Here is a 134,178-nt window from a genome sequence, read left to right as displayed (position 1 = left end):
AACTAGAAGAAGACAACGATTCTGATGACGCATGTCCAGTGTTTAGAGAATGTGCAAGATTTGGTGAGTTGCATCTTGAGGTGTGTATGAAATTTGGCAAAAAGTGGGACTTTAGAGAAGCTGTTAGGGAGTATACAATTCAAGAGGGTAGGCGTAACGCCTTGCGAAGAACGATAGCATAAGATGCAGGGTAGTTTGTAAAGTTAAGGAGTGTCCTTGGGTGGTTTATGTATCAAAGGACCATGAGAACACTTGTTGGCAGATCAAAACATTTAATGACGACCACACACGCAAAGTGCTAGTTCAGGAACTGCAACAAGACTTACCAATTACATGAAGTTCATCCCGACTCCAGGATTTAAGACTCCAAGAAAGAAGAATTGAAGACTTTAGCGTAATATGTATAGGACTTTCTGTTTTAAATTTAAAACTTTCACTAGACAAAGACTACACAAGGAAAAAACAATCCTTTATGTTTTGCTGTAAAACCCTCTCTTTTTATGCAACTATGTTTAACATGCTCATGTTAGTTGGCTATGTTTTGTGTTATGTGACTGACTATGTTAAGTTGAACTATTATCTTAATACACTTATCTTTTAAGTTTGAACCATTATCTTAATATAGTGCTAGTTGGTTTTCAATCACTTATGCTGCCTTCTTTAGCATATTACTGTTTTCATTAATTGAGTTACCCAAGTTTATATTCCATTAACAAACAACATTCATCAGTTTCTAATACCATAATCATGTTATCATTTTTTCATATATTATTCATATAATGAATACAGGGTACACACCACTAACTCTTTTAACTCATGCTTTACAATACAGGATAGCCATTAACACTATCAATACAGACATAGCTAATACCAACAACTAGTTAAACAATTTTTAATTCCGGACATCTTCTTCTAACCTCCCAAGTCTCCAGTCAAATTTCATCTTTACTTCATGATTGTCTTCATAAGATTTTGGTTTCTCAATTGGTTCATCTTGCCCTGTATCTGTCCACACAAAAAGTCCACATCATCTCTTTCTACTTGTCTGTAATCAAGCAAACATATAGCATGCTCAAGCTTCAGGGAAGAAGAACAAGAGAAGAACAGTGAGGTAGGAGCAATCATAACAACACAAGTAATACTGATAACTCACATTATAATTGGAACAACCAAAAAATGGTTTATTTGGGTTTGAATATGTCCCAGACCACCTGAGAACTGGCCGGCAGCCGCAACCACACTATTTCAGCACCCCAGATCTTTTGTTTCCGCTTTGCGTTCTCATCCGATGGCCACTGGACGATGAACTAATAGAGCTTCCAGCTCTAGTGCTACCACCACCCATCATGCATATTTACTTCCAGCTTCACGAACAACAACAACAACAAGAATGAGAAGAGAACGATGAATAATAAGAAGAAATTAACTTGTGGCAATTTAGGTTAAATATAGAGGGAGGGACTATATTGAGTATAAATTGAAATTGTGCCAGCTCAACTAGTCATTGGCACCATCCAGCGTGACAAAATGAGGCCACGTCAGCGTCTTGATGATGACTCATCACCGAAAATATGTCCAAGGATTATTATGGTGTTCGGAGCCGTATCTGGAGGATTACAATGGTGCAATTGGGATCTCAGAGATTATATTGGGTAACGACCTGAATCTCAGGAACCATTATGGGGATTTACTCCAAAAATTTCTCACTAAAAGTAAAAGATCTTTAGCCACTAAAAAAAGATCATTAATTGATAGTTTAAATTTTTTTCTACATAAAAATCAGTTCTATTTTAAATTATCATCAAGTTATATAATAATGTTGCATCTTTTTTGTAACCTGCTAGTATGGTCAGGTACCCACGAATTAAGAATGGGTAGGATTAAGATTAGGATATTCTCAACCCGCAGATAAAGTAGAGTTGAGTTCATATAAAAATCTCAACATGCGGGTAGGGTTAGGGTTGGCTCCAAATTCTACCCTACTCTATTGATTACCAACTTTAGTTGAGAATTCGTGTCAATGTTGATTTGACGTGTTTATTTAAATACAAATAACAAAGCGTTAAATATTTTTTAAATTAAGCCAACCAAATTAAATTTACATGTATTTTTTTCTTGATTTTTTTTCTTTTTTTTTTTCCTCTGCCTTTTTTATTATTATATCCATTATTACTATATTTTTTTTTCTCCTTATCTTTTTTCTTCTTTTTATTCATCAGTTTTTTATTTGATTTATTTTTCTTTTATTCTTTATCGTCATTGTCGTCATCTTCTTCTTATTAATATTATCACTCAATTAGTTTAATGATAATAAAAGTAATACAAAATTTTTTAATTAAAGACACAAAAACTTTATTAAAATAATATCAAAATTTTTTATAAATAACATAAGAAATATGTAAAGCACCATAAATTCAAACTCAATTAATTATTCACTTAACTAATAAAATATATTTAAATATATTTTAAAATAAAAAAATATCATTTTATTATAAATAACATAAAAATAGTTCAACTTTTTATATACGAATTTAATATCATTCAATTAATTTAATAATAAAAAATACATCATTTAATTAAAAATAACACATAAATTTTTAATGAATAACACAAAAAAAAATAAAACACCGCAATTTATAAATTTTTTTAATAATTTTGAATTAGTTAAATAATTACTTGTGTCATAATTAAAAATTTTGGATGTCAAAATTAAGAATAGTGCCACAACTAAAAAAATATAATCATGGTTCAAATATTTTGGTGTTATTTTATTAATAAATTTTACACAATTTAATTTTTTTTTAATTTCACCTTCTCATAATTTTTCTTATTTCATTCTCTTAATAAGAATAAATACATCTAAAAAATCAAATAAAAAATAAAAAATAATGTATTAATCTTGTTAAGTGTATAAACAATAGTAATACTGAGATAACTTGACTAAGCAAGAAAATCAAGATTTATTGTGTTAAGACTCTGTTTTAGCTATCAACTCTGTTATCAATTAGTTATTGGGCCAGGATTGAGTTCTACATATAGGGTTTATGTGACCCATTTCATGTACATATAAAACTTCTTCTATTTCATTGAATAATAATATACATAGTACCAATTTCATTGTTACTTGCGAAATCTCCTCTGCAACATTCATCTTCAATCTTCATCTTCTTCACTCTTGATCTCTGTTATATAACATGGTATCAGAGCAAGACTCCGATCCAAAAGTAAATTCACCAGAAATCACATCTTCCAAAACCCTAACCATGACTAACAATCTTCCTCTTCTCACAAATAATTCTCAGAAATTCATGCCGATTGGTGACAAGCTTGATGAAGCAAGCTTCTTTACTTGGGAACAACTTGCTTTATTCACAATAGGAGCCAATGATCTTGAAGATCACCTCCAGAAAGAATTGGTCCCCTCCATGTTTGATTCTGAAGCAGATCATGCATCCAACACAGTTTCAAAGAGCTACAAACAGTGGAAACAATGTGATAATTTTCTCACTGCATGACTTCTTCAATCCATGGATGAATCTTTCAAAACAAAAATGATTGGTTGAAAATTTGCTTATCAGATGTGGGAAAGAATTCAAGAGCACTTTGCAAAATTTTCGAAAATCAAAATCAAGCAATTGAGGACAGAATTGAAAAGCATCAAGAAAGGAGGAAGCTCAGCTAGTGAGTATCTCAAGAAAATTCAAAAAATTGTTGATTCTTTAGCTGCCATGGGTCATCATTTAACACTTGATGAGCACTTTGAAGCCATTACTGAGGGTTTAAATGAAGAATACAAAGTCTACATCTCGATGATGTCAAAATTAGACTCTATGAGTCTAATAGATGCTGAAGCATTATTGATCTCTCATGAAAGTATGTTGAAAAAATTCAAGAAACCTGATCTTGGAATCATACAATCAAACTTCACTCAAACCAGCTATCAATTCAACAATAGAGGAAATGGTAGAGGTTTTGCAGCAAGAAGAGGACGAGGAAGAACCTTTAGAGGTGGCAGATCAAATTGAAATTCTACAAATCATCCTCAATGTCAACTCTGTGAAAGATTTGGACACACTGCAGCTTCATGTTTTCATCGGTTCGACTAGAATTTTCACACAAATTCAAACAACAATTCCAATTCCTCATCCTCAGTAACACCACCACTAAACTCTTTTCACAACCCCAGAGCCTATTTTACAACACCTAAATCTGATGTTGAATCCTCCTGGTTTCCAGACACTGGAGCCTCACATCATATCACCAATGATCAGACCAATCTTTACTCCTCTTCGGATTTTCAAGGGGCAGAACAGGTAGTGCTAGGTAATGGTTCTCAAACTCCTATTGCACACATTGGTCATTCCTATCTCATCTCTTTAGATAATAATAATCACAGATTTATTTTAAAACAATTACTTCATGCACCAGATATCTCTCATAATCTAATCAGTGTGCATCAATTCACAGTTGACAACAATTGCTATTTTGAATTTCATCCTGATGCATGTTATGTAAAATCACAGGGCACCCACTAGATTCTACTCCAAAGATCTCCTAAGCAAGGAGTGTATAAATTTGAGAGGGTTGCTATAACTAAATCATCTAAAATTCAATCCAATCCTCGTTTTTACTGCTGTTTGTACTGATTTTCAGGTCTGGCATCAAAGATTGGGTCATTGTGCCCCTAAAATTGTATCTTCAGTACTTAATTCTTGTAATCTTTCTTCGATTCGTATGAATAAAAATGATATTAACCATTCATCTCTATGCAAATCTTGTTGTATGTCCAAAATGCATTCACTGCCTTTTATCACTGACAATTTTAAATTCAATCATCCATTAGAAATGGTATACACTGATATTTGGGGACCCTCATCATTCATTTCTCATCATGGTTTCTCATATTATGTTTCATTTCTAGATGCATGCACAAGATATCTTTGCATATACTTAATATCCTCAAAGTCACAAGTGTTCGCTGCTTTTCAGCAATACAAAAATCAGATAAAAAATTTTACTGGTTTGAGAATTAAACAATTACAATCTGATCATGGTCAAGAGTATATGTCTCATTCTTTTAAATCCTTTTTAGCAACAAATGGCATCATACATCGATTTTCATGTCCCTATACTCATCAACAAAATGGTAGAGTTGAGAGAAAACATAGACATTTAGTCGAAGTAGGCCTTTCATTATTAGCTACTGCATCCATGCCTCTTAAACACTGGGATGATGCATTTTTAGCTGCTGCATTCATTATAAATAGATTACCTTCCACGGTAACATAAAAAAAATCACCATTTGAACTTTTACATAAACAAGTGCCAGATTATAGTTTTTTTAAAGTGTTTGGATGTGGATGCTATCCTCTACTTACACCTTATAACTCTACTAAATTTCAATTTAAATATGATTTGTGTGTCTTTTTGGTATATGCCCCACATCACAAAGGCTACAAGTGTATGAATTCTCAAGGTAAGATATTTATTACTCGTCATGTGCTTTTTGATGAAACGATTTTTCCATGTAGTTCTATGTTTTCAGCACAGTGCAACATGCCAGCCAGAAATCCTACTGTCACTTCTATATTGCCGGTTCCTATATTGACTACCACTACCGATTCTACACCTAATTTAGTTTCTCCTTCACTCATCACTCACACATCTACCACACCAATTCTTAGTACTAACACTCCAGCCTCCTCCTCAGATACAATAGCTAATTCTCCAACCCCAAATCCTATCTCTATAGGGGATATTGAAATTCCACCTCCGTCCATTGCCAACTCCAACACCACCAATGTTCATCCTATGGTCACACGCTCAAAGACTGGGTCCCTAAAGCCTAAAGCTTTACAATCCACAGTGAAAGCTCCTCCTGATCTTCTCAATGAAATACCCCCCAATACTAAACTTGCTCTTACAACACCACATTGGACCAAAGCCATGGAGGAGGAGTTGGCTGCTCTGCATCGAAATCAAACTTGGACAATGGTTGAACCACCAAAAAATAGCACAGTGATAGGTTGTCGTTGGGTCTTTGCTATCAAACGACATCCCGATGGAACAATTCTCAAATATAAAGCACGCTAGTGGCCAAAGGCTTTCATCAACGAGAAGGAATTGACTATGATCAAGTTTTCAGCCCTGTCATCAAGCCAGCAACTATTCGTATCATTTTAACACTTGCAATTTCTCAATCTTGGCCAATTCGACAATTCGATTTCAACAATGCTTTTCTCAATGGTGACCTTCAAGAAACTGTTTACATGCAACAACCTCCCTCCTTTCCCCAAGGCTCCCCAAATCAGGTTTGCAAACTTCATAAGTCAATTTATGGTTTGAAACAGGCCCCTCAAGCCTGGTTCACTAAATTGGTTGCCACTTTGTCTCGATTTGGCTTTCAGAATACCAGGTCAGATCCTTCTTTGTTCTTACGATTTACTAAATCTTCTACTATGTATGTTTTAGTGTATGTTGATGATATTCTTGTTACTTGTAGTAGTGATTCTGAGATTGTTCAACTTATATCACAACTTAATTCCATTTTTACTTTGAAGGACTTGGGAGAATTCAATTTCTTTTTAGGCATAGAAGCAACAAAAACAACATCAGGATCTTACATATTATCACAATTAAAGTATATTAGAGACCTTTTGGTTAGATCTAAGATGCATGAATCTCATCCTATGCCTACTCCCATGATTACTAGTACTAAACTCTCAGCTCATGGCAGTGATGTATTTGATAATCTAACTCATTACATATCAATTGTTGGAGCCCTTCAATATGCCACTCTAACCAGGCCTGACATTGCCTATGCTGTGAATAAGGTTTCTCAGTATATGCATAAACCTCTTCTCCCACACTGGAAATGTGTTAAGAGAATTTTGAGATATTTAGCAGGTACCATTGATCAAGGACTTTTCTTTCAATCTTGTACTGATTTGACTTTGTTTGCCTTTGCAGATTCAGATTGGGGCTCAGACGTTGATGACCGTCGATCCACAACTGGCTTCTGTGTCTATCTTGGCACCAATCTGGTCTCTTGGGCAAGTAGGAAGCAACATTCTGTCAGCAAGTCCAGTGTTGAGGCTGAGTTTAGGAGCATTGCTGCAGCCGAAACAGATCTTCGGTGGATATTGAACTTGTTCACTGAACTTCGACTCCAATGGTCAAACACTCCTGTGATTTACAATAACAATATCAGTGCTGTCATGCTCACCGCCAATCCTATCCTCCATAACAAAACCAAACACTTTGACCTTGATCTCCATTCAATACGGGAGCGAGTAAATCGCAATCAGCTTGTTGTAGTTCACATCCCAGCCACAGACCAAGTTGCAGATCTTTTGACCAAGCCTCTGTCCCTTCCCACCTTTGATCGTTTCAAGAACAAACTCAGGGTCTTGTCTAAAACGACCATGAGTTTGAGGGAGGGTGTTAAGTGTATAAACAATAGTAATACTGAGATAACTTGACTAAGCAAGAAAATCAAGATTTATTGTGTTAAGACTCTGTTTTAGCTATCAACTCTGTTATCAATTAGTTATTGGGCCAGGATTGAGTTCTACATATAGGGTTTATGTGGCCCATTTCATGTACATATAAAACTTCTTCTATTTCATTGAATAATAATATACACAGTACCAATTTCATTGTTACTTGCGAAATCTCCTCTGCAACATTCATCTTCAATCTTTATCTTCTTCACTCTTGATCTCTGGTATCTAACAAATCTCCTACGGGAAGAGGAGAAAGAGAAGAAGAAATACAAAAAAATGTAATAGCATCAGCAATAAAAAAATGACGATAAATAGAAAATACGTGTGATTCACGTGCATATTGTATAAGTAATTTTTGTTGAGTTTGAATCAATTTTATTAGTTTTGGTTGATAAAAATATTTAAATATGTAGCAAGAACATTATTTAAATTACTATTTAATAATTCTCAAATAACTATTAATTTTATATAAAAATAAAATAATTTAAAAAAATATTTATGGAAATTAGTTTATTTTTTAATATTAAAGGAAATTTATTAGTTACAGTAATTTGGATTATCTAGAAGCGATATTTCTAAAGAGATATAAATAAAATAAGAAAAGGAATATCCTGCTCCTGTAGTCCTATTGCTTTTGTCAAACACGGAAGCTAAAATCTGGAAGGAAATTTTTTCTGATGATTATTCTTCTACCGAAAATAATAGTCAAGAATTATTACATCTATTAACATATTTGACTAAATAATTTAATATAATATTTAATTTATATTTTAAATATTTTATTTTTACATAATATATTTTTATGTGAATAATTATTTTTTTATTTTTTATCTAAAGGCAAATACTATTGTTATGATGTTTTTTTGAAAAAATATTAACATTAATTATCTAAGCATTACCATGATTAAAACTTAAAAGAATTATTTTTAATAAGGTAAAATACTAAAAACTCATATAATTTTTAACTATTAACTTTTACATGTATGAAAACGAATTTTTATCTTTCAACAATTGTATAGCTTATTTTCTTCTTTGAAAAATCAACTCCTAGGAAAAAGCTAAAATCTATCCTTTGTTGTAAACTGATTCATCAAATTGAATACATTCAATCTCCATAGAGCACAGAGGGATGGCATGAAACTTTATTCCAATTTTCAATTTTTCATGGGTCAGTTTGGTCTAAGCTATCGTTGTCTTTAATTCTATTTTTCCTCTGACTCTCTCCTTCCCGTTATAATATCCAAAAACTATTTAATTTGATTTTTGTTTATCTCAATGACCAATAGTCTTAGCTTTTAGGTGCCTGATAGTTCATTACTGTTAAATATTGACACACAAAAATGAAAAATCTCTTAGGCATGCCAGTATGTAACGTTTGATGCTAATGCTAAATATTTTATTTTGAAAAATAATTTTTTAGTATTTTTTATACTCAATCTTAATTTGTAACTTTTCACTAGAACTCGTGAGTCTCACTTCAATTCCTTATTATTTTTAGTGCCTTTAAAACTTACAGTGTCTTGAAAAACAGTTGATCAGAAATGATTTTCTTTTGCCATATAAAAATAAGACAACTATTCAAATGAAAAAGGCAAAAATATCTTTTCATAAAGATATTTTGTTTAAAAGTGTGGCTTATTTATTTAGCCATACTTTAAATAAAGACAATACTTTTATAAATATTAAAATTTAATCATACAATCTATCATCCAAAGATTAAAAGAGAATATTTTTACATAAAGATAATTATAAAGTCTTTATTGTAGTATCCACCGATTAAACTATCAAACATACATAAATTTTTTACATAAAACTTAAACTTGTTTCTAAAAGATTTTAAAATCCCAAAATAAAAAAAAAAACTATCAAACGTGCCGAATATATAAGTTTCTCCTTTCTATATTTTTTAAACATAAGAACTTTGTTACATTAATCTAATTAGCACACTATCACATGTTTCTTACCAATTAACAACCACCAAAAAGTTTAGTTGGTAAGACAACCTAATAAGGAATTTACAGACATAACCAAAATATGTCTTCTTAGACTTACCAAATGATATGGTTCATCAATTTTTCTATAACAAGGCACCCCTCTCTTCTCATTTTTCACACTTAATTAGCTTAGCTTGCACAAAAATGGCCTCCGGAAATGTTGAAAAGTTAGAGCTTAGTTTCAGTGCTGTTCCTGACAAACCAAAGAAAGATTGGGTCCTTTTGTCTCTAAGGGTTCTTGCATTTTTGGCCACAGCTTCAGCTACACTTGTTATGGCACTCAACAAACAAACCAAAAACTTTGTTGTTGCCACCATTGGTACCACCCCTATAACAGTGTCTATTACTGCAAAGTTTCACCACACCCCTGCTTTTATGTTAGTTCTAATCAATTATCATTTCATTATTCATGATTAATTATTTATATATATATAGTGCCATATATACTACCATGTTAGAGAATATTTTTCATCTATGTAAATGTTCTTTATGGTGTGACAGATTCTTTGTGATAGCCAATGGAGTTGCAAGTCTTCATAACTTGGTCATGATAGGAGTGGACATATTAGGACCCCGATTTGATTATAAAGGACTCCGATTTGTATTAATTGCAATATTGGACATGGTACTTTATAATTTCTTTATATTTGTCGCTATAAACTTTTAGTATTCACATGCATAAACCAATATATATATTTGTATACTAAAAAAAGGTTTGATTACTCTACTAGTCTCTATAGTTTCACCAAATTTTTAATTAGGTCTTTATGCTTTTTTCTTTTTAATTGGGTCCATACTAGGGGTGTTCACTGTGCGGTTTGGTTCGATTCTATTAGGATTTTTATGGTTAAAACCGAAAATCGAACCGAACTGCAAAAAAAAAACAAAACAAGTTTTTTTTTTGTTTTTTCGATTTTTAATTTGTTCGATTTTCGGTTATTTTGATTCGGTTCGTCGATTTAGTTCGGTTCGGATCGGTTTTGAACACCCCTAATCTTTACATTACTTTTAGTTTTGTAATTAAGTCATTTTCATGTCAAAAACGTTAAAATAAACATAATATTTCTTCTAAAATACATGTGGTAAAAATTTTAATTAAATTTTTAATTATGAATACTTTTAATTTATGAAAAAATATTTAGTTAACTCTAACATTTTTACACTAGGAAGCACCTAATTATAAAACTGAAAACAAAATAGGGACCCAATTGAAAGGAAACAATATATAACTAGAGACCTAATTGTAAATTTGATAAAAGTATAAGGACTAACCGAATAATTAAATCTAAAAAAAATTCTATTATAGTCTTTAATTATATCTAACTTTTTTTTTTGGGGTGGTGAAGATGAATTTGGTTCTAGCATCAGCTGGAGATGGAGCAGCAACATTCATGTCAGAATTGGGAAGGAATGGGAACACACATGCAAGGTGGGATAAGATATGTGACAAGTTTGAATCATATTGCAACAGAGGTGGTGCTGCACTCATTGCTTCTTTCATTGCCATCATTCTTCTCCTCATTACCACAGTTATGTCCATCTCCAAGCTAAAGCCTAAGAACTAATAATGTTACTTCTTCATATATGCTCTGGCCTAAGAATACTTCATCATACACAAAATGTTCTTCTGTATTATTTTTCTTTTTCTTTTTTTTTTTCCCTCTCTTATCTTCCTACTTTGTTTGAGTGTCACAAGGTTTGATATATGTGATTAGTTAATTCAAGACCACAAATAAATATGTAGATTGAGTGGAACTTGATTTTGTGTTTGTATAGTTTGTACTTTGTATTACTAGCTTATGTCCCCCATTTCAAGTATATGCATGTAATATGTGGGTGTATTTTTATATAAATACTTCTACTTAGCTTATAGTGGTTTATGTCCCTTGATTGACCTTTTCATTTCATTTTTGGTCATTTGGATTGGAAAGTTAAAAAGAATAACCATTAACGACATCTCAAAATGATGATAAAAGCTTAATGTCATCTTTCTATAACTTTAATTAGTGATGATTTGAAGAATTGAAGATTGTGAAAATACATAAAAATTATGGTAAAACATATAGAAAAACTATCTGTTACTTCTAATTCTGAAAAAAATCCAAGTTTTAAATCTTATGTCATCTTACAGGGCTATATTTTATATTAACTTTTTCAACATCAAAAGTCTTGATAATGATTCTTTACATGTTAATGAGTCAAAGAAAATTTTTTAATGAATCTTTAGAAATAATTTATTGTTCCGTTTTAAATTCATAAGTTTATAAAAAGGTAGATTTTCTGAAATTTAAACTAAAATATAAAAATTGGATATCTATTTTTATTAGTTTTGATATTTTTTATATTTTATTTGAATCCAAATAAGTGGTATTTTTTTATTGATATTTATGTTTTAAAGTTAATATAAAATAAATAAACAATTAATTTAAAAGTAGTAAATATCAATATTTTGTATCAGTACTAAATTGAATTAACCTTAATTCAATTTACTAGCATTTATTCAATTTTTTTATAAATCGAATTAGGTCAATTCGATTTACTACCGAAAAGACTAATTTAAATTAGGTCAATTTAATTTATATAGATATATATATATAAGACTTTGATAAAATAATTTTTATTTTGAGATATTTATAAAATATTGGAAATAATTTGATTTATCTATGTGTTTTATCCTAAAAATTAAATTCATTTATTTGTATTTACTAACAAACAATTAGAGCACCTACAATGGTGAGTTTCTCTTTCACTTTTTTCTGACACATAGGAACTCTAACCATTGGAGGAGAGAAGGAATGAGTTCTCGCATGGGTCTCAAGATGAGGGAGTCCCTCTAAACAGGGACTCAAATTAACCATTAATAATTTATATTAATTATTTAAATAATTAAATTTTTATTTAATTAATAATTTATATTAATTATTTATATCATAATTAATATTAAATATTATTTATATTATTATATTAAATTATAATTAATTAAATTTACTTACATTAAAAAATAAATTTAATTTTTACACCTTACAAAATAATTCTTAGTTGAGTTAGTTATTTTTATTTTTAAAATTTAAAATGTTAACGATATTATTAAAATTAGTAGTTGTAAACACAAAACTATAAATTAGTGTAATCCACAATTATATATTGTGTATTATTGTTATATATGAATTTATTTAATATTAATATCTTTTAATAGTTAATTATTTTTAAATTTATAAATTTAAATAATATTATTAAAAAAATTAATTACATTAATTTTAAGTATTTTAATTAATTAATTAAGTGGGACTACAACATGGACTAAAGTTAGTTCCTCCTAATGGAGAAGAGAGAGATACTTTGAGTTTCTATTTACCGTTTATAACGCAAAAGCTGATGTGGAGTTACTTTTTATGACATGTAGGTCATAAATAGAGACTGAGATGAGTTTCTTACTGGAGATGGTCTTATGATATGTATTATAATGGAATCAATAACGAAAAATGAATAATAATTGTAAGTTGACTTGGGTGTGTTTATTTCGAACGAGAAAGACGGAAAAAATATCGAAAAAATAAAAGAAGAGAAAGTTAAAGAGAGGAACTATTAATGACGTTTCCAATGATGATAAAAGCATGATGTGTTTCTACTCATAAAGTGATAAAGACATGAATATAGCCACAATACATAAAAAGAAACTGATAAAGATGTTTAAATTTTTTTAAAAAGATACTTTTAAGTAATTAAAATTTAATATATATAATTAATTAAATTATATTATTTTTGTAAAATTAAATTGAATAAATTTATTTAACTAAAATATTGATAAATCAAATATTAAATCGATTTAAATTAATATTTTTTTAAAAAATTACTATAATATTTTTATTATAGAAAATGACAAAAATATTTTTAACTATAATATTTTTATTATAGAAAATAATTAAAATATTTTTATATATATAATAAAAATATTTTAATCATTTTCTATAATAAAGATATTGTAGTCATTTTTTATAAAAAAATATTAATTTAAATCGATTTAAGATTTGGTTCATTAATTTTTTGACAAAATTAATTTGCCCGATCTAATTATGATAGAATAATATGATTTAATTGATTACATATATTAAATTTGAGTTGTTAAAAAATATCCTAAAAAAATATTTTAAATATTTTTATTTAAAAAAATTAAACTCATTTTTTTCATTTATTTTTCAAAAGACTATATTATATTCCCAAGCCTAACATGTAAATTCAAAAGGAAAAATAACGTAAAAAAAAATTGATTCACCATGAATGTGCTGTAGATTTACTATTTCCTACCTGTGTAGGATAAAATTAATAACCACAGTAAGTTAAATCATGAATAAATAGTTATTTTTTATTATAAAAGATTCGAACGCTAATAAAATTGATTATAAAAATTTGAAATTAAAGTTATATTCATATAAAATATATTTTGTTTGACAAAAATGATCAATTTTTTAATTTTTATTGATAATTTTGTAAATATTTCTCATCTTTCATCTTTCTTCATTTTCAAATTTAATCCCTAACCCTAATAATATAATCGTTGCTGCCTCTTTCTCTTCTTCTGCTTCTATCTTCCACCTTTTTCCGTTGCCACAATCACCAAAATTTGAAAATGGTTATCTAGTACCAACTGCAATGCTAAAAATTGAACGAATTGAATGAACAATTAATTGAAATGAGAGAAAATTAAAGAAATTGAAAGCACATAAGATAAGAAAGAAGAATACCTTAACATAAGTATTGTCATTAAGCTCGAAAAGAACCTCGTCTATCATAACTTGACGGTAATGACACTTGACCTTCAAAATGTTACTGTTTTCAATCTTTTCACTGCAACATTATATCCGCTCAAAAAATTTGACAACCCAAATGAAATAATTATTAAATAAAAAAAAAGAAAATAGAGAATAAATTGACTTCTTTTTTTTTGGTTTACAAGGAAACTTAAAGCCCAAGAGAAAAAAAAATTAAAATTTCAAACTAGAGACCATATGGGGTAATAAAATCCCTCTGCTATCATCATCAATAATATGCCTTAACTCAGGTGGGGAAGCTCAATGAAGTGAAATCCCGGAAATACTTCTAGATTGTTCTTAGCAAGCCAATCTGCACTTCTATTGGCTTCTCTATAGACATGTTTTATATTCAACTGCCAATCTCTCTTCAAAATTTGACCGATGCTTCTGACCAGAGCCTCTGGATGATTCTGGGTTTCCTCCTTCTTCTGCAGAGTTTGCAGCACTGCTTTAGAATCTGTCTCCAGAGTAGCTTTTTTGAATCCTAGGTCCCACGCCATTTTAAGTCCCTGGAGCACGCCCCAAAGTTCTACTTTAAATGCTGAACATGTTCCAATGTTCATCATGTATCCTGCTAGCTATCTTCCTTGATGATTTCGAATAATCCCTCCACAGCCGGCCTTCCGAGTGGTTACACAGGCAGCGCCGTCCACATTAATCTTTATCCAGGGTTCAGGGAGAGGAGACCAGCCTATTAGAATCTCCCTTTTTTTTACGTTTTGGATGAGATTTTCTTTTTCGAATGCTTTATCCAACCTTTGGATGTAATCCATGATGATGCGTTCTACTTTGGGTGGCCTTTTAAAAGGGGGAGCAAAGATTTCCTTATTTCTCCAGAACCATAGCCACCAACAAGTAACCATAAAGATGGTTTTCCATTGGGTTTTGGAGTTTAAACCTGCTTCCACGGTTAGATTCCAGCGGATCCAGGTCTCGAAGGGAGCTCTGAAGAACTCTAGTATGTGCACCAGATTTATGAGTTGAGACCATATCCTGGATGCAGCTAGACAATCCCTGAGGGTATGAAGAATAGTTTCGATGGTTTGAGTGCACATATGACAGTTTGGGTTGCCTCCAAACATTCGATTTCTTCGATCTGATGTCATGAGTCTTTTGTGAACAACTAGCCACATGAAGATCTTAATCTTTTGTGTTCCTTTCCATTTCCAAATTATTTTCCAGGTTTGATCGCTAATCTGGTCTGGATTTGCAAACAGCTTGTATGCACTGGAAATGGAGAAATTACCATCATGTGTCAGTCCCCAAAGGAGACGATCTTCACCAAGCTCCTCATTAGGGGGTGAATGACTGTTATCTTCCTGATTTTGTCTTCTTCCAGGTAGTTTTGGAGTCTGTTCAAGTTCTAGCTCCCTTCCCCAAGAGTGAGGTCAGCAACTTTCCACTCTAAAATGCCTAGGTTCATGTTCTGTGTCGCAGCAGTAAAAAGAGGGGGTTCATTCTTCATCCACTTATCGAACCAAAACGAAGTATTTTTACCATTACCCACCGAGACTGTGAGATTCTGCTGCACTATTTCTGTAATAGCTGCGATGTTTTTCCAGAGCCTTGAATCCGTACTTTTGGATATCACCCCAAAGAAGGGGTTCTCACCTCTTCCATACTTGATTTTGAGAACTTGAGCCCATAGTGCATCTGGCTGGGTAATGATCCTCCAGAACAATTTCATGAGGAATGCCTCATTCATGATTGTTATCTTCCTAAATCCCAATCCTCCCTGTAATTTAGGACGACAAAGTGTTTCCCAATTTATGGCATGAATCTTTCTAGTATTTTGTTCTTCCCCCCAAATGAATCTTTTCTGACATTTTTGAATTTCTTTACACACTCCAATAGGAATTTTTCCATGCTGCATATTGAAATTTAGAGCTGGGTTAATGACTGACTGCGCAAGGGTGATACGACCAGCTAGGGAGAGACACCTGGTTTTCCAACCCTTTAGTCTGCTGTGCACCCTTTTAATAATGTTGCCATAGTTGTCCTTGTTCTTTTTGCTGTTGGTTAGAAGGGTTCCTAGGTATCTTCCTAGACATGGAACCTCTCTGTAACTACATGTTCTCAGAACTTTGTTTCTCGTATCCCTTTTCACATTTTTGGAGAATAGAATAGAGGTTTTCTCCTTACTTATGATGAGACCTGATGCTTTACTGAAAATTTGGAGCACCCTCAAAATTTCCCTGATTTGATTTTCTGAGGCTTCTGCAAATAAAAGGAGGTCGTCTGCAAAAAGAAGGTAGGATATGATTGGTCCTTCTCTACCAGCCTTCATGGGTTTCCAATTTCCTTCTTCAACTCCATCTTCTATGAGCATTGAGAGTTTATTCATGGCGATGACGAAGAGGTAGGGAGATATAGGGTCTCCCTGCCTAATACCTCTAGTTGGTGTGAAATTTTCTATTTTTCCCCATTCCAAAGTATCTGGTACTCCGTACTGGATACGCATGCCATGATCAAAGTTAGAACCCTGTCTGAAATGCCATACTCCACTAGACATTGATGAAGAAAGCTCCAATTCAAATTGACTTCGTTACCGCTCCTTTGTAGCGCGCAGGCCATTTGGCCCAGGCCTCGTTTGGCAGAATGTAATTTGCGACGAAACAACGGTTTTTGGGATGGAAAAATTTAGGGAGCCAACAACTTTTGTATTTTTTGGCTAGTATTTAATCATTAAAACAAAAGTGAGTGATCTTTCACTATTAGATATAATTTCACACCATTAAAAATATTATTAATGGTCAATTAATAATTACAAAATACTAAAATTACTAGCCTCTAGTATTCCTCTTTTGGGATTAAAGATGGATTAGGAACTCTTGAACTTTTTCTTTAACTTAGAAACGGCGTAGTTTGTGGGTTTGAGTTGGGGTATTTTTCTTTTACCCATCTCGAACGAAAAAGAGAAAAAAGAGAATGACGGAGTGAGTAGGCGGTGGAGGAGGTGATTGGAGGAGAGGGATGGGAAAGGAAATGGAGCAGTGGTGGTGTTGGAGTTGGTGATAGCCGAAGAAAAAGGAAGGGTGAGGGGAATGGAGGGGAATGGTGGTTATGGAAGGAGGTTGTGGCGGCGGAAAAGGATGAAGGGTAGAAATAGAGAAAGAGAAAGCGAAGATTATATTGGTAGGGTTTAGGATTGGATTTGGAAAGAAAGAGAGATCAAAAGTAAAGAATATTTATGAAATTATCAATAAAAATTTAAAATTTGATATTTTTTATTGAACAAAATGTATTTTATATGTGTATAATTTTAATTTTAATTTTCATCGTCTAAATCTTTCATGATAAAAAATAACTATTTACTCATTAAATCAGCTTAATTAATTTAATGTAAATAACATAAATCAATTTATATAGAAGTACTGGCGTGAAACAATTTTGATTTTGAATATCTAGGTAATTTTAAGCTGGAATAATTTTATTTATGTAATTTATCCATTTTAACCTTTTACAAAATTATTTAAAATTACTATAAGAATACTTTTAATAACATTTAAAAATATTAAATACAAAATTAAGATAATTTAAACATCAAATATAATATATTAGTCTCTATAATTTTGTCAAATTTTTAATTAGATCTTTATGCTTTTTATTCTTTTAATTGAGTTTTTGAACCAAATCTTTTTTTAATTAAATTCCTATACTTTTTTCTTTTTATTTGAGTCTCTGCATCAATTTTTTTTATTGACCCCTTATATAATTGAACTAATTATTGTCAAGATGGACCTAATTAAAAAAAAAATAGTGCAAAAATCCAACTAAAAAAAATAAAAAATCTAATTAAAAATTTTGTAAAATTATAAAGACCAACAGAATCATTAAACTTATATAAAATTACAAAATTTAGAAAAAAAAATACTTTACCAAAAAATTTAAAACATACTTTACCCCAACATCTCGTATCGTATTATTTACTTGAGTTATATTTCAACTCTCTCGTTAAACTTAACCACCATCTGAACATGTGCATGATTTATTCAGTGGATAAATTCATCCTTCTCCTTCTCCAGGGTTATAAAAGTTATAGTAGTTGAGAAAATTAAACATGGAAAACAAACACCATTGGAATTTCAGAAAACATTCATTCGAGGTCTGTACAACTTTTTTGTCACCGGTTTCTAACTCCTTTTGTCATTTGACATTACATCACCCAATTTTGTTTTTTTCTCTGATATTCGTATGTGAGTTCACAAAGTCTTCAATATTTTAATTTCAGCCTATCTTATTTTCTGCTTGCAGTGAATTAGCAAGATCTTCAAGTTAAGAGATTATTATTAATAACAAGAGCTGCATATCAAGGGTATAGTACTCTTTTACCGTATTTACAACAACAATTTATTTTTTTTTCTTTTCCGAAAACTAATATTCTATTGTAAGTATTTTTTTATTGAATAGATTCGATTTTTAAATGTAGAAATGGGGCAAAAAAATCTTTTTCATAATATTAATTTTGATTTTGCATTTATTGAATATCGAATTAGGTTAGACAGCATTTGTTTTGCTTTACATGTCCATTGAAACATAGATTCACTGATACATATCGATCATTTAGTTGTTGAGACATTGAATTTTAATTGATAGACACAAAAATATATAAAGACGCATAAAATATATATCTTTAATGTATCTCTTTAAAATTGCGATTCTGAGACATAAATATTAAAATATAAATTTTTTCATTTTTATCCCTTATTATTTTTTAAAATTTCAGTTTTACCCTCAACATAAACCTAATCCACATACCCCTCCTCCCTTTCTCTACCCACTCTATTTTCACCCCATACCCGTTGTTGCTTCCTCTTCAGCAGTTGTCTCTCTCCTTCCGCTTTTTTCCGTTGCTATCGCTGTTGCTGTGGGTGATTTCCTCTTTGTTCATCTTGCTATCATCTTTTTTACCTCTTATTCACTTTCTGTCTTCGTTGTGTACGCTTCTCTCTCACCATCGTTATCGTCTTTGATTTGCTCACTTCTGCTTCTGATTCATCTGTCTTTCTTTCTTCTTCATGTCTGCCTTGCTTCAGATATGAGTTGTCTGCATTCCATCTCCATTGCGTCTTACATATCTGCACCGCTTTACTTTGTCATATCTACTTCTGTCAATCCCTCCCTCACCGTTAGGGGTAGAAACAGGCCAGACTTTGTTTTTAACAGTCTTGACCTGTAGCTTGCTATAGGCTATTTATAAAGTACTAGACCTTATCTGTTATTCTGCCTGGTTTGACCTAAAACCTGTTATAAGGTCTGATAAATTTTTTTTATTAAAATAAAAATATTATTAAAAAATTATTTTTAATAAAAATATTTATATGTAATATGTCATATTTAATATTTACAAATTTTTTTAAAATATTTAAAATATATAAAAATATTTATAATAAAATATAATAAACTTAAAATATCTCATAATTTTATTAATAATAAAAAATTATTTATATATTTAATTATGTTTTAATAGGTCCTGACAGACCAATAAAATTAATTAGTGAGTCTGGACCTGATCTATTAACATATTAAAACTTTTAAAAGAGTCGAAACCTGTGCCTCTTTTATAACAGGTCAGGCCGACAGGTCACCTGATCTTTTTTCACTCCTACTCGCTGTCTCCCTCTCTTTCAATTTTTGTATTAGGTTTTTTCTTTTTTTTTTCTTTCTAAAAAACAATTGTTTAATTGATTGTTGAATATAACTTCTTCTTTTTTTCATATAATTGTTGAATTGATTATTGAATTAGAGTTGTTTATTCGACTTTTGAATGCAAACATTTCATGTGAGAAATTATTTTTCATAATATTAATTTTGATTATGTATTTATCGCTATATCTATCAAAGAAAAAATTGAACTATTTTTTAGTTTCTCACGGTATTCTCAAAATTGACAAGGTAAAAATTAATTTGTTGCGATACTGAATTATACTTAAGAGTTTATTGTTGGCTAATAGATTACTACATGTACAAAACAGAATTCAAATTTCTAATAATTATTTAAGTAGATTAGTAAATTAATCACTAAACTAACCTAATTTGGTTAAAGAAAAAAATCTAACTAGCCAGGTTGAGCTGCAGCTAGGGCTGGCAATGGGTAGGGTAGGGTAGGGTTTGGACCCTACCCTAACCCTACCCGCGGGTTGAAAATTTCATTAAAACTCTACCCTACCCTACCCGCGGGTTGATAATCTCTCAACCCTAACCCTACCCGCACCCTAAAATTCTAAATCCTATCTTACCCTACCCTACCCGCAGAAATATCAAATTTTTTCAAAGTAAATATAAAATTCAATTATTTCGAATTTTATACGTATTAATAACATAAAAAATAAAAAACTAATGCTTTAAATTACTTAATTAACTAACTAGTTTTGTGGTTGTTCACTTATTATAAGTCATTACATAAGAGAGGTTGTGGGTTCAACTCTCACTTCCTTCACTATATAGAGAGATTTTTATAAAATATGTGTTATATATGAGGTGCGGGTAGGGTAGGGTAGGGTACACCCTAAACCCGTACCCTACTCTACCCTACCCGTAGGCATACCCGGACCGTACCCTACCCTACCCGCTGCGGGTAGAATAGCCTACCCTACCCGAACGGGTTGGACCCTACCCTACCCGCAGGCATACCCGAACCGTACCCTACCCTACCCGCTGCGAGTAGGATTGGACCGGATTGGGTACCCGCGGGTAGGGTATGAATTGCCAACCCTAACTGCCTTTCAGTAACACACTTTTTAGTAATACATTTTCTGCGTATTATATGCATTAATTATCTAGAGTTTTTTAATTTTTTCCACATATTACACTAGATTTATTAGATGCTAAATATTCATTTTTTTTCTGCCACATAAATGATTCTTTTAATTATTTATATTTTTTTAAATAAATAAAACGAGTAAATGTCTTTTTCTGATCTTTAACTATTTATTCCAAAGACAAAATACTTTTGGTCTCTGATCATCCAAATAACTAGCTTAAGTGATCTCATGTTATTAGTTTAAGCGGTGTCTAATACATCATTCTATCAAATATTTGTAAATACCGCTTAGACCAATTACTTAAAGAATTAAGGATTGATTAAAAATTTTCTAATTATGAAAAGACATTTTGTCCTTCACACAAATAGCCAAAGATTAAAAAAAGGTATTTACTTTAAATTAAAAACAACTTCCATTACATCAGTCAAGGATGATTCTACTTATTAAAACTGACCTGTTTGAGTTGGACTAAATATGCGCTGGGTCATTGCTGCAAATATTTTTTATTGGATTTATGGTTAATTATTGATTTTTTAAATGTTTTTTATTAAGTAAAAAGTATAATATTTTTTATTAATTAAATAAATATTAGCTCTTCAATAATTATTATATATTCAGATTTAGAATTTAAAATTTAAGATTTAGTATTTAAAATTTAAAATTTAATATTTAAAATTTAAAATTTATAATATAAAAATGCTATACTCTTACCTTTTACAAAATATATTAGTATTCGCTCTAATTATTAGTCTAATCTTATTATATTTGTGATTTGTGTGAGGAGAAAGAGAAATTTAAATCTTTTAAAATTAATAAATTAATAAAACATTAAATAAAAGGTTAATATTAATCACCATTACATTTATAATTTTTCATCGTATATAAACTTCACTATTTTAACTTAAAAGTTATTAAGTTTTTATTTTATCACTTTATTAATTTCCTCTATTTAGAGGATCTTAACGATGAGAAAAGATGTTGTAAATAAATTTTAAGAGTGTGGCGAGTTTTAAAAGAAAGAAAGAAATTTAAAAATTAAATATTGTTTACAAAAGAAGAATTTTATAAGATTTATATTTAATTTATTTTTTTAATTAATTATATTATCTTTTTATTATAAAAATAAAATTGTCAAAAGATATTAAGTTTTTAAAATTTTCTTTATTTATTTTAAATTCATAACAAAATAAATTTAACAAGCTTGAATATTCTTGTCACTCCCTCTTTTTCTGTCTTCAAAATTTTTGGTGTCCTTTTTGTCAAAAGAAAGGGTTAGTAGGGTGGGGAAGGCGAACGTGTAAAACAAGTGAGACATTAACATTAACAAATGTGTCATTCATTCTGTAGTTAGTTACTTCCACCACTTTTCTGATAATGCTGCTTGCTTTCTACATCTTGAGGAATCAAATTCACACTTAAATTATTTATTTTTTCAGGGCCACATAAACATTAATATTAGGTGAGTTAATACTACATATTATACTTGCCTATAGTAAGACATCATTTTTATGCGATGTTAATGTTTCTTCATGTATTTCGTACCAAAACTGAAAAGAAAAGAATTGTTTGATGAATGTTTCTGATGCTGATTTATCTGAATTATGGTAAAATTAAATAAAAATGTTGTGCTAATTTCGAATACAGTATTATTAGGGCAATTTATCCAAATAAATAAAGTTGGTGAAACCTTTACACAAATACACAAAACAAAAATATATTAGCATTTTCACCTTTTTATATAATTCGTGGGAAGCAACGACGGATTATGAATGGTGGGTGTTGTGTGTAAACCGTGGCAAACCACCACGGTTTACTAAGGCTGCGAGGTGATGATAAAACATTGTGGGTTACAACGGTTTATGAAGTATTGACCTTCCATCATTTTCATGTAATGTGGCCTTCCACCATCATTTTCACGTAATGATTTATCTGCTGAAAATATTGACCTTCCACCACCATTTTAAAACAATGTTTCATCTGAACTACCTATTGCATATATTCCTTCCAGTTTTTTTTTTACTATTCTATTTTTATTATTAAATTTGTATTTAACATTGTGTGCAATATAAAATCTCAGTTTTAATTTTATTTTTTTCTATGTGATTTTATTTTTATAGAGCTGCTATTATTTTTATAGTTAGTTATAGCAAGTTCTTGATCCCAATAAAAGAGAAAGAAATTTTAATAGAAGTAAAAAAAATAAAAAGAAGCAACAAAATATACATTGACACACATTTCACATTTATTTTTTATTTGTATCTACCATATCATACACAATAAAACAGCAAACACCAACTACACAATAATTTCTTTGGCATTGCCATCAAGATTATTGTGAATTAAAATTTTATTACTATTTACCACATACAAGAACACTGTTATGGGTGAAGATGAAGTAGAAGAACCGATTTTTACCTAAAAAATGAAACTAATAAGAGAGCAAACAAAAAATTAATTGCCTAAATAATTGTAATCTTAGTGATTAGGTTATAAAAAATCAACATTCAATATTAAAAAATATTTGTTATTATCCATTTCTTGTGAAAAAAATTGTATTTTTTGACTTATTTATTCAAACGCTACAAGCCTACAACTTTAAAATAAGTATTTTTATAACTAAAAATCTAAACACAAAATAACTTATTTATAAGCTGCTATCAATAAAAATAACTTATTTTAAATTTATTATATTTAATTATAAATATTTTTGTATATCTTAAATATTTTAAAAGTTTAAATTTTTTATAAATATTAAATATGATATATTATATATAAATATTTTTATTAAAAATTAATTTTTTAAAAATAATATTTTTATTTTGATAAAAAAATTATTAGGCCTTTTAACAAATTCTAGGTTAGGTCAGATTAAGGCTTAGTTTGGTAAAGCTTTTACTTTTTAAAAGTAGCTTATAAAAGTTAACTTTTAAAAGATGACTTTTTAAAAGTTGTAGCATTTATGTTTGGTAAATCAAATCAAAAACAACTTTTAATAAACATAAGTAACATCAATTGTGTTTGGTAAAATAGCTTTTAAAATTTAAAAATACTATAATAGACATAAATGCAAACATTAAATTTGAAAATTAGTTAACATATGAGGTTATATTAGACTTTTAAATTTTGAAAAGCACAAGCCAACTTTGAAAAGCTCTATCCTATATGCTTTCAAAAGTACCCCGATCTTTTAAAAGCTACAAGCACAAGCACATGATCTTTTTGATTTACCAAACACAAAATGAGGAGCTTGAGCTTTTAAAAAGCACAAGCACATCTTCAAAAAGCTTTACCAAACCAAGCCTAAATAAAAAGTCTCACTTGGCTTTGACCTGTTTCCACCCCCTATTTATTGGGACATATTTAGCTTTTTATTTATAATATTTAAGGAGTAATTATCTATGATGTAGACGGACACGAGTGACATGGGATATGTAGACACACGAATTTTAAAATTTTATAAGACACAGATATACGTATATATATAAAATATAAAATATTTTTTAGATAAATTATAATGATATTTTAATATTTTATTCATATTAAAATACAAAATAATTTTTTAACTATTTTTAATATCTTCTTTTAATTATACAAAGTATTTAAAATATTTTTTATTTTAATAAATAATAATATATATTATTTCTAAATTCATTTTAAAAATTCATATTAAAAATAAAATTGAACACACTGATACGTGATAATATTTCAGTATGTCTAACTGTGATTGGAGTAAAATTTTTTATTTTTTAATAAGATACAAAAAAAAGAAAACATATTGGATGAATATCAATAATTATTACTGAAATTTCACCGGATTATGTATTTATAACCCCTAACACGTAAACCGTGGGAAGTTAGAATGATTTACGTTTACTGTACCCTCTTCATAAACCGTGGGAGCTAGCCACGGTTTATGTCTTACTTTCTCCCTTTGTAATCTGTTGCGGCTTGCTATGATTTACACACAACACCCACCATTCATAATCTGTCCTTGGCAGCCACGGTTTATGTAGAAATGAGAAACCGTAGTTGCTTCTCACGGATTACATAAAAAGGTGAAAATGCACATACACGTAACATGTTTTTGTTTTGTGTATTTGAGTAAAGGTTTCACCAACTTTGTTTATTTGGGTAAATTGCCCATATTATTATTATTATTATTAGAAAATATGAATGATAAATTAATAAGAAAAATAGTTTCGAAATTTTAACTCATATTTCTATTTTTTAATTTTTAAATAAAATCTTTTTTTAAATTGTTCTTTTTTTGTAATTTTCAAAAATAATATTTATATTGAAATTTTTATTTATTTAAATATTTAGATAATTAAAAGATAAATTAGGATTCTTTTTTTTTGGTGTCTAAACAAGGAAAGAAACAAAGCAAAAACTATCCTAAATCCGAGCGGATGATTCGTTGAAGATCAACACAAGGCTCAGACCAAATAACATGATTAGAGTTATTCTTGGCACTATATTTAGCCATCCAATCCGCAGCTCTATTTGCTTCTCGGGACACCCATTCAACGTGAACAAGCCAAGGACGAGATAAAAGCTCCTGAATCTTGTGAACCAAATCTGTTACTTCAGATGAATACCCACTTGTAAGCTCATGCATGATGGGCAGAATGTCAAGGCAATCCGTTTCACATATAATATCCCTCAAACCGCAATCCCAAGCTAAAACCAGCCCCCTCCAAGCAGCAAATAATTCACATCTGATTATAGACCAAGGGGGAATGCTTCCAGAGCAGCCCGAGATCCAATCTCCCTTAGAATCTCTAATAATACACCCAAATCCCGCTAAATTTGAATCCATATACAAGCTTGCATCACAATTAACTTTAAAACTATTACCTACCGGTGGTTCCCAACACAGGCAATTTCGGAGAGACCTAAAGGCATTGCTTCGATTCCTGTAAACCTGTAAGTCCTTGGCGGTAATTCTGGCCAAGGCAACAACCTTGTGGTCTGTCCAAGGGTTGTCAGTATTGAATATGTCATTGCACCTATGTCTCCATACCCACCAAAGTCCTGCACCAAAGGACGCCTCATTGTTAGCCAAGGCCTTCCGAAACCACTCTTCAAGAGCAGTACCAGTCGTCGAGTCCAGGATACTAGGATCCAACATATACCAAATTGCCTTTGATCGTTCACAGTCTCTAAGGCAATGCTCCATAGTCTCCTGCGCCTTGTTACATCTCTTACACATATCTGAAGAAGCTAAATGCCGCTTGAATCGAAAGGTCTCAGTTGGTAGAGCATCATGTAAGCCAAGCCACATAGTAAATTTGAACTTCTCTGGAATGTTTGTGTTCCACAACCAGTTCCAATTACTATTGGCATTCCAATTTAATGCTTTCTTTAATAACCATCTGTAACCCTCCCTTGCACTATACTTTTTTGATGCTGCAGGCCACCACTCCCACTGTGGCTCCAACTCAGTCGAACTAGGATATCTCAGACCACAAATAAACTGCTTAATCTCATGCGGAATAGGCGTGGTAAGACTATCAACCTCCCAAGACACCCCTTTCCACAAGTCAGCCACCATGAAATCTGATTCAGAAATATGTACATAAGGAACAAGGTTGCAAAGTTTACCAAAAGGAGTCCACTCATCATACCAAACTGATTTGTGGACATCTCCAATATTCCAATGAAGCCCTTCCTTGAGATGCTCATAGGCACTAACAATGTTCTTCCAGGTAGCCGATGAAGAATTTCTACTGTTTCCGTTCATACCAGATTGATTCCTGAGATATTTATGCTTCAAAACCTGCACCCATAACTTCTCACTATTGTTTAGACAATCCCATACCAACTTTCCCAAAAGCGCCATGTTAGCACAGGAAGTATCCCTAATACCCAATCCTCCTGCCTTTTTAGGAGTTATGGCGACCTCCCACCTGACCAGAGGCAGCCCTTTTCCAGTCGCTTGGCCTTTCCACAAGAACTGTCTCATTAAGGAATCAATTTTATTACATGCATACTTCGGGAGAAGAGAAATTTGCATTTCATAAACTGGGATAGAGGTCATAACCGATTTAACAAGACAAAGCCTCCCTGCCTTATTTAGTAGGCGTCCTTTCCAACTGGAGAGCTTTCTCGAAATTTTTTCAATAACCTCCTGAGCCGTCTTCCTGGAAGCTCTGGCATGACCGATGTTAATTCCCAGATATTTACCCAAATCATTGCAGAAACGGATGTTAGAGACCCCTGAGAGAACCTCTTTTCTCCTCTCCGACACCCTCTTGGAACACTGGGCCTTTGACTTATGAAGATTTACCTTTAAACCTGACGCTCTAGAAAACAAGTCCAAACAATGCATGACCTCTATTACTTGAGCTTTTGATGCCTGACAGAAAAGCAAAAGATCATCTGCAAACATCAAATGAGAGAGTCGTGGTCCGTTCCTAGAAACCGCAACTGGGTTCCACAAACCTTGGGAAACTCTATGAGAGATAAAGCAAGCAAGCATTTCCATACAGAGTACAAATAGATAAGGAGACATAGGATCTCCTTGCCTCAACCCTCTCTTTGGATTGAAATTTTGGAGCCTGTTCCCATTCCACAAAACTGCCAATGAAGAGGAAGTCACACAATTCAATATAAGATTAATGGTAGCCTTTGGAAACCCAAACCGGACCAAAGTAGCTTCCAAAAAACGCCAGTCTACCCTTCGAGCGTAGAATCGTAGAGGTTCAGTTACTTTTGAGTTGAGTTTTTTCTTTCTCAGAAAACATAATAAGATCTTGTTTTTCTTTTTTCGGGAAAATAATTATCATAATTAAAAATCATTTACATTTTCCATAATTAAAAACACTACTGTTGGGTTCTCTCACCTGAAGTAGCACCTCGTACGTATCCTTCACCATTATTTCCAATTAATTATTAATTATATTATTCCTCCAATTCCACCTGTCAAAAGCATCATAAAAATCATTGTTCTGTTTTTTTTTCTTCTTTCTAATTTTACTATATATATAATAATATAATATATGCGTATTCAAGAAACAATTTGATATTGGGCACAAGAATATAAGGATTCTACACTCTCACAATTCTGTACGGAAATTCTGGGTTTGATAAATATTGATTGGTGTATATATATTTTTTAATATATACATACATACATGCATACACATACATAGATAAATATTAGATATATATAATTATATACACACATGCAATTGAATTGCATTTTGGGTTTTCTGTGTCTCTGTTAATTTTGTATTGGAATTTTCTTGGTTAATTCATTTATACGCAACTGCTCCGTATTCATTCACAACATGGAAACAGAACTTTCTTCGAAGAGCTTTGCTGCATTGAGTACGTTTTATGTTCTGCATTTGTTGGAATTCTTTTTTCAATTTTATTGTTGTTTTAGCAGTTATTGAGGTTTCTTTCGAGGTCAGTAACTGTTTGTGGATTGTGTTGATGGTGAATTGGGATGTCTTTGATGATAGGTTGAGTTACAATGGTGCTCTATTATTTTTGTTGCAGGCACAATAATTACTATTCAATTTGGTTTCTTCAACATTTTGAATTGAATGAAACAGTTCAAATTGGGTGCCAAAGAGGTTAGTTTCTTTTTCTTTTCTTTTGGTTTCTTCTGTTTGATTTGATCCTTTTAATGAACCTTGGCAATGTGTTTTGTGTCTCTGTTGCTGCTCCTCTGTTTCCTTTTCTGGATCATAACCAATTCCAGATCTTATTTTTGTAGTGTTTCTCATTGGAATTTGACAAATTTTGCCTTTTCTTTTTTTGTGATTTTTTCATTCTGCTTAACACATTGTCCTTGCGTTTTCATTTATAAGAGCTATTTATGTATCTATAATCAAAATTCATGTTTAGTTGCTGTGTCATCATTTCAAAAGAATGATATAAACTTACCTAGAAACCCTTATTTTAGTTTATCACTGTAGTGTGGCCTAAGAGGTATGATTTTTCCCTCTTTTTCTTTTTGACTGTAAAACTGTGATAAACTTAAGTTTAGTGCATTTTGTTCGTGTAAGTCTCCAATTGCACAGTTCTGTATGCAATGTATCAATGAACATAGCCAAAATTTCCTTTTTGCTTACATGTGATATTTTGCAGGATAATTCTCTTAGGCACAAACCAAAAATGGAAAGTGCTGTTGAACCTCCTAGCAGTCCGCGACACAGAGATGTATGTAGTATTAATCTACTGTGTTAAGAATATCTGTTGATGGATCATGAACAATACACTTAGAAGTGTTTCTACTTTTCTTCTGACTAAACATGAATTAAGTTTTAAAATTAAATGTAATTTTTTTTCATTGTATTGTTAATTTTTAATCCCCTGCGTTGAATTAGAGAAAATTGTTTAAAGCGGTCTTAATTTAAACAACGTGAATAATTTGAAAATTATGATGAGTAAATGAAATGTTGTGATGCTGTAGGTATCAGCCAGGTGGAATCCACTTGAAGCATGTAGGCCTAGAATTGACGAAGCTCCTGTGTTTTATCCTACTATTGAGGTACCTCTAATTACTCTTCTTAGTGTTTCTTTTGATGTTAATTATATGTTATTCTGAATTCTGAATTAATTTCTATTATACTGTTATCAGGAATTTGAAGATACTATTGGCTTCATAGCTAAGATCCGCCCCCAGGCTGAACCCTACGGCATATGTAGGATTATACCCCCAACTTCCTGGGTTCCACCGTGTCCGCTCAAAGAGAAGCATGTGTGGGAAAATGCTAGATTCCCTACCCGTATTCAACAAATTGACTTGCTTCAGAATAGAGAGCCAATGAGAAAGAAAAGTAAGGGAAGGAAGCGAAAGCGTAGAAAGCAATCAAAAATGGGCTCATGTAGGAGAAATGAAAAGCCTAGTTCGGAAGCTGATGTTACTTCCGAGCCTGAAGAGAAATTTGGATTCCAATCAGGTTCAGATTTCACACTCAAGGATTTTGAGCAATATGATAGACTTTTTAAGGATTCCTACTTTGGCCTGAATGATCCCACCGGAGATCGAAAGATTGGTGATAATGATCAGCAGAAGAGATGGGAGCCCTCTGTGGAGGCAATTGAGGGCGAATATTGGCGGATAGTAGAGCAACCTACAGATGAAGTTGAGGTATTATTTATGGTTTATTGATAACATTGTCGTTCTTTACTTTTAGATAATTGGACAAACACTTTATAATTTTCTCTCTGATTTGTTAGGTCTATTATGGAGCTGACTTGGAAACTGGAGCACTTGGAAGTGGTTTCCCAAAGTCATCATCCTTTACTAAGAGCGCAGATCAATATACCATGTCTGGTTGGAATCTGAATAACTTCCCAAAATTGCCAGGCTCTGCATTATGTTACGAGGGAAGTGATATCTCGGGTGTTCTAGTTCCATGGTTATACGTTGGAATGTGCTTTTCAACATTTTGCTGGGTAAGTATTGAGAAACACATATTTCTAAGTCAAAATCTATGAATGAGGATGAAGTTAAGGCATATTGACTAATTTTACCAATCTTTTTTAACCTCCCTTCGCATAATTGGTGGGGTTACTTAGTATAAGTTCTATCCATGAACACTCGGTTGAAAATCCCAACAACGGTTTATTTTATTATACAAAAATTAAAAAGAACTATGTCAGTGTGTTAGTACTCAGAAAATTATGTTGATATATTTGAAATGTTAAGCAATAACTTGCTACACTTTGCATTTCATTTGTTTCAAATCTGAATACCTTCCTTCTCCTTGGAGCAGCATGTTGAGGACCATCACCTCTATTCACTTAATTATCTGCATTGGGGCGAGCCAAAAATATGGTATGGTGTACCTGGAAGCCATGCCACAGCTTTGGAGGATGCAATGAGAAAGCACTTGCCTGATTTATTTGAAGAGCAACCAAATCTACTCAATGAATTGGTAGGACAGTTGAAGCCATGCTTTTATTTTAGTTGCTTTTGTGCTACTCAATTTACAAATGGAAGTTGAGAAAAGCTAATTACAATGACATTTCAAAAGCGGGGGTTATTAGGAATAAATTTACTTGTATGATTATGAGATATTTTCTATTTTCTCCCTGTTGCAGATATAAATAATACTAGGCTTCCCATGTAACAATATAATCTTTTAATCCTCACAACTGTAATCTATCTTTGTGTTCTATGTGCTTTTCATGATGTTTGGTGACTTTATTATGACTATTGGTTATGACTTCATCTTTGAACAGGTGACTCTCTTATCTCCTTCAATTCTTAAATCTGAAGGTGTCCCCGTATATCGCGCTGTCCAGCATTGTGGAGAATTTGTTGTTACTTTTCCAAGGGCATACCACTCTGGCTTCAACTGTGGCTTCAACTGTGCAGAGGCTGTGAATGCGGCTCCTGTCGATTGGTTTTTGCATGGCCAGAATGCTGTTGAGCTTTACAGTATGCAGCGTCGTAAGACATCATTATCGCATGACAAATTGTTATTTGGATCAGCTCAGGAAGCTGTAAGAGCCCTGTCAGATCTAACTCTTCACGGAAAAGAAAATGTAAAAAATTTTAAATGGAAAAGTTTCTGTGGGAAAGATGGAGTTCTGACCAAGGCACTTAAGGTAATGATTTCTTGCACTCTCTCTCTCTCATTACCCTTCCGCACATTAGAAAGATCCATTACAATTGGGAAGGCTTTCATTATTTATTAATTTACTATGCAATTACCTGTTTAAGTTTTTCCGCATTATTGTTATTTTGACAGATGAGGATAAAGATGGAAAAGGAGAGGCTTGACTTTCTGGCTCGTTTAAAGAGGTTTCAGATGGATGATGACTTTGATTTGCACAAGGAAAGAGAGTGCTTTTCTTGTTTCTATGATTTGCATCTATCTGCTGTTGGATGCAAGTGTTCTCCTGACCGTTATTTTTGTCTTAGACACTCAAATGTGCGTTGCTCGTGTACAATGGATGAAAGATTTGTTCTGTTTCGTTATACTACAGAAGAGCTAACTACATTGGTTGAAGCACTAGAAGGAGACTTGCATGCTATTGAAGTGTGGGAAAATCGAAGTTCTGGAATGGCTTCTGCTAATGCTGAAGATGCTTGCAAAAAATTGGTCATGGACGATGAAGCTATGGTGGAGCAGGAGCTACCTATGGATTTGAACACTGATCTTTTGTCTGGTGAGCATGATTTGCTGCATATTTCTGATAGTAAAGGTGACGTCTGCTATTCAGTGGCGAAAAAGGAACGAGACAATATGGAACTTGGAGCTGGTGATATCCTATCAGACTCAGAGAATAAAGGTTTTTCACCATGTTCAAGAGATGTTGAAAATTTCTTTTCACTTGATGGCTATAAATTATTCGGGGTTGATCTGCAAATGCATTCAGATTCAGGTGAGCAGCTCAACAGTGCATTTAAAGAGGGAGATATAGACACCTTTGATAAAACTATATCACTGACAAACCAAAGCTTCTTGATCCAAGAGTTTGGTAATTCTGTTGAGCTTGTAAGTTTGGGCTCAATTTTGCATGGGAAGAGGTGGTGCAATGAACGTGCAATATATCCAAAAGGTATCATGCTTTATGAAGTAAATACTTTTAAGATCATACCATTAATTTTTTTGAAGAGCAACTTTTTTATTGTTTTGGTAAACTTATCCAGGATTCAAGAGCCGCGTTAAGTTCTTTAGTATTCTTGATCCAACAAGACCCTGTTATTATGTTTCTGAAATTTCTGATGCTGGATTTCTTGGGCCTCTTTTCAAGGTATTATTTCTGACCTTGTATCTTTCTTTGGTTTTACACCTATGATTGACGAGTTCTTGATCGAAGTTTATTACACATTTTATAAAATATATTCCAGGTTACCATGGAAGAACATCCAACTGAAGCTTTCACAAACACATCAGCGGATAAGTGTTGGGAAACAATTCTTGACAGACTAAACAGTGAGATCGAGAGGTGTAAGAGTCTAGGTGAACAAGAACTCCCTCCTTTGGAGGTTTTGCAAAGCATTAATGGTCATGAAATGTTCGGATTCCTTAAGCCATCCATTATTCAGGTAACGCAATCTCAAATATTGAAGATCTTTTTAGCCACTGAAGTTGTGATCTAACTTCTGAAGTTTTAATCAATTCTGGCGAACAATTTCAGGCCATTGAAGCTCAAGATCCCAGTCATCAATGTGTAGAGTACTGGCATCACAAAGAACTTGCCTCTGAATCTTCAGGCAGTGGAAATGATGCCTCTAAGTGCTCAAATGGTTCAAACAACTCTCTGGGTGATGTCAAGACCAAACTTTTCGGCTTCGATTTGATAAAGCAGGAGCAAGAAGATAACATAGAAGGACATTTTCATTCATTTGAAGAGATGAAGTCATTGCTACAAGGATTCCTAAAAAAGGCCAGTCCTGCTGAGTTGAGTGCAATGCTCAAGTTATTTAGCTCTGATTCACATGTTATTCAATGGAGAGCGGCATTCGTAGCGTTGATCGAAGAGATCCAGAAAGGGTGTAGATAAAAGAAGAATAAGATCTCTGTAGTCATTTTTCTATTTATTCAGTAGTTAGATCCATTCATAAATTAAACTGAAGAAAATTCTGGGTAAGGCCAAGATATAAAATTTTCTTTTGTACCTAGTAATAGAGTGAACTGGTTAGTTAGAGATGGCTAATGCTATTGAACACCCATTGTAGTTGCTAGTGCCTTTGTCCCATTTATACTTTTCTTTTTTATACTTATATTTTTCTTTTTAAGCTAGCTTTTGGTGTCAATTAGGCTTTATTTATTTCATCCTTACTGATCTCCATTTATCTCTAAATTTCTGTATATAAACAGAAAAAGAAATGCTGCTGATATATAACTGATGATTGATATCAATAGAAACAATACATGGAGAACTTTGCTCCTCAAATAATGTGTTTCACTTTCAACCCTTGGCTACTCTTTTAAGTTCATATTTCAGTATTGTTCTCCTACAGGGCCTAGTATACCAAGACATGCTTATAAAGCATAGCATTCACAATTTTTGTCACCTTTACATTGTTTAATACTATAGTCAGAGTGTCTATCAAAGTGAAATTTCTTTTCCTGCTAAAGTTTGAATAAGATTGAACACTTGGTACACCAAGCCTCTTTTGAAGTTTCATTGTTCTTAAGATCAAAATATTCTTATGATACGTCAGAAACGAAAAATTAATAAAAGAAATGTGGCCCGGAGAATTGTTAAGTGAGGTCATTTTCATCCAGAGGCTGGTCTTCCTGTCTGGCAGTGTTACCCTTCAATGCACTCACATCTCCTGTTGGCAGTTTCCTTGCTAGCCTAATGATCTGCAGAATTCAAAACTCACATAGTAAGTTTCATACAAAGCCTAGTTCACATCACAAGAATTGTGCCACAAGTTCTTACTTCTTACCACTCAGTATGCTTACATTAGAAATCAATGTAATTAGGGACTGGGTAACAAAATATATAGTGAAAAATAAGTAATATCCCAAATTAATTTCTAAGAAAATTTGTAGTCAAATATTTTGTTCTTCAAATATTTTAATCAGTCTTTACATCAAATTGTTCATTTATATAGAAGAACAAATTCGAGGATTTTAAAATTTTTTAGCAATTGTTGTGTCTTTGTTACATAATAACAGGGATCGATTTGTCTAACATTTTACCAAAATTTGACGTCTAATAAAATAAAAGGTTAAAGCCTGATTCGGGATTAAAATTTGTTGAGGATTAAAAATATTTTTTAGAAACTGATTTCGGTATTACACTCTAAAAAATTGATTCTCTGATGTATGAATTTTCTGACCGAACAGTTATTAGAACTTCTTCTAAAACCACCTTGTATGAAATCTGAATATATGTAATATATACAAACTTAGGTTACCGAGTGGTCAAGATTTGAAATGCTGCTTGATTGGGCGATATGTTTGATTTCTTCAATGTCTCCATCTGAGTATGCAGCAAGGAGATTGCTAGCACAGCGATTCTGGTCACTTTTGCAAAAAGCATCAATCCTAGACACACCACACAACCATGTTATCCATAGATATTATAATTGATTAAAGTGACATTCAATCTTTTGTAGTAAAGGAAACTAACAAGAGAGGAGGCAGAAACTCACTGAGAGCAGTCATTATAACACATCTCTGCTTGCTTGTAGTCATTAGTATAAAGGTAGATAATAATTGCACTAAGATATGCCTGCATTTATGAGTATCTCTGTTAGAGGAATTTCTCCCTAAAAATAACAAGCAAATCACATCAAAGCAACATGCAATATATATAAAGTTACAGTTACAGATACAGATATAGAGTTATAGTTCAAATGCAGGATGCAAAATTAATCAATCCTAACCTTGCACTGGCTATTGGTAGCATTACACTTGGAAGCTGCTAAGCCAAACTTCAATTGGAGAGGCGCAGCGTCCAAATACCTTTGTGTTACACAGTACAGAAACATACCCCGGAAAATGTTGCAAAATCAGCATTCAAGGAAAATTGGTAGAAAAATTTGAATGGAACTTCATACTTTACTACAAAGACTTACTTCTCAAGTTTTATATAAACAGCAGTAGCAGAACGATACAGATCAAAGGTCATTTGTCCTCCTCCATCTTCCTCAAGAATTGTAATGGCATCAGTATATAGCTGAATAGCTTCTTCAGGCATAGTTTCTTCCAAAGCACTGCATAGTGAGAAAATAAAGAAAGCTACATAATATCATTTACATAATTCAGCATCTCCAAGCCATAAAGTTCATTTTGTTTGTTTTCACTTGTTCTTTAACAAAATCCTTAAAGCATAGAACACTGAAAATGAAAACAGAAACCAAACAATACCGGGCTCCCTTTGCAAGAGCATCTGATGCAGGCTGTGGCCTCCCACACTCAATGTACAATTCCGACGCCCTTCGAGAGAAGCTCACAACTTCTCTCCAGTTTCTGAGTTCCTTTGCCATATTAGCAGCTGATTCCATGTGCTTAGCTGCATCCCAAGGGCTGGTTTACTTGTCAAGGACACAGAAACACACAATCCTTTCACAGTGATTATAGAACAAGCAGTTATAAATAAGGATACGAAGCAAGCATCTCTTGTCCCTTGGAAGCTTTCTCATATGCTGCTTTTGATCTCTCATAATCCTTGGCAACTCTAAATCGATTAGCTACAGAAAATAAAGAGTTACATGCTTTAATTTTCATACATCTCTATCTATATTATAAGAATTTAAGGTATGAATAAACAATGTTGTTTTACCAGCCTGTTCATAAAGGGAAGTAGCACTACTCCAATCTGCAGTCCACCTTGTGATACTGAGGGTTGTTCTGAATGAAACAAGAAGAAAAAAACATTCAAAATTTGATCAGAAGCAAAATAGAAATGTTGCGTGATAATGATTGATGATGATTATATATAAATCGGAGATCAGTGATACGCACAAGTTATCAGCTTGGGCTATCATTTTGTGGGGATCAGAGCCAGCCATTGTACGAGGTTAATATTGAAAACGTTAATCAATTGTACGAGGTTGGTTTTGTTTTGATGAACATTGGTGTTTAATTTGTTCTCCTCAATTCTCTCAAGAATGAAAAATGTACAATTTATTTAGAGAAATTAACTTATATGCCTATTTTCGTATTCTATTTTAAAGAGTGGAATATAAAATAAAAATTTAATTTTTATGTATTATCAATTAAAATTTTATACAAATAATTAATTATATAACGTGATATTAATAAAAATAATAATTATTTTGAGGCCAATGCTATTGTGTAGATGGCAAAAAATATCTATATGTATAGATTTGAGGTGTTGAAATGAGATTGGACTTTGCCTATAATAATGAGACCCGCATTGATGAACAAATTATTATTAAGGTGAGTTCTATGGTGTAGAAAGAAAAAAATTTCTATACCTATAGATATGTGTTGGCTCATTGGAGAGTTTGACAAGTGTTTAAAGAAAGAGACAAAGTTTATACTCTTTGTAGGAATGATATAAAAAAATTCTCTTTTTTATATAGAATTTAAGTGAGTAATTATTTTCATTATGACTAATTATGTTGACATAATAATAGACCTCATCATAAATTGGATTTCTGTTTTATTATTGTTCGAAAAATAACGACTCAGTTTAAGCTATTAACCATTTAATCTAAATTTATTTTTTATTTACAAAATATATAGTAAATTATTTTTTATGGCAATATTGTTTAAAAATAAAGGGTTGTATGATATCTAATAAAAAAAATATTTGTGTCATAAGTTTTATATTATTAAATTGTCTTAAAAGTATGTTTACCGTCACAAAATTTAAAAATTGTAAATAACAATATAATAAATAATATTTTTTATTGTTAACTTTTAATTTAATTAAACGTATTTAGTGAATTTAGATGCTAGCAAAAATTAGTGTAATTTATTTTATTTTAATAATAAAAAGATCATTAAGTATATATTGCTCATAATGTAAAAAATTAATTACAAATGAATATTGTTAGTATGACTAATTATATAATATGTGAGTCATATTTCTGGAATACATTACAATTGTATTTTGGCTTACAATATAACACAATGAATATATTTTTTATTTGGAGCTTATTTATTCCATTAATTTTTATAATTTTATGAAATTTTTAATTAAGTTTTTATATATTTTTTTTAATTGAGTCTTTGCTCTAAAGTTTTTTTAATTGAGTCTCTATACGATAAAAAAGGACCTAATTAAAAAAATTAATGCAAAAATCAAATTAAAAAAATATAAAGACCTAATTGAAAATTTTGTAAAATTATAGAAACCAACAAAATAATTAAATTTTTATTTGGATTTAACAAAGTTTACTATAATAGTAATAACAATAATAAATATGGATTAAAAATAAAAATAATAAGTTAGTTTATTAAAAGATTAAAATGATTCAAAGTTCAAACAAAATAAAATATATAAACTGAAGCCTTTTATTGTAGTTGTTAAAGATCGATAAAAAAATAATTTTATGGTGAGGTTTATCATCTTACTAAATTTAATTTTAATTAGTATAATTAGTCAATCAAAATTTTGACCTAACCACTTGCAGAAAAAATAAGGCCCTTGTACTTCTTCTGCAAAGAGTACAGATTTTGTCTCCCTTTAAACACTTGTCAAGCTCTCCAATGAACCAACACATATCTATAGGTATAGAAATTTTTTTCTTTCTACACCATAGAACTCACCTATTATTAATGGGTCTACCATCTGAATTGTTGCAGCGAAAAACAGGATGCATGTAAAAAATCTGAAAATGTTAACCATTTTACTACTTTTGCATCTCTTAAATTAGATAAATTGGATTTAATTAGTATTAATAATTTTTTTGGTGTTCGACCATAGCATTAGTTGAATTCTGGACTTGAACTTGATGTCACACTTTCTATGTCAATATAAAACTCTTTTTTGCTTAAAAATTATTATTTATATTGATTTTGTTAAATAAAATTTATTATATAATATTTTTGCTATTTTTATTTTAGATTGTAATTATGAATATTTACAAAATACCATTACTTTTAAAAAAGAAATTTGAACAAAATTTTCTAAATATATATATAGTAAAATTAGATTGATTTATTAAACACAATTTTTTTATAATTTCAAATAATATAAATTTAATTTATCCTGAGTGACAAAAAATAAAATGAGAAGCATTTTACATTATTCTTTTAAAAAAATAATGGTACAAATATACTATGTCTTTAAAATATTTTGTTACGTAAATTTAATGTGATAGTAAGAAAAAAATTTAAAAGATGGTAAAAATAGTCATAAAATAATGTATATTCCCTCTTTTATATAACTTTTTTTTAAGAAAAAAACTCAACACTACAAGGAGCATATAAAATAATGAAGAACAACCATAGGGTTCACCACCACTCCATTCATCGGAGAACAAGAATGATCTATTAATAATATCCACCACATGTGAACTTTGATTCCTGAAGATTCTATCATTCCATTCTAGCCAAATTGTCCAGATAACAGCAAAGAAACAAATCACCCACCTCGTCCTCTCACCTCTTCTTGGTGCAGTATTCATCCAACTTTTAAAGTGTTGTTTGAGTGTACCAAGTATGGTCCATTTTCTTCCAAGAGTGAATAGCCAAGACACCACACCTGCTAGAAAATCTCACAACCAGAAAACAAATGAAAAGCAGACTCCACAGACTTACCACATAAGACACATGTACGATCATTTGGGTTAATTACACCTAGTCTACACAGTCTGTCCTTAGTATTTATCCTCCCCACCAACACAAACCAATAGAATAACTCGATCCTTGGTGGAATGAAACCCTTCCAAATTGCACTTGTGAAGCTATAGCTTGTTATTTCCTCCGAGAGAACCACTTCCTGCAACACCTACACAAAAGAGTTAGTCGAATAAATACCAGATCTATCAAATTTCCAGACCACTCTATCCTCCCTCTCAGATGTTAGCTGAACAGACTGTAAAACCTGATGGAGTTGGTTTACTAGTGCCAACTCCTACTGAAAAAGCTATCTCATCCATTGAAAATTTCATATCCACTCTAACCCATCCAAAAATCCGCAATTCCCAATAACAGAACCTTTAAGGTTTGAGATCGAAAAAAGCCTTGGAAATAACTCTTTAAAAACACCGTGAGGTAACCAGATATCCTCCAAAAACCGTACTGTTCTGCCATTCCCTACATCCATATACAAATCCCTGATAATTTTTTCTCTCAGATGTGACTCACTAATTTGTAACTGACAAATATCCTTCCAAAGGCCCCTTTGTAGGTACAGGCTGACCATACAACATCTCATTCGGATTCAAGTTATTACAGGAGCAGATGACTTTCTTCCACAGGGGACAATCCTCTTTCGAGAACCTCCACCACCACTTAAAGAGCAAAGCTGTATTCAAATTACTGCGTCTCTAATTTCCAGATCACCTGCCTTTTTTGGAGCCATCACCACTTCCTATTTTACCAGTGGTATTCTATTTCTCCCATTCTCTTTACTCCACAAGAAGCGTTTTTGGAGTGAGATCAACTTCTCCGCTACCGCTTTTGACATTTTGTATAGGCTAAGATAGTAGATAGGTAAACTATTTAAAATAGATTTAATAAGAATCAGCTTACCCGCTTTATTTACTATCATTTTATAATTTTTTTTCTCCACTATTACATCAAATTTATGCACGAAAAAAAATTATTAAAAAATTTTACCAAATAAAATTTTAAAGCCATAGTATTTTTTGTTACACAAGATAAATTAAATTTAAACCCAAAATTTGTTAGCATGGCAACAAAACATTGAACTAACGTAAAAGGTTAGTTCCAAGTTCAATCCAAAAATTTCAGTAACGGGCCTAATACAAAATTTTTTTATTAAATATTAATTAGAACTATTAACTAATTTAAATGATATTTTTTAATTTAGATATGAAAGAGAAATAGTGTAGGACGTAGTTATAAAATGTATATGTGTTTTACGCAGTTATGATGTTAAGAATAAATTGGATTTTCGGATTTGTGTTTAAAAAATAAAAAAAATTTGCAGTACACCAATTAGACCGTCCAATTTGTATTTTAGACAATTAAAAAAATTTTAATATTAAAATCGGATCATCCAATTTTTGTTTTCAAAATAAAAAAAATTTAAAAGTACAAATTGCACCCTCCGATTTTTTCTCCTGGACAGTCCTATTTGTATTCTTACTTTTCTTTAATAAAGAAATCGGGACAGTTCATTTTCTTCATTTCATAATTCAAAAAAACTGTCTCTACATTCATGTCTAGCATCACCTACTTCCATAACTATGTACCACACAAAATTTACATATATAAACAAATGGAGAGTGGATCTTTTCTAATAAAAAAATTATTCAATGTCTAATTTTATCTTTTATTATTCTCTTTTCTATTTATTTTTTTATCTTACTTATAAAATTAAAAATAAAAAATCACACTCTCAAGTGTTAAAAAAAAAGAGCCTTTGAATGAGACACAAGCTTTTTTTTATTTAGGGTAAATACTCTTTCCGGCCCCTGAGCATTTTAAATTGGGACATGTCGCACCTTTATCATCCAGAAACTTCAACTAGGTCCTCAACCATCAACATTAGTGGACGTATCGACCCCTATGACCGGTTGCCAACAGGTTGCCTGGATGACGTGTCAGGTGGAGGCTGAGTTGTCAAATGTATGTGCCACGTGTCACTAGAAATTGTTGCAGGGACTAAAAATCCCCTCCCTACCCAAACTTTTCTCAGCCCCACCGGCAACACCCTCCACCCACCACCCCTCCCCAGCACTCCTCCACTACCGCCACCGCCGCTACCACTACAACCGCCTCACAACCTTCGCAACTCATGCGAATCCTCCACCTCTTCTTCTTCCTCCACAACCTCCCAAAGCTTCACCCAATGGAGGTTCTCTCTCCCGACAACACCTTCCACCACCACCACCACTACTCCTCCGCCACAACAACCACCACCAACGCCACCACCGCTTCTACTTCCCAACAATAAAGCCAACTTCTTCAGCCATTAGAGCCAACCTTGCTGCTCTTGCAATGACTCTCCATGGCCTCTTCTGCTGTGCAGCCACCATAACAGATTGCTCAATGAGTTTCCTTCATCATAAAAAATTGTCAACTCCCTAATCTTCTTCAATTCACCTTCATTATCATAAATTCCTTCCATTGCATAAACCAACCACTTCAATTTTTCTAAAACACCATCTTTATTCAAACAAGGCATAGTTCACTCCACAACCTCTTTCACAAAACCAACGCCACAACCTCTTTCACAAAACCAACGTTGGAAAACAAGAACTCAGTAATAGGCAGCAATGAAAGAACATGAAAGGCAAGTGTATTCTATTTAACTCTACTTTCCCTATTGTTAGAATATAGAACCTCCATTAACCTATTCTTCTTTGTAAACTCATCAAAATTTTCATCATCCCTTTTTAAATGGCCCCACATTTGAGCAGCATGAATTTCCAATGCTGCAAGAGTTGAACCAATATTACTCTAACAAAAAAATATTGTTAGGAAGGTTGTGAGGCGGTAGTAGTGAGTTGAAGCTCGGAGAGGTGAAAGAGTTCTTCGAGATTGTTGGGAAGTAGAAGCGGTGGTGGTGTTAGTGGTGGTTGTTGTGGCGGAAGAATAGTGGTGGTGGTGGTAGAAGGTGTTGTCGGGAGAGAGAACCTCCATTGGGTGAAGCTTTAGGAGGTTGTGGAGGAAGAAGAAGAGGTGGATGATTCGCATGAGTTGCGAAAGTTGTGAGGCAGTTGTAGTGGTGACGGCGGTGGCGGTGGTGGAGGAGTGCTGGGGAGGGGTGGTGAGTGGAGGGTGTTGCCAGTGGGGCTGAGAACAGTTTGGGCAGGAAGGGAGTTTTTAGTCCCTGTAACAATTTCTAGTGACACGTGGCACCTACATTTGACAACTCAGCCTTCACCTGACACGTTATTCAGGCAACCTGTTGGCAACCGGTCACAGGGGTCGATACGTCCACTAATGTTGATAGTTAAGGACCTGGTTGAGGTTTCTGAATGATAAAAATACGACATGTCCCAATTTAAAATGCTCAGGAGGCGAAAAGAGTATTTACCCTTTTATTTATTTGCAATGAGACACAAACTTTAAAACTTTCTGCTGGCGTCAGTATTTTTTCTGCAACAATTTAAATGGTGGGTCCATCAATACGAGTCTCATTGTTATAGGCAAAATCCAATCTTATTTTAACACTTCAAATCTATACATGTACAAATTTTTGGCCAATCTACATAGTAAGCATTGGCCTTATTTTGATATACGATTATGATTCCAGACTTTTCTTTGATTTCATTAGTTCTACGATTCTTCAAATACTCATAAGCATGCAGCAGCTTCAACCATTTTAATTTCCAGTGAAAGCCTCATCACATTAGGGTTTATTCTCTTATTTCATAGTTGCATACTTCGTTCCCTCTAATTTACGTTCTTACTACTTCATTATGCATTGCATGTCAAGTTTTTTTTCCTTTTTGCTCCAATCATTTTTCGCACTAGGGTTTAGCTACGCAATTTCATCATTTTCAGCTTTATAAATTCCAAGATGTATTTCTTAATTTGCTCTGCTGCTACTTCATCTATGCATTGCATGTTAAGCTCCTCTTTTTTTTTTTTTTTTCACTCAATTTTCGTACTAGGGTTTATCTACGCAATTGCAAGATTTTCATTTTTCAGTTTCATTGTTTGCATCTTATTTTCTTAGTAGAATAATTACGTTTGAGCCTTTCTAAATATATCTATAAACTTTAGAATGTTTTCTTTTTCTAGGTTTTTCAGAAAGAAAGAAAGAATAGAAACTTGAAGGTCCAAAAAGACGGAAAAGACAAAAGTAGAATCACGAAATATGGTAATGTATATCGTAGAGTTGGTGAGACAGAATCTCACACCGTACATTTTTCTTTTTGAATTGAAACGCATGCAGGAGGTGAGGATCGATCACCAATTGTTCCTAAAAGAGAACAGGGCAACGCTGAAACTGGTCATGATTGAAGAAGATGGTGCTTTTGCGACATGAGAGCATGGCCTACCATCACTTTCAAGAAACAATGTTATCATCAGCACGGGTATGCACATGAATTTTCCACTCATCATATCTTTTTAATTATCAGATTACATGCTATATTGTTTTTAACTGGAACCTTCTTCATATTAAAATATTGTTCTGGTTCAGAATTTTTTTTTCCATTTAAGAAAAAAACTTATCTGAGGCATGCGTGGATCGCATAATTATAACTAATCAACTAGGCTAAAAAAGATTCTGAAACATGCAGTTTTAGAATGCTATATTGGACTGGTGATGCACTATCACTAAGTATCACTATGACATGTGCACAAAGGTAGTAGCACTTATGTGCCACCGAAACCCAGCCACAATGTGTCCACTTTCTTTGAGGCATAGGCAAAATTAAAAGGATTGCTTTAAATATTTGAAAGTTGGTCTAGGAGACAATATTTGGACAAACCGTCCATCAAATTCCCTTACACGCCCCACCAAAACTTTCCTAACTGATTTTTTTTTTTTAATTTTCTTTCAAAAATTGCTTAGAATTGGTACGTGTGATGTCACAAATCTGATATGTACATTGGTAATTGAGCGTGATGGCCGTCTTTTCTTTTAGCAAATATGCTTCTTTATTTACAATTTAGTTCCACCTATATACTATAATAAGGAATGTTAATTTTTTTTTTCTGTGTAGTATCTTAGCCAATAAACAAAGCATTTAAAGTTACAACTTTCTCAGTATCCAAGGTAGGTTCTAGATTTTCCATACTTAAGCTATTATGAATACTGATAGAAGTCACAGACCCTCCCATCTCCAAAAGTGTCTTCGGCTGGTTCTTATCTCACAGAATAGAGTTCACTGCTTTTTATCTTTTTCTGTGTTGAGTTGACACTTGGATTCATTTTCTCCACTTCTGCTTCATGGGCTAGACTCTAGGAGAAACTATAAAACAATGCATTATTTTGACTCTTCCACTGAATAAATAATATCTAATTATATAAATGTTAAAGGGAAATCTTGCCAGGATGAGCTATATGTGCTACTGAAGAATTGTTCTCAGTTTCTTGTTCATACTTGTACCAAAACACAAATGGGGAACATTTATTGGGTACATGTGGGGATGTTGTGTTTATATGGAGTGCTTATACTACCTTCCTTTTGTCAAGTTGATTCAGGTGATGCAGCTAGTGCTGTCTACATTGTTACTCTGAGACAAGCTCCTGCTTCTCATTATCAGGATGAGTTGGCAAGAAGGAGTCACAGCTTCAGACATGGTACTTCTTTGAGAAGAAATAGACTCCATAGAACAAGGTAACCCATCACTTTCAAGTTAAAAAAGAAAAATGTTTGAAGGATTATTTTTATGTTTTTGGTAATTGTACTGTTAGATTCTTTTCTAGTTACATATTTTTTCCTTTTTTGGCTCTCTTGTTCTTCTTTGTTTTATTTTCCCAGTTTCTTAGGACTTATGATGTCGGAGTGAGTTAGTATTCTGTGTCCCTCCCCCCACCGGTGCGCGCGCTCCGGTTGGTTAAAAGTTAAAATCAGAAGTGGAAGTTATATATTTGTGGAGTGATGATATGCAATTATTAAGTGATTGCTTAATACAATGTATATTGTTCATGGATAGTTTGCCTGAAAAACTTATCATTATATTTTTATTCCATGTTCTGAATTCTAGGTACTTTGTATCATCCTTCCTTATCTTTCGTTTTGCCAATTTCTAGAATTTTTGAGGTTATTTGTGAAATGTATGCATTTATTTGAGGGATATGGTATTTTGCTGTTTTTAGACTTCGAAATGTTACGAAGCCAGTTAGGAGCCACAGTTATTACATTGCCCAAGCTCATGATTCACTTTTGAAGAAAGTGTTAGGAGGAGAGAAATATCTGAAGCTCTATAGCTATCATTACCTGATTAATGGATTCGCTGTGTTGGTTACCCCACAGCAGGTATGACACTAATTTTCACCATCTTGATTATCTCATTTTGTGTTTGGTGCATTTATGCTTATTGCTTATCTTATTGGTTCTGTATGTGATATGACTAACTGAAACATGTTCATTTTTTGAATTACTTAATGGTAAAGGCAGAGAAGCTATCAAAGAGAAGAGAAGTGTCAAATGTGGTTTTGGATTTCTCTGTCAGAACTGCAACCACCCATACGCCACAATTTTTGGGTCTGCCAAAGGGAGCTTGGGTTGAAGCAGGTGGGTTTGAAACTGCTGGAGAAGGAATCACCATTGGTTTTATTGACACTGGCATTGATCCTACACACCCCAGTTTCCAAGATGATAAATCTGAACATCCATACCCTGTTCCTGCAAATTTCTCCGGCATCTGTGAGGTTACACAGGATTTTCCATCTGGTTCTTGCAATAGGAAGCTCGTTGCGGCCCGTCATTTCGCAGCGTCTGCTATAACCAGAGGAATATTTAATTCAAGTGAGGACTATGCTTCTCCATTTGATGGCGATGGCCATGGCACGTGAGTTTTTGGCATTTCCAAATGGATCTTATGTCTCATTGTTTTTTCAATCACACGTTCTCAGCATAATAGTTACGTTAAGTGGTTGCACCGGTAAACTTTGACTTGTCAATCTTTCTTCTACTAATTATCCATTCTGATGTATCTACAATTACAGGCACACAGCTTCTATTTCATCAGGAAACTATGGGATTCCAGTGGTCGTTGCTGGGCATCATTTTGGAAATGCTAGTGGGATGGCTCCCCGTTCGCAGTAACTAATTTCAAACTATCTGATTTAAAAAAGTTGTGTCATGATTAGTAATGCATTTCATGTATGATAATTCAGTATCTGGAGTTTTGCATTGTTCTGCTTCATCCTATAGTTGCACTCTATCAGGGATGTAAACTTATTGCGTACCTTCACCAAGAACTTAAGAATTTATTTGAATTGGTCCTTAATCAAGTGCTCTACAACTTGATCAGTGCCAACCCATTCTTATCTACATTGTTGCTTATTTTCTCTAAGCCTTGTGTTTTTTTATTACTTCTATTTTAGTTGACATAAGATTGTTATGCTTATTTTTGTCTCCACATAGTTTTCTGGCAACAAAAAACAATTTATCCCTTTAATAAGTTATTCTGCATTTTCAGTATTATAGAGACAATTTCATTATTTATTTATTTTTTTAATCTGAAAACAGACATTTTATTTATCTAGCCTGGATTTCTAATATTTTCAGATGAGCATAATCAATTCTTTTGTTTTAATCTTGTTTATGTGATTTATGAATGTGAAAGGGAGCCTTGGAGCAACATTTTATCTATTCTAGCCTTGGACCATGCGTTAACGGGGGATGCTTGTGCACTGGCTAGCTGACTGCTTTTTTTCTTTGTGTGATTTATGAATGTGTTTAATTTCAATCTTTTACAGCATTGCTGTCTACAAGGCATTATACAAGAGGTTTGGTGGATTTGCTGCAGATGTTGTTGCAGCTATTGACCAGGTACATGTATTGATAAATGATGCATTGCCAACATAATATGTTTTTGTCTGCAATATATGATAATTCTATTTGTTAAAAGGTCAGTTGTTGGCATATTCTACTCTTTTGTATAATTATCGTTGATTTATGCTCTTTTGCCTTGTACCTTTTAATGAGAAATATGTGATGAATGACTTGTTAACTATATAGCTATTGTTATCCATTTAACAAGGGCCTTTTTACTAGCTTCATACTACTTTTGCAGAAGTTCATTTTTTCAATAGACTGTATTGGAATTTACAATGTCATTCATTGACTTTTACAACGCTACTTCTTGGTCTTGAATATAATAGTTTAAAGATAATTTTCTTTTGCCTTAAAAATATTATTCACGTCAAGTGCATCGTCAATTCTATATATATCTGGTAAGGCTTACAAGTATGGTTCATCATTTACAGGCAGCTCAGGACATGGTTGACATAATATGCTTGTCAATCACTCCAAATAGGCGCCCTCCTGGTATTGCAACTTTCTTCAATCCAATAGACATGTCATTACTATCAGCTGTAAAAGCTGGTATATTTGTAGTGCAAGCTGCTGGCAATACTGGACCCTCACCTATGAGCATGTCCTCCTTCAGTCCATGGATCTTTACTGTTGGAGCAGCCTCTCATGATCGACTTTATAGCAATTCCATCATTCTTGGAAATAATATGACCATACCTGGAGTTGGACTCGCACGTAGGTTTTTTTTTTTACTCTAATCCTGGTTAGCTATTCCTTATTTTCCAGAGAAATGCCAAGTATTTTAGTTGATTTCTTACCTTATAATCAAGAGCTTCAAGGTGAAACTTACATGTTTAATATAGAAAAGCATAGAGCAAACCATTTCTTTTTATTTTATTTTCTTTTTCGCTGTGTTCTATCATTAGTTTTGGAATCATGATACATTAGGAAATATTTTCTGTTCAAAACAGGATTTCTGCATGAATCAAGGTTCCAAACTTTCTAGGAGTGTTCTTGGCTTATATATGTGTTGGTAGGAGTTGGTAGGCTGGCTTAGTTATGTAATGTTTTTGTAAAAATCACAAAAACGGAGTTGTTCTTTGTTTTGAAGTTTCAGTTGTGGAAAAGCTTAACTTTTCTTTGAACATTCTCAGCTGGTTGAGGAATTTGTAGTATCTAACTTAGCGATATTTTAAAAAGAATCCCATTTCGCCAAATTTCCTTACCATATTTACATCATATATAGGATGCTTTTCAGTGCTTGTACTTATTGCACTGCATGAGATATAAGCATAGTGCATCTCTGCATTCTTATTCCGTTGATATTGCTGATTTAAAATGTACTAAGTTGCTATCTTTCACTGGTTGATGAACAGCTAGGAAGAACAATACAGATATCTGAGATCTTCACTCATTCATTCACTATATTGTTGAGAACCAGTTCTTGTTGTCTATAAAGATTTCTCAGTAACCATGTTTCATTGATGAAATTCCCTCACAATTTGTCACACATTCCATTTGTAAATAATATAATTGAATTGCTAATATGTGCATTATAATTTACTTTATCAATACGGATATTGGTATTTGTTTACTACCCAATTTTTACATATTTCTTCTGTGACTTTCCACAGCTGGAACACCTAAAAACATAATGTATAAACTGGTTCATGCGCATCATGCTTTGAACAATGACACAACAGTTAAAGATGATATGTATGTGGGTGAGTGTCAAGATGCAAGTAAATTCAATCAGGATTTGGTACAGGGAAACATCCTGATCTGTAGCTATACGATCCGATTTGTGGTTGGGCTATCCACCATCAAGAGTGCCTTAGAAATGGCCAAGAATCTTAGTGCAATTGGTCTTGTTTTCTGCATGGACCCTCTTGTGACTAGTTTTCAGCTTAACCCAGTTCCAATGAAAATGGCTGGCATAATAATTGCATCTGCAAATGATTCCAAGGTGAAGTTATTCATTTCTTCCTTTTATATGCAGGATTAAATATACATGTGTATTTTATATTCTGTGCATACCATATTTGATGCACTCATTGAGTTCTTAATCTCATAAATACTAAAATGATCCCCTCTCCCACAAATTTCAATTGGACAGATATTACTGCAATACTACAATTCTTCACTTGAAATAGATGAGACTTCAAAGAAAGTTGTTAAACTAGGGGCTGTTGCTAGCATCTGCGGTGGACTAAAAGCAAACTATAGCAATGATGCTCCAAAGGTTATGTATTACTCTGCTAGAGGACCAGATCCTCAGGACAGTCTTCCTCATGAAGCTGATATTTTGAAACCCAATTTGATTGCTCCTGGAAACTTTATATGGGCAGCTTGGAGTTCTCTTTCCACTGATTCAGCTGAATTCCTAGGTTTATAAATAAGTATAGCTAGCTTTTAGTAGAAAAACAAAACACAAATGATTTTTAGGTTTCTTTCAAGTTAAAACATGACACCCTTTTCTATTACAAATTTATAATCTGTTACTATTTTTATTGTTATGGTGAATTTTTTACTATCTGATCTCCAATTGGTTTGGTGAATTTTTAGGTGAGAATTTTGCTTTAATGTCTGGCACAAGCATGGCTGCACCTCATGTTGCCGGTCTTGCTGCACTCATTAAGCAAAAGTTCCCCCATTTCAGTCCTGCAGCCATTGCGTCTGCTCTTTCCACCACAGCTTCTCTGTATGACAGCATTGGTAAGCCAATAATGGCTCAGCGGTCATATGCCTCTCCAGACTTAAGCCAATCTCCTGCAACTCCCTTCGACATGGGAAGCGGTTTTGTGAATGCTACTTCAGCATTAGATCCGGGATTGCTTTTTGATTCCAGTAAGTCACTCAAAAGGTGCACTGGGATCTTCAAACAAAACTTAGTGAAACAATAGATTGGTGTCTTTACATGTTTATATATGTCTTTGGCTTTGTAGGTTATGAGGATTATATGTCATTTCTATGTGCTATCAATGGCTCAGCTCCGACAGTGCTAAACTACACCAATCAAAACTGTTTGCTTTATAACTCTACTTTATATGGCCCTGATCTGAACATTCCCTCAATCACAATAGCAAAGTTAAACCAAACTAGAGTTGTCCAGAGAACATTCCAAAACATTGCTGGGAATGAAACTTACGGTGTTGGTTGGAGTAATCCATATGGTGTTTCAGTGAATGTGTCGCCAACTCACTTCTCTCTTGCCAATGGGGAGAGACAAGTCTTAACTGTGATCTTCAATGCAACCAGCAACAGCACTGCTGCAAGCTTTGGAAGGATTGGGCTATTTGGTAATCAAGGTCATGTTGTAAATATTCCTGTGTCAGTCATCACTAAAATCTCATATAAATATAACATCACTACAAGCTAACAGGATTAGTGTCTTTTACTTCTTTAGCAAGTCATTTCAATTTTTGATTTTTCATCTGTCTTTTCTTAGCTTACAAGGTTTGATAAGGATGTTCTTTTTTTAAATTCCTGTGCAGTTATGTAGATGTTACAAATAATGCTACACAACACAGGTTAAATAGCATGGATGTGTACCGGATACAAAAACCAGAGATTGATTCCATTTATATACTGGTCTGGTACACACCCGGGCTAGCCTACATTGTGTTGGAAGTGGCACTAGATGTAATAACCCTTGAGTTTAGAATACCTGTGTTGCTCTATGTTTATGACTGAGCATGCAAAGAAGCATATCTTATGCGGTGCCCATAACAGAATTTTTTCCCCCTTATGCTTTCACTCTTCAAAATTATGATTGGTATTTGTGTGGACTACGACAAAATACAAATTTTAAGAAAGAAACAATAATTTCTCCAGATGACAATTTGAATGTCAAAAATTATCAAAAATTGCTATAAGTAGAGTATAGCAGCAGCAGGCAGCCGTGTTATTCATATATACATTAATATAGTAGTCACCTTATTCATTTATAGTTATATCGTATGTAAAATCCATAAACCTTATGTCTATATGTTGGGAAAATTTTGCCGAAATGTGACATTATTTTCCATTAAGAATAAACCTTAACAACAGAGAAACAAATATGGCGACATTTATATATATAAGAGATGCTTACATACTAAGTGTTTCATTCTCTTTTCTATGGAGAATTATTACGTTCTGTCATTTATATTCTACGAAAGTACCATGCTATATATGTTCTATGGCAAGATTTCAATATCAAGTTACAACTTGACCATTATTTGTGAAGTGTAGCTGCAAAAGAGATAAAATGGTGCCAACCTCGAGTCATACGAGTACTTTCCATGAATTCATTTTGTTGAAACTTGGTAGTAACGTTTGCTAGTAGCTGCAGCATTCTTACTGTCATTGTTCTTCAAAAAAGAGTCTCTAAGTGCTTTTAGTTGGCGAAGAGCTTCTCGAATGCCAATTCTCGCATCTGGGGTGTCTGCAGCACAGGACAGACCAACTCCAAGAATTCCATCCAGACAATAGAGTTGTGGATTTGGACCTTCAGCAGGATCATGATCATCATCAGAAATGAGGGAGATCAGCCGAGGATCAATGACCTCCAATTTCTTTACTTTGTATGCTGATTGCACCCATCTTGTTAGGCTTAGGCCACCGGCGAAGCACTCATCTGTCGGGCTCTTCCCGGAGAACAGCTCAAGTAACACTATCCCAAAACTGTACACATCTCCAGCTGAAGATGGTTTCTCTCCCCATCCATACTCTGCATTTCAAGTACCCTTTTGGTTAAACAAAGCATTCAAAAGAATCTTTCATGATCTGTTATTCAATTAAAGATGTTGTTAGGCTACTAACCTGGTGGAATGTAACCAATTGAACCCTTAAGGACATGAGTGGAGCTAATGGAGACTTGATTATTTGTTGATCTTTCAATCAGCAACCTAGCCAATCCAAAGTCTCCAACCTTGGCAGTCATGTCATCATCCAAGAGAATGTTGCTAGGCTTCAAATCACAATGCACAATTGGAATTTCACTATCATTGTGCAGGTAATCCAATGCACAAGCTGTGTCAATAGCTATATTCAGTCTCTCCATAAGCTTCAAACCATTTCCATTTGCATGCTTTCTCCTCCCTTTAATCCAGTCATCTAAGCTCCCATTGCTCATGTACTCATAAACCAAAGCCAGAAACTCATTGTTCTTGAAGTCAACACTAGAGCAAGATGTGATCACCTTAACCAGATTTCTGTGCCTTGAGTTCTTCATAGCCTCACACTCAGCAAAGAAACTCTTCAGAGAACCAGTTCTTAGAATGTTAAGCACTTTCACAGCAACAATACTTCCCTCGCGTAGAAGGCCTCGATATACTGAGCCAAAGCTCCCAGATCCTATTAAATTTTCCTGGCTGAACTCGTCAGTTGCCTGACGAAGTTCATCACAAGAGATCATCGGAGCATGAGGCTTTAACAGCTCAGATGCTGCCGCCGATGTTACCTTGACTCTTCTGTTCTTTATGTATAGTATCAAGCCAATTGTGAGACATAGTATCAATGTCACCACCAAGGCTACGATGATGTAGACGGTCCTTCTTTCATGGCCATGAGGCACACATGAGAAATGCAAGCAGAGTTTTGTATTACCTTCTAAATGGACAGCAGAGAGATTCTGGAATACTCCACCATTAGGAATGGCTCCCTCTAAATCATTATAAGAGAGGTTTAAAAGCTGAAGGGCATGTAGATTTTGAAGTTCACCAGGAATGGATCCTGAGAGTTGGTTGCAGGACAGGTCCAAAGTTCCCAAACCTTTCACATCTCCAAGAGTACTTGGAATGGGACCTGAAAGCATATTCTTTGCTAGAGACAATTTTTCCAAACTCAGGCAATTGCTAAATGAGCTGGGAATCTCACCATACAATTTGTTGATGGAAAAGTCTATGGTGGCAACACTGATCAAATTCCCAACTTGAGGTATTGGTCCACTCAAGAGGTTCATTGACAAATTTAAAACCTTGCTCAAAGTTTGGAGATTGAGTATCTCCCCAGGTATGCTTCCACTGAGTTTGTTGCTGGATAAGTCCATATAGAGCAGGCTTTGAAAGTTCCCAAAATTACTTGGTATTGTATCCACAAGTTCATTTCTTGAAAGATCAATCTGGTTTAAGTTAAGGAGATTACCAAGAGACTTTGGAATGGTACCAGATAGCTGATTTCCAGCTAGAATCAGCTCTTGTAGATCCTCTAATTGGCCTAACTCTTGTGGGATTTCTCCGGTGATCAAATTGTAGCTCAAGTTCAACAATCTCATGCCACTAAGATGGCCAATGGAAGAGGGTATGCTTCCATTGATTCTATTCCCTCCCATGTATAATATTGAGAGATTCTTGGAGAGGTCACCAATGGCTTCAGGAATCACACCTTCCAACCTGTTACCATCGATCGCAAGGAAGTTGAGTTTGGTGCTGTTTGTCAAAGAATGAATAATGTAATCCAAACCTCTTCCTTGAGAGCTAACTATCTTGTTGTATCCAATGTTATACATGCGCAGGAATGGCAAATTTCCTAGACCAGGTGGCACTGTCCCTTCCAAGAGGTTGTGAGCCATTCGGATGACCCTAATGTTAGTGAGGTTGTGCAGAGAAGCCGGAATCCCACCGGTGAATCTGTTGAAGCAGAAGTTGAACACCAAGAGATTTGGAAGTGTATGACCAACATCTTGAGGAAGCTCACCCCAGAAGGAGTTTGCAGCCAAGGCCAAGTTAACAAGGGAAGTTATGTTATATATAACTGGTGGAACAGTCCCTGTGAGATTGTTGATAGTGAGATCAAGCTCTATCAGATTCTTGAGCCTTCCCAAGTCACTTGGAATCCAGCCGCTGAGATAATTGGTGCCAAGACTGATATTCCTGAGGGAAGAAATGTTTCCCAGAGAAGCTGGAATTGCACCATGCAGATTATTCTTTCCCAACTTCAAGACTTGAAGATTCCTCAAGCTTCCAATGTCTGTGGGAATTCTGCTCACAATCTTGTTTGATGATAAATCAAGAATCTGGAGCTGAGTCAAGAGGGTGATGTTAGAAGGAATCACTCCTTCAATATTGTTAGAGCTCATGTTGAGAACTCTTAAACGGATGAGGTTGCCAATGGAAGAGCTCAATTGACCTGAGAGTCCTAACCCTGAAAGATCAAGGCTAGTTACTCTTTGGCTTAGTTTGTTACACTTGACACCAGTCCAGTTGCTGCATGGGGAAGTGTTCTGGTTCCAAGAAGATAGTTTGTTGGAAGTGTCATCACTGAGCTGAGACTTGAGTGTGATCAAGGTTTCTTTATCTGTGGTGGATGATACACCAACCACATGGTTGTGAAGGAGGAGGGTGATTAATAAGGGAAAATGAAGTACAAGTGCTTCAGAAAACAAACCCATGCTTTATTGTTTATTTGGTTTGGATTTCATGCAATGCAGGCTTAAGATATTATCTATTTATAGTGATGGAGATTCTCTTTTTTTTCAAATGGTGATGTATGTATGTATGTATGTATGTATGTATGTATGTATGTGTATGGATATGAGTATGTGTACTCAATTTCAACATCCACCGTCTCTGTTATAAGTTATAACGCAGAAGCAGCCAAGTTCTCATATAATAAACTTTAGCCAAAAAGGGAAGTCAAACTTGAATTGTGTTAATGACCAACTTTGTCTTTGAGATGTTTATAATATAATACAATTAAGATTATAATTAATTTATTACTTTTCTTAATAAGAATCTTTTAAATTATTTTTCTTACCATTATTTTTCAAATTGAAGAGTTTTATTAATTGTGATTTAATTGGGGTTTTAGATTTTTAAGAATAATTTTGCAGAATATTGTTGTGATTCTTTATTTTTCTTCCTTTTTTTCTTTTTGTTACTAGGCATAAATTTTTTAGTATCCATCAACCGAGAGCCAACAATTAATTTTTAACTCTACATACACGTCGATCTTAAGCTATAAAATCGAATTCGGGACGTGACACATAAGCAACTCAAACAACTATCACTTATATTGGGCATTATAATTTTGTGATTCTCTGTTTATTGAGTTTGGAGAGTCTAAAAGTGTTTTTTTTTTATATATATATATATTAGAGTCTAAAAGTTTTTAAATAAGCCATAACACTACACTATTATATTAAGCCTTAATTTCGACATTTTTCTTATATTGACATCCAATAATAAAATTGACAAAGATAAATAAATGTTCTCACTATACACTTTAACTGGATACTCTTTTTTCTTACCGAACTTATTTGGTTGCCAATGTAAAAAACAATAAATAAATAAATAAATAATTTAGGTAAACGGTAATGTTAATTGTCAGGAAGAAAATAATTTAAAATTATTTTATCTAATTTTATATTTGTAACATTTATAATTACATACTTATTTCATTTAATATTATATAATTATTCTAATAGTAACTAAAGAATGCAAAATAATACAAGCGATCATTAATAATACATAATATGATCATTTTGAACTATTTTAGACTAACTTTTTTATTATTTTTTAGATATTTTTGTTAGTTAAAATGTGTCTTAAAAATATATATTAAGATTATTATTAGTAGTAGTAGTAAATTTTTTAAAATATTTTACTTAATATAAATACATAACAAATATATTAAAAACTTGAAAATTTTTTCAATTATTAGCTAAAATAATAATAATAATAATAATAATAATAATAATAATAATAATCTTTCTGGCTAACAGGATTATATTCTTTATATTATTTTAGAATAAATTACTATTTGTGGTGACATAAAAGATGCAAATCTTGACAAAATTGTCTACAAAAATTAAAATCATCTTATATCCAAATATTAAGACTGTACGAAATGTTAAATTTTCAAATCAACATCTTCCTCCTCATTATGTGGAACCTCAAATTCTCAACTTTTTTTTTTCTTCAGAAAATTCTCACCTTATCTTTGAATTGATTTAACCTCTTCCAATAGCAAATCAACTCAAACCCTTCCAAACTTCAAACTCTTCTTATCTCCCTTTACTTTTTTTCTCTACAGTGATTGGTTTTTTGGATAGTGTTATTTAAACTATTTTTAAATAAAGTCTAGAGTTAATATTTAGGTACTTTCCTTAAAAAACAAAATCATTTTTCTATAAATACAATATGAATGGAAATCATACATAGAGAATTTTAATTATCAACATAAAAATATGTTAATTTATTCTATATTCATCATTTTGAGAGTAAAATGTTATACCCTAATATGAAATTCTAAAAATGCAATGAACAAGGACATGGTCGGGAGTGGGTCAAGGAACATGTATGACTATAAGTCTTTCGACGTAAAATGGCACTCACAATTGAAGTGACAAAGTCATCTTACAAAAATGTAGACGGAGTCAACACTCAAATAAGAACTGGATTACCACTTGGCCCAACTGAATCAAAGAACCCAAACGGGTTAAAGAAAACTTCCCATATCAATGTTAAATTGATGAGAAAAACCCAAATCAGCCCCTCGAAAGACAACGAGGCTCCTGACAAAAAAAAAACTCCAACTCGGCCCCTGACAAAAAAAACTCAACCCGGCCCCTGACAATTACCTCGAAAGGACAACGAGGCCCTTGTGCCAAAAAAAAATTAATGTTATTTTTTTTGCACAGGGGCTAATCAGTCCCAAAAAAAAATTATCAGGGGTCGGATTGGGTGTTTTTTTTCTTGGGGGCCTCGTTGTCCTTTCGAGATAATTGTCAAGGGTCGGATGGGGTATTCACTCTTAATTGATTGACCGACTTGAATTGATCGAGTAGTTAGCTCATTCATTCGTTTAAACAAGTGTCGAGAATTTAGATCTTGTCTTGTACACAGCAATCTATTTGTGAGCGACAAGCCGCTAAATGAAGTTTCAATTCATAATGAATTAGTTCTTAATTTGTTAGATTAAGAAACACCGCGAAAAAAACCAAAAATAAAAAATGGCTATTGGTTCGTAAGGTGGCTATTTTTTCTAGCGTAGATGTGAATACGATTTATGGTTCCTGCAACCACAATTTCATGTGAATAGTTCGTGCTAATTAATAATGACTGTAAATTACTTCAACGAGCAAATTCTAAGCTGAATAAGTCTTGTACATGAAAATTCTAAGCCCCAGTTAGAAGTTCACATATGAAGTCCTTTAATTAGGAGGGTTGGTAAAGTAGTTAGTAGGTGTTTACTTTCCTTTCCTTAACCAGGTTACACGAATTTAAACGTTATCTTTGGGAATCTCCATAAACTCTGTACTAATTAGTCAAGCAAGTCTTAGAAGTCCAAAACCCTGGCCCCAATGGCATGATGGCAAAGCATGTTTTGCTTCTTTGAGTGTTGCCCCGTTTTTGGATGGATACCAAGTGGAAAAAAAGAAGGAACGAAGTATCTTCTTTGCAATTGTGTTGTTTGGTCCTTATGGTTAAACAGAAATGATATTATATTATATTATATATATTTGAAGAGTTTGATAGGTTTCTTTTAGAAAGAAAGGTTAAGTTTTATGTAATTTTAAAGCATATAAATTATTATGACTGGTGTTTGCAAATTGCAAGTGTCAGAAAAATATTAGTTTTTGGTTTGGCTTTGTTTTTATAATGGGTTTTTACTATTGAGTTCTGATTTTATTGTAGTTTTACAATGTTTGATATCTGTCATAAATGCCAACAAACTCCTGAAGTTCTTTTTTATTAGAGGAAATATAGGGAGCCGTATTTATACAATGTGTACAATGGGGTATAGAAATGTTTAATTCAGTAGGATATCAGATATTTATTATCCCTAATACTCGGATGATTATTCTGGATAGTATGAGTGTATTGTGTTTGAAAAATTAGTAATATTTTACACTATATATTCATTTTTTAACTCATATTAGACCAAATAAATAACTCATTGTACACATTATACAAATATTCCATTGACTCTCTAGCAGAATTCTTTTTATTATTGTCTAGAGACGATATCAAAATTAGAAAAATTTAAACTCTCTTAGGTGTGTATTCTGCATGTCCTAACTTGAAAATTTGGTTGAAACAGAATCTTAACTAGAGGGATACTTTCATATTTTATTCAACTCTTCAGTGAATTCAGAGAGATAAAAACAATGATCTTTTTAATCCTGACGATGAATAAGGTCTCAACAGAGTGGTCAGTATGACTCAGAGCTCAATCAGAGAGCTGCATGTCATTTTTAATATGCATATTTCTTTATCTTCTTTTCGTTATGTTTTTTTTTATCCCTTCTTCTATATATTCGGTTAAAATTGTGATGCTAGTTAGAGCCTTCTTAGTGAGTAAACAAATTTTAGTTGCTTTATTTGTAATTTAGATGGGTGTTGAGTGAAAGGTTATTTCGAAAAGTTAAAAAATGCTAGTGTTCTTTAGGTTGAGCTTTTTGGAGGAGTTTAATCCTTGTTTGAAAATGTAACTTTTGTTATTCGTGAGATGAATTTTTTAGACGCTTTTTTTACTATGCAAAGAAGGAAATTTGATGATATTATTCTAAAAAGATACCTAATAAAGAAGATTGAAAAGATTATGGATTAAAATTCAAAGATTTGTAGTCCCTAGATTGAAAAGACTCTGAATTAGAATTAAAAGACTTGTATCACTTTAATTCAAAGAACAATCAATCATATAGTTGATATTATGGCTAAAGTTACTAAGAAATATGTGGAATAACTCTCACCTTAAAATAAATTTTATCATTTTATATAAGCCTATTAACTTTGTTTTTTTTCTTTCTTCTTTTCTTTTATTTCTTTTCTTTTTCTTTCATACGTAGACACTAAAAAGAATAATTTTAATCACAAAAAATATAAATTTATTCCAATAAAATTGTCTAAAATAGATTATTTAATGAATGACTTTGGTGAATGTTCCAAGTAGTCTTGGCAGACTGACTCTAATTAGTTAGGCCGTATTTGTTTATAAAGATGGATACAAAATCTTATTTAACAAAGAAGATACGTGTCTAGAGATATTTAATTAATATATTTTATGTTTATCCTGACAAAAAAATATAGAAACATTAACAAGAGACACAATTTATTTTTTCTTTCATTATTTTTATTAATTTTTTATAATAATATTTTTTATTATTGTATTTTTCGTCTCAAATTTTTTAAATAAAAAAATAAGAATAAATTGAATTTTCATAATTTATTCTAATTTATAATCAAACAGAATATAAAAACATAAAATTTTGAGTCTCTATCTTTTATGTCTTGTTTTCTGTATCTTGTCCTATCCTCAAAAATAAAGACAACCTTATTGTCCTTATAGAATTATAAATATCAAATTAGCTTATATATTTAAATTTTTGGTCGTAAAAAGTAATAATATATTATTTTAAAAATACATTTAATATGTGCTTTAAAAGTTACCATAATCCTACCTTCTTGATTTTTAATATAAGTTTTAATTTAATTAATATAATTGACGAAGCAAAACACAGCCATGACAGTTACAATTGAGAAACTATGGGGATAAATACAGATAATACATGTCACGATATTGCTACTGAAGTTAGGTTATTCGCATAAGATGTTAGTAACGACATAATATTCCTGGACCATACATGTATATATATACTGGACCACCACGACAACATCATCTAAATTATAAAATGACAATATAGATATACAATAAAACAATTAAAAGGACCATATAATTTCAATTTCAATGATATCATACAACCACGAACTGATTATGATTCCGAAATTTTTTAAAATAATAATGATAATAAATACTAACGTAACAAAAACAATTTTTTTCAATGCAATCATAGAACTTAAAATTACAGTTTTCTTTTTTCGTTGTTTACTTAGCGGGATTGTTGTTTTAATTATGATCTTAAATTCAACATAGCTCCCGCGATTCTATAATTTATTTATGCTATAACTTGCGTCAATAAGTTATAGCTCAAATAACATAGTCTTTCCATACTCACCTAAGAAGTTGTGGATTTGAGTTTCCCGTATACGATAGCATGTCCAAAGTGCTTGGTTGTATATAATGTCGACAAAGAAAACAGGTAAAAAACAATAAAAAGGTCCATGCTCTCAGCATGTTTATAGGAATGAGTAGATATTATATTAAAATTAAATCTTGATCAACTTATAGCATAGCAGAAGTTAAAAAAAAATGAAAATATAGAAATTTTATGATGTCAGCTAGAGATGGAGTCTTGTTTGGAGATCAATTTAAATGAAATTGGAACACAAAATCCATCCTTCAATGAAATTGGCTAGAGTTTGAAAATGGATTTTTTCATGCATTCTTTATTTCTAATTATGATCACCTTAGTTATATCCATCTTTGTTCTGAACAGAAAAAATCTTGATGGCACCAAAACCCTGCCCCAAGGTAGTTTTGGATGGCCTATAGTGAATGAAACCTACCAATTTCTGTTCAAAAAAATTGATCATTTCCTTCAAGAGAAACAGAAAAAGCACTCCTCAGATATCTTCAAGACCAAGTTACTAGGAGAACCAACAGTGGTTCTTTATGGTCCTAGTGCAAACAAATTTATCTCCACCAATGAACCAAAACATGTCAAAGTTTGGTACTTGAGGACACAAAGAATGCTCTTCAATCTTCCTGATCATGATCAGCCGCGTGCGAAAAACTCGGCCGTTGTAGCTGCAGCTCCAGTGAAGATCTTAGGGTTCTTGAAACCAGAAGGTCTATTTAGGTACATGGGGTGCAACATTGAATCCATCATGCACCAACACTTCATGAGAAATTGGGAAGGAAAAACAGAACTAAAGGTTTATCCTTTGGTGAAAAATTTTGCTCTTTCACTGGCCTATCAGTTCTACTTAGGAATTGATGATCCACTCCATGTGGCAAAATTTATCAGCAAGTTTGATGATTTGTATTCTGGAATTTATGCTGTTCCGGCGAATTTTCCGGGGACTACATTTCACAGGGCAATGAAGGCTGCAAGTAAAATCAGAGAAGAGATTCAATTATTGATCAATAAGAAGATTGATTATTTGTCAAAGGGAATTGTTATGAATGATTTACTAGCACATTTAGTTGGTGCTGTTGAGGATGGAAAATATGTGCCAAAAATTGAAATAAGTAACATCATAATGGGATTGATGAATTCTAGCTACACATCAATAGCAATCACACTTGCTTTCATGATCAAACACATTGGATTGGATCCTCATATCTACCAAAAAATTGTATCAGGTAATATAACATAGCAACTGTATTAATATAGTGTAGCTGCTTCAATAGTTTAGGACAGTAATTGTGTAACACTTTCTAACATAATGACAGAGATACTAATATTTTGTGGTTTCTTTCTAAATTGAATCAGAGCATGCTGATATTACAAAATCAAAAGGAGCAGGTGCAGCACTAGATTGGGACAGCATACAAAAAATGAAATACACATGGTGTGTTACACAAGAAACCATGAGACTGTACCCAACTGCACCAGGAGCATTCAGAGAGGCAGTAACAGATATCACCTTTGAAGGTTTTACTATTCCAAAGGGATGGAAGGTACCCTTTCTTTACATTAACAAACTTGATACACAAAAAAAAGATAAATACTACATTTATTTAGTAGATGAAGAGAAAACATTTAGTAACTTGTTGGTCAACCTTTTTTTTTAACAGATATTTTGGGCAATGATGGGAACAAATAAGAACTCAAAATACTTTGATGAGGCTGAAAGTTTTGATCCATCAAGATTTGAAGAGAATGGCCCTGTTCCATACAGTTATATACCATTTGGTGCTGGAGCAAGGTCTTGCCCTGGAAAGGATTACACAAGGTTTGTGATTCTCACTTTCATTCACAATCTCGTTACCAAATTCAGTTGGCAAGTTATGCATCCTCATGAGCAAGTCTTAGGTTCTTTGGTGCCTCTTCCGGCGAATGGAATTCCCATCCGAATTCGCCACCTCTAAGGCCTAGTTTGGTTAAAAGGTAAGAATAAGGTAAAAATTGTTAAGGTGAAAATTCACGTATAGTTATCTTTATATGAAGTTGATAATTAAAAATTATTAGATGATAATTTAAACAAACATATTAAATCATCTAACAATTCTCAACTATCAACTTGTATGTAAGTCTCTACCAATTGTAAAATCTATGGGGACTATAATTAATGCATCACCTTCAGTGTACATTGTATGAACATGTGAATATTATCATGTCCTAAATTTGTGACTGCCGTAATATTTGTACCATTTAACTCACAGTACATCCCCATAAATCTCATAAATCCAAGAATACAAACTATAAAGCATAATAATGGTTGTGTCAATCAATGCTTCGATTAATTGTGCTCCTATAAGGACTTTTGTGGCAACATATGGATTTGATTATGATTAAAGTCAACCAATAATTGCCAACAAGATACTGGACCACAAATTCATGGGTCCCAAAAGCGACAATCTGCAATAATAGTTGGTACATCTAGGTTCTAGATACTGGACCAGGACCACCTTTTATTCTTGTGGTTTTATTTTTTAAAGAAAAAAAAATATTTGTGAGTTCAAATTAGTAATGTCACCTAGGGTGCATTTGTTTTTTAGAACATGACAGGATAAAACATTTAAAAATATAATTATGAAAAATTAATAAAAATAATGAAAAATAAAAAATAAGTTGTATTTCTTATTAGTGTTTCAGTGTTCTTCCTGTCAGGATAGACACAAAATACACTAATTCTGTGTCTTTGAACACATTTATCTCTGGACATATTTTATCTGTCAAACACAATTTTGTGTCTCTATGTTCCTGTCTCAGTGTCCTATCCCTGTAAATAAACGCAGGCCTAATGAACAATCATATAATTTACTAGCAGCAATGTATTATTAATTTATTATTGTTATTATACAACTGAGAAGGTAAGAATCAAAAGCTAAGAGAGTGAAAAAAAACTATACCATTGGCTGGGCATTTATATTATTGAATCATATTATGTGGTTAATACATATAACGAATGGACTAATAATTCCCTAACAACCACCTACTGAATACCAAATCACTGTAGAGTGAAAGAAAGAAAGAAGAAAAAATTAGTAATAATAATAATAAGTATGTAGTAACGATAACCCCTCTTCTAAGATAGCAATAGTAACTAGTAAGTGCAGCTGACATATGAGGCTGCTGGGGTTTCTTCTCTAGTTTTCTGCTATGTTAGATCTCTAATGATTCAAACCACTGCATTTGAAACACCATAACCGTTGTGATGAGATTTCTGCCATCTCCATGCAACCTTCAAACTCTCTAGAAGATCCGCGTGCTGAGCAGTCCAATTCAACTCATTTCTAATCTTTGTCGGATCGCTGTATACCTCAGCGTAATCACCAGGGCGACGAGGGAGGTATTCGACTTTAATATCCACCCCTGTAGCCTTCTTACACGCGTCCACAAACTCCTTCACTGATCTACCTGATAAACATAACCACCACAGGGGAACGAACATTTGAGGCAACTAAAAAATATACCAAGCAAATTGAAGCATTGTATTCTGAGTTGTTAACATACCCTTTCCAGTGCCAACATTGAAGATCCCAACTTTACCAGATTCTGCCTTTTGAAGAGCCTTGACATGAGCATCGACAAGGTCAGTTACGTCAATGTAATCTCGCACACAAGTTCCATCGGCTGTCTTATAGTCCGTGCCTCTAACCTGCAGGGTGGCAAAACATGCAATGAGAAAACTTTCAAGTACTATATGCATTCAACAATTACAAGTTTATGAGACTAAACAATAAGATGTTTTCCTTTTATATGTGAACTCAGAAATTTAAGCGCGATATACCTTTAAGCCAGGTATAATACCACGAGCTGCATCAAAGCAGGCACCTGAAATTCGGCCTTGCTCTCGTAGTTCAGGTCTTGGAGCTTCACCTAGTCTTCCCTCAGGGTCTGATCCAATCACATTAAAGTATCTGGCGGTTTCCCATATGAAAACATATTATTAATGATCAGCATACATAATTCCTAAGTATCCAGTGACGGCCTATATTTCACTTAGAGACACCTCAAACTGTTACCAATAGTCCAAATAACATGCAGTAGTCAGTTTTGTTATGCCAATAAATCCAAAAAGTATTATTTTTAATTGTTTTCTGATTGATACATGCTAATTAGAAAGGTCCACAAGCTCCCTACAATCTTCCCAAACACACACAGATAAACCTAAAATCTAGGGCGTGAAAATAAGAAAAAAGCAGAAAGCCAAAGATAAAAAAAGTCTGCATTAGTTATATGGACCCATAACCCAACCATTGCGCATTTGTTCGCAACCCACTTTTCAAGGCATCCATACATTTCAGAATCATTTCTAGCTAGCCTAAGCAAGGAAGACCACGCTAAATGAAGTATGAGCAAGTTATTTAAAAGGAAAGATCAGGGAGGATTTATGTAGAATACAAACCTCAGAATCATTACTGCCATGTCTGAAGTTTTAGAAAAATCAAGGATGATATCTTCGGCCATCTTTTTGGCTTTCCCATACGGATTGATTGGGACCTGACATTAGAACATTAATTTTATCACAAAAGCATTAAAGCCAAATACAGATACAATGAGAAACGTAAAATATTCTCAAGCAACCTCCATAGTTTAGAGGAATGTTATATGCACTCCTCTATATATACCTTGCACTTCTGGTATTAAAGTGATTGATTAGAAATGAGAGAAATGAAAAATGTCTTTTATACCATAAAAGAAAGGTATACACTTAGTGGTGTATCAAAGAGTAATGCAAATATAATCTTTCATAATTTAATCACCTGCTGTGTTTCTTCCGTAATGGGCATCTTTTCAGGTTCACCATACGTTGCACATGTACTAGAATATATCAATGTCTTCACATCATGTTTAGCCATAGCTTCTAATACCAACAATGTATTTGATGTAATGTTGTGATAGTACCTGACAATATGAAAAAAAGAAACGATTAAATATATACTCAATAAAACTGAAGTAGATGAATCATAACCATCAATTAGCATTATCGCAAGTATTACAATTTGATACTGCTCAAATTTGATACAACTCGAGAATTAAATCTAAATTAGAACCAACATCAACAGCAAAACAGCTCTAAATAAAAATGTTGTTATAGTGACTATGTTATCAGGAACACATTTACAAGGCCGGCACAATGATAAATCTCATACCATATTTAATATGCCACTAAACAAGTCAATCGGTATCTAAATAGACATTTTACTTGTGCAACTTGGAAGGAGGAGTAAATTACAAGCAGAACGCAAACATTCAACTGAGATTGAAGTGCTTGAATAAACTCCAGAAGTACTTACTTGAGAGGATCCGCAGTGCTTTCCCCAACATATGCAACAGCAGCAAAGTGCATCACAGCATCAAACTTATTCTCCAAAAATATTTTATTAACCTGGTAACCAGTTAAGTAGAAAATCTTTCTTGGGTATTCTCCACATACGTTTCAATCAAAGTTAAAAATATGACAACAAAATATTTCTAGTGATGAGGAAAGTGGGTAAGGATACAGATGTCTGATCTCCCAAGTCAGCATATATAAATTGAAGCCTTCCTGGTTCTGGAAATAAATTTTGAAGAACTCTGACGGCACCCATATTTCCTCGTGACAGATTGTCCTGCCAAAAAGGAAAAAACAATGTTATGCCTTTCGCAACCACACTGATAAGTGCATTTGATTTTGTCAGAGAAATATTTCATTTTTATTAATAGACATACTACTATAGTGACACGATAATTTTCCTTCAGAAGCCGAAGCGTAGCATGTGAACCAATGTAGCCTGCACCGCCTGTTACTAAAACATGAGTTACCCCAGGTTCGCGAATGGCAAACTGGAAAAGGGGGAAAACAGAAACGAAAATGATAAATTAGCTTAAATAAATAAAGAAAATTAGCTTTAGAGAAGGCAAACTCTTATATCAGGATAGTTCAAAGAAAGAAGAAAACTATAACTGAAAAATATGTATCTTGTCTTTCTAATTTTTCCCTTACAAACTATCCCCTTTTCTCCTTCTTTCAACTATCTGGCTGACAAAAGTTGTGAACGGTAATTAAACATAACCAAGCTTCACTCTTTATGGATAAAAAATTAAAATAGTTCATATCATTCATCAATTCATCTCTATCAACAATCTACCACTTTTAAGATATCTTTCAAAGGGTAATAATCAAAAGCTATGAAACTATAATGAATATGTACATCTCTGGTGTGGAGGGGACAAAAAAAAGGGAAAGAAGCAAAGACATAAAAAGCTCTCAAGAAAACGTGTAAGATGACTAGCGATTACCGGACTAGTGGAACTCAAAGATGGAGATTGCTTGATCATGATAATGCATAATGCTGTTAATCCAGCAGCAAGAAAAACTTTTCCAAGAAAATTGCCTTTCCTTTTTGGGTCAGCATAATCCAAGCCTAAAAGACAGAAAAACATAAACAGGAGAAATTAAATTGAAGAGGCCACATCTATGATAAGCTAAACAAATCCAATGGCATGAAATAAACTACAGAACTTTTAGAACTAATGAATCTGCAAACACCTTATGACTGTGCAGTCATATACCAGCATTCATTCTATCCTAGATTAAGGTGTTGAAAAGGCAAAGCCTTCGCTCCAATTTTCAAATTGATTAATGATTTGAGTGACCAAGCATGAAGCATCATTCAAGAAAAAGGAAAGTTAACACCATTCATGCTCAAATTTGGAGGACATAATCTTACCTCCCATTGGTAAAGGTCTAGCTCCTGCCCTTGGCTGACTTCTGGACCGGACAAAATTTAGCATTTGCAAAATCCTTATTATTTATTGCAGAGAATAAGGTCTTTTCACTTGATATGAATGATTAAATCAAGCTTCACTTCCTTGATAGATCTTCAGAGACACGCTGCATTAAAAAAAGGCCATGTAAGGAAAAAATTTCATTGTCAACGTACAATGAAAACAACCCGAAAAGAAGTTGAAAATGAAAAGTCACCCAAGCAAATTAACAAACAGATGGAAGACAAAGACACAAAGAAAACGAATAAAGGTCAACATTGAAAGCAAAAGAAACAACATAAAAAATGAGATGATTAAAAGCTTCTCGTGGCTGCAATTCCCAGCAATAAATTGAAGATCCAAATAAAGCAGCAGAGGAAGAAATCAGTGAAACGATTGATTGAAAAAACAGAGAGAAGGCAGAAGGCAAGTTCTGCATAATTCACATGCAAATCAATCTTGTGCCAGAGCTTTAATTGGGAGAAAACAACAAAGAAGGTAAGTAAAATGGTTACAAAATGTTTGAGTTGCAAGATCCAAGACGTGACGAAAACAAACAAAAGCACAAAATCACATGTTTTCAGTACAACTAAAATTCAAAATCAAAATTTGAAAAACAAGAAACAAAATCCTTTGTGTTTTGGCGAAGCATGATTAATCAGAAAACGAAAAAGAAGTAGCTAGAGATAGTTGGAGTAGCAGCAACAGTTTACATTAAGAAGGCAAAAGCAATAGGAAGATGGAAACGGGAGCTTTCAAAGTTAGCGATAATAATATCTCAGAAAAAGTTAAGAGAAGAAGAAGGTAGAAAAGGTGTGAGAAAGAGAAAGAGAGAAAACGCATACGAAAATGGAAGGTGAAAGGAGGGTCCCAAAAATGTTGGGGTTGAGAGAGAGAGAGAGAGAGAGAAAACGAAGGGAGGAGAGAGAAGCGAGGGAGTATTGCAATGGCTCGCTCTGTGTCGACCGACTCCATTTTGTGAAGCCATTGCCCTCTTCCTGCCGGACATCCATTTGCTAATTGGTAATTGCTAAGGAACACCCCCTTTTTTTATTAAATTATTATTTAATAATTATTAATTTTATATAAAGATAACTGTATATAAATTTTTTAATTTTAAATTAATTATATTAAATTTTAATTATTTTTAAATTATATCATAAATAAACATTGAAATAGTAAATACACTAGTACTTATTAATAAATTAGTAAAAATAAAAATATATAATATTTTAATAAATTTTACTAAATAATTTGACTAAAGGACATAAGTTTTTAAAATTAGGGGTGGAAAACTTTTATGTTTAATCTTGTAAGCAATGTCCATACCACCAAATCTTACTTCAAAATGGGAAAGCAACCTAACTACTTGTAAATCATAATGGCGGCCGAAAATAATTCCACGAAAACTTGAAAACTAATTCTATGGTATTTATTATTTAGTATTTAATTTTTTATAATAAATTTTAAATATTTAAAATTTATTAAATTATATACTTTTAAATTAAATGTTAATTATTTAACTTTTCTAACAATCAATTACTAAATTTTTAAGTACCATAGAGTCAAACACCAAACTTGAAATAGAGAAGCATCCAATCATGTGAGTAATCTGTAATGCACTTCCTCTTTTCTTTCTTACAATTTGCAATTTTGCATGCAGCCCCCCACCCCCACCCTTATTCCACTTTTGGGCCCAGCTTTTCCTCCCTTCAATCCCTTCTCTGCAATCTCTTTTTGTTTAACAAAAAATCTCTAATTTCTTAATATTTTTTTAAAAATAAATTAAGACATGTTTGAGGCTATTTTTTTAGTAAGGGAGGCCTTTGACCTGTTATGCAGTGTTATAGAATGGTAAGTGTGTTTCCTTTTAATATGAAAAAAAAAATTAATTGAAAGTTTTTATTTGACTTCTTTAAATTTTTTTAAAAATCTAAAAGTCAAATTTGTTAAGAAAAAAAATTGATGTCCCAAGTTCCGATTTAAATGAGGTATGCAAATTTAAATGTTATTACAAATTTTTAAAAATTAAAATATACAAATCTAAAAGTCAGATTTATATTTTAAGTGATAAATCTGATGATCCAATTTATATTTTTCACATTCTAGTTAAACACATTATATTCCAACAATATTGCAAGACATTATCTCCTCTTTAATATCAAAAATAAAAAATGCATGTTTGACAATGGGTGTAAATACAATTTAAAAAGCAAATTTCTAGAATTTTAAACACGAACACTGGCTTGTAGGTGGGTGGCATGAAAACTATGCTGCTTGTTATTATAAATTAATCAAGGCTAATACTTTGAAAGATCAGGTCTTGCTTTACAGGAATATTTCATACACATAAAAAAAATAATCAGCTCATATTTTTAATATTTATATATATATATATATATATTTTATATATTTTTAATATATATTTTATATCGAGTGATTTTTATAGTGTACATATAACTGATTAATTTATTTCATTATATTCTAAAAGGCATACGCATGTCCAACATTATATATGAGGCTACGATCATGTGGTTTGCCTTTTTACAAGAGGGAATATTCTTACAATTATTGTTGGAAATATATACTATTTTTTATCTTGATCTTATTATTTCATGATGTTTGCATGATCACTCTTTTTCTATTCTCAATTTTTTTTCTATTTTCTTTTTTTTTAATTCTCATTGTTAATTAATGTGAGTGACGATGGTGCCAAATGAAATGAATCCGAGTCGGGCTTCTTTGGCTCTTTCATTTTCATATATCGTTTTATGACCACGAACTACTTTTGCATGTTTAATTAATTTAATTTATTTGAGTTATCTCATGAGTCTATTTTTCATTCGATACATATATGATAAACAATATTATATTATCAGAATGCTTCCTCAGAAATTAATTAATCTTATCACAAATGCAAGAAGAACAAACACACATGGAGTACAATTTTATTTACAACAATCCCCAGTAACAACAATTATGTATTTATTGAATATATCACACTTATATAAATTATTAAATTTTATTAGATAAAAATTAAAGACTAATATAAAAAAATTTTGATAAAATCTAACAAATAAAAAATATTCTAATACTTAAATAAGTATTTTAAATGATAATAAATTTTTTTATTTTTAAATAATTAAATAAAAAATATATAAATACAAAAATATGAGTATTTTTTATTTAATAAAATTATTTATTATGTAAAATTTTTTTATAATAACAAAAAATTATATTAAAATAAAATTTTAAACTATAACATAAAAATATAAAATAATTAAAACTTTATTTTATATTAATTGACAAATAATTATATTATTATATTCAAAACTTATTAATTAACTAATTTTATTAAAGATATTATTATATAATATAATTTTTATCAAAATATTAAACGAATGTGAATAAAAATATTAAATATCACGTTAGCAAAAATATTAGCATTCTCATCTTAAATGTTTTGTTTTAATATTTTTATTTTTTTCTGAAAACCGAAACTGTGATACCTAGGTATACCTTTTTCGAAACCGACGCAAAACACATGGCCCTATTAGCTGACCCAGTTGTTTAATTATTACAGGAAAAATAACGCAAACTTGCTTACATTTTTTTAGTATCATTAATTATTTTAAGTATAATAGATATAGTGAACAAAATTGTCTTTACTAGAAAAAAAAAGAAAAGAATACATAAAAATACTTATAATAGCGACACAGCACAGAAATAGTTTTAAAAAAATAAAAAAAAAAAGAAATGGGAATATTTGTGTGTATGGCCCCCCTCCTTGCTCTCTCGTTTCATATTGTCGGTTACAATTTATGCTCCCTATTTTAAAGCCTACATTTTCTCAATCCTCTCCTTAAATTAAGTATGCCTAAAGTCTCCAAAGTCAAACAAGAATTGCCTCATTATCAATCATTGTGAAGCACATGAACCCCCAACACTTTCTAGATTCATACCATACCCAAAAATAAAATAATATTCACACATATGGAATTCTTTAATTTGGATACATTATGATTTGTTTTTCCTTAAAAACATTATTGTATATGTTCACAAAAAGAGGGTGGCAGTATAACTATAAGTAAAAAGAAAGGTGGCAGTTTCTTTTTCCTTGGTACCTAGAAGAGTGCCCATTTTATATATCATGGTGAAATGGGTCAATTACCATTATCGAGAGGAATCATTAAATGGAAGAAGGTTACTTAATTGCCTTGATTGTGAAATTAGGCAGACCTTGAAATTTTGATGTGTATTTATTATTTGCATAGCTTCTAGTCTTCCACCAAACATTTGAACTTTGAAATAAAATTCTTACATAATTCAATAACTCACATTTAGAAAAAGTTAACAATAATAGGAATAAGTTCAATTAAATTTCTTTAACATATATTTAATTTTTATGAATCTTAAAATCTTTTAAACTGTGAATGTATCAATGTAAATTATTAGACTTATATTATTAATTTCTCCTTTTCTTATACAAAAAATATTATTTATACATCAAAATTAGTCATTATTCATTAAATTAACAATTATATATTCGCGTATAAATATATGTATTGTTATTCTTAGATCCTTTTTGAGTTATAAGGAGTGGTGTAATATATTGATCAATTAGATTGTTGATGACAATGTCGAAAATGACAATAAATTGATGATAATGTCGGAAATGACGATGTCCTTTATTTATTTTTGTTTTTTGTTGTTTTTTTTTCTTTTATTCCATGTGAATGTGTTTAGCTTTTGTTTAAAAAAATAGATGTATTTTTTTAATTTATTTTTAATATATGTTTTATATAAATAATAAATTTAATGGTTGGTTTTTAATGTATGCATGAATGTTTATTATTTATAACATTTGGTACAGCTCAACAAATTTAAGAGAGACAAATTGATAATTAACTAACACGGTAACACACCATATGCATTTTTTCTAATTTAGTTTGGGATCCAAGCTATTTAAGTTTAATCTCAACTAAGCTTTTGTCAAACTCATTTCAAAGTTCAAACAAAGCACTGGTGAAAGGAAGTTATGACTGCACTACATACCAAACATTTTTTTAATTAATATTTGTTTCCCCCAAATTTTATTCCTTAAATAATGAAATGTTGAAAGAGACAAGCACAAGATTCCTCTATTAGTGGAGAATGATTTGCGTATATACATACTCGTCAAAAGTCATAAGTTATTGAACCCTAAAAATAGTGTTTTAGATCACATGGTCAACGACTTGAGTACTTGGAACAGTGAAGTTCAGTTCTAGAAAAGTTATTTGACCATTCCACTTCGATACATATATAATTTGGCACACCATAGGTATAGAGGAAAACATAGTTTGGTAAGAAAACTTGTTTCACATTTTCTAACTCTGGATCATGTTGAGGCTCATATGTCTTTCATATGAAATTGTTAGTTAAAAAATATTAGATGATTTGAGATATTTAATTAAATTATTATCTAACGATTATTAATTAATAATTTCACTAAAAGACAAACTGCATGTAAATTTTGACCGTGGATTATAGAAGCGTTGGTTAATATTGGTAGGTTTATTTATTTATATAAAATTATGTATGAGCAAAATTTAATATACAAGGATTTGCAAGCACACTCATTAAAAAGTGGTTATATAGCACGTTAACAATCATGAAATTTACTTAAACACATGAGTTTTTCATATAGAACATACTCTTTTCAAAATCTAAAGAGTCTCACTTTAGTAAAAGTGAATTGAGTTTTAGGCAAGTTTTACTCACAAAGTTGGATATTTAAATTCTGAAAAGCTCTCTCAATACAGTAGAATAAATGGTGGAGTAACGAACAGAATTCAATTATTCATTTAAAAAATATGAGCGAATTGACAAAGAGCCATAAATAAATAAATAATGAGATTTTCTTATTCTGTTTGTTTTTTTCCTTGGTGGTAATAGGATATATATATATTTTTTTGGAATTTGAGATTGATGTAGCCAGGTCACGTTTGACTTAAATGGGCTTATTGGTCTGGGCTAGGCCCATAAGCCTCTATCCTTCTTTAAGGGCTTTCCTGATATCGTGCCCTTCTCATAATAATAACCACTATCTTAGACCAAAACAAAAATTTAACCAAAAAAATTATGTTATTTGTACACCAAAATCAATCACTAAATTCAGCCATTTGTACAAACCCTTAAATGGAGCTCAGTACCGCGGCGGATTAGTCCTTGACCTGTCGGGTTGGGGGATACCGTGGGAAACCAAAAAAAAAAAAAAAATTCAGCCACTAGTATAAATTACATATTAGAATATAAATATATATTAAAATTAAACTATGTATATATTCATACACAAATACATTAGTGACTGATTTTAGTGATTGATTTTGCTGTACGAATAATATTTTTGAAAAAAAAAAGCATTGCAATGTATGAATTTGTTCATCATCAAATTATGATGCAACAAGATCTCTTTTTGTGGTTCATCATCTACTGGTTCCTCATGAAACCTCCAAAAATTATAAATCTCATTCTGAAACTTTTCCATTGCTGTTATCTTCTTCTTTGAAGGGGAGGTTTGGTTTTATTGGCCTTGAGTTTTTAAATGTCCTTAAGGAGGGTTGAGTGAAAATGCTTAGGGAATAAGCATCAAGGTTTCCACCATATCAGTAAAAGTGAATATTGTTTACAGTTTATCTATCATGTCAGGACACATGTTAAGATAATAAGATTACAAAACAAAAAAAAATATTAAAAATATAAAAAATTTAAATTTTTAATACATTTATTCTTTTACCGGATTTGGACTGTGAGACCTGAGTTCTTACGTGGCTAAGTTAGTCGATCCACTTGCCTTTAGGGGCACTTCTTTATAGTTTTGGGCTGACCAAGTCGGGCCTGACCCATTAAGAATGATATGTCAATTTTTTATTTTTTACTTTAGCCGTTTGGACTTCGAGCATGTACTACCCTTGTTTGGTTTCACTGTACTCTCCCTAAAAATAAAAGCAAAGCTCCTCTCGAACTATTTATTCATTATTAATTTCTATTTTATAGTAACATTTGATTAAATCTGAGGGGTAACTCTAAATGTACCAATTGTCATGTTATTATCCTGAAATATTAAAAGCAAATCAAATTTTTGTTTTAAATTATAATGTTAATTAAAAGAGTAAATTTTATATTAGATAGTTCATTTTTTAATATTTTTTATTATTTTAAAAATTAGTCTCTCTAAATAGATTATTAATCCTTTTATAGTTTTTAATAAAAAAATTTAATATATATTAGACAAATAAGACTCTAATAAATTTTGTTGTATATAATATAATTAGGTTAAAAATATTAGGGTGTAGTTAACATGTGTCTTAGGACACATAATAAGTTTATCAGTTACAACTAGTACAAAACTTTAAATATTTTCATTTAATAAATTTAAAATAAATACACTAAAAATTTATTTTTTTATATTTTTAATAATTTTTTTCTTTTGTAATATTAACACGTGTCCTAAAATATTATAATAAAATAATTTTTTTTAAATGACAAAGAAACTAATTTATGTGATAAAAGTAATTCTCCGAAATTTAAAAGATAAAACAAATTTATTGAAAAATAAAATATCTACTTTTTCTTTCCCTTTAGAATCAATCTAGATGTATGTTTACTCTAGTTAAAATATAATAGTTTGAAAAGACATGCATGTCATTACTTTTTGGTTTGAAAATATGGTAACAATTAAATAGATCGCATTAAATATTTAGATTTTTGGTCAAAGTGGGCATTTAAGAATTATCACAATAAATATTGTTGACTTTTTTAAGTTAGTAAACAAATATATGGGTGCTTTTAGGGTTTTTTTTTAATAAATAAAAAATATTATATTAATCAAAATATACAATTTGTAATATATTTACGAAAATTTATCCTATCGTTTAGCTCGTTTACAATATAAACAAAAAAAAAATGTATGTAAACAAAGTAGTCGGATCACATTTGTATACGTGGTGTGTAAATAGCCATATTACATTTGTACATGTGGTGTGTAACGGTCTTATTTCGTTTACATTATAAACGAGATAAGAGAAGAGGCGACCTATATATAGAATTTATTTACAGCACCATTTGGATAGATATTTGTCTCATTTCTTCAACTTTTAACTTCTACCTTTTTTCTAATCGTATTATCGAATAACTCGTAAATTATGGCGCGCGTAAATGCACATGATGCAGACATCAACTGACTGAATACGACATGACACATTGCTTGAGCAACTGACTTCGAAGTTAGTGTTGTTATTTTTATGTTTATGTTAAAGCATATATGTGTAGCCATACTTAGGATACTTTAATAGAACTAGTATACAATATATGTTAGGTGGATGAATGTATTGTTAGCAAGAGTTAACTAACAGGGGGAATGATTTTAGGTATTAGTGAAATTAATTTGTTAAGTAAATGTTTATTTATATAATTCTGTACGAGGATTTGAAATGATAGCTTTGTCTAATTGCACCTTGTAAAACAGGGATGCTGACAGATGGGTTGGACTGTATCAATGATAGGATGGCAATGCAGAGAGGTTATTGTCCAACTGTCGATGGCCCTGAGACACGGTGGGTGCTAAACATGTGTGCACCCCTTCAACCCTACACACCCATCTAACGAAATAACACATACATGGTTGGCATTTATATCAAATATAACAATGATAAATGAGAAAATACACCATAGTTAAACTTGACCTCACCAATATCCGAGATTCTGTCGGAAGGTAACACGGAGACTCCAAGGGCATCTTGCTGCATATTGTTGATAATGCATATGGTACTTTAATCGGTTTGACTCTACAATTCAGTACTCAGTATTTCTGCGAATGCTGTAATTCTTCACACCCTGCATTACTGCATCTTTGCTCTTAAATATGTGGCCAACTCGAAACTCCACACCACCGTCTAAGTTGTAATTGTCTTTACTCGTGTTGAAAAATGGAGTTTTCTCATGCATCGCGTCTAGATCCAATGTATGATAGTAACTGAGTAAGTTGATAAGGTCAGAATTGTGTGCAGAGCAGGCAGAAGATACCGAATTGATGTCTCAACCGACATCTCCGGTATAAACTCCTCCTCATCATCATCTTCAGAAGAACCACTATCGTTGCTATCCGTGACATACTCCTCGTCGGAGTCCTCGCCATCCACGTCCATTTCTTCCACTAGACTAGCATCGTGTAGCGTGGTGGTGCGAGAGATGGGTCATTCTACACAAAATTTGAGTGGCCAAATTCACTACCACCAACATCACCGACCTCCGCAAAAAGTTATATCACTTGTTCCGCCATGATTTTTTCATGGATGTCAAACATGAGACACACATGCTCGTCGCCATGGAGGCAAAACAGACGAAACTGAAAAACTCAATTTTCCGTCTATGCTAGCAACCTATATCCACCCTTCCGATCTCTTGTCTCCCGCTACCACCAACGCTATAAACTCTTTAGCTTGGACAAAAACTTACTCGCCGAGTGCGCAAAAAATGGAATTATCACACTCAAATATCATTCCAATGTCACTGTTTCTCATATGGCAATTGGGATACACACTTACAACCACATATCCATTACTACTAGACATTTTGACTTATTTTTTGGAAGAAAAACGGAAGAGAAGAAGAAGTGAAATATTTGTGGATAATACAAAAAGTTGCATATCTTTGTATAGCTATTGAAAATTTGTTGTAACATATCTCGTTTACAGTATAAACGTCATAATTTATCTCTTATCTTATTTACAGTATAAACGAAATAAAAATATACGTATCTCATTTACACTGTAAATGAAATATACACATCTCCCATATATTACCATATCTCGTTCATTATAAATGAGATACATGCATTCTTATTCGTTTATACGGTAAAAGAGATAAGAAATACGATAAAATTTTGTTAAAATACTACAAATTATATATTTTGGTAAATAAAATAATTTTTTATTTATTTAAAAAAAACCGTGCTTTTAAGATTGCTAAAGAATTTTTTATACAAAACATATAAAATTTAGGTTTTAAATGTATTTTCTTTATTCATTTATCAAAAAAAAATTTTAAAAATTTATATTAAAATAATTTTAATCAGAGGTGAAACTACATAAAGAGAAAGGGGACAATGGTTTCTCTAATTTTAATTTTTTATATGTAAATTATATGTAAATTTCAGTTTAATTTTTTAAATTTTATTTTAATCTTATTTTATTGTATAAATATTTTTAGTTATTTTCTAATATTTCATCTAACTTCATCCCTGATGTTAATAACATATATTCTTATGAGATATATTAATTAAATCCTAAATATATTGAATTGTTAACTTGATTTGTGATTCAGTACTAGTGTGTGTATTCGTTGTCTTCAACATCTACAACATATGATATTAATTTCGTGAAATATCCAAACTTGGTAGATATCCATACTTAAATTCAGCCGAGATTGTGGACTATAATCTATACATATTGATATTGGTGATGGTGATCCTTATTCAATGTATATGTAGGACTTCTCCAAGCAAAGAAAAATCAATAGTAATACTATTACTATTTATTTAAGAGAAATCAATTTAAATTTAAATTTAATGTTAAAAGTTTTTTTTTTTTTGAGAAAAAAAGGGGGGGGGGATTAAAGGGATGGGCCTGAAGAGAGGCCTGGTGGGTGGTTGGCACACAATTCTTAAAAAATAATAATTGGTATTTATATTTGTATGTCGGGAAATTAATGGGTTAGGCATTACTCAAAATTTCATGACATGCCACTAATTAAAGTTGTGTACTAAACAAACCAATTCATTAATCCACTACTATATACCATATAGTTATATACACACTAATAGTATGGTTTAGTAACTTTGACCACTATCATGGCATCTTATACCGCCGTATAGTAAAATTTTGTAGATCTCCAAAACGAAGACTTGGTATAAAGTAATTTTTTTTGGTCAAGTATAAAGAATCTTAAACACTTACTTTGATATGATGCGAAAGTTGTTTGCAATGGAAGTAAAATGTGATGTCAAGCTCACAATAGCTCAGGGAATTGCCAACACATACAAAATAATATTGAATACTGAATGTTTATAATACCAAAGGAAGTGTTGCATACTGAATGTGTTTGTTACAAGAATTCCAGATTTTCTGCCCCTTAATGAGGGCCTGCAATCTATGTTTATTGCTCTTCCTTTAATATTTTTAAGGGAAATTATACGGTGTCTAACACATAATCAAAAGAGATAGAAGTGGATTATTTCACCTTTTATTTTTATATCATATAGTTGAAAAATTAAGCACCACACAACACAGTTTTTTTGTAATGTAATGTTGATCCAAAGCATGCATCAGCGTTGACTCTGTTATCTGCCTACATCACCATGTGTCTCTTGGTCAATGTCTAACTGTAGAAAGGGAGACAGAAGAAATAATGTTATTTCAAGTTTCAACCACCGTTTCTAGATTTCATGTATCTAATGTATCTAGCTCATTCTAAAATCTTTTTTTCTCTAAAAAAACAAAATTATTATTTAGTTCATTAAAAATATATAAATAATACTTTTAAATATATCAGTATACTGATATTTTAATAAATTTTAATTATTAATTTTAATTATATATATTTTTTATAATTAAAATCAATAATTAAAAATTACTGAAACATCAATGTATCAATACATTTAAAAAAAATTTATATTAAAAATTAGTCACTGAATTAACACATTCGAAATTCAAAATATATAATAAAAGTACAGAGAATATATATTAAACATAAATTAAACAATAGCCTTTTTCAAAGATAAATTCTGATGTTAATTAATAACAATAAAAAAATGAACGGATTTAGGGGGGCCTGCAATGGTATTTACCATCCTCTATCCAACCACCTACCCACCAAGCTAAAGACAGAGTCCTAAATCCTCACTTATAAAACCTTACATGATTCTTCATTCCAAAATGCACACTGAAACGCTTGTCAAATATCTATCTATATCTATAGTATTCTCTAGAACTAAGTTTTCAAGTTACCTAGGTGTTATTAATTAATAACATGGGTGCAGTGGGAAGAGGCAGTGCAATAATGGTGGCACTTGTATTGTGCTTGATGGTGGTCGAGATGGCTGATGCTGCCACGTACACCGTTGGAGATGCAGCTGGTTGGACCTTCAATACCGTCGGCTGGCCCAGAGGAAAGCGCTTTAGAGCCGGCGACACTCTCGGTAAGAATTATTAGATAATTTGACATATTTAATTAAGAGTGCGTACTCGAATAGAACAAATTTTATGTTGAACGTTTTTGTTTTTAAAATCAAAATCGTTTGATAAAAATTTTTGATAGTACACGTAGCATAACCCGTTATTTAATTAACAAAATCGTGGTTGTGTAGTATTCAGTTACAACCCAAGAGCACACAATGTGGTGGCAGTGAACAGAGGAGGGTATGATAGCTGCAGGACACCGCGAGGAGCCAAAGTGTACAGATCGGGGAAAGATCAGATCAGGCTTGTCAGGGGACAGAACTACTTCATCTGCAACTTTCCCGGCCACTGCGAGTCCGGCATGAAAATCGCCGTCAACGCTGCCTAATCCTCCCATCCTCCTCATTATTCCATCATATTTCTTCTATCCTTTAATTTTACACTGCATCACTTATAATATATATGTAGCAACTCGGTTAAGTTGTAAGAAATAAAAGGGTGTAGGTTTCATATCGTATGTAATATGGTTCACTGATCTATACTATATATGGATCTAGTAATATAATAAATGTTGCTATTATATATTTTTCTTTCTTTATTTACCATCATCTGTTCCTTTCTATATACAGAGAGCAGCATACAAACATAACCCAGCTTTTTTATATTTAATTAATATTAATTAAATTGTTAAAAAATTTGAAAAACGTTAAACGTTAATTATGTTGATTAGACTTGACGGTAAATTTATTTTTTCATAATGATCCTCAATTCAAGTATTAGATTAAAAAATACTAAAAAATATAGCTACAATTTTTTAAGAGTAAATATTTAATTTACTGAATTTAGTACTAGTTTATTTTTACGAAAAACGATGTTATCTCTTAGGAAAAGTATATGGAACCAACTAATAATCAGCCAAGAATGGAACAACATAATTAATTATAATTAGTTTTATTAATTTATAATTTAATTTGTTTGTTAAATTATTGTTGACCACGTTAGTGTTAGGAGAGAATCACATAACAGATGCTTTGATCATTCATTAGTTGATTCCATATAATTAATTATGTTTTATTAATGCGTAACACATGAAACATAGAAATTATATCCAAAATTATCGTGTGCCTATTAGTAGCAACATCCGATTACCAGTTAGCTTATTTACTTATATAGAGTTGGTTCCCTAGCATTGTTGTATCTCTTATTAAAAAAGAAATGCTTCATCTCTAATATTATTCTTTTAAGATAATACGAATTTTTTGTTAAAAATTCAGTGAAATATTAATAAAATGATCATTTTGTGACAATTTTATTTATAATCTATAGAGTTTAAAACCATTATTTCCAACAAAAACTATAGTTTGCGAGGGTTTTAAATTTTCAAAAATTACAAAATAAAGTATCACAAAATTAATTAATTTTTATTAACATTTGACGAATTTTTTAATAGAAAATTTATATTATCTCAAAATAATAATATTGAGAGTCAAATTGTCAAAATGTCCTTTTCTTTTAGAGAAGTGATCACATTGTTTTTCAACAAAATAAAAAGAATGCGGATTGAGTCTTTATTTTTTTAATTATGTTAATTAAATTCTCGATAATAAAATTTGTTTGACTTAAGATTAAAAGTCAAATTAATCTTTTAATTTTTTATCTATTATCTCTATATAAAAATTGTCGAAAATTATAATGCTGATCTTGAAGCTGCAAAAAGACACAATTGCGTGCTTCATATTCATGGGATGATGGATAAAATCGGTAGTAAAGCTTGAAATAAAATTTTGGAATTCAGATAAAAGATAATTGTTAAGATGTTTTTGATATAGCTCTATTTAAGATAAGTTCATATAACTTTATCTCTTTAATTTGGATGATATTGCCAAATTTGAAACTATTTTTTAGGGTCTCGTTCCAAAGAATTAAGGTCAAACTCATCAGATGCAACTCTTTGAATTTTTGAAGGTTGTATTTTACTTTTTTCGTGATTCACTAAAATAGAAGAACTATCTACAAGTGTTGATATTGTAAAAGTTATACGTTATCCTTCTTAAATATTAGTATTCCTTTTAAAAATGTATCAATTCTTTGATTTTTCATGATTATTTTGTATAAAAATTGAACATATATCCTATAAAATATGTAAAAAAAATTAGAAAGACAAATATTAAAATTTATAATATTTATTGAATTTTTTTATCAATTTATACAAATACAATAATATCAATACTTATTGAATATTCTAATATTTTTTATTATATAAAAAATTAAATTAAATAAATAGTAAAATATAAAATAATATTAAATTATATAAATAAAAAATATCTAATTTTCTATATTTGAACTCAAAAATAGAGAGAGTGTTACTTATTGAATAGAGAGCTGCGAAATATAAATATATTCAGTTCAGTCCAAATCCAACAAAATTTGAATGTTTAAAACTAAAAATTATTGTGCAATAAAAGTAAGAGATGAAGATTGATTTTGGTATTTTAAATTATAGTAAAGTATTTGAATAAATTAAATTATTTTTTATTTTCTAAAAAAATATTACTAATTTTTTTATCAAAAATTTGAAGAGTCATGGTCCCTTTGTCTTAACTAAACTCCGCTGCTTGACAAAGCACTGGTGTCTGATCCGTTTCAACGCAATTTGTAGATGAAAAACAAAATTCCGGAGTTTAATGTTGGTCATCATTGGTTGAAAATAACATAAATTGGTTCTTCCCCAACCCAAACAATGGAAGAAGATCAACTATTAATTCTTTTTCATTAATTAATTAATGCGGTAATCATCATCATGCCTTCAAATTAAAGTTGGTAGTTGCACCTTTTTCTTTTTGACATGCATTTAAAAGAACTGTACGTCGTTTTCTTGTCTGCCATACTTTCGACGCTGTATAAGTGTATATTATATAGGAAAGTTTTCAAGTATGCTAAGTATTTAATTGAATTTTAATCGTTAATCATAATTATATATATCATATATATCTTTTATAATTAAAATTAATAATTAAAAATTATAAAAATACGAATGTATCAATATATTTAAAAAATTTTATATTATAAATTATTAAATAAGTTTAGTTAATATGTATCTTAAGAATATATAATAAATTTATTATTAATAAAAAATTTTAAATTTTTTATTTAATAAATACGAATAATTATATTAAAATTTAATTTTTTTGTATTTTTAATAAAAAATTTTAAATTTATAATCTTAATATATCTATTTAGAACATAAAATAAATAAATTCTTATTAAATTTATACAACTAGTTAGTAGTATTTTCAAAGGAAAAAAATTAAAACTAAAAGTAATGTTTTAAATACTATAATAAATAATTTAAACAACAAAATATATTTTTATTTTTAAAGTTTATTAAAAATTTTAAAAATATTTTTATGTTTTATTTTATTTTAATTTTATCTTATATATTTTTTATTTACACTAAATATATTTTAATTTTTAAAAAATTTAAAACTAATTCATTAATAGTTTTATAATAACAATTTTTAACATAAATAAGTTAGACATAAAATTTTGTCATTAATTATTAATTGTCAAATATTATTATTGAATTAATCTTAAATTTTTTTAAAAATTTAGCGGTTAGAAATATAATTAATATAAATAAAAATATCTAATATAAAACTAAAATAAAATAAAATTTAAAAATATTTTTAAATTTGTTAACAAATTTTAAGAATAAAAGATATATTACTAAATTTTACTCGTTAATTTTTTTCGTCGTCCAACACAATTAACTTTAACTTTGCTGTATACTAGGAAACAATCTTATATATTTAATAAGTAAAAAACCCTAGCAGAGCAAGAGTACGTACTCTGTACTCAGAGAGAATGAGCGAAGGAGAGAGCGGGAGAGAGCGTTTGAGGGTGAAACACGGTGAAGAAGATGGCCATGCCATCGAAAGATATAAGGGGGAGAGTGTGGGAGGGTTTGCATCAGGTGTAAAGGAGGGATCAAGTAAGGGCGACCTTAGTCCTAGGGTAACTTCCAAGATTTCGTTCCGTGACAAGGTTATTGGTTCTACGGTAGCCACAGGGATAAACCGGGCTGAAGCTCTAGATGAGGATTCCATGGCAGTGGTCACTGGAAAACAAGGAGATCCTATGCCTCCAAGAGTTTGCTTCTCCGAAGAGGCTAGGAACATCCTTTCTGAACCATACAAGGAAGCAATTGTGATTAAGGTTCTTGGAAAAAACCTTAGTTACACGGCAATGTTTCACAAACTGAAAGGGGTATGGAGGATCACCGGTGGATATGAAATCTTGGATGTGGGTTTTGGGTACTTCCTCGTTAAATTTGATCGCATGGACGATCGAGAGAAGGTTTTACTAGGGGGGCCATGGATGATCTTCGGTCACTATATTGCGGTCAAGCCATGGACACCGGATTTTAAACCTTGTGAGGATACCTTCGGGGAGACTATGGTTTGGATTCGAATCTCTGGTTTGAGCATATGGTACTATCATGATAAAGCCATGATGAGAATTGCTTCTGCTGTGGGGAGACCAGTCAAGGTGGATCTGGCTACTAAGTTGGCAGAGAGGGGAAAATTTGCTCGGACTTGCGTGCAAATTAATCTTGGTTTGCCGGTGGTCCGGAGTGTGATTGTCGATGAGTTTGAATATAAGGTAGAGTATGAATGCTTACACCTTATTTGTGACAAGTGCAATTGTTTCGGACATCCAGCAACTGACTGCAGAATGACCTCAATAGAGTCAGAAAGGATGGATCGAAAGGAAACATCAGTGACCGAGACGGCGGCCCGAGTGGTGCAGCCACAGGAAGCCTCAAAAGAGAAAATTTTTGAATTTGGATGCAATCCCAAAGAGTCAGTGATAGTTGCAGAAATTGGGGAGGAATTAGATGATACGTTGCATAGGAAGGAAGTGGGGTCCCAGCATTTGGAAAATGAGGCTGGCTGGACCAAAGTCAGCGGTAAAAGGAGAGGAAAATTGAGCCAATCAAATAAAGTCCAACAAACCTCTAAGGACAAAGTTCCGGTGCGCTCAAATCAGAAATTTGACCAGAACCGTGACTTTGGGCTACGTATGAGAGGAGTCGAATCAGGGGTGAAGACCGGGTCGGTTAGCGGATCTAAGGCACGCATGGCATCTTCCAAACAGCAAGGGGTGAAGGGCAAAGCTATCTCCGTTGCGGTGCCGACTTTCACTGCCATTATCAAAAACGGACACAAGAGGTTGCGCCCTTCTTCTTTGCAGAATTCGCCGTCGACTCCGGACTGCCTTGGCGACACCAGCAAGCAGCAAATCGGTGAATTGGAAGGGTTGTTAGTGGAGGGACACAGACAAACTGGGCAACAACTGGACAAGGACAAGCAAGTCTCAGGGGGATATAATGGTGGATCTTCATCATCTCGTTAGGGACTTCAGCTGAGGTTGGTCATTTTACAATACAAATTGTTTTATGGATTATTTAGATTTAAGCTTTCTATTTTGGAATATTAGAGGTGCCTCTAATAAATTGGCCCGGGTTCATAGTAAGGAGTTAGTGAATAAATTTCACCCTACTTTTTTCATTCTGTTTGAAACCCATATTGCTTTCGAGAGGATGAAATCTTTTTGGAATAATCTAGGTTACCAGGGTGTTGGTATTGTTGAGGCTAATGGTCATAGTGGGGGTATCTGGGTTTTATGTTCAAATTCAAATATTTCTGTGAGAGTATTGGATGTAGTTGATCAATGTATCAGTTTTGAAATCACTATGGGCAATACATCTAGTTACTGCAGTGCGGTGTATGCTAATCCGCATATACATCGGCGTAAAGAACTGTGGGGTGACTTGACAAGGATTGCTAATATGATCCACGGACCTTGGATTGTGTTAGGGGACTTTAATGATGTTCTGTGGCAGAGTGAAGTTAGAGGGGGGCAGTTTAGACTTGCCAGAGCAGAACAATTTGCGGAAATATTAGAGGATTGTGGGCTGTTTGATATGGGGGCTATTGGGAGAAGATTCACTTGGTACAGGAAGGTGAAAGGTGGGGTGCAGGTGGCTAAGAAGCTTGATAGAGCAGTCATCAACCAGGACTGGCGACTAATGTTTCCGGAGGCTTATACTGAGGTGCTGGCGCGCCTTCACTCTGATCATTGCCCATTATTCACTAGGTGCAAGATGGCAAAGAGGGCTACCAAGGGCCATCGTCCGTTCAGATTCCAGGCTGCGTGGATGACTCATCCTCTTTTTAGGAATGTTGTTGATACAGCTTGGAATAGAGGAGCTCCGGATGTAGTCAAATGTTTGTTGGAGGTTCAAAAAGAGGCAACTAGCTTCAATAAAAAGGTTTTTGGTAATATTTTTGTTAAGAAAAGGGAGTTGGAGAGGCTTTTGAATGACGTCCAGATTACTCTAGAGAGTCGGGAGGATCAACAGCTTAGGATAAAAGAGCAAGTTTTGCATCAGGAACTGAATGCTGTCCTTCTTCAAGAAGAGCTGTTGTGGTATCAAAAATCTAGAGAACAATGGGTGAGATGTGGAGACAGAAATACAAAATTTTTTCATCTGCAGACAGTTATCAGGAGAAAGAGGAACAAAATCCATGGGTTATTTTTGGAGGATGGGTCTTGGGCCACGGAGACTACGACTCTAGAAATGGCGGCAAATTCTTTCTTTCAAAAGCTCTTTTCTACAAGGGAGGATATTGACCTGGACGCCATGGGGCCTTTTCCTTGTCCGTCTCTTAGTACTGAGGCTTGTCAAAAGTTAGTGGAACCGGTGACGTCTGAAGAGGTTAAAAGAGCTGTGATGACCATGAGTTCGTTTAAAGCCCCAGGGCCAGATGGATTTCAAGCAATTTTCTACAAAGAGTTCTGGGACTCTCTTAGCAACGATGTGTGTGGACTGGTCAAGCGAGCTTTTGAGGGTGAGCCAATGAATGCGGCTATTTTCGATACTCTAATTGTTCTAATTCCTAAAGTGGAAGTTCCCTCTTCCTTACGGGAGTTTCGGCCTATTAGCTTATGTAATGTAATTTATAAAATTGTCACAAAGGTTCTAGTTAACAGGTTCAGACCTTTCCTGTCGGAGATCATTGGTCCTTTGCAAGGAGGGTTCATTCCAGGAAGAGGAACCACAGAGAATATTATCATTGCTCAGGAGATTATGCACTTCATGAGGAACACCAAGTCTCGAAAAGGGACCATGGCATTCAAGATTGATTTGGAAAAAGCTTATGACAGGGTAGACTGGCGTTTTTTGGAAGCTACTTTGGTCCGGTTTGGGTTTCCAAAGGCTACCATTAATCTTATATTGAATTGTGTGACTTCCTCTTCATTGGCAGTTTTGTGGAATGGGAACAGGCTCCAAAATTTCAATCCAAAGAGAGGGTTGAGGCAAGGAGATCCTATGTCTCCTTATCTATTTGTACTCTGTATGGAAATGCTTGCTTGCTTTATCTCTCATAGAGTTTCCCAAGGTTTGTGGAACCCAGTTGCGGTTTCTAGGAACGGACCACGACTCTCTCATTTGATGTTTGCAGATGATCTTTTGCTTTTCTGTCAGGCATCAAAAGCTCAAGTAATAGAGGTCATGCATTGTTTGGACTTGTTTTCTAGAGCGTCAGGTTTAAAGGTAAATCTTCATAAGTCAAAGGCCCAGTGTTCCAAGAGGGTGTCGGAGAGGAGAAAAGAGGTTCTCTCAGGGGTCTCTAACATCCGTTTCTGCAATGATTTGGGTAAATATCTGGGAATTAACATCGGTCATGCCAGAGCTTCCAGGAAGACGGCTCAGGAGGTTATTGAAAAAATTTCGAGAAAGCTCTCCAGTTGGAAAGGACGCCTACTAAATAAGGCAGGGAGGCTTTGTCTTGTTAAATCGGTTATGACCTCTATCCCAGTTTATGAAATGCAAATTTCTCTTCTCCCGAAGTATGCATGTAATAAAATTGATTCCTTAATGAGACAGTTCTTGTGGAAAGGCCAAGCGACTGGAAAAGGGCTGCCTCTGGTCAGGTGGGAGGTCGCCATAACTCCTAAAAAGGCAGGAGGATTGGGTATTAGGGATACTTCCTGTGCTAACATGGCGCTTTTGGGAAAGTTGGTATGGGATTGTCTAAACAATAGTGAGAAGTTATGGGTGCAGGTTTTGAAGCATAAATATCTCAGGAATCAATCTGGTATGAACGGAAACAGTAGAAATTCTTCATCGGCTACCTGGAAGAACATTGTTAGTGCCTATGAGCATCTCAAGGAAGGGCTTCATTGGAATATTGGAGATGTCCACAAATCAGTTTGGTATGATGAGTGGACTCCTTTTGGTAAACTTTGCAACCTTGTTCCTTATGTACATATTTCTGAATCAGATTTCATGGTGGCTGACTTGTGGAAAGGGGTGTCTTGGGAGGTTGATAGTCTTACCACGCCTATTCCGCATGAGATTAAGCAGTTTATTTGTGGTCTGAGATATCCTAGTTCGACTGAGTTGGAGCCACAGTGGGAGTGGTGGCCTGCAGCATCAAAAAAGTATAGTGCAAGGGAGGGTTACAGATGGTTATTAAAGAAAGCATTAAATTGGAATGCCAATAGTAATTGGAACTGGTTGTGGAACACAAACATTCCAGAGAAGTTCAAATTTACTATGTGGCTTGGCTTACATGATGCTCTACCAACTGAGACCTTTCGATTCAAGCGGCATTTAGCTTCTTCAGATATGTGTAAGAGATGTAACAAGGCGCAGGAGACTATGGAGCATTGCCTTAGAGACTGTGAACGATCAAAGGCAATTTGGTATATGTTGGATCCTAGTATCCTGGACTCGACGACTGGTACTGCTCTTGAAGAGTGGTTTCGGAAGGCCTTGGCTAACAATGAGGCGTCCTTTGGTGCAGGACTTTGGTGGGTATGGAGACATAGGTGCAATGACATATTCAATACTGACAACCCTTGGACAGACCACAAGGTTGTTGCCTTGGCCAGAATTACCGCCAAGGACTTACAGGTTTACAGGAATCGAAGCAATGCCTTTAGGTCTCTCCGAAATTGCCTGTGTTGGGAACCACCGGTAGGTAATAGTTTTAAAGTTAATTGTGATGCAAGCTTGTATATGGATTCAAATTTAGCGGGATTTGGGTGTATTATTAGAGATTCTAAGGGAGATTGGATCTCGGGCTGCTCTGGAAGCATTCCCCCTTGGTCTATAATCAGATGTGAATTATTTGCTGCTTGGAGGGGGCTGGTTTTAGCTTGGGATTGCGGTTTGAGGGATATTATATGTGAAACGGATTGCCTTGACATTCTGCCCATCATGCATGAGCTTACAAGTGGGTATTCATCTGAAGTAACAGATTTGGTTCACAAGATTCAGGAGCTTTTATCTCGTCCTTGGCTTGTTCACGTTGAATGGGTGTCCCGAGAAGCAAATAGAGCTGCGGATTGGATGGCTAAATATAGTGCCAAGAATAACTCTAATCATGTTATTTGGTCTGAGCCTTGTGTTGATCTTCAACGAATCATCCGCTCGGATTTAGGATAGTTTTTGCTTTGTTTCTTTCCTTGTTTAGACACCAAAAAAAAAAAAAATCTTATATATTTAACGAATCAATTCTGTTAGGAATCAAAGAGGCGGTCAGCCAACAACAAGCAAACAAGCATTTTTAAATTATATTTTATATTATTTAATTATCATTAATTAATAATTATTTAAATTTTATTTTTTAAAAATATATAATTAATTATTATTAATTATTTTTTTTACTTTAACCCATCTTTTATTATTTATTATGTAAATTTTAATTTTTCTTTTCAAAAAAAATTTTGAAATTAAAAAAAAAGCTAAAATATAAGATAAAAAATTATTTAAATTCTAAAAAAAAAATCACCATATAAAATATATGAAAAAGAAACATCCAAATCCTAAAAAAATATAAAATATAAAAAAATCATCCAAAACTAATAAAAAGAATTATCTAAATTTTTAAAAAATATATAAAAAAGGGAAAACAACAAAAAATACCTATGAAGTTTACGAATGCTAACAAAAGTACTCATAAACTAAGAAAATTAACGATGTACCTATGAAAGATGGGTTTCGTAAGACAAAAGTATCTAAATTCTAATTTTTTGTTGATTTTTTTAATAAAATTCCTACACTACTACACCTTCAACCTCAACTCACCTTTTTTAACCTTCTATAACCCAACCTACACCTTTAAAATTCTTGCCATGGAGTCCAAAATTACTCTTACAACACACCAGACCGAAATCAATGGTGGTGGAGGATCGGACCTCAACCGATTTAGTCACAAGTCTACCGAACCCTCTTTCTGCATGTAGCAGCACCACGACCCCTCTCTTCTCAGGTGCGCGACGACGGTGTTCTCCTCGACTGGGTCAAGCGCGCCACGACAAAGTTCTCCTTAGGTTGGGTCATAGGCGCGCGACGAAGGTGTTGTAGCTACCTTAAGAGTGAGGGGAAGCAGTGAGAGGGGAGGAGATTGATGGTGATAGGGTAGGTGGGTGACGGACGGTAGTGAGGAGGTAGGAGGAGAGATATGTGACTTTGTAAGAATTTTTGAGAGGCAAAAAAGTGAGGAGAGACAAAGAAGTGGGAAGAGAGGGAGTGACGGTAAAATGGGGTTAGGGTGGGGTAGTCTGAGAATTTTATTAAAAAATTAACAAAAAATTAGGATTTGGATACTTTTGTTGTACGGAACCCATCTTTCATGGGTATAGCTCTTCCACAATGGAATCTGAAGAATTCGCCATGATATATCTGATCCATGCATAATATCATGAAAAATGGATACAAATTTTTTGCTGTTACTTAGTATCGGCAATAGGTCAATTTCCTTAGTTTATGGGTATTTTTGTTAATGTTCGTAAAATTCATCAATATTTTTGGTAGTTTTTCTTATAAAAAAAACTAGTTAAAAGAATCATTCAAAATCAAATAGGAGGAAGAGAAGAAGAGTCGCAGGATGGCCAGTAACGACGTCTTGGGCAGCATTGCGTGAACGGTGGAGGACTTACGATAGCGCGTTGCGAGGAGGAAGTCATGAAGGCTGCGCATCGCGAGTGAAAAAGTCGTCATGGATCAGAGTAGTTGATGGCGTGTCGTAAATAGAACCCCGCGGTGACTGCGTCGCGATAGAAGAAGAGCCGTGGGATGAAAAGGCCACAGCGCGATGAAAGACGCTGCGGTGGTAGTCGGTGAATAAAAACTCCATGACCAATGCTCTTTGTCGGAAACCTTGCACTATAACAACAGCACTTACGGCGGCACGAACGGCAAAGCGCTAAAAATGCGGAAAAGAAGTTGTTCTAGTGTTGAGTTCTTTAACACAATTGATCAAGCACAAGTACTGAATGCATACCGGATGATAAATAAGCAAAAAGATTTTTGTAAATGACGTTCTTGTTGTGTGGCTAATACCAAATTTTAATTTTTCAAAGTAATCAAATTATAATTTATTAAAATAAACTTAAATTATTATAATTAAATGAGTTGTACAAGTTGCCTGATTAAAAAATTAGTTCCTTATATATTTTTTTAATTAAATTGCTTTAAATTCTTTATATTGCATTGTGTAATTAACAGTCATTTTGGGAGGATTATTGCAACACGGTGGATCGATGAGACCACGTTGTATTTGTTTTATAGATTTAGTTTTTTTTTTTGTGACTTTATAGATTTAGTTTTGATGCACGGGTATATAAATTTAATATTAAAATAATTTTATACACATATCTAATCGTTGTGTATTAAGATTAAACTATATATATTTAGCTAACATGTGGATGAGTTAAAGTTTTTTAAAATTATCGGAAAAAAATAAAATTATGTTTTTAATATATTTTTGTGTATTTATTAAAATTAAAAGTTTAATAATAATTTTCGATGGACAAGTAATACATATTTACTGTTTATTTATTAAAACACAAATTTTTATGAATATGTTTATACATAAAATTATGTTTGATTAGTATATACTATGATACATAGATTAAAAAAAATGCATAATATATATATATATATATATATATATATATATATATATATATTATGTTTCGCAAAATAAATATACACAAAGGTAAATTTTATAGTGTAAAAAAAATTTATATCTATAAATTTATAGTGTTAAATATAATTTTTTTTAATTTCAAATTATTTAATATTGTATGAATCTTAATTTAAGTATGAATTTTAAGTTTTTATCTTAATTTATATATAAATATGTAAACATTAAAGTGTTATTTAATTTTTATAGGGGCGGAACGAATACACACGAAAATGGGTTAGGACATAGCAATATACTATTCACAGGTAGGAGTGAGGCGGGTAGTAGTGAAGTGAAAGGAGGGCGGGACAGGATCGGGTAGGACAAAAACCCGTTCCTACTCACTCCACTGCCACCCGTACAAACACAAATATGTCAATATATATGTGTATTTATTTTAGGGTTAATGTCTTTATATCTTTGTCTCAACTTTTGAGAAACATAAAATAAATATAATTTTAGAATGTATGATGAAAGTTATTGATGGCTTAGAGAAAAAGGGTTGAATCTATAGCTTTCTTTTAAATTGATTAATTAATCTTTAATCCAAAAAATAAAACTTTGCTTCTATTCAGACTTCGAGATTGTTTATGCAAGAGACAATTTTATTTTATCTCATAACGAGTGCAAACTGAATCAGAGCAGGGAAGAAGAAAATGATACAACCATGTATCCTGGTTCAGCTACTTTGTGCAATGCAGTCTACATCCAGTCTTCACCACAACAATGGTGGAATTTTCACTATCTTTTTAAGTATTACATACACCAATTCTCAAGGATTCAATATAATCTTATTAGGGACAAATCAAACTTCTACTTAAACTTGACTTGACTAGGTTCACTGTTTAGACTCACAACACACTAAGTGCTCATCCAACTTAACAAGGGATACATCTCAGGTATAAGATACAAAATAGAAATACAATCAAAAGAGGCATGATATAAATTTTGATTTTTCTCTCCAAGTACCACTCTGTCTTTTCTTTCAATGGTTTTTTCTTAATACATCACATATATGCCTTTTTCCACAGTGAAACTAAGAAAGATAAAATATACAAATAAAATATTCAATGATAAATTATGAAGGACATGATGTAGAACAGATTTGAAGCTATATAATGAACTGGGTTCATTTTTTTCATATGTAGCTCTCCATTTTGGCAGAATATTCTTTTTAGTTAGAAACATTGTCCAAAACATTGAGCAAAAACAGTAGAAAATCTCTAAATGAAACTCATATTTTGGTCAACTCTCCTTATCCAAAACTAAAATTGATTTTTCTTTTTGTATGAAGTACAATTCCTAAGACTAAGGTTTGCTAAACTAAGTCAACTCATTAGATCTTGAATCAGCTGAAGTCTTTCCTTTCTTTTCATCAATAAGACTATAAAATCAGAGATTAAGATCAAAGTTAAGCAATGCAGAAGAGAGATGAGTAGTAGCAACTTCATTGATTTGGGTTCCTTAATGAATTTGTCAAATTCAAACCTTAATCTGGTGCTTTGACTCCAAATTTCAATATCAACCATTGATTTACAGCAGAACAAAATAGTCTTTATTGTCTTCTTGTTACTCTAAATACTTGTGCAGAGAGAAGGTGAAATCAACAAACAATTGACTTGCATGTTAATAGAAATCTTTTACCTATTTCTTCTGATTTTGTTTGCTTGAGCATATTAATTTTAACTCCATTTTGATTTGACATAGCTTCCAAGATTTACTTTCCCCTTTTCTTCTTTGATGGTAGATAGAAAAAGTGAACCCTTCTTTTTTTTCTCTGATCCTTACGCAAAACCACAAAGCTCCACCTGCATCACATTGTTTTTCTTTTTCTCTTCATGAAGCAAGTGAACTGGGTTGTGAACTTGGTTCCAATCAGCAACTTTGGTTGCAAATAGTTCTACTTATTGGCCTGTTGGTTCTCTTGGTTTGGGCTGCACAATCAAACTTGGGCTTGAGATGGTGAGACTGTAGCTTCAATAGCTTATAAAACTCTTATTTTATTTGGTTAAAGATTAGCAACTTTTTCTCAAAATTACCGCTATCCGAACTGATTTGGACATAGTGCAGCATCAATGAGTCTTAATATATGTTTTTGTTGGATAAAAAAAAACAGCAACTTGTGACTCCATTCAATGTTCAATGAACCCAAAATAGTTTAACTCATTTTATCAATTTCAACTATCATATAGGCCTGCACAATCAATACTCACATCAAATAAACTTTTGTACTTTCAACCCAACTAAATATATGTTTGTCATCACAAAAAATATAATTATTGTTTTCTAAACTCAATACCAAACTATATATTTATGTCGTGTTAAATTAAGAAGATGACGACTACAAATACGAAGTGACCCTCATTGTCTTAGATTCATAATTGCTTTGGGCATGAATTATTATTGTTCTATATTTTACCTACTCCATTAATTAATTTGACTACCATAAAAATCATGTGCTCTAGTATTGCAATTAACATCTTCAGATTAAGTTTTAAAGTAATTCTTAAAATTGACTATTTAAAAAAAAATTCAAATTTTAATTATGCCAAAAGCGTCTTTGAGACTCCTTATGCTATAAGTAACCTGATACATTTCTTTCATATTGGACTAAACGAGACGACGCCACTTTAGTTTTGACGCTAAATACTTGATGAAACGTCACTATTTAATCTTAATCGTTATACATTTTTTTGTGGTTCATAAGATGTTTTTTGATACATTAAAGGTTAGATGACGTTGTTTCATCAAATATTTAACATCAAAATTAAAACAGCATCGTTTCGTCTAATCAAGAGTAATATGTATCAGATACTCACGGTATGACAAATAATTCGACGAAAATAAAATGAGAACTAACATGGTGCGTGTAATTTGTTCAATTTCAAAAGTTTTTACGATAAAATTAAAATCTTAAAAGATTTTTTCAGTGCAAACAGCCAATCTCAGGATTACTCTAAAATTTCTTTCAACATCTTCCTAAACCGTTAATTCAGAAAAGATATGGGAGCGGAAAAAGACGGTGCAATAATGGTATTATTACTGTTATGTATTGATAATGAATCTGATGCATCAGTCACTACTATATAGTACACAGTAGCGGATGCAGATTTTTGGACCTTCAACAGTCAACACTTCACTGTTGGTTGGCCCAAGGGAAAACACTTCACTCTTCAGGGCCGGGAAAAGTGGACTTTAACCCCGTTTCAATACCAAAAATAAAAAATATATAAAACAAAAGTTGATATTATTGACCAACAAAATTTAGGAGAAGATGAAAATACATAATCATTCTACACTTGAACATAAGCAAACTCGGTCATTAATTTCTTTCGGGCTTGATGATGACACACATCATAGATATCAATAAACTACCAGCAAAATTATCAAAGTTAAACTTTGTCACATAAAAAATAAATTAAAGGAGGCAATATGAGAAATCACTTCATAGGAACAACTACTAGCTAGCTAGCTAGCTTAATTAATTAATTGAATTGAATTATTATATTATATTATTTTTAGCTAATTAAGCTATATATTCTGACAAATTAATTAATTACTACTGTTCATCATTTGTATGCTTTGAAAGCCTGTAAGAGACTAAGAATTATGCATCGATGAGATAAATAATGATGTATATATAGATAGAAATGTGTCAGCTGGAAATGAAAGAGCACTAAGAGATTCCCCTCCTATATTTGCATAGAATTGGTGCTAGTGGGTGTTGGCATGATGATGAGTTTTTGTTAGGGCATGAAACTAATAAACACAACTACCACTCATGATGATTATAATTGGAATTGGTTTGGCCTCAAATACAGCATTGCTAATTAGGTCTAAATTGTACTCTAATGCTTCTAGGAATCCAATGCTCCTAATGTAGCAATGGGCCAATTGAATTTAAACATGTGGATCCTCCATCATCTATCATGCTTTTAATAGGAGTTTAAACATGTAAAAAGGTGTGACTTCGCTATCATACTTTGCAAACCCATCCAATGCAAGACAAACACACACACAAAAATACAAAAGAAACCTCCTCTATGACAATGCCAGTCATCAGTTTCATGTGTGGTGGCTGGTTGACTTTTAATTTTTCAGACCAATAATATATAATCAACAAGTTACGTGTCAAAGTTAATATGAATTATTGACTTTCAATTACCTTGTCCTAATTAAGATCGTTCTATAGTAGAAAATAGAAACAATATACTAAGCGCATGGATCGGGGTTAGAATGAACAACGATAAATCTTTAAATGAAACTCGGATTTATAATGAATTAATCTTTGACTTTTCGAGCTGAAAAACAGTGACAAACCAAAAAATGCATACCTTGGAGTAATTACCATATATTCTCTGATCTTCAAGCTTCAAATCAAGTAGTATTTTCTGAAAAAAATGCTACATGAAAACTCATGTATATATGTTAGATGATAGAGAAGAAAACACTAACACTTATTCAAAGAGAAGAAATAAGAAAGATGAAGGCCTTAAAGCTTGCCCTCTAAGATGGGGTTTGTCAAATACATATTCACAGAACCCGTTTGGCCTACTGGCCACCTCCTACAAATTAATGGATTGAATCGGATCGGATCGGAGGTGGACAGAATGCCAAAATGGCTATGGAACAATGCCTCTGACAAACCCTAGAGGGCACCAAACTCTTTAGAAGAAGAAGATTGGAGATCATAGGATTTATTTGTGATGAATAATAATGGTAAAGGTAGAAGTATTGAAGGCATAAGTATAACAAGTATTTGGATCCAATGATGGGTTTTGACACAAAGAGCGGCTCTTGTTTTGTAGAAAGAAAGAAGGGAGTGGTAATTATTCAATGTGCTATATATGCTATATTATATAAGCCTAAGCGTGCATGCAATAGGGCTTCTTCTTCTTGTTGTTGCACCATCTTTACTTATTAGTTATTACTACTCTTCCTTTTCATGTTTCCACACAACTCACTAGTAGTGAGTGCCTCTTGCTTTATTATATTCTAGTGTGCACTTTTTTATAAATTAACTTTGAATAACAATGATAACAAATTCAGTTTTAGTCGAGATGGTATTAACTATTAAGTATTTTAGACTAAAATTAAAAAGTCATGAGTTAATAATTTTATTTTTATAAATTATATAAAATGAAAGGTATTTTAAAAAGAAAAATTTGTACACCGAATTTTTTTCAAATCTCCAAAAAATGAGCATTAGCTATATACTATATACTAATTAATGGGTTCATGTTAATTATTTCTATGGACACAGTTTATTATTTAATAACATTTAAAAAATACTACTAAAAATAAAGTTACGTTTTTATTATTTGAAACACTTTTTTAATTTAAAAATAAAATTATATCAAGTAGTAAAAATATCATTTTAATTTTAAAAACGGTATTAAATATTGCCAAATAAGTTGTATAATCACCAACCACCATAATAATAATCATAGGAGACTCAATCTAAATATTATATATATTAAGTGTTCAAAAATAATCTGTCTAACAGAAGTATGTAACTTTTATGACAGAAATCCACTGTTCTTCTGTTCAACACACTGTGCAACTTATAATCTTGCCTCAATTGGTCACAGATACCATATACATAGTACTATAGTAGTAGCAGCAGCAGGAGGAGTAGTAGTGGTGGTGGTAGTGGTACTATGGCAATTATATATGTGGTTGAGGTTGTGATTTCATTGTCCTTTTTGACTTGCTTCAAAAGGAGGATGCAAAATGTGCTGGCCATGTTTCCCACTCAGTTTGTAGTTATTACTTTGTCAACTGATCACTGTTCAAGTGTTCATCACCACTTCAAACTTGGACATTTATTCTTCTAACAATCAATTTATCCTCTTAGGAGTCTTGACATACAAATTCATCTTTTAAGTAGAATAATTAATCATATTTTATGGCTTACATAATCATGACGCCTTTTATGGAGTGCAAAACATCCTCATTCACGTGAATCATAAGCCTTTTGGTTGTTTGATACTAATTAACGGAAAGCATAAACTAGTCTCATACATTTGTGTTGTGTGAAAAAAAAGTACCTTATTTTAAGAACTCCTTATGGACCGGAATAACATAACTTGCAATTATTTCATTAGGATTATTGTTTTCCATGGTGGCCAAATCAACATTTGTTTTAGCATTACAAGATTACTGGATAGTTATGGCCGGAAAACATTAGAATGCTCAAAATAACCGTAAATCAATTATACTATGAGTACACTAAAAATCAATTACCAAATTAACTAATTGTATAAAATACATGGCGCAATACAAAATATACATTAAAAACGTATAAAACAACATATGTATATAGACAAAAATATTTGGTAACTGATTTTTGGTGGCCCTGTAGTATTTTTTGTTTAATCAATACAATGCTCTGCCTCTAATGCCAGCCAACTCTGCCTCAAAGCAATTTCCAGTGCCATTAACAGGTTTCACTTTTACTGCTATTGCTATAGGCAAATTGAATCCATCTACAAGGTTAGCATCATAGTAATGAGGTTCAACAAGAGTGAAGTCTGCAATTGTTGTCATGCTCTCACTCTGACCCTTAAAGGGTTTGTGCTGTGTTATTTCCCTTCTGTCTAACAGTTCTCATAAACCATATCATGTAACATAATCCAGTATAATAATTATATTATATTCATATATTATAAAGCATTAATTTTGAAAATAAAAAAGGAACTTGTGTATAAGAAGATCTGGAAACGCTACATATGTTATCAAAATCTTTCCAGCTACAACTTGTGAGTATACTTGATGAAAATGCTTATATATTATTATACCTTTCTTTGTTTCACTAATGATATTAAGCTAACACTAGCACAGTTTAGATTAGCTTCTTCTTCTGGAAGAATCTCTTCAAATGCCACAATTGCAAACCCGAAACTCCGATGCAGATGCCCAAGGACATTATACTAAACCATGCCACCCTGGCATTCGTTCTTTCACTCACAGCCCTCATCTCTGCTTCCCTGAGTTAAAAATTCAAAAAAAAAAAATGAAACAAAATCAAAACAAAAAATTTCGATATTTTGCGAAAAATAAAATAAAATATTTTTTTGGGGGCAGGAGATGTTGTCATGTTGACATGATCAGGTTACCTGCCCTTCAAATAAAGCAAATTCTCATGGATGGCCTCTACTGCTCCTTCTAGCTTTCTCAGCTCAAGTTCAACTCCCTATGCAGTATCAATGTACGGGAAAAACAATCAGTAGAAAGGAGAAATCAAAAGAAACGATATATATATATATATATATGAATTTCAATGTGCGTATAACTACAAAAATATTTCCCGTTATAGTGAAAATCAATTCAATGAAACTAAGAAACCAAGGATGCAGCTAAAAAACATTTTCAACTCATGCTTAAACTCCTTCCTTATGATGCCTTGAATAAATGCCAGCCTTGTGAAACTCATATACATGTTGTAGACAATGTTCACAGGTAGATAAAAGTTATAGATGTCACTTGGATATTTACCTCAATCTTCTCTTTTCTGGCAACCGACTCCCAATCCTTGGCTGCAATTCCAGTTTTCCAATCAAGACTCACACTGACCTCTTTAGCTCCCTGATAATGGGGATCAATCCAGAAACATGCGAGGTAGTTCCCAGTTTCTTGAGTTGTAAATGCAAAATTACCATGTGTTGTATTCTCCTTGTAATAAAGATTGTTTCCATATGGTGATGTCACCTAAAATATAACATATTACTATTAAAAACAAACAGACAAGTATAAAACTATTCAACAAGCTGATGTGAAAAGATAGTCATCCAAGCACCAACATAACAGTTATATCATGATGCCACTTCTCTTGTAACACTAACAGTTTTCTAGCTTTATGAACTTGAAGTATGTTCAGGGTTTGACAATTGACACGAAACTCCATCAATTGGAAACCCCAAAAGAAAAAAATGTTCTATCATCAAGATAATGCGATTTTAGTCTCAACGGCAGAAATTAATCTATTGGCATAAGTGCATGATTTTCACAATAATTCAATAACTCTCAATGGACTCAACAGGAGGAATGCACAAATAAGGGGCAGATTTGAGGGTATGATTAGAACAATGATTAAGCTTTAAGCCTCTCCAGCTGCAGAACTAAGCATACATGATAAAACAACAAATTTGGAGAAGTTTGCATTAGGTCATTAACTGATACTAGTAATAACAAACCTAAACGTGATGATAGCCATAGTCAACATTTACGCTTTTATATAACATTATGGACACCAACTAATTCTACAAATAAATAAAAATTTCCCCCTAACAACCAATCGGCCAAGGCAAATCGACAGCAACAAGTTCATGAATAGGAACACAATACACTCCCACCTCGAATTCTCATAATGGAAAGAAATCTGATCTGGAATTTAAAGAGCGACGCAGGAAAGAAATGTGTGTGTACCTTGACACCGATGGAGGGTTGAAGGGAAGAGCCATCGGGAATGACGACGTAATCGGTTAAAACGACGACGTTGGTTTGGATTTCTTCGGAGACGCATTTGGTGCCAGAAGACGGCAAGGTGAGCCAGATTCCGAAGGCGGAAGGTATGGATGCCCAGCGTGCACAGCATCATCTTCCCCATAGCCCCTTCTCTCTCTAGTCTCTACAACAATGCAATGTTGGTGTTAAGGAGCGTCACAAATTAGGGTTAAGCTCAAAACTCCTCCGATCTCTGTGTCTCACTATCCCTGCTTAATTCAGTGAGCTAGGTGCTTTAATTTCAGTTTTCTTTCTCCTTCTGCTTCTCTCTCTCTCTCTCTCATTACATTCATTAATATCAATTATTATTTATATTTATTTGTGTTGTGAAAATAATTATCGGTCAACTGTCTTTTAAGGGCAATATACACTCATTTAAATTCTCTAAATTTTAAATTTTATTTTAGAGGATAAAATATAATTTATCATCATTTATTTTATAAACGGGATTAAAAAAATATGAGAGAAAAAACACTCAATTGTAAGAGATATCATTTTATTTTCTAAAGTAAAAATCTAAAATTTAGATGATCCAAATTCAATATACACACATAAACCAAACACATATTAATATTAAGTAGATTTGACTTAGGCCTAATTTGAGTAAACAGCTTAATTAAACTCATTTTGAAAAAAAATAACTTAAACAATAAACCAACTTGGGTTGGTCGAGTGGTCAACTCACTCGTCCGCTTAAACAAGTGTCGGGGATTCGAATCTCGCCTTGTGCATGTAGCAACCCATTGGCCAGCAGCAGACCCTTAAATGGAGTTCCAATCCGCGACGGATTAGTCCTTAGTCTGTCAGGATGGGGGATACCGTGGGCAACAAAAAAAAAAACTTAAACAATAAATGACTATATTAAAAGTAGCTATAAATAAGTTATTTTGTGTTTGGATTTTTAGTTTTAAAAATGATTATTTTATAGAAATGTGATAAAAAGTAAAGTATTATGAGAAAAATCATTTTTTTAACTTCTCTATAAACTCCTAAATGCCTTCTTAGAGAGCCGCAATTTGGTTTTAAAAATTGTACCCAGATATTAATATCACTACTTTTTATAACTCAAAAACTCAAAAAAAATTACTTTTAAAACTTTTCAATTGGGCCCTTAGCAGTATAATAGTTAATTCGAATTCAATAAATTCGATTTATGTAAATACATGAAACGCTACTAATTCAAATCTTTTTAATTCGATTTAGTACTAAAAGACCTAAATCAAATTCATTAAATTCGATTTATATATATATAACAGTTATTTATTTTGGGACTTTCAAAGAATATTAATATGTGTTTGGTTTATGTACGAATATTATCCTGTCTTTAATGTGCTCTATTTGCTTCACCAGATAAAATAGAATTACATATATAAAAAAGAAGAAAAAATAATTATTTGTACACATAAATTTTACAAACACCGATAAAAGGATTTGTTAAAAAATATTATATCCATAAAAATTAAATTCATCTGACAAAAATATTTAAATTTTATATTTTTAAAAACTTTAATAAAATTTTGAGAAAATATTATTTTTTTTTGTGAGATATTAAAATGACACTTTTATCCCCTCTATTTATAAAATGTATATTTTTCTCTCTTATAACTTTTAAAAAACTAACCTCGTTGAGTTGGTCTAGTGATTAGCTCACTAGTCCACTTAAGTAAGTATCGGAGAGTTCAAATCCTGCCTTGTGCATGCAGCAACTCATTGGCCAGCGGCAAACCTTAAATGAAGTTCAGTACCGCGACGGATTAGTCCTTGAACTGTCGGGTTGGGAGATACCGTAGGAAACCAGAAAACTTTTAAAAAACTTCCTCTTTAATCCGTTTTAAATCTTTTGTGTTAATTAATGTTAACTTTATCCATTTTTTAAGAAAAAATAAATTATTTTTTATCATTAAATTTTGCTTACCAAAATACTCTTTAATAAATTATTTTTTTATTGATTAAATTATATTTTATCAAAATATTTTTAAAAAAATTTAATAATTAAATTTTTTTTCTAAGATAGCCTTTAATAATTTTTTAATTATTAAATTATAATTTTATCAAAATTTTTGTTAACAATTTTTTTATATTTTACTGTTAATTTTTTGATATTAATATACATTATTTTAATATTAAATAAAAAACTTTAGTAAAATTATCTTTCAATATAAATATATATTAATTGTTATATATATTAACAATAGTAAAAAAAAAATATTTAATATTAAAATAATATATATTGATATCAAAAAATTAATAGTAAAATATAAAAATAATTGTTAACAAAAATTTTGGTAAAATTATAATTTAATAATTAAAAAATTGTTGAAGGTATCTTAGAAAAAAATAATTTAATTATTATTTTTAAAAAAATATTTTGGTAAAAATATAATTTAATTAATAAAAAAATAATTTATTAAAGAGTATTTTGCTAAGCAAAATTTAATGATAAAAAAATAAAATTTTTACTAAAGAAAATTTTTGTAGAAAATAATTTATTTTTTTTGAAAATAGATAAAATTAACATTAGTTAACACAAAAAAAATTAAAATGAATTAAAAATGAGATTTTTTAAAAATTATAAGGGAGGAGAATATACATTTTATAAATAGAGGGAAGGAAAATGTCATTTTAGCATTTCGTATAAGAGGAGAGATGTATTTTCTCTAAAATTTTTAAATTATCTATTTTTTATCCTAAACGTTAACTCCACTATCATCTCTTCTTCTCCCAGTCTCAAACTTTTACATCCCTCCATTACATAACTGCTCATCCTCCTATTGTGGCGGCGATTTAGTTATGGCGGCTATGGCACTGTTGATGACGGATTGGATTGAGAGGCGCGTGAGAGACTGTCATGGGAGTAGAAGCAGTCGTTCTTCTCCTGGCCGAGCCAGACGGTTTTGGAGATATTAGCGCCGGTTTGGGCCATGTAGAGTTCGACAATGCGCTACCTCGCCGCCATGGAGCGGCGAGAGGCATTCACGACAGAGATTGGGTTGATGAACTCAGGAATGATCTTCTTTTGGTTGCGCTCCCAGTGGCCATACCAGATTATGTGGATAGTGATGTTGGTGGTGAGGACGAACCCATATGGTACCAGATCTTATGAACTCTGATGAACCTTCGTACTTCTTTGAGTCGCCAAAGGCGTAATTGGAGATGTTCATTCTCTTGGCATTTTGCGGCGGCTTCCATGCCGCCGTCGCATTTGCCGCGAATAGAACCACCAACACCAAGACGATGATATTAGAGTGAACTGCTGTGTTTATTTTTAATTTGTTTTAGTGAATGAAAAACAACACAAAAACTTCATATGCATAGTTCTTATCTTCAATCTTATTCACGAGAAGGTATCCAAAATAGGGCTGAAAGATTTTCTTCTCTTTAGGAGTGTCTCGAAAAGAAGAGAGTGATAAAGACCCTTTGAGAAAAAAAGTACAAGATGTTGTCCAAAGATAATGAATTAATAATGGTGGTAATGGAGGGATGTGAAAATTTGAGATTTGAAAAAGATGAGATAGTGGTGAAATTGATATTGATAATAAAGGATGGTGTAATTTAAAAATTTTATTAAAACGTCAACAAAAATCTAAGATTTAAATATTTTTGTTACATAAAACCCATCTTTCATAGATATAAAATTAGTTTTTTATGGATATTTTTGTCAATATTTATAAAATTTATGAGTACAAATAATTGTATTACTAATAAAAAGCAAATTAAATGGATAAATATTTTCTCAATTAATCTCTAAAATAGAAAGTTTGTATAGTAAAAATATAAATGTCTAATCTTTTTAAATTAAGATAATATGACTGTTGCATAATAAAAATTAGAGAAAATGACAAATAGGTCTCTAACTATTTGTCCCGCAAATATTTTCGTCTCTGACCATTGAAAAATACTTTCAAGTTTCTGACATTCGCAAAACTTGGATAGATCAGTTCCTCCGTCCAAGACCCAACGAAAAAGTCTGACGTGGCTCCCGTAATGCTTGTCACGCGTACGTGTTGCCATGAATTCAACAAATCCTCATTTCTTAATGAATTCTCCACTTTGCATGCTTTTTTTTTTCATTTATTTCAAGTCATTATTGTCTTCAAAACTTTAAATCACTCAAACAAACATATCAAGACATCAAATGGGAGAAAAGTAAATTAAATTTAGCCCTAACCCTATTACAACCCTTGAAAAGACCTCTTGATATGTGTATCCATGCATTGAATATATGTTAATTGGTAGAAGAAGAGCAAGCTTTGGAAAGCAAGATTAGTAGAAAATTGAGAGAATCGACCCTCAAACACTAGAGAAATTAGAGTGCAAACACTTCCGGTGAGGGTTCGATGCTCAATCCCTTGTTCCTTGCTTTCACGAGCTTTCTTCTTGCAAGTATATTTATACTTCATTTTGAGATTTGAATTAGTGGAATTCATAAATCATCATACTATCTTAGTCCTACTTGTTCATATATGTTCTTGGAGATTGATTCATTTTAACCAAGTAGGTAGATGCATTTTGCATATTAGTTGATGAACTACAAGAGTTTAGCATGACGGCATGCTAATGTTTAAGTGTGGAAAAGTTGATGAACTAATTTTATGATTTATATTGTATTGAATTTGGTGGATTTTATTAACTTTTTTCACATTTATTTACTAAAATAGCATGGTTATGTGAATTTCTCCTAAGTGTGCTTAGTGACTGAAAACATGTTTTTTAGGCTATTAAATTGCTAAATTTAATTTACTTTTCTCCCATTCGATGTCTTGATATGTTTGTTTGAGTGATTTAAAGTTTTGAAGGCAAGAATGGCTTGAAAGAAATGGAAAAAAGCATGCAAAGTGGAGAATTCATGAAGAAATGAGGATTTGTTAAATTCATGGTGACGCGTACGCGTGAGAGGGAAGTCTGCTAGGCGACGCGTACTCGTGACAAGCATTACGGGAGCCACGTCAGACTTTTTCGTTGGGTCTGACGGAGACAATTGAACAGAGGGATTAATCTGTCCAAGTTTTGTAAAAGTTAGAAACTTAAAGGTATTTTTCAATAGTTAGGGACGAAAATGTCCACAGAGCAAAACGTTAGGGACCTATTTATCTTTTTCTCTAAAAATTATAAATTTAATTATAATTAATTTTAGTATACATTTAATTATGTTAAATGTATATTAAAATTAGTTACTAAAATTAATTATTAATATAAAATATATGTTAAAATACAAAAAAAATTCAAATATTCCTAAAATGCATATAGCATTTTTAAAATTTTTTTAAAAATATATGAAAATAAATTAAACTATGTATTTATATAAAAACATAGACTATAATTTTAGTATAAGCATAGCATTTTTGTTATTCTATTTTTTTGTTTACGTATAGTCAAAACTCAAAAGTTATTAATTATATGATCAATTGGTTCTTGCCTTTTTGGGCACCATTTTTACCCCTAAAATATGTTAAGGTTTACATTCAAATCTCATAATAAGAGATTTTTTTAGAGGGACTAGACAGTTTTTAATTCTAAGCATTACATCACAAATTTAAATAGGTTATCCATTCTCATATTTAATAAGGCAAATCACTGATATAAATTAAGGGGAGGAAAAATTTACGCAAATCAGCCAAATTAAAAATTGGTTCATGAATCAACCAAGAAATATTTCTATATAGTTCGAATCAGCCTAATTCGAATTTCATCCCTATGTAATTCGAATCATATTGATTCAAATTACACACACGCACACACCCACTAATTCGAATCAACCTGATTCGAATTACACACACATTAATTCGAATCAGGGTGATTCAAGTTACACCCACGCACGCGTTCTTAAGTAGTTCGAATTTGACTTATTCGAATTACGTATTTGTTAGCTCTAGTAGTAATTCGAATTGGGGTGTTTTGAATTACTCATGCTTCGGCTATAAAAGGAGTTCGAACCAACCTCATTCGAACCACTTTTCCATTATCATACCCCACTAAATCCCAGAGAAAATGACCCAGATTCGTTCCAACAAAGGCTCGAGCAGGATATTCAGCTCATGGGGATAATCCGGACAGACTATATCGTTTGGATGGAGTAGCTCATAAAGCCGAAGTCATCAACGAAGAGGTTAGTAGGTAACCTTTTTTTAAGTAGGATTAGGTAACTTATTCCATATGTTATGTTAGTGGTTTTGATGATAAATGACGTTGGTAACATTGTATGTGACTGATTTTTTATGTTTTGTTAGTGATAATGTATGTGGTTTTGTTAGTGGTTTTGCAAGTAATTTTGTTAGTGATTTTGCAAGTGGTTTATATTAGTGGTTTCGTTAGTGGTTGTGTTAGTGGTTTTGTTAGTGGTTTTGCAAGTGGTTTTGTCAGTGGTTTTTGTTAGTGATTTTGCAAGTGGTTTATGTTAGTGGTTTTTGTTAGTGGTTTTGTAAGTGGTTTTAATTATTTGGTCCATCATATGTGCAGCCCCAGCGATGCATCTCAAGCATGCGACGGCAGCAGGGCATGCGATTCGACGAGAGGTACGTTCCGTACTTGCAGATGAAAAATGCGGAGGGTACTGTTGTGTGCCAGAGCTAGAACCACCTCCAGCCCCAGCTGGCTCATTCGCTCCAATATCATCGCCACTGTCATCAGCAATGATATCCGGCTCCACATCATCATCGTCAACATCATCCAGCAATGCATCGCCCAGACTAGCTGGTGCAGCACACTGTAAAGAAGTCGGCACAATATCCCCTATTCCAACCTCTCCGCCTCCACTACAGTTGAGATCAACAGCGAACGACGGGGAGGCGATAGGCTCGACCAGAGGTTCATTCACAAGGACGGACGAAGATGCACCAACAGGTCTGGAGCTAAAACCGGCTACCGTGCCTATAGTGTGGGTATTCCGGTTCGAACCCCCCGAGCTAGATACCACATCAACCAACTTCGCCAACAGCTTAGGTGTCATAACCTCGGGAAACTGCCGATGACAATGAAACATGCCTGCAAGTCCTCATCACTCCCGATCGTGAAACAATCATACTTCACGATTTCTTGTAGCACTGAGATCCGAATGCGATAGAATAACTTCTTAACCTGTTTCACGCTTTGCAGACCAAGTTTCTATAGTATAGAATTCACAAGGTCATCATAGTTCGTTGTATGCCTCATAAAAATACTGAGAGGATCCTTATCGGTGAACTTCACACCAGATCGTGTTTTCCTCTTAATCGATCCTCTGTGATGAACCAACACTACAAAACTCTCCTCAGTAGCCATTTTCTCACTCTAATGAGATCAATTCACGTTCACACCATATTTATACACGTTTGGCCCTGTATAATTCGAACCAGTGTAATTCGAATTATAGCTTATGTAATTCAAATCAGTCAAATTCGAACTACTTAGAAACGCGTGCGTGGGTGTAATTCGAATCACCCTTATTCGAATTACTTTGTGAGTGTAATTCGAATCAGGTTGATTCGAATTAGTGGGTGTGTGCGTGTGTATTTAATTCGAATCAGTATGATTCGAATTACATGGAGATGAAGTTCGAATTACATTGATTCGAACTATATAAAAAGATGGACTAGTTGATTCATGAACCAATTTTTGATTTGGCTGATTTGCGTAAATTTTTTCTCCTCTTGACTTATATAAGTGATTTGCCCTATTTAATATTTGGACATAAATAAAATGTTTGAAAATCAATATTATCAGAATGTAACTTTTGGATATTGCAGACGGAAATACAACTTTTATATTTCTATAAAAATTGTGAAAAAGTATAGTGAATCCCGTATTGAACGTAAATCGCTACAAGATGTAGCGGTTTACGTTGGGACGCGTGAAAAGAAACCGCTACACTTCTATAGCGGTTTCTAAACAGATTGAACAATGAAGAAACCGCGGCTCTTCTGTTTTTTCACAAATGGCACATTATCCCAGAACTTTCAATGCCATCTTTCAACTTGACATACAACTCGTATATTTTCACTTCCGGAAAATTACATCGACAATGAAACAAAACCTGCATATCTTTGTCCGACCCTATACAAATATTTCATACTTCACACCAGTTAACACATAGGAATCTTGTAAAATAACTTTTTCACCCATTTTGTCCTATACACTCCCGTTTTTTTGCAATATACTCGTTTTTAACTTTGATAACGTATTTGATGATCGAATAAAAACACTCACTATCAGTAAACTTAACGATGTGTCTTTTGCATTTTTGAATTTTTTCAGAGTAATGAACTAGAATTAAAAAACTGTCCTTACTATCCATTTGTGAATTTGTGAAAAATGACTATCTACTGCTACACCATACTTAGTATTTATAGACATTTCTCATGTGAAGAAACCGTTATAGACTCAACACGGTTTCCTATGTTGGCCATTTATGAAAAAACAGCTGTAGAAGTGCCGTAATTTTTTCATTGTTCAGTTTGTTCAGAAACCGCTATAGAAATGTAACAATTCTTTCTCACACATGTCCCAAGGTAAACTGCTACACTTTGTAGTGGTTTACGTTATCTGCCAAACACTGTGTCCATTGATTCAAGAGATTCGAGTTCGAAGATGCTGCCGTCCACCTCGCTAGAGCTCTTCCGGTCATCTAGTCGTGTTTGCAAAGGGAAGCCGTCGCAATGAAGGGCGTCGTTTTTGGTCTCGCGCAAGATGAAGATGGAATTGCAGGTTTGAAATTCGGGTCGGGCTCGGATCTTCTGCTTTGGGTCTGGGCCAATTTTGGCCCGGGTCCCTGACAAAAACAAGTGCACGTTAGGGCTGTCATAATCTACACATGTATTCGAGTGTCCCACATGTGATTTTGTTTTTGGAAGCATTCTTACACTTAACATTCAAAATGTCCGCATCCATCCATTCTTTGCATTTCAGAATAACGTAACAACATTAAAATTTCAAACCTATGGTCCCACCCTAAACTTTCTATTAGACAGTGACAAAGATTTCGCTAATGAGTTTGATAAGGGGAAAAAATAATACTTTTAATCTGCACCATGCATAAAGGTGATAATTACCAAATGAGAGCAAGTTAACAAAAGAGCTCCAACGGCTCAATTCTATCACATAAAATAATGAGGTATATCGACTATCATATAAGAAAACCATATAATTTAAATTTAGTATAAGTTTTAGTTAAATTGATTCTATGTTCTATTAAGGATAAGTATAAAATATTTATGAACGTATAAACCCAAGAAAGGTGACAAAAAAAAGCTGGATTTCAATGTCAATTTTCTCCTTTATCTAACCCTTTTCTTCAACATCTAACTGAATAAAGTGTGAGCTAATAATTAGATTTAATCATTCTATCTTACTAATTTTGCTGTCCCATTAGAGCTATTACTCATAAGACTTGGTCCAATATGCATTTGGAACCATGTGACTCTCTCGCGAATTCTCGACATTATAAAAAGTAAAAATACCCATACTTTATAATGATATATATGATATGATATAAGATAGGATTCCTTACCCTGTGAATTCAAGCACTAAACCAATCTTAGAATTGCTTATTCAATTCAGACTTACCTCACCATAGGAAGAAAAATGGAAGCCCTCATTTCCCAGTTCACCTTCCTCTCAAACCAAGCATTACAAGAAAGGAGCTCTGATCCCTCCACAAGTGAAGACCTCATGAGGCTATTTGAGATCGAATCATACAGGGCATGGGCAGGTGTGGAACTTATTGAGCAAGAGAATAAAGAAGTGCAAGAAGAAAAAGAAGCAAAGGTAACAACTGCCATGCAACAAGATGATGATCATGAGGAATACCTTGAATGTGTCATGGAAAGTGCCATCGATGAGCTTCGATGCTTTGAAGAAGAGCTTGAGAGGATGTCACAACCAGAAATGGACATTGCTTCCAAGAGTACATTGAGGATGCAATGAATTCAACCGCTGCATGGAAATTGGAAAGGTTCATCTGGTTCTTACTTCTTTTAACCTTTATTGTTGTATTTAATGCTTTCATTCTTTAATATTGCTGGTTTAGAAAAAGTGGGAAACTAGAGCTGCACCAGAATTCATAATGAAACATTCAGCTATATTTGCAGAATTTCAATGGTATATCTTATTCAAAGTTTTAGGATTTTAGGCGGCTTAATATCTTGTTTTCGTTATAAAATATCACAGAATTTCAATCATATATGATTTTGCAGTTCCCAAAAAAAAAAAAAAAACGAAAAGAATTCAAGTATATCATGCAGAAAGTAACAACGATTATCCAATAAATAAAATGCTCTTGACTTGGTACAATTAATTACAAAGATATGACTCGCAGATCAAAAGAATTTACAAACATGGATATAATAAAAAAGCAATATATATATCAGGGAGTCTCCGGAAATACTTTTTTATCCAAGAAATTGATGAAACGCTCAGCATATAACTTGGGTTCTACTACTGATATGGTCATGGGGTCAAATTGTAGCGACTTAATATTATGCTCAATTTTCTTTCTGGCATTGTATTCCTGCAATATATCAATTACTCCCATGTACAGCACCACATCATAGACCTCAAAAAGCTCAATTTCTGATGCCTCCACCTTATCCTTCTGAACCTTGCGCGTAGCTTGAGCTGGCATGTTTACTCCTAGTTGCACTCTCAACCTGATTAATCAAGCCAGGTTGCAGAGTTACAAAGCATAAACACAAGAAACAATAACATTTTTACTTAGAGTTGATAAGAAAGTAATTGACATCACATTGAATATAGAGGACGAGACAGAATTCACGGAAAAAAGGATATTTTCAGCTTTCATTCTGACTATAATGATATGGTATCAGTGAAGCATAGACATTCACATGGACATAAACACAGAGACACACATCAACTTTTTGAAATAACACACGAATACGGCATATATAAAGGTTTAAATAAGTTTTTAGTCTCTACAAATATAGGTTATTTTGCTTTTAATCCCTCTAAAATTGTGTTAATTTTGGTCATTCTTTTAATGCTTAGTCCTTGTCATCAATTTACAAATTAATTGGCATGTGGTATGTGCAACATGGCACAAAGTTAGTGGCATCCACACCATTACACGCAAAACTGCAAATATCTCTTGTTAAGATATAAATATAAACTGAACTATAAAATTGATTTTTTTTTATATGCTTCTATGACCAAAGAAATTATAGAAAACACTGGTAAATTTCTGGGTTAATGAATGCTGAAATGGGAAAAGTAACAAAAGAGTGTAGATCACAAGAACAACTAATTCAAAGAAGATACCTTGCAGTACCAGGAAGTAAAAGATCAACTTCTTTGTCCCCAATGGAGTATGCCCTCAACGTATTTCCTCTAATGTGGGGTCCAGGTGCAGTGTTCACAGAGCCCGGTTCATGGGCAACCAACAGCAACCCTTTAGGAAGAATCAACTCATCCCCTTCCTTGACTGAATCTAGTGTACGTAAAGCAGGCCCAAATTCTCTCAATAGAAGGCAAAAGGATTTTTCAAAAAGAAAAAGCAGGAAAAAGAACCTTGTAGCGAATTTGTAAAACAACTCAAAACAGAAATCATGACTTTATGATTCATCAGATCTGTCAAAGTCTCACTTTGTTTAAGGATATGACTGAGATTGCCTTTATAAACGTTCGACGGATCCTGCCTAATGAGCTTAGGCTCACCTAATTCTTAAGAGCGATATTTACATGCTATAAAATATATCAAAAAGCTATAGATGTAAAAGATGTTATAGGTTCATTAGAAATATGACCAGCAAAACTTTTTTCCACTAGATGGGGTTATATATGTTCACTAGATATGCGACCAACAAAACACTTTTTCCCCCTGGATATGGTTGGCTATATAGATTAAGTGAAACATTTGTCCTATCTGTAGAAAAATTTAATCAATAATTTCTAAAAGAAACTTCTTATGTCACATTTTAGAAAACTGGCATTAGAAATAGAAAGTGTATTTAACAATTACCTTCTCCAGAAGATAAGCTATCCTGTTGCTGTAAAGATCCAGGATATTCTGCTAAGGCCCTTAGATTCTCTGGAGCTCTGAAATGTAATCCTAGCAGAAGGCTATAATCAATTATGTGTTGAGACTCCAAGAAAGTGCAGTCTAGAGAAATTTGTCTGCACCAGAAAAATGAAATCCAGTCATAAATAGAAGGTAAGTTAATAATCCCAAGTCAATGAGAGGTTGAATGCAGTTGCCACTGATAAATAGTTCAGTTCATAGTTCATACACACTGACACTACTAGTCACAATCACAACTCAATGCTACCACATGCCACAGCCAGGTATCCATATGAAAGTAAATCCATCATAACTTACTATATATGAATAGATACTACTTGTTAGAGTCCCATATCACCTAGAGATAACAAGACCTAGATAACCTTTATATGAGCTTTGGCATCCCTCACTTTATAAGCTAACTTTTGGGTTTCATGGCCATTATATGAGCTTGAAATTTTTTACAAGTACTCCTTAATTATTCAAGAAAAATGTGTTGCTTATCATTTCACTTCAACAGAGGTACCTCTCAAAAAGTAGGAACTTACTTGAACAGTGATTCTCGCAATTTTTTATCCATATGAAATTCGTATTTTAGATCAAGATCTTTTAATGTTGTATGGCTGCTAATTTTATCCTTTTCCGTAAATCTTCCATGAGAAGACCCCTTCAGATCATAACGACGGTGGATATGCAATTCTGTGCAGAACATATTCCCCATGACCACAAAACGCACCTAATTGAGAAAATAAGGAAATTTCTATAGCTTTGCCATTTAACAAACAAGGAAGAAAAAAGAGCTAGAGAAAGATATTTGGTGTACCTTTTTCCCACCCCTTAGTTTTATTCGATGTACCCCAAAAAATTTTGTAATAAGAGTATTCTCATGATGCCCTACATGGTAATAGTATTTAGGAAGCATATTGAGCAGAACCTACAAGAAGAGAACCAAAAGTACATTACCATGGACATTTAAATGCACAAATCAATTCATTATTGATTGCCATAGAGATAATAACATAAATGTATCATCTACTTCTCTATCTTTAACATAAAAGGAACTTCTGATGTTGGACTTCATGAACCTTGCCTTAAAAATTGTCAACAGATTAGTGCACAAGAAAATAGCGGCCCACCTAAATAGGAACTTATGCAATCAATTATTTCTCCCTAAATATGCATGTTTCTTAAAATCATAAAATAAATGCATTTCTCCTGAAAATCACCATTCAATTGGGGTCCTAGTTAGCCACTTGGCATTAGATTTCATGTAGTTTGTCCCTCAAATTTGTCACACTCTATTGTATCACTCTGCAGTCTATGTGCTATCTAATATGATGATATCTCCAACTGCAGAACTATTAAAAAGTGAAGTTCATACAACAATTGATGAACTCGACACATAAACTGACCGCAAACCTTTAGCTCTGATTTTTTCAGTGTCTTTATCACAAATCTGTCATCTTGAGAAAGAAAGAAGATGCTGCCACTTTTTCCAGGGGAAGATATGTCCCTTAGACCACAATCACCACAGATAGACATCATGTACTCTGCAGCATCCAGTTTGAACATCTCTCTCAAATTCCTGGAAATATATTCTTGTGTAACTATGCAGAGAAATAATAAAACAAAATAAGATGCAGAAAGGGAAGCTATATATGGTTAACTGGAGCGGACTTATGGTGCTCACAATATAACCTGGTTAAGCATGGTGTGCACACAGTTAAATGAATACCTGAAGACCATGGGGCAATAATCCTTCCAGTAGAAGTCTATAGAAGAATGTGGAGGAGTCAACTGTGAACCCTCCTTAGGGAAGTACATCCTTATCCTAGCTCGTTCTCCAAAATCAGATGAACGAACATCACGTGCAGGCACTGGTGTGATTTTGCCAACAGTGTACCTGATAATTCAGCCAAACTTTTTCAAAATAATTTTCACATGAAACAAAATATGATAATACTAAGCTGAATCACCCATTTTATCTGTAAGATGATAAAATTTAATTTTCATTTTTTTTTTAGTCAACTGTGCTAAGTCATTAGTTAGTGTGTTGAACTCATCCAATTGATCAGTCACATCACTTTGTACACACTGCAGCTCATGATTTTTAAACAAGTCAATAGAAAGAAAAATGATATCAAGAAATGGTTAATAGGATGACTTTAGACCAAGTAATTACCTGATGCCAAGCTGCAAATTAAGCTTCAGAAAATGGCTTCTGCGGCCTCCAAAAATGTCTATACATGTGCTCTTCTTTACTTGCTTCACACTAAACTTATTTTGCTGTTTGTTCGTATGAGATACTTCCGAATAACTCCGAACTCTCTCCATAATCAGCACCCCTTGCATATATTCCCTCTCATAAACTTTAGTACTATTACCAGGTGCATCAGATTGAGCTTCTTTAAAGGACTGGGATGATTTGGTTAAGGAATCATGACATATGCAATCACCAGCAGGATCTTGAACACCCCAACTTGAATCCAATGAAGAAGTCCTACTCCTATGAGATAGGTTATGTGAACTTTTTGAACTGCTACTTCTTGAAATCTTTTCAGAAAGGCTACGTTTTACTTTCGATTTTTGAGCCATATGTTTTTCTGTATTTAACACCAAACCATTATTTTCACTGTTAAGAGAACTACACCACTTCTTTAGAGATGGTTGTTTACTGCCAGTGGGATAGAATGTTCCTTTTCCATCCTTCAAGCCCTTACTCCATGTCCCAATATAAAGCTCTCCATCTGCAAATCTATAAACACCTGATCCATGTCTATGTCCATTTAACCAAGAACCATCAAAGATATCACCATTAGGCCACTTCATAACCCCTCTGCCATTTATTGTTCCATTTTTCCAATTCCCAACGTATATATTTCCATTATTCCAAGAATACCTCCCGCTGCCTTCACGAATTCCTTCTCTCCATAAGCCTTCATATACATCTGAATTGGGATACTCCTTCCGTCCAATTCCATGCTCAGCGTTCATTCTCCAGCCACCTCTATAAACGCCTGCATTCGATGTAGTCAATGTGCCATAACCATGAAGGAAACCCCCAGAGAATTCACCCTCATACTTTGCCCCTGAAGGAAATATGATCAGTCCTTTCCCAGTCATTTTCCCATCTACCCAGTCACCCTCATATACGGTTCCATCTGACCATGTGTATTTTCCATTGCCATGGGGCAGTATGCCCTTGATCTTACCGACGTAGACATCTCCATTAGAAAACAACTTTTCTTCAAAACTACAATTAAGAAGAAACAGTAGCATCATACTATCATATAGTACATAAAACAACAGGATGATTGATTAGATATATAAGGAGTTCTGTGACTTTCTTCCAGTATTACCTCCCACCGTCTTCCATGACTTGCAGACTTTCACTGATCCATAAGGATAAATCCAATTTCCTCGAAAAGGTTAATATAACTCACAGATATGATAGGGAAACAATTCAACTCTGCCTTCAAAAGCTTTATAACACTGTGCACCGTGGCGAACTCTGAAACATACATAGAATATAACAATCATAAATTGAAGGCCATTCCCAATACTATACTACAAAATAACAGAAGTAAAACCTTTAGAAGGTTTCTTACTGTTTCTGGAGTCTTCCAACACGTAAAACAGATCCCTCCAAATCCAGGTGAAGATTGTTACGGCAGGATCAAATTGAAACTCAAAACACTTGACGAGAGGAAGGTAACGAAGCTAGCAAGCTAGCTAGTAACGTGCACAAACATCAAAGACTTGAAATTAAGTTTCTCTGGAATCGCAAATCACATAGATGATACTGTTTCTTCCAGATGCGATGAAACCACGAAACAGAGAAAAAAAGGTGAATCAGGATACGAATAATGATTGAACAGAAACCTTAGATGGATGATGAATGAATGGAGGAAAATGAAGAGGCAGTGAAATCCTGCAACAGGAGGCAAACTGCAAAGAGGAAGAAGAAGAGTTCCAATCAGTGTGAGGAAGTAAACCCTACCGAAAAGAGAAATGATTGATTGAGGCAGGTTCAGGTGAGAAAGAAGAAGTGATGAATGATTTTTGTAACCGTCTCTATCTCTATCTGGTTGCAAAGGCGACAAGTACCCCACCATACACAAATATTCATTTTATATACAAAACTGTAAGAGGAGTCAGGTGCTGATTATACATTTATATACTCTCTTCAAATACAGACACCGTTTGTTAATTGTTATAACCTGAAAGGAACTTGACTTCTCTTTCTTTCTTTCCCTCTTCATTCTTCAACTGCAGCTAAGGTACCAACCTTTTCCACCACCTCAAAACCCCACGCCCGCCTTTTACATTTTTTCCCCCCTTAATTACCGAAATAAATAAATATTAAATATTAAATTATAAATACAAACCAATCGAGTAAACGGTAAACCTTGACTTTTATTTGGATAGTTCGGACTATCCTGGAAAATTTTGACATTATCTCTGATTTAAAATCTTATATTGTCAAATTAATAAGTCTTTTATTTTATAAATAGTTTATTTTTTTATTTTTTTTACGTGAGATTAATTTTATATATTTTTTATATTTGTAATATTAACGGATAAATTTGATTAAATTATCATTATATAAAATTAATAATTAAAAATTATTAAATAATTTAATAAATTTAACTAAATTATTATTTAACTATTTTTAGTTATCGATTTAAATTTTTAATTTTTATTTGAAGAGTGTTAAAGAGTTAATAATTTTTGTGTTTTATAATTATTAATTAATTATTAATAATATTTTTAATAATGTAAAATTAGATCTAATAATAAAAAATTATTTTTTTTTTTAATGATTAAACTTTTATAGCAAAACACAAAAATTGCTCATCTTAAACTTTTTTTTTTAATTTTATTGTGGGGTATGTGAAAGGGCATTTGACACGAAAGGGATAAAGGCCAAATAGAGGCTGATTCTATAGATGCCCGAAATCCAACGTCCACACTGTCTAGCTGTTTTCCTTTTCCATTATTTATTTCAATTCGTTATTTACAATAGCTTTGAATGAAAATTCACAATCTGAATTGTGACCAGAAAAAGAAAAAGGAGGCACTTAGATAAATACGTTTAAAATATTTTTTAAAGATATTTTTATATTAACTAAGTTGGGTTGGTTTAGTGATTAGTTCATTGGTCTATTTAAGCAAGTGTCGGGAGTTCAAATTTCGGCTTGTGCATGCATTAGTTTTTGTATAATTTATTTAGTGTTTCTCATCACATATTATTAAATTTCTCAAAATATTTTTTTCTAAAAACAATAAAAAGCATTTAATTTGGACTATAATAAAAAAGATAATAAATTAACTATTAGATTTTTTTAAAAGATTATTTACATAAAAAAATATATCACATTCATCAAAATATATATATATATATATATATATATATATAACAAGCTCTTAAAATTTTTATAAATAAAAAATAATTAATTTTTATTCGTATAATATATAAAATAATTACTATATTATTATTATATTATAGATTAAAATTTACTAATTTAAATTTTATTTTTATTTTTAATATAAGCATTAAAAATAAATATTTTTTTATAACAAGATGTAATGTAACAAAATATATATAATATTAATTAGTTTTTAAAAAATTCTGAAAAGATGGTTTTTTTTAATAAAGTGTTATTAAAAAATTAACATTATAAAAACTAATTTTAACCAATATGATATAATAGGTTATTAAATATATTTAATACAAAATACATTGAATATAAATTTTTATTGAGTTTAAATTTTAAATAATTTTTAATTGAATTTAAAATATTTTTATTTTAAAGAGTTAGAATATTTTAACATCATTTTTTCGTATCTTTTTAATTGAGTCTTTGATTTTTTTAAATTATAAACCTTATTTATAATTAAGAGTAATGTTTTAACACCACAAATTAGTCACACATATAAAAATACAAGAACAATTCTATTGTCATAATTATAATCTAACTTTATAAGCAATACAATACAATGAAACTATATATAATTAATATAACTAAATTTTATCTACATCTATAGTCATATTTCATAAATAATATAATTAAATTATATTTATGTTTATATTAAAATATGAATAAAAATACAAAAAAATTATCAGGATAGTTTTCGTTCATAATTTTTTTTATTATTTTTTGTTGTGAAAAGTTTAATTATTTTAATAATTAATTATTTTTTTAAAAAGATATTTGAATAACACAAAAAAAGTCTTATTAAGAGTAATTTATTTATATATGATTAAAAAATAATTGAATAATTATATACGGTAAAAAAATTAATATTAATTAAAAAATAAAATTAAAAATTATGGTTTTTTTTATTTTTTCCAAAATTTATTTACAAGTAATTCTATAAATATTTTACGATGAATAAAAATATTAAACTCGCACTAAAATTTATTCTAATAAAATTTATTTTTATTCTACTAAACGTTAAATAAACTATTGAAAAAAATTTTGTTTCCTCCAAATAAGATATAGCTTATCTTATCTCCTTTATATAGCTTATGATAGTTATCTTATCTCTTTTGTAAGGATAAGCCAGATAAGATAAGATAACTATCATAAGCTATATAAAGGAGAGCCACAGGCCTTAGGTACAAACTCATCCTTCATACTTTATACCTTTTAGACTGCGGAGTATCTTTGCAGATTCCACCACCCCGGCCACTCCAAAAAGACGATCCGACAACTGTTGCAAGTCCTTGATCCTACAACCACTAACAACAATGGTTCTCGAGATCAGCATTGAACCCAGCATGATCATCGAAGTCGAGACTTATGACCTTACTTCCCGCCATTATCCTTACACCGTTTATGCCGACGACCAACGCTCTCCAAGTGGCTCACCAACCTCCTCAAGTCCACTCCCAAAAACACCTTGGTCATCGTGGGCGTAACCGCCGAGCACCAATTTACCAAGTACACCAAGCGCGGCGTCAAGGACCACGGCTACGACTTCATCTCCCTCTGCATTGGCTCTCACTGCCTCCTCTACCCTCTTCTCCAACAAGCCGACTCTTACAAAGCGAAGCAAAATCCTAGGCCCCTCTGCGACTTCTTCGCCAACACTAGGGTTATCACGGTGGGAATGGAGATCGAAAAGGTGAAGGCAAAGCTGGAGAAGCACTACGGGATCGAGCTGAAGAAGGCGTTGGACCTTAGGGCGATGGCGGTGGAAGGGATGAAGGAGGTAGGGGAGAAGGTGGATCTGTGGCATTACAATCTTGACAAGTTGGCGAAGACAGTGCTGGGGAAGCACTTTGACGTGGTGAGGCCGGAAGAGAAGCTGAACTGGTATGATGAAGAAAGCTCGTGCTGTTATTACAATGTGTATACGGATGAGAAGACAATGTTCATCACCATTGATACTTATCTTTGCTACCTCATTGGTTTCGAGCTGCATGGTATGATCCATGGACATGAAGCGGGTAAGAGCCAAGATTCTAGTAAGTCCAAGAAGAAGGTTAACAAGAAGAAGAACTCATGAGGTGCCTTTGATTTCTAAGATTAGTAATGAGGTAATGCATGCATAGTTTGATTAGACTTTAGAGTAGTATATGACCGTGATTCTATCCTTCTTAATGATAGTAACTTTTACCCTTTCAATTCTTATCTGATTTGGATATAGATTTTTGTCATGGAGGCCACTCAAATAAAGACGCCTAAAACGTATTTTTTTAAAGATGTTTTCATATTGTGTTTTAATTTATTTCTGTATAATTTATTTGGTATTATTCATCACATATTATTAAATTTCTCAAAAGATTTTCTTTCCAAAAATAATAAAAAATGTTTAATTTGGATTAAAACAAAAAGGAAATAGATTAACATAAATATATATATATATATATATATATATAAAAGCTCAAACCTCTTAAAATTTAGTCACAAAAAGAACCTTTTAAAATTTTTATAAATAAAAAAATAATTAATTTATATTCGTACAATATATAAAATAATTACTATATTATTATTATATTATAAATTAAGATTCACTAATTTAAATTTTTTTATTTTTAATATAAGTATTAGAAATAAATAAAATTTTTATAACTAAATGTAGTGTAACAAAATATATATAATATTAATTAGTTCTTAAAAAATTCTAAAAAATAGTTTCTTTCATTTTAGTAAAATAACTATTTATTAAAGTAGACAAATTAATTTTTTTTCTCATATACAATTTTTTTAAGATATAAAAGTAATTAATTAGGACATTGGTTAAGATAATTAAAGTCATTATTTCATTAAATTTTGAATTTAAAGAAAAATCCTAGTTAATTTTTGTATAGAAATTTCGAATTTGAAAACATTAATAAAAATTATGTTGAATTTTGATTTATTTGATTCTCATTTAAATTAATCACTACATAAGTTAAAGTTCTATTTTGAAGTTATATTCGAGCTTTAATATGATTTTTAAAGTTTCAATTTACTTAGTTTGATTTTTTAACTTAGGTATTCGTGACTCATATTAGGGTTTTAAGTGTTTAGTTAAAAAAAATAAGGTAAAAAAATTTCAATTGTCACATCAAATAGTCGCTAGAATGTATAATGTAGCAGTCGTTAGTCCATCTCAGCATGTCGTTAACGATTTTGTGAGACAGTGACAAAAATAAGATTAGGAACTAATGTGAGTCATAAGTCATAACTATTAAGTTGGGAGACTAAATTGAGTAAATCAAAATTTTTGAAATTAGATTGAAACATATAGTTGTTAGAACCGAACCAGTGATCGAACCGGTCAAGTTACTGATTCACTGGTTTATTGGTTCAACCGATAAATCACTGGTTGGACCGATAAAACCGGTCTCATGTAAATATAAAATATAAAATAGTTAAAAACTTAAAATTAAAATTTGAAATACATATCTTCACTAACATTTTATGAAGAATCAAGTCTCAGCTTATAAAAATAACTAATATAAAAAAACCATAAAATTTTAATACTACAATAGTATCTTATTTTGACACAATAAAAAAATAATTAATTCACAAAGCCTATCATCTAACTATAATATCAGTAGATTTTAATACTAACATCAAAACAAATAACCTTAATCACAATACTAGCAATAAAATAGATAAAGTAAATTAATAATTTTTTAGTGAAAATTATATTTATATTAATAATGGTATATAATTAAAATATAATTAATTTTAAAAATAGAAAAAACAAAAATTAAATTAAATTATATATTTATGTATACTATATAATTAGTATTTGTCAAATATAATATTTAGAAGTACAATGGCTAAGTGGCAAGTAAAGGTTGTTTTTGCTCCAAGGTTCTTGGTTCGAGACTTTGTGGAGATATTTTAAAAAATTTTTTAAGTAGACCAGTTCGGTTAGACCGGTTTGCACCAGTTCTTATCGGTTCACACCGGTTTTATTTCTTAAACGGTCTAAGAAGTAAACCAAACCGGACCAGGATCCGATTCTAGTCTGGTTCACTAGTTTTTCGGTCGAACCAGCTGATCCAGTTTGATTTTTACAACTATGGATTGAAATATGAACATAATTTCAGAGACCAACAAGTATTATCTCTTTGTTGACAATTAAGTTGTTTTAATGGTAATTAAGATCTAATAATGATTTATAATAAAAGAAGCATTCTTTTGCAATACTGAACCTATAGTAGTAGTTAGGAGTGTTCATAGATTAGATCATATTCATATTAATCCACAATATTTATCCGTATCTGATCTGTAATTTGAGGATGTGATCTGATCTGTAATTGGATTGGATCGAATCGGATCCACACTCTAATCAGATAGAAGTAAATATGTTTAAAAAAGTAAGCAAAAAAAATTATTGACCTTTTTTATAAAAATAAATTTTTTTAATATTTTTTATTTTATGGATATATTTGATATCTGATCCAAACATAAAAAGTGCTAATATCGAATTTGATCTAATGAGTTTAGTGCGGATTGGATCGAAATTTCAGCCATATCCCATCTGTAAACACTCCTAGTAATAATAACTAAAAGATTATAATGATTATATTTTTAACTAAGAGGAAGTGCAAAAAAAAAGTACTAAATACAAGAACATTTAATCAAATATTAAAAGACAATTTTACTTTAAAACAATTGGACTTTTTTTGCTCATATATATATATATATATATATATATATATATATATATATATATATATATATATATATATATATATATATATATATATGATAATTATTTTATATATCACACAAATATAAACGTTTTTTTTTCTATGATCTTAAGAAAGGTTTTGTAAGTCCCTAACCTTGTTATCGATTTTTGTAGTGTTAGCCCTCATATTATCGATTTGATTTATATATAATTCGAATGATAAATTATTTGGTGACGTGCTTCCTTTTTTATTGCGATATACTTGTTTATTATTATTATTATTATTATTATTATTATTATTATTATTATTATTATTATTATTAAAAAATAACAGGCCAAATTATTTCCATAACATAATAGAAGTATGGAAATTTATCATTATTCTCTAATGGAGGAAACAAAATTCTTTTCAATAATTTATTTAACATTTAGTAGAATAAAAATAAATTTTATTAGAATAAATTTTAGTACGAGTTTAATATTTTTATTCATCGTAAAATATTTATAGAATTACTTGTAAATAAATTTTGGAAAAAATAAAAAAACCATAATTTTTAATTTTATTTTTTAATTAATATTAATTTTTTTTACCGTATATAATTATTCAATTATTTTTTAATCATATATAAATAAATTACTCTTAATAAGACTTTTTTTGTGTTATTTAATTATCTTTTTAAAAAATAATTAATTATTAAAATAATTAAACTTTTCACAATAAAAAATAATAAAAAAAATTATGAACGAAAACCATCCTGATAATTTTTTGTATTTTTATTCATATTTTAATATAAACATAAATATAATTTAATTATATTATTTATGAAATGTTACTATAGATGTAGATAAAATTTAGTTATATTAATTATATATAGTTTCATTGTATTGTATTGCTTATAAAGTTAGATTATAATTATGACAATAGAATTGTTCTTGTATTTTTATATGTGTGACTAATTGGTGGTGTTAAAATATTACTCTTAATTATAAATAAGGTTTATAATTTAAAAAATTAAAGACTCAACTAAAAAGATACGAAAAAATGATGTTAAAATATTCTAACTCTTTAAATAAAAATATTTGAAATTCAATTAAAAATTATTTAAAATTTAAACTCAATAAAAATTTATATTCAATGTGTTTTGTATTAAATATATTTAATAACCTATTATATCATATTGGTTGAAATTAGTTTTTATAATGTTAATTTTTTAATAACACTTTATTAGAAAAAACCATATTTTCAGAATTTTTTAAAAACTAATTAATATTATATATATTTTGTTACATTACATCTTGTTATAAAAAAATTATTTATTTCTAATGCTTATATTAAAAATAAAAATAAAATTTAAATTAATAAATTTTAATCTATAATATAATAATAATATAGTAATTATTTTATATATTATACGAATAAAAATTAATTATTTTTTTATTTATAAAAATTTTAAGAGCTTGTTTTATATATATATATATATATATATATATATTGATGAATGTGATATATTTTTTTATGTAAATAATTTTTTAAAAAAATTTAATAGTTAATCTGTTACTTTTTTGTTGTAGTTCAAATTAAATGTTTTTTATTATTTTTGGAAAGAAAATCTTTTGAGAAATTTAATAATATGTGATGAGGAACACCGAATAAATTATACAGAAATCAATTAAAATACAATATAAAAATATCTTTAAAAAAATATTTTAAACGTCTTTATTTGAGTGACCTCCAAAAGAGAAATAGTCATAATAATAACCACGTAACCAGTTCTGTTTAATTTCTTACTTGTTTTTTCTTATCACTTAATAAGATGTGCGTGGAATGATGGATTCAAATATAATGAACAAAAGAATTATTTCTAAACACATGCTTAAAAGGAATTGTATATTCAAAATATGCATATGTATGATTAATGACAATAACACATCTGTATGCAAATAAAATATAATCTATAGCATTAGTTTCTTTTAATAAGAAGTTACGTAGTTGAATCATCGTTTTGGATAATTATTGAATTCTAACTTTCTAAGCCTCGTTTCTCTTCTATGTTTCGTTGAAGGCACTGGAATAATAAGATTTAACTATCACATGCTGTAGATACGTATTTTAATATTATAATAATAACTTTTAAATTCTTTTATATATTTAATATTTAGAAATATAAAAAATACCTTTTTAATAAATTTTAATAAAATAATTTTATAATATTTTTTAAAATATCTTTAAGACACATAGTACTAAAACATAATAAAATAAAAAAATTACATTATTGACTTTTTAATTTATTTATCATGATTTGGATCCTCTTTTTTAATTGTTATTAAATCATGATTTTGATCTAATTCCTACTCTCTCTCTTTCTTACATTGTTAGATGATATATAAATATTAAAAATATTATTTATAGACTATAAAAATTAATTATTAAAATTAATAATAATAATATATTTATATATAATTATATATATTATTTAATTTATTTTTAATATATATTTTATATTAATAATTAATTTTAATAACTGATTTTAGTCCTTAATATACTTGATTAGATATTGATATCAACGTCTCATTGAATAAAAACGATGTCTTAACTTTAAGTTAGATATATAGGTTCCTTGATAATTTTAAAATTTTTTAAATAATAATTATGGAGTTTGGGTCCCATTTTGAGGGAAACAAACAAATGGGATACCCTTTTCCGGTGGTAAGTGGTAACATGACACGTGCTCACGTGCTGTATTTTGGCATTTGTTATCACCGGCCCTAGTATGGCTGCATGTCTCAATCATCAATTCATCATGAAAATCAAGCTATTCATTTTGGATTACGTTAGAGAGAAACTACCATTCATACTGTTGAGCTATCATGCATTCATACCAATTTGGAAATTACTATTATGTATATTATATAACTACTTTAATACTATGTTACAAGGTTTTGTAAATGGATTGGATGTATCATAAGTTTTAAAAGTTATTTTTATACTAAATATTATCATTTCAAAGATCTCAATGAGTGTCACTAATATATTCGTACAAAAATAATTTAGAGCTGCTTTGGATAGTAGTTACACTTACACATATTAAATTAAGTCAAGTTGCTCGCTCCAAAAAAAAGATAGTTCACCAAAAAAAAAATTAAAGTCAAGTTGTATAAAATACTTGTATAAATGTGATTAGTATTTCGCCAATTATGAGGTAACACAATGAAAAAGTGCAAATATCAATTATCTCATGAAGTTTTAAATATAATATATATGTAAACAGATAACTAGGTATCTTTTAAAATATAATAATTCTCCACGTACGAGCATTTTTTATACAAGTCTTTATAAGTTATTTATATTAACGCGCTTCGAATCGTTATTGTACATTTTTATTGCATCTTCTTATTCTTTTTGCTGCACATTATTCTTCCTCTTTCTCTTCCTCTTCTTTTTCTTTTCTTTTGTTTCTTGCATTCTCTTTCTCATTCTTCATTTACGTATTTTTTTTTCTATTTTTTTTGTTATTCTCGATTTCCATTATCTTTTGACATCAAATTCTGAAATTATTTTTGAAGAAGAAGAAGCAGCAGAAGATGAGAAAGAGAAAGAGAAAGAGAAAGAGTTCTGAATTATACATAAGGTGTACTTCAACGAATTTTGGGTGTATTTCTTAAATCCTTTAGGTGCATTTCTATAATCCTTTGGGTGTATTTCTGTAATCATTTGGGTGTATCACTGTAATCGTTTGGGTGCATTTCTGTAATCGTTTGGGTGTATTTCTGAAGTTCTATTATCTTCAAATTTAGCAAGAAACTCGTTTTCATGGAGGAGGAAGAAGAAGAGTCGTTCATAATGCATGGTGAATAGCGCGCTTTGGAAACAGGAAGTGGTTGAATAACGTGCGTTTATTTACTCTTGAATGTAGGAGTGTAATACGTTTATTTTGTTGGGTTTGTGCCAACTTGTAAGATTTGTAAGGCAAAAAAACTTGTATGTGTAGCAGACCTCTTTAAATATAATATTTTTCGTATGTGAAATAAGAAGGAGAATGTTAGGGGGACAATGATTTTATTGAACAATATGAACAATCACCAATAAAAAAACACACTACACCTCCAAATTAATCTTCTAAATTTTATTATTAAAATAACTATCCGTACACTAATAAAATTAACATTTAATATATCTATTGTTTACATTGTTTAATATTTTTATTATTCACCTATACTATGGAGAATGAAGTGCATGGAGAGAGATACCTGTCCCTAGGGAGAGATTATCGACGGTAGGGTTGTTACAAAAACCAGCCAAACACTTGGAAACATATCCATTAATTATGTTGCACTTTGAATAATATATATAATTAATATAGTTATTAATATTAAATCAAGCTACAAGACACGTTGAAACCAAGATCATTAGAAAATGTGTGTGAGTGATCTTTTTGACACCTTCTATTATCTGTAATTAATCTATTAATTCATTGCTTTCTGAATCAGAAAGCAAGCAATTATATATTACACGCCTTTCGTTTTCAAGAACCACAGGAAGCATCTTATTCTTCCACAATAGGCAACTTTGATTGGATGCGAAGTTAACAAACAATATCTTTAGTTTAATTTAATAACAATCCCATAACAAAGTAGCATCATATACAGTACTTTACTTTTAAACTTGAAAATTTTCAACGTATTAATCTAATACAAAAATACAAACAACCAATGTGGAAATAGAAAGATATTTTGAGTTTTTTCTTTAAAAAGAGAATTGTGGAAGTTATAATTTATAAATAGTCATTTCAAGCGAAGCCGCCAGGCTGATTGAATCACATCTTGACAACTTTCTCTATAATTGATAGATCATAGATGATAGATCATATTCCTCAAGCTAATGCAGTCCAAGAACAAAGAATATAAAAAGCAGATATTTTACCATATGATTCGCTGGCAACGCATAGAATTGGAATTGTGAGCTACAGCTTACCTGGCCATAACACTGTCACTCATAGTTGGATTTGGATCTTCTAAAATTTGAATTTCATTTTAAAAAGTAAAGTGTAATCTCTTACTATTTATTTTATAAGTGGAATCAAGAATAAATATGAGAGAGAACTAGGAGCGGCCGACCCGCCCGCCCTACCTAGGCCCGCCTCATAAACAGGGCGGACCGACCCGCCCGGCCAACTAAAATGAGTTCAAAATGCTAGCCCGCCCCGCTTTATGACGGATTGGCGGGTTGGCGGGCTAGCCCGCTTGACTCTTTTTTTTTAAAAAAATAAAATTCATTAATTAACTAAAAAATAATAATTAAAAAATGATAATTAAAAAATAAACAATAGTCAAATTATAATATAATTTTTTTACTATTTTTTTAATTTTTAACTTCAATAAAATTGTTCAAAATAATATTTGTCAATAAAATCATCTTTATTTTAAAAAATAAGTCACATAATTTGAGCATATATACGAAACTGTAAAATAAAATAAATAAAGTTAATAACTAAAAGAAGAATAAAAAAAATAAAAAAAAAAGTGTTTAAAAATTCTATAATTATTAATTTTATAATAGTAACTACACTTTTATTTAATAAAAAAAAGAAAAATAAAAAGTTTCGACCCGGCGGACCGGCCCGCCCCGCCCTGCCAAAACCCGCCAATTTGGCGGTGCGGGTTTGGCGGGTTTTTATAATTTGGCGGGTTCTAAATTCTAGTCCGACCCGCCTTTTTTAGCGGGTTTAGTGGATCGGTCCGGCGGGCTCGACCCATTTTGCCACCCCTAAGAGAAACCATTCAAGAATAGAAAACCACATTTTATCTTCTAAAGTAAAAATTTAAAATTTAGAGGATTCAAATCCCTCATCATTAAATCTGGATTTTTTTTTAATATTGCATTTTTTTATATAAAAAAACACCAATTACTGCCAAAATGGACGAACCCTAAAATATAGCCCGTAGGGCTCAAACTATGAACCAATTTTTGGACAGACCAAAATACGAACCTTAACCCAACTTTAAAGTCCACTCCCTTAATCAGACCCAAAAAAAAGCCTTCAATTTCACAACAAACAAAAACTCTCCCAAGTCCATTTCTCTAATAAGAAAATTAGAAAGCTCTTATCACCAGTGTTTTCGGCTTCTCCCCTTCATAATATACACATACTCACTTTACCAAACAATATATATACTCACCAATAATTAACAAAAAAATATTAAAATTTTATTATAATTTATTATAATTATTAGTTTAATTTTTTAATTTAATAATATACTTTGGTTCATATTTTTAAATATTAATAACTAATTAATAAGTAAAAAACAATAATTTTAACGTCCTTCTAACGTTTCTGGTTAACAAGTGCGAAATTAGAAGAGCATCCAAAACACTCCACAGTGGCCGGTGCGCACTCCACTGTGAGGAGCATCTTCATTCGGCACCAAAGAAAATGGGAACGCCGTACCCGATGCCCATCGATCCATCCAAGACCAGAATTGGATTCATCGGAATCGGAGTTATGGGCGCCGCTATGGCCTCCCGCCTCATCTCAGCCGGCTACAACCTCTCTTTCTACGCACGCAACCCATCCAACCCAAACTCCCTCTCTCTCCAATCAAAGGGCGCAACCCTCTCCCCTTCCATCTCCGCCCTCTCCCAATCCTCCAACATTCTCTTCACCATGGTCGGCCACCCCTCCGACGTCCGCTCCCTCTACCTCGACGGCCCTCACTCCATCATCTCTTCCCTAAACCCTAACTCCGTCACCGTCGACACCACCAGCTCCCACCCGGACCTCGCCCGCCAGATCTTCTCCGCCGCACGACAACGCTCGTCCTGGTCCGTCGACGCGCCGGTCTCCGGTGGCGACATCGGCGCCAGGGACGGAAAACTGGCGATCTTCGCGGCCGGAGATCGCGACGTGGTGGAATGGCTGCAACCGTTGTTCTCGGTGATGGGAAAAGCAACGTACATGGGAGGCGCGGGGTGCGGACAGAGCTGCAAGATCGCGAACCAGATCACGATAGGAGGGAACCTGGTTGGGATAAGTGAGGGTTTGGTGTTCGCGAAGCGCGTGGGGCTGGATCTGGAGAAGTTCGTTGAGGCGGTTAGGGAAGGTGCGGCGGGGTCGAAGGCGATGGAGCTTTTCGCTGGGAGGATGATTGGGAGAGATTTCAGGCCAGGTGGTTATGCTGAGTATCAGGTTAAGGATTTGGGAATGGGTGTGGATGTTGTTGAAGGTGGTGATGATGAATCTTGTGTTGTGCTTCCTGGTGCTGCCATCTGTAAGCAGATTTTTCAGAGTATGGTTGCTAATGGTGATGGTAAGCTTGGTGGTCAGGGTGTTATAACTGTTATTGAGAGGATCAATGGCATGTGATGTTTGTTAGTTAGTTAGTTAATCATCAATGTAAAATTATCACTACGACCCTACTCAATAAGATTGCATCATGCATTCACACTCTTAGCAGGAATCCAGTATAGGAAGCACTAGCAGCTTGCACTAGTTGAAACAAATGTATTTGCCAAGACCAAGAGTACATGATAGTGTTGCAATTGATAGCTAGTTAGTAATGTGTGGCTGCCTCATGATTCTTCTCACCTAGATCTTTGACTTTTGAGTGAATTCTTTTTTTTCTTTTTTTTTTTATTGGTCAGGGAGTGAATTCATTTCATCTGCGTTTGCTTATTCAAAATTGGGCTCCATATCACTCCACAGACTAGACGACCATTGTTGCTAATGTGGTTTCCTTATTTTGTTTTAGTTGGGCCTTTACCCTCTCGTGTGATAAAAAACATTGCCTTTGCAAGATCTCACGAGTCTCAAAACACTTGCACGAGACATTTATTTAGTTGAAAAAATAAATTATGGTGAACTCAGGTGAAGTCGACTTCACGTGAAGTTGATACGTGAAAGCTGTTAGATGAAGTCAAATTAGTCAAATCATCTAACAACTCTCAGATATCAACTTCACGTGAAGTCGACTTCACCTAAGTTTTCACCATAAATTATATATAAATTTTTCGTTAGTTGAAAAAAAACGTCTTAATTAATTAGACCTTTCTAAAACGGCACGAGACAATTATTAGAGCCGCGTGTGCCAGTCTATTAGCTATATTTAATTATTTATTTCGGTTGTTTATAGTATTTGTTAGTCTAATAAATCAAGATTTAATTTATTATGGATTTAAATTTTATTTAAACTCTCAATATTTACTTAAACAATGAATTTAAATTGGTTGGTTGTTAGCTATATTTAATAAAAAATATTATTTATATATTAAAATTAACTATTAAAATTTATTATAATATATTTGTATATAAATATAAATATAATAATTTATTTTTAGAAAACTACTAAGATAAAGATACTTAAAACATCTTTTTTAAGACGTTTTTTAATAATTAAAATTTAATATATACATAATTAATTAAACTATGTTATTTTTGTCAAAATTAGACCAGACAAATTAGTTTGATCAAAAATCAAACTTTGAATCGATCTAAATTAATTTTTTTATAGAAAATGATTATAATACTTTTTTTTACAAAAAATAAGGAGACTCGAACCCGCGACTTCTTAAGTGAGTATATGGAGATTATGCCATTTGAGTTATAACTCATTAGCAATGATTATAATACTCTAATTATAAAAAATGATTAAAATATTTATTTTATAATATATATATATATATTTAATTTTAAATCTTAATCCTATGACAGTGGAGAAAAGTTAGAATATATATATATATGTGTATATATGATCCATTACCCCATTTTCGGCTCACACCAACAATCTCGGAATCGAAACCCATTCAACAAAGTAACTTTTTCGAGAATTTCTCTAAACAAACCACTAAAGTCCCAAATTCCAGAGTATGAGGAAGAGGATTCCGTCAAACCAAATAATAAAGATATGGATAACCACTTAAGAGTAACTCAATATATACTAGTGACCCACTAAGTCACACATACGCAATTCATTCTATTCCTTGCTCTAAATATTCACACATTCTCACTTACTTGAACGTTGGAGTCCCGTGCCCAACGTTCCTTCCTCTCCTCTAGGGAAAGCAAGTTCGAGCACGAGTGAAACAAGCTATACTTCAGAGATATTTCTTTACACAAGAACAAATAATAGAGATATTATATGAAGTATTTTGGTCATTTTCTATAATAGAGATATTATAGTCATTTTTTATAAAAAATATTAATTTAGACTAATTCAAAGTTTGATTTATTGATTTTTTAGTCAAATCAATTTGTCCAGTCTAATTTTGATAAAAATAATACTGAAGGTTGTGGTAGGCTTAGAGAAGGGGGGTTGAATCTATGTCTTCCTTTGATTTGCTGTTTTCACCCTTTTTGAAGCAAAGTTACAAATCTGATTCTGTTTGAACTCAGCAGCGGAAATTTATGAGACAAATTATTTTTGTCTCATGAATATCAGAAAACAGAACATGACAGAGAAGAAAGAGCTAACACCAGCATGTATCCTGGTTCGGTTGCTTTGTGCTATGCAACCTACATCCGGTCTCCTCCACAACTGTGGAAGAATTTCACTATAGTTAACAGTATTACATACACCAATTTCACACTCAAGTTCTAACCTAACTTGACATTGGCTATGCTGACACTCAACTATTCACTCTTAGTGCTAACCCAACTAAGAAAGGGATACCAAACAGGTACAAGATACAAGACACTTAACCAACCTAAAGAAATCAGAAAATAACTCTAGGCTTTTCTCTCAAGTGTTTCACTCAGTCTTTTTCAACTCTTGGCTTTTTCACAAGCTTTCTCACAATGCCTTTTCTCTCAAGAAATTACAGAAAGATAAACATTGAAAAGATCATTACAATCAGTAAGAACATGAAGGAGATTGACTTCATCAACAGCCTCTGTGCTATGCGAAAAACCGGATAAGCAAGCCTCTGATTCAGTTCTTCATACTGGCGGAATGCACCTTTGATTTAGGTTACACTGTCCAGTTAGTTGAACTTCTTCAAAGAGCTCTTCTCAGAACAAAACCTCAATTCACTGGTTTTCTCTCCCTTGCTTCAGAATGAACAACAAGCTTCTTTTTATCTCCTTGCATGTTCCTTGGTTCTTCCTCCAAGGTCAACATCTTGAGCCTTGAGCTTCACCAACCACAGATCCACTTTTTCTTCTTAATCCTCAGAGTAGAAACTTTCCCTCTGACTTCCTCATCTTGACCGAAAGCCACAAAGCAGTAACCATAGAAATCTTCTCATGGTCAACTTGATCTTAGCCATAGAAAAGCTACTTGGTCCCCAAGTATCACTTGTGACCGTAGATGTGAAACAGAATAGGGCAGAGAACCACTTTCCCTTGAATGCCGTTTTCGGATATAGCAGAGAGTTGGGAAGAAGAGAAGAAGATTTGATGCAAGCAAAATGAGATGGATTACCTTTAACCTAAGCTTGATTTGGTTTGGATTTTCTGATTAAGTTTCTGTGTGTCAAGCTTTACCTTTCTCTCTTTTGCTTTTTTTGGTGTTTAGTTTGGTGAAGAAGCTCTTTCTCTTTCTTACTTTTCTGAAGGTTTGATTTGACTTGATTTGAGAGGAGGGGAACGTTGCTTTGGTTGGAGCATTATGGTGGGAATTGAAAATCAATTCGGGCTTAGATCATGTAACACGTTTGGCCCATCTGATTTCTTTGGCTTCTATCCTTTGCTTTTGTTTGGGCTTTACCCATTAGCCTTGCTGTATTGTCTTTATACCATTTGGGCTGCTTAAAGGAATTTGGCCTGTAAAACACTAATTATTTATTTTTCCCAAAAATAATGTTTGTCATCACTAATTAATTTAGTTAATTTCTTAACTCAACAAATACAATTTAATCGATTACATGTATTAAATTTTAATTATTAAAGAATATTTTTTAAAAAAATATTTTAAGTATTTTTATATAAGTGTCTCCTTTATTTTTAATATATATTTTATATTAATAATTTATTTTAATAGTTGATTTTAGTATACATTTAATATGAATGATACTTAATAGGGCAATTTACATATTTAAAACATTTGGAAGAAAATGTTACGTAATTATAACTTTTCAAAACACCAAACGCAATTGCAACTTTTCTAATTATATGTAAACCGCGACGGATTAGTATTGCACGTAAACTGCTACAACCTGTCGCGATTTACATTGAATTTGGCCTGTGCATAAACCACTACACCCTATAGCAGTTTATATTGACTTTTGTAAATACAGAATCCGCTACACCCTGCAGCGGTTTTTAAAAGAATTGTGTTGATGAAGACACCGTGATACCGTGTAGCGATTTCTTCTTCTCCCAAGCATTGTCTCTTACTTTAGCAAATATGCAAATGAATGATAAATGTGAGCTCTTAATAATAGAGCTCTTAACAATTCCAAATTTTATTTTGTATTCGGCTTTGTAAAATTTGTAATTATAATTATAATATAATACATTTATATCCAAATTTTGCATAATATGAATGATAATTCTATCAAAAAGGATAAATTAAATGAAAAACTAATTATAAGTAACAATAATGATGGAACTGATTGAACTTGAGAAGGAAGGTTGAATCAAGTTAGCTCAAAATATTAACTTTTCAAGCTCTATTTTTGAGGAAGTTAAAAATGTAGAAGATTTTTTCGTTTTGTCTCATATGCAGAACTGAAACAGAGAATGGCCATCATATATCCTGGTTTGGATTCTAAATACCATGAATCCTACGTCCAGTCTCCACCACAAACTATGATAGAATTTTCACTATAATCCACTGATTACAATCACTAATACTATTGAATTATAACCTAATTCAACTAGTATCTACCACTAAGCTTTCTTCACCATAGCTTAGCAACCCAAAGTGTTGTCCTAACTTGGAAGGGGAATCTACACAGATTCAAACTCACCAAGTGCTAACCCAACTTGGCAAGGGGAACTAATCCTAGTTCAACAACTCAAATACTAGAAATTCAGTGGCTCTTTCATGCACCTTTTACCTTTTCTCTCATGACTTTTTTACTCATATTTTCAGCATTTTTCTCAATACAAAAGATGACCAATATAGCCATAACAAATAATCAGAAATGAACCTCGAGTAGAAGAAAAAGAATTCAGCTCAAAGTTGAGATGATGCTCTGAATTTGCTCTCTTTTTCTTATCTTCAAATGTTGGAATGAGGTTGGTTTTATATCTTCAGCTTGCTCTCCAATTTGCCTCTTTCATTTCCATGTTACAGCTACCCGTTGGAGTTATATATGAGGGCATGCAGTCCTTGCTTATCCTGCTCCACTATCTTTGCTGGTTGAGGAATTCGTCCACCACCTCTGCTGTCCTTTGATATGTTTTTCTCCTTGGTAGGCTTTTTTTCTCTCTGCTCTATTATCACTGCTGTCCGAGGAGCTGTACTGCTGCTTCTGCTCTTTGCAAGTTTGTATTTTGCTCACTCATGATCTGAATGTTGCTTTACTGATATTCTTGGAGTAGT

The 134,178-nt window shown here is 32.1% G+C and overlaps 12 protein-coding genes and 2 long non-coding RNA genes across 34 annotated transcripts; 7 read left to right on the top strand and 7 right to left on the bottom strand.

The window, feature by feature from the left end:
- The first annotated feature begins 9,582 nt into the window (after window positions 1-9,582).
- LOC112792144 (CASP-like protein 1B1) lies at window positions 9,583-11,369 on the top strand. Its single transcript, XM_025835246.3, has 3 exons — window positions 9,583-9,876; window positions 10,001-10,124; window positions 10,846-11,369. Exons 1-3 carry the CDS (start codon window positions 9,644-9,646, stop codon window positions 11,062-11,064), a joined length of 576 nt encoding a protein of 191 aa, XP_025691031.1. The 5' UTR covers window positions 9,583-9,643; the 3' UTR covers window positions 11,065-11,369.
- A 4,304-nt stretch (window positions 11,370-15,673) lies between these two features.
- Window positions 15,674-27,952, bottom strand: LOC140177778 (uncharacterized). Its single transcript, XM_072210944.1, has 4 exons — window positions 27,920-27,952; window positions 27,202-27,432; window positions 26,653-27,030; window positions 15,674-16,792 (listed from the first exon to the last, which is right to left on the bottom strand). Exons 1-4 carry the CDS (start codon window positions 27,950-27,952, stop codon window positions 15,674-15,676), a joined length of 1,761 nt encoding a protein of 586 aa, XP_072067045.1.
- A 133-nt stretch (window positions 27,953-28,085) lies between these two features.
- LOC112792142 (lysine-specific demethylase JMJ18) lies at window positions 28,086-33,947 on the top strand. The gene is made up of 12 exons (XM_025835243.2): window positions 28,086-28,406; window positions 28,581-28,657; window positions 29,175-29,246; window positions 29,500-29,577; window positions 29,668-30,180; window positions 30,270-30,488; window positions 30,809-30,970; window positions 31,278-31,646; window positions 31,790-32,603; window positions 32,695-32,798; window positions 32,896-33,093; window positions 33,186-33,947. Exons 2-12 carry the CDS (start codon window positions 28,628-28,630, stop codon window positions 33,549-33,551), a joined length of 2,925 nt encoding a protein of 974 aa, XP_025691028.1. The 5' UTR covers window positions 28,086-28,406; window positions 28,581-28,627; the 3' UTR covers window positions 33,552-33,947.
- Window positions 33,863-36,625, bottom strand: LOC112792143 (gamma-soluble NSF attachment protein-like). Its single transcript, XM_025835244.3, has 9 exons — window positions 36,473-36,625; window positions 36,291-36,358; window positions 36,114-36,198; window positions 35,876-36,034; window positions 35,584-35,721; window positions 35,392-35,470; window positions 35,158-35,237; window positions 34,921-35,050; window positions 33,863-34,360 (listed from the first exon to the last, which is right to left on the bottom strand). The coding sequence occupies exons 1-9, from the start codon at window positions 36,517-36,519 to the stop codon at window positions 34,256-34,258; spliced, it is 891 nt and encodes a 296-aa protein (XP_025691029.1). The 5' UTR covers window positions 36,520-36,625; the 3' UTR covers window positions 33,863-34,255.
- A 6,106-nt stretch (window positions 36,626-42,731) lies between these two features.
- Window positions 42,732-43,648, top strand: LOC140178034 (uncharacterized). Its single transcript, XR_011870064.1, has 3 exons — window positions 42,732-42,831; window positions 43,364-43,424; window positions 43,518-43,648. It is a non-coding gene; the product is annotated as an uncharacterized lncRNA (long non-coding RNA).
- A 457-nt stretch (window positions 43,649-44,105) lies between these two features.
- LOC112792141 (subtilisin-like protease SBT2.2) lies at window positions 44,106-50,806 on the top strand. The gene is made up of 10 exons (XM_025835242.3): window positions 44,106-44,910; window positions 45,393-45,552; window positions 45,690-46,087; window positions 46,245-46,340; window positions 47,001-47,073; window positions 47,511-47,793; window positions 48,693-49,024; window positions 49,175-49,445; window positions 49,624-49,905; window positions 50,004-50,806. Exons 1-10 carry the CDS (start codon window positions 44,690-44,692, stop codon window positions 50,435-50,437), a joined length of 2,550 nt encoding a protein of 849 aa, XP_025691027.1. The 5' UTR covers window positions 44,106-44,689; the 3' UTR covers window positions 50,438-50,806.
- A 301-nt stretch (window positions 50,807-51,107) lies between these two features.
- Window positions 51,108-54,507, bottom strand: LOC112792140 (uncharacterized). Its single transcript, XM_025835241.3, has 2 exons — window positions 51,862-54,507; window positions 51,108-51,769 (listed from the first exon to the last, which is right to left on the bottom strand). The coding sequence occupies exons 1-2, from the start codon at window positions 54,428-54,430 to the stop codon at window positions 51,348-51,350; spliced, it is 2,991 nt and encodes a 996-aa protein (XP_025691026.1). The 5' UTR covers window positions 54,431-54,507; the 3' UTR covers window positions 51,108-51,347.
- A 5,584-nt stretch (window positions 54,508-60,091) lies between these two features.
- LOC112792139 (beta-amyrin 28-monooxygenase) lies at window positions 60,092-62,273 on the top strand. Its single transcript, XM_025835240.3, has 3 exons — window positions 60,092-61,248; window positions 61,379-61,566; window positions 61,684-62,273. Exons 1-3 carry the CDS (start codon window positions 60,309-60,311, stop codon window positions 61,975-61,977), a joined length of 1,422 nt encoding a protein of 473 aa, XP_025691025.1. The 5' UTR covers window positions 60,092-60,308; the 3' UTR covers window positions 61,978-62,273.
- A 672-nt stretch (window positions 62,274-62,945) lies between these two features.
- LOC112792138 (UDP-arabinose 4-epimerase 1) lies at window positions 62,946-67,827 on the bottom strand. 2 transcript variants are annotated; one of them, XM_025835236.3, is made up of 11 exons: window positions 67,519-67,827; window positions 66,769-66,932; window positions 66,338-66,462; window positions 65,768-65,881; window positions 65,560-65,667; window positions 65,353-65,444; window positions 64,819-64,960; window positions 64,461-64,555; window positions 63,843-63,972; window positions 63,566-63,710; window positions 62,946-63,469 (listed from the first exon to the last, which is right to left on the bottom strand). In XM_025835236.3, the coding sequence occupies exons 2-11, from the start codon at window positions 66,830-66,832 to the stop codon at window positions 63,231-63,233; spliced, it is 1,254 nt and encodes a 417-aa protein (XP_025691021.1). In that variant the 5' UTR covers window positions 66,833-66,932; window positions 67,519-67,827; the 3' UTR covers window positions 62,946-63,230. The 2 variants fall into 2 exon arrangements, with proteins under 2 accessions (XP_025691021.1, XP_025691023.1); XM_025835238.3 differs by having other exon boundaries at window positions 67,651-67,827.
- A 10,903-nt stretch (window positions 67,828-78,730) lies between these two features.
- On the top strand, window positions 78,731-79,607 carry LOC112792137 (basic blue protein). The gene is made up of 2 exons (XM_025835235.2): window positions 78,731-79,043; window positions 79,212-79,607. The coding sequence occupies exons 1-2, from the start codon at window positions 78,875-78,877 to the stop codon at window positions 79,409-79,411; spliced, it is 369 nt and encodes a 122-aa protein (XP_025691020.1). The 5' UTR covers window positions 78,731-78,874; the 3' UTR covers window positions 79,412-79,607.
- Window positions 79,608-92,521: 12,914 nt separating this feature from the next.
- LOC112792136 (uncharacterized) lies at window positions 92,522-95,875 on the bottom strand. The gene is made up of 2 exons (XR_003197351.3): window positions 95,402-95,875; window positions 92,522-93,001 (listed from the first exon to the last, which is right to left on the bottom strand). It is a non-coding gene; the product is annotated as an uncharacterized lncRNA (long non-coding RNA).
- A 1,434-nt stretch (window positions 95,876-97,309) lies between these two features.
- Window positions 97,310-99,659, bottom strand: LOC112783489 (transmembrane emp24 domain-containing protein p24delta3; the record flags this gene model as incomplete). The annotated part of the gene is made up of 4 exons (XM_025826462.3): window positions 97,310-98,056; window positions 98,186-98,262; window positions 98,565-98,777; window positions 99,495-99,659. Coding segments are annotated over 4 exons (600 nt in total), but the record flags the coding sequence as incomplete, so codon positions are not given.
- An 8,100-nt stretch (window positions 99,660-107,759) lies between these two features.
- Window positions 107,760-116,017, bottom strand: LOC112792133 (phosphatidylinositol 4-phosphate 5-kinase 7). 20 transcript variants are annotated; one of them, XR_011870061.1, is made up of 15 exons: window positions 115,776-116,017; window positions 115,438-115,503; window positions 115,164-115,287; window positions 114,915-115,066; window positions 113,738-114,808; window positions 113,291-113,458; window positions 112,975-113,140; window positions 112,379-112,489; window positions 112,104-112,291; window positions 111,517-111,671; window positions 110,817-110,985; window positions 109,930-110,191; window positions 109,353-109,478; window positions 109,110-109,220; window positions 107,886-108,315 (listed from the first exon to the last, which is right to left on the bottom strand). XR_011870061.1 is itself a non-coding variant. In XM_072212821.1 (12 exons), the coding sequence occupies exons 4-12, from the start codon at window positions 114,929-114,931 to the stop codon at window positions 109,909-109,911; spliced, it is 2,328 nt and encodes a 775-aa protein (XP_072068922.1). In that variant the 5' UTR covers window positions 114,932-115,066; window positions 115,164-115,287; window positions 115,438-115,503; window positions 115,776-116,017; the 3' UTR covers window positions 109,779-109,908. The 20 variants fall into 20 exon arrangements, 7 of the variants coding, with proteins under 7 accessions (XP_072068922.1, XP_072068921.1, XP_072068920.1 ...); XR_011870058.1 differs by lacking the exon at window positions 115,776-116,017 and adding an exon at window positions 115,625-115,696 and having other exon boundaries at window positions 115,164-115,330; XR_011870059.1 differs by lacking the exon at window positions 115,776-116,017 and adding an exon at window positions 115,625-115,696.
- Window positions 116,018-128,147: 12,130 nt separating this feature from the next.
- Window positions 128,148-129,059, top strand: LOC112792132 (probable 3-hydroxyisobutyrate dehydrogenase-like 2, mitochondrial). The gene has a single exon (XM_025835231.3). It carries the CDS (start codon window positions 128,148-128,150, stop codon window positions 129,057-129,059), a length of 912 nt encoding a protein of 303 aa, XP_025691016.2.
- Window positions 129,060-134,178: the final 5,119 nt, after the last annotated feature.

This window comes from Arachis hypogaea, chromosome 13, assembly GCF_003086295.3.
Source record: "Arachis hypogaea cultivar Tifrunner chromosome 13, arahy.Tifrunner.gnm2.J5K5, whole genome shotgun sequence".
Lineage (NCBI taxonomy): Eukaryota > Viridiplantae > Streptophyta > Magnoliopsida > Fabales > Fabaceae > Arachis > Arachis hypogaea.
Note: the sequence above shows the minus strand (reverse complement) of the source record. Positions and strands in the feature narration are given on the sequence as shown.

Excerpts from the sequence above, each read along its gene's own strand:
- LOC112792137 (XM_025835235.2), top strand. The coding sequence starts at position 78,875 with ATGGGTGCAGTGGGAAGAGGCAGTGCAATAATGGTGGCACTTGTATTG. Across the intron at positions 79,044-79,211 it reads TAGAGCCGGCGACACTCTCG|TATTCAGTTACAACCCAAGA; the intron begins GTAAGAATTATT and ends GTGGTTGTGTAG.
- LOC112792133 (XM_072212821.1), bottom strand. Across the intron at positions 113,459-113,737 it reads AATTTGCAGCTTGGCATCAG|GTACACTGTTGGCAAAATCA; the intron begins GTAATTACTTGG and ends CTGAATTATCAG. Across the intron at positions 112,490-112,974 it reads TGAAAAAATCAGAGCTAAAG|GTTCTGCTCAATATGCTTCC; the intron begins GTTTGCGGTCAG and ends CTCTTCTTGTAG.
- LOC112792141 (XM_025835242.3), top strand. The coding sequence starts at position 44,690 with ATGGGGAACATTTATTGGGTACATGTGGGGATGTTGTGTTTATATGGA. Across the intron at positions 49,025-49,174 it reads CATCTGCAAATGATTCCAAG|ATATTACTGCAATACTACAA; the intron begins GTGAAGTTATTC and ends TCAATTGGACAG. Across the intron at positions 49,906-50,003 it reads GGGATTGCTTTTTGATTCCA|GTTATGAGGATTATATGTCA; the intron begins GTAAGTCACTCA and ends TTGGCTTTGTAG.
- LOC112792140 (XM_025835241.3), bottom strand. The coding sequence starts at position 54,430 with ATGGGTTTGTTTTCTGAAGCACTTGTACTTCATTTTCCCTTATTAATC. Across the intron at positions 51,770-51,861 it reads AATTGGTTACATTCCACCAG|AGTATGGATGGGGAGAGAAA; the intron begins GTTAGTAGCCTA and ends CTTGAAATGCAG.
- LOC140177778 (XM_072210944.1), bottom strand. The coding sequence starts at position 27,952 with ATGGTGAAGGATACGTACGAGGTGCTACTTCAG. Across the intron at positions 27,433-27,919 it reads CGTACGAGGTGCTACTTCAG|GCATCAAAAGCTCAAGTAAT; the intron begins GTGAGAGAACCC and ends CTTTTCTGTCAG. Across the intron at positions 27,031-27,201 it reads CCAGGAAGACGGCTCAGGAG|TTCTTGTGGAAAGGCCAAGC; the intron begins GTTATTGAAAAA and ends TTAATGAGACAG.
- LOC112792132 (XM_025835231.3), top strand. The coding sequence starts at position 128,148 with ATGCCCATCGATCCATCCAAGACCAGAATTGGATTCATCGGAATCGGA.
- LOC112792139 (XM_025835240.3), top strand. The coding sequence starts at position 60,309 with ATGGATTTTTTCATGCATTCTTTATTTCTAATTATGATCACCTTAGTT. Across the intron at positions 61,249-61,378 it reads CTACCAAAAAATTGTATCAG|AGCATGCTGATATTACAAAA; the intron begins GTAATATAACAT and ends AAATTGAATCAG. Across the intron at positions 61,567-61,683 it reads CTATTCCAAAGGGATGGAAG|ATATTTTGGGCAATGATGGG; the intron begins GTACCCTTTCTT and ends TTTTTTTAACAG.
- LOC112792144 (XM_025835246.3), top strand. The coding sequence starts at position 9,644 with ATGGCCTCCGGAAATGTTGAAAAGTTAGAGCTTAGTTTCAGTGCTGTT. Across the intron at positions 9,877-10,000 it reads CACCACACCCCTGCTTTTAT|ATTCTTTGTGATAGCCAATG; the intron begins GTTAGTTCTAAT and ends ATGGTGTGACAG. Across the intron at positions 10,125-10,845 it reads TAATTGCAATATTGGACATG|ATGAATTTGGTTCTAGCATC; the intron begins GTACTTTATAAT and ends GGGGTGGTGAAG.
- LOC112792138 (XM_025835236.3), bottom strand. The coding sequence starts at position 66,832 with ATGCTAAATTTTGTCCGGTCCAGAAGTCAGCCAAGGGCAGGAGCTAGA. Across the intron at positions 66,463-66,768 it reads TAGACCTTTACCAATGGGAG|GCTTGGATTATGCTGACCCA; the intron begins GTAAGATTATGT and ends TCTGTCTTTTAG. Across the intron at positions 65,882-66,337 it reads CTTTGAGTTCCACTAGTCCG|TTTGCCATTCGCGAACCTGG; the intron begins GTAATCGCTAGT and ends CCCCTTTTCCAG.
- LOC112792143 (XM_025835244.3), bottom strand. The coding sequence starts at position 36,519 with ATGGCTGGCTCTGATCCCCACAAAATGATAGCCCAAGCTGATAACTT. Across the intron at positions 35,238-35,391 it reads CTACCAATAGCCAGTGCAAG|GCATATCTTAGTGCAATTAT; the intron begins GTTAGGATTGAT and ends TCATAAATGCAG. Across the intron at positions 35,051-35,157 it reads TGTTATAATGACTGCTCTCA|GATTGATGCTTTTTGCAAAA; the intron begins GTGAGTTTCTGC and ends TGGTGTGTCTAG.
- LOC112792142 (XM_025835243.2), top strand. The coding sequence starts at position 28,628 with ATGAAACAGTTCAAATTGGGTGCCAAAGAG. Across the intron at positions 30,181-30,269 it reads AACCTACAGATGAAGTTGAG|GTCTATTATGGAGCTGACTT; the intron begins GTATTATTTATG and ends CTGATTTGTTAG. Across the intron at positions 33,094-33,185 it reads TTAAGCCATCCATTATTCAG|GCCATTGAAGCTCAAGATCC; the intron begins GTAACGCAATCT and ends GAACAATTTCAG.